The sequence below is a fragment of the Procambarus clarkii genome, chromosome 80, assembly GCF_040958095.1.
Source record: "Procambarus clarkii isolate CNS0578487 chromosome 80, FALCON_Pclarkii_2.0, whole genome shotgun sequence".
NCBI lineage: Eukaryota > Metazoa > Arthropoda > Malacostraca > Decapoda > Cambaridae > Procambarus > Procambarus clarkii.
Window position 1 is genome coordinate 14,768,398 of NC_091229.1, and position 122,827 is coordinate 14,891,224.

Below are 122,827 nucleotides of genomic sequence, written 5' to 3' on the forward strand. Positions count from 1 at the left end.
GCCCCGTGTGGGCCGCCCTTGCAGGCGACAGGGGGTGGCGTGGAAGGCTATGTCAAAGGCGCGTAGTCGTCTGAGGTACTGGCGTCGTAGTCCACGTGTAATGGATGGCGGCGGAGCGTTTTGTAGTGTATCTGGCAAGGCGGAGGCGAGCCCTGTGAGTTTTGTGAGTTTTCATATGTCCAAGCTGCCTGAACCTCTTTCCACACTCTGGACACTCGTGAGGTTTGACACCTGAATGCAGTAACATATGGACTTTCATACTTCGAAGATGCCTGAATCTTTTCCCACATTCTCGACACTCATGAGGTCGATGCTCCATATGAATTAACATGTGTGTTATTATAGTTTCACGTTCTTTAAGTCTCCTGCCACACTCTGCACACTCAAAACGGCGTTCATCTGAATGCCTTAACATGTGTCTCTTCATATGGTCAAGACAACTGAATCTCTTACCACACTCTGGACACTCGTGAGGTTTATCATCTGAATGCACTAAAATGTGAGTCTTCATATTTTTGCGTTTTCTTCCCACCGCAGAAAATGTACATGTATATATAACATTAATAATTTTGTAACTAGCGTCAAAAATTTTTATTTGCTTAGCTAAACGAACTAGAGGGTTCAGTTCCTGAACCGATTATGTACCTCTGTATTCCTTTACACCACCGCCCACGGGATGGGTATCGGGTGCAAAATAAAGAAAGAAATTGAATTGCCCGAAACGCTATGCGTACTACTGGCTTTAGGTATTATATGTACTACCTCTATCTTTAAATCTAACATAATGTTTGTACTGTAACGCTGCAACTATGTATATACTGTAACCATGAAAATTTCACTCAGTCAGGAGCCCCGTGTGGGCCACCCTTGTAGGCGACAGGGGGTGGCGTGGAAGGCTATGTCGAAGACGTGTAGTCGTCTGAGGTACTGGCGTCGTAGTCCACGTGTAACGGATGGCGGCGGAGCGTTTTGTAGTGTATCTAGCGAGGAGGAGGCGAGCAAGATTGATTGATTGATGAAGATTAAGCCACCCAAAAGGTGGCACGGGCATGAATAGCCCGTAAGTGGTGGCCCTTTTGAGCCATTACCAGTATCAAGAGCTACTACTGGAGATCTGTGGAGGTGCGAATGTACCCTGCATGACGGGAGATGTCTCCTTTGTGAATGTGTTAAGATGAAGCCACCCAAAAGGTGGCACGGGCATGAATAGCTCGTAAGTGGTGGTCCTTTTGAGCCATCACCAGTATCAATAGATGATACTGGAGATCTGTGGAGGTGCAACTGCACCCTGCGTGACGGAAGATGTCTTCCGTGATTTAAACAGATTGAATTGATTGATGAAGATTAAGCCACCCAAGAGGTGGCACGGGCATGAATAGCCTGTAAGTGGTGGCCCTTTTGAGCCATTACCAGTATCAAGAGCTGATACTGCTTAAGAGATCTGTGGAGGCGCGACTGCTCCCTGCGTGACGGGAGACGTCTCCCGGACCAAGTGGTGACCAGATGGTGAGGCGCCAAGACCGCGGGCGCGCTTTTAAGTACCCCGCTCGATGCGCGTGCGCGCGCGCGCGCTACTTAGTCGGTTAGTCTCCAAATCATGGTAATACACTTTCTTCCTCACAGAACTTCACCGCTTTTGTTGTGAAAGCAGTGACTATTTTGTCCTGCACACCGCCCCCCATCCAGTGGGCAGCGATGGATAGGTTACAATCACTCAGTTACTACCTACAATTAGCAAACTGGGGATATTTGGCTAAAATTTCTAGTAGCAGATAATTTTGAATGGAATATTTACACATCGCTGGAACATTGGTTATAGAATTGTCTCTAAATTCACGTATCTTTTCGCACTCCATCACATAGTGACGGAGGGTGTGCGAATAATTTTGTTGACACAGTTTACATTTGGTTAGATCTACATCAGCAGATAATGAGAATGCTGGGAACCATCAGACAGTTGCATCTTGCGAACAGCTCCTCCCTGCCTGGGTGGGCGCCGATTTAGTATCTTTGTTTTCTCTACTGAGATAATTAAACCTAGGTCGTGACATGAGTCTAATACAGAGTTAAGAGTGTTTTGCGTGTTAGCATACCCAGTGGTGTGTATCATTATATCATCAGCATAGCAAATGATGTGGACGTTGGGTTTGCTCGGTATAGAGTTTAACAGCGTGTTTATTAAGATATTAAATAAGGTAGGACTGAGGACACCACCCTGCGGGGTACCTAGTTCAAAGTCTCTTGGTACACTCCTATGCCCCTGGAAAAATACAGATGACTTCCTGTTGGATAAGTAACCCCTGATCCAACAAAGAAGCCGACCACCAATATTCATTCTTGCAAGCTCACTCAAGATAACATATGTCTATTTGCAATATCAAAGGCAGACTTAAGATCTAGGAAGGTGGTATATGACTTTTCAGTGTGCAGGGTAAGAAAGGTGGTGATGCAATGATGCACTCCTTCCATGCATGAAGCCATATATATGGGGGGATAGCATGGTTCTTATTGTATGGAGGAGACAGTTTAGGACCATTCTCTCGAATGTTTTGCAAATGCAGCTAGTAAGGGAAATTGGGCGGAAAGCATTCTCTTGATTTGGCTTGGGAATTGGAATGATTATACTGTTGGTCCAAGAGATAGGAAGTTCCCCGGTAACATAGCTCATATTATACAGCTCAAGCAGGGCATTCCCTGTTACTAAAGGGAGCAGGCGCAATACCTAATATATAGAGCAGAAGCTATACCTAATAAATTCCTTGTAACCTACCTTACCCCTCTAATGTCATCCAATGTCTGTTTTTTTTAAAGAGCGCTGTTTGTCGACAGAATTGTATTTGTGCTGCTTTTTCAGTTATGTTTTCATTCCATGTTTTCATTTTACTCTTTATGCTCAATTAGTATTAAGCTTTAGTCATTTAAGTTTTTTATGCCCGAAACGCTTTGCGTAATAGTGGCTTTAGGCATTGTATGTACTAGCCCTAACTATAAATCCATCACTCTTTGTAAAATCTCTTTTATGTATGTACCTTACCTAAATAAACATTTTTATTTTTTTATTTTTTTGATACCATCTTCACCGGGGGATGTGGCTTTGCCTTTGTTTAGGGCCGCGAGTAATTAAAATTCAGTAAATGGCACGTTGCATTCATCTTCCTTGTGGAGCATGAAGTCAATGAGCCTTTCTCGATCTCCGTAACCAGCATTTAATCTGAACTGTATGTCTGGGGGAAGATTATTGAAGCTAGAGGTGGTTGCCCAAGCATCGACTAACTTGTTTGCTCTGTGTAGAGGTTGAGGGTGTGCTACTTGGCCGATCTTATCGCCTTTAATTCTTTTAATATCCTTCCATGCCTGGCTGAGGGGGGTGTGAGAGTTGAGACTGTTAACAAAAGTTTCCCAGATATCTTGCCTGAGCTCTGTCATGCGCTCCCTAGCCTTGGCTAGGGCTTTCTGAAAGAGCTTGAGCATTGCTGGCGTACGTGTTTCCCTATATGCAAGCCCAACTCGTTTGGCAGTGCGTTTCAAAGTACGCAGTTTGGGGTCATTGTAATAGGCATGGCGTTTATTACCTTTCATATCGTTCCGACTATTGGGTGGTGCAGGGGGCCGACCTAAGGGGTCAGCAAACATCTGAATGCTCTGTACTAGATCGTCGTTAAATGTCTGGACTGTGGAGGGATCATAAGTGCTGTACCACTCTGACACATGAGCAACAGTCTTCACGTCGAGCAGGAGGAACACTGAGCCGTTTGCCTTTGAAAGTTCCACCGGGCAGGATGGTATTTCCTATACATAGAGTAGTCAATCTAGGGTGATGATCTGACAACAAATCTGTTACAATAGATGATGTGCACCAGACGTGAGAGACGTTGAAACCAACACAGAGGTCTAGAATGCCTCCACAAATATGCGTGGGTTCAAGGTCACCCACAATCTGCACATCTTGGTGACTATTTAGTACCGACAGCAGTTGATTCCCGTTACCGTTACTGAAGCGAGAGCCACCAATGTTCTTGTGTCTAGCATTGTAGTCACCAAGAATGATGGTTGGCTCTGCTTGAGCGCAGGCTGGAAGATCAATATAATTTAACTTTCCTGCTGGAGCAAATAGATTAAATACATTGAGAACAGAGTTGCCCACATAGATCCTCACTCCATAATACTGTTGACCGACAGTTTGTTTTTCTGGCAGAAGTTGATGGGGTAGGGATTGTTTGATGGGGTATGCAAGAGTTACTGGATCTGAGGTTGTAAGAAACAAATGAGGGCAATTTCGGGGGTGAGGATCTTGCGGGAACTCTGCACTCCTGGAGACATACAATATCGATGTGCTCAGTTGTTACTTTGTGATGTAAATCTGAGAACCTTTTTTTGAGGGACGCAATGTTCCAGCTAAGGACGGATAACTTAGTTAATTGTACATTTAAAGTCTGCATTATATATTGATGTTATTAGTTCACTTAATATATATTATCTATATACATATTATCTATTGCACTACGATATAAGTCCAGGAACATTTCTTAGTTTATTACCAATGTCACACATTTTCCTCCAATGGTCTAGTACAATTTTTCGGTCATTTCCAGCGATAGAGTCGTTTTGAACATACTTTAGCACAACTTTGGCAGTTAACCTGCGTGGAACACTTCATGCACAGTATGGGCTCCTCAACGTATTTTGCAACGTTCCTATAGCCTAGCTCAAGGTAACAAGGTAGCCTAGTCCTTGCACAAAAATTTTCTCCGGCGCCTCACCCTTTACCAAGGCAACAACCTGGCTTTGTTTGTCACCACGAACACTGTTCCTCTTTGCCCAGACAACATTATCATTGTTAAGAAGAAGACAGTCAAGATCCAAATAAGTTGGAAACTTAAAAACTATGATCTTTGTGTGCAACATACCTTCTTCTGGAGGAACCATCACTACATTTTCAAAACCAACCGTCGTGAGGCGTTCCACGGCCTGTTCAGTCCCAACTGTTATGTAGGGCCGGTGAAGGCCCTCCTTGAAGAGTGGTTCGTATTCCAAACATTTTTTAGCTAGACGTACCGTCCACTCTAGCTTTAGGTGGAAATTCAATTGGCATATGTTGTAGGGAACAACAGCCTCTTCCTTCTATTAAATTGCTTGTCTTGAGTCTTGCTGAGTAGGGTCTCATTCTTTGGTCTCTGTAATTTCATCGTCACTCTCACTGTCTCGCTGTCTGTTATTATTTCTCCGTTTCTTTCTGTTCATTGCTGCTTCAAACTTGTCTGTTATCATCTTGTCTGTCCTCCTCACTACCACTTAGGCATACGTACCGCCTCAGCCATTTCTTCGACGCTGTCATTCGACACTGCATTTGTGCGCCCCTTGAGCCAGGGACTTTAAGTAGAGGGGGGTAGAAATAGCCTAAGCTACTCTATCCCTTTGAGATGTATTTATTGCTTATCTCAATAAACATACTTGAACTTGAATCTGCGTGGAAGGACTCCACTACACAAGATTTCAAGATCACTAGAAGTTTCCCCTGATGGGCAAGCAAACACATGTTTGGAGGGTTCAGGGGTGGAAGGGGGAGTTTGGCAGTCATTGCTTACAAGTCCCCTCATACACGTGAGCATCATCGAAATATCGCTGGTGGATTTTTTCTCAAAAGATGGTAAGGAACAAGTTATTTCAGAACTTTTTTCCCCCCCTTCTCACCCTCCCCGCAACGCTATGCGTACTAGTGGCTTTAGGTATTGTATGTACTATCTCTGTCTTTAAATCCCACATTATGTATGTAACTCAATGTATGTACCTTTACCTGAATAAAAAATCTAAATTCTAAAGAACTCTAATTCAGGTGTGGTTTAGTGAAGTAACCGACCTGACGGGAGTTTGTAAACAGAAGTCGTCAGCAGTTTGGTAAGAGAAATGGTAAGATATGTTTTTGTAAAATAAGAGCATAGTAGGTTAATAAGAGATAAAAACAAGTAGTAGTTAGTTTAATTCATAGATTATGCATCCTATACCCATGTTGTGAGCGGTAGTGGAAAGGGTTACAGACATAATGGGCTCAGGGACTGAACCCCACAATTCATTTAACTAAGCAAGTTACAATCTTTATGAGCTAGTTACAAAATTCAATGCACATCGTCACATCAACAATGGGCTCGAGACAGATCACAAGTACAGTTTCTAAATTAAGCAACTGACATGTGGAGAGCTAGTGTCACAATTGATATGTTTGTCCTGAATTTTTTTTGGCCGAAATGCGGTGCGTATTAGTGGCTTTAGGCATAGTATATACTGTACTAGCTTTATCTAGAAATCCAACATTCTGTTAATAACTCGATTTTCTATGTATGTACTTTTACCTGAATAAACTTATTTATTTATTTTATTTTATATATATATACAAGAAGGTACATTGGGTTTGTGAGGATACATAGCATGGTGTTTACAATCTTGTAAAGCCACTAGTACGTGCAGCGTTTTGGGCAGGTCCTTAATCTAACAGATAATTTTAAGTAGGTGAATTCTAGCAAAATTTATAAAATGATAACAGGTACCTTGCAAGAAAAAAAAATGAGATGAGAGTGATTAGTAGGTATATTAAAGCACATCGGTAGCTCTGGTTGATTGCATTGACAGCTTGATTGGTAATTTAACAAAGATTAATAGGCACAATACAGCATATTGATAGCACATACAAGAAGACAGCAATGATCACAATGGTAAAGTTGTTTGGATTAGGTACATAAAGATTGGGAGATTGGGTAGCACTAAATCAAAATCAAAATCAAATCAAAATCAAAATGTTTATTTAGGTAAGGTACATACATAAAAGAGATTTTACAAAGAGTGATGGATTAATAGTTAGGGCTAGTACATACAATGCCTAAAGCCACTATTACGCAAAGCGTTTCGGGCATAAAAAAACTTAAATGACTAAAGCTTAATACTAATTGAGCATAAAGAGTAAAATGAAAACATGGAATGAAAACATAGCTGAAAAAGCAGCACAAATACAATTATGTCGACAAACAGCGCTCTTAAAAAAAAACAGACATTGAATGACATTAGAGGGGTAAGGTAGGTTACAGGGAATTTATTAGGTATAGCTTCGTTTTTATCTTAAACTGGTTGAGAGAGGTACAGTCTTTAACATGGTTGGGAAGGTCATTCCACAATCTGGGTCCCTTGATTTGTAGAGCATTTCTAGTTTGATTAAGTCGTACTCTAGGAATATCAAAACTGTATTTATTTCTGGTGTGGTGCTCATGGGTTCTGTTACAACCTACTATGAAGCTTTTGAGGTCAGGATTGGCATTACAGTTTAGCATTTTATATATGTATAATACACATGAGAGAATGTGCAGTGACTTAATGTCTAACATATTCAGAGATTTGAGTAGGGGTACCGAGTGATGTCTGGGGCCAGAGTTAGATATTGTCCTAATAGCAGCTTTGTGTTGAGTAATTAGAGGACGTAAATGATTTTGGGTAGTAGAACCCCAAGCACAAATACCATAGTTGAGATATGGATAGACGAGGGAGTAATAGAGAGTCACCAGGGCAGGGCGGGGTACATAATATCTGATCTTAGAAAGAATGCCAACAGTTTTTGAAACTTTTTTTGATATATTTAGAATGTGGCCCTGGAAATTCAGTTTGTGGTCAATGAGAATGCCAAGGAATTTGCCATCTAATTTGTTACAAATTTGGGTATTGTTTATTTTGAGATTTATTTGATTAGAGGATTTATTGCCAAACAGAATATAGAAAGTTTTGTCAATGTTAAGGGTGAGTTTGTTGGCAGTTAGCCAAAGATGGACTTTATTTAGCTCAGTATTTACTGTGGCATTTAGAGCAAGGGGGTCAGGACTGGAGTAAATGAAGGTTGTGTCGTCAGCAAATAGAATTGGTTTTAGGTGTTGGGAGGCATTTGGAAGGTCATTAATGTAGATGAGAAAGAGGAGAGGGCCAAGTATGCTGCCCTGAGGAACACCAATGTTGATGGGTAGGGTGGGAGAAATTGAATTATTCACAGAAACATACTGGAGCCTGTCAGTAAGGTAGGATTTGAGGTATTGCAGGGAGTGTCCTCTGACTCCATAATGATGTAGTTTAAGAAGAAGGTTTTGGTGGTTGACAGTGTCAAAAGCTTTACGCAGGTCCACAAATAACCCAACAGGGAACTCATTTTTATCAAGAGCTGTATGAATCGAGTTACGCATACTAATAAGTGCATCGTTAGTGCTTTTTTTGGGTCTGAAGCCATATTGGCAAGGGCTAAGTATATTGTGTTTGGCTAGATAAGAGTAAAGCTGCTTATAGATTAGTTTTTCAAAAATTTTTGACAAGTTTGGGAGGATTGATATAGGTCTGTAGTTGTTAACATCTGTGGGATCACTACATTTGTGGACAGGCGTCACTCTCGCTTTTTTTAGAACATCTGGAAAGGTTTGGAGTTCAAGTGACTTGTTGAAGAGCAAAGCAATAGCAGGGGCTAAAGATCTGGAGGCTTTTTTGTAAATTAAAGTTGGTATCTCCTCAAGGGCACTAGACTTGGTTTTAAGGGAAAGGATTATCTCATTGACGTCAGTGGAATTAATAGGCTTTAGGTACAGAGACTGTGGATAGTTACCTGTGAGATAGTCCTTAACGTCAGTACTGGAAGATGGAATATCATTTGCAAGGGATGACCCAATGGAAGAGAAGAACCTATTGAACTCAATAGCAGAATCTGAGGCTGAAAGCTGACCATCGTTATTGGAAAGGAGTGTTGGTTTGTTATTTAAAGTCTTCTTTGATCCCAATATTTGTGAAATTGTGCTCCAAGTTTTTTTAATGTTGCTCTTTATTTGGGTAAATTTATCTTCGTAGTATCTAGTTTTGGCTCGTCTAATTATCTTAGATAGCAATAATGAGTAATTCTTTGAGAATTCTTTGGAGACAATTCCTAACCTATACTTCTTCTCAAGGTCATGTTTTTTATTAATGGATTTAAGTATTCCCTTTGTAAGCCAGGGATTGTTAAGCCTTTCGGTTGTGATTTGTTTTGTAAGCATAGGACAGTGGGTGTTATAAAGGCTAAGAGTTTTTTGAAGAAAAGATTGCACTGCTAGGTTGATGTCCCCTATGTTACCTAACTCGGACTCCCAGTTGACATTATCAGCAGCAGTTATAAAATTGTCTATAGCAGTTTCATTGTGCAGCCTAAAACTTAACTCCCTTGACTCTAGTGGTGGTTTGCTAATGTTAGTTAAGAGAAATGTGGGGTAATGGTCTGTAAGGGGTAAGGGACTAGATACGGTGCAGTTTTACAGCACAAGGTAGGAAACTATGAAGATGAAATTAGGTACTTTTTGGTTTTATTTTTGAATGAGGCAAAAGTTGGACAGCTTTTCAATTCATTAGGGAGTGAGTTCCATAGACTAGGTCACTTTATTTGCATAGAGTGTTTACACAGATTAAGTTTGACTCTGGGGATATCAAAGAGATATTTATTTTTGGTGTGGTGATAATGGGTTCTATTACATCTGTTCAGGGAGAGTTTCAGAGTAGGGTTTGCATTTAAGACCAGGGTTTTGTAAATGTAGTTGACACGAGAGAATGTGTGGCATGAGTTTATGTTTAGCATGTTTAGGGATTTAAACAAGGGGGTTGAGTGTTGTCTGAAAGCAGAGTTTGTTATTATTCTGACAGTAGATTTTTGCTGGGTGATGATGGACTTGAAGTGGTTTGCAGTGTTTGATCCCCCATGCACAGATGCCATAATTAAGATAGGGATAGATTTGTGCATAATATAGTGAGAGGAGAGCAGAGTTAGGAACATAATAAGAGTGGGAGAGGTTATATCATTGATGGCTACACATTGGTATCTATCACTAAGATAGGATCGGATAAAGTCCAGGGCATGGCCTCGGATTCCATAATGATGGAGTTTAAGTAAGAGGTAGTTGTGATTAACAGCATCAAAGGCCCTTCTCAGTTCAATGAAGAGTCCAATCGGAAACTCATTTTGGTCAAGGGCTGAGTAGATTATATCAAGGAGACTAATAATTGCATTGTTGGTACTCTTTTAGGAGCAGAAGCCAAACTGACAGTGGCTGAATATGTTGAATTTTATGAGGTAGGAGTTGAGCTGTTTGTAGATAATTTTTTCAAATATTTTTGATAGTTTGATATTGGTCTATAATTGTTTATGTCTGCCGGATTGCCTTCTTTATGAACTGACATTACTCTTGCTTTTTTAAGGATATTAGGGAAGGTATGACACTAGAGATTTGTTGAACAGCAGAGCTATGGGTGGCACAAGGACATGGGAGGCTCTCTTGTACACAATTGATGGGATTTCACTGATGTTCCCAGCTTTGGTTTTTAGTGAGTGTATGATGGACACAACATCTGTCGGGCTGACTGGTGAAAGGAGAAGATAGTTTGGATAGCTGCCTGAGAGATATGTGTTATTTATTTTTTATTTATTTATTTATATACAAATAGGTACATTGGGTTTGTAAGAATACATAGCATTGTACTGTATTTACAATCTTGTAAAGCCACTAGTACGCGCAGCATTTCGGGCAGGTCCTTAATCTAACAGATAATTTTAAGTAGGTAAACTCTATCAGAATTAATAAAATGATAACAAATACATTGCAAGAAAAAAAAAATGAGATGAGAGAGATTAGTAAGTATATTAAAGCACATTGGTATATTAAAGCTCTGATTGATTACATTGGCAGCTTGATTGGTAATTTAAACAAGATTAATAGACACCATACAGTAGATTGACAGCACATATAAGAAGACAGCAATGATCACAATGATAAAGATGTTCAGATTGGGTACATAAAGATTGGGAGATTGGGTAGCAATAGATATAGTGCAATTTTAAAGCAAAAGGTAAAAAACTATAAAGATGAAGATGTTAATATGTGTCTGAGTTTGTGGGATTTTTCTGGCAAGGTTAGCACCAACCGATGAAAAGAAGTCATTAAATTCATTTGCCATTTCTAAATCAGTTGCAGGTGTATAGCCGTTCTTTGAGAGTTTTATCTGGTTGTGTAAATGTTGTTTAGTTCCTAGGATATTAGAGATGGTTTTTCATATGCTTTTTATGTTCCCTTTTGCTTCTATGTATCTATTCTCATAATATGAAAGTTTTGTTTTTCTTATGATACTGGGAAGCATTGATGAGTATCTTTTAACTACTTCCTTTATAACTAGGCCAATTCTAAGTTTCTTTTCATATTCATGTTTCTTGTTGATGGATTTGAATATACCACTTGTGAGCCTCGGATTGTTTATTCTTTTGTCAGTTACTTGCTTGGTAAGGAGCGGACAATGAGTGTTGTAGAGGCTTGGAGTTTTAGAGAGGAAGAGGTTAGCTAATGAATTTATATCCTGTGTATTACTAAATTTAGATTCCCAGTTAATATTGGGAAGTGCATTTGTGAGGTTGCGTATAGCTGCTTCACTGTGTAGCCTGAATGTGAGTTTCTTGCTTTCTGGGGGTGTTATGTCCATGTTTGCTATGAGGAAGGTAGGATAGTGGTCAGTTGTTCAGTCATATATTATACCAGATGCAAGGGGAGCTGTTATGTTAGTCCATAAGTGATCCAAGATAGTGGCAGATGTTTGAGTGACTCGGGTGGGCTTCGTGATTGTGGGGATTAGCATACAGGAGTTCATGCTGTCAAGGAAATAGTCAACATGACGACTATTTTGTTGACCCAGGTCAATATTGAAGTCTCCATCTAGAATTATGTGATTTTTGTTGAGATTGTTGTTTATGATAAGATTCCTTAGGTTATCTGAGAATTATTATTATTATCCTGCACACTGCCCCCCTTTTCAGTGGGCAGCGGTGGAAAGGTTACAATCACCAACATGCACTACCCACAGTTAGCAAATTGGGGATATCTGGATATAATTTCTGGTAGTATATAATTTTGAATGACATAATTGCATATTTCCGGAATATTTGTTATACAGTTAGTCTCTGAATTCACTTATCATTTCACACTCCATCTCATAGTGACAGATGGTGTGCGAATAATTTTGTTGACACAGTTTACATTTGGTCAGGTCTACATCAGCAGATAATGAAAATTTCCAGAGATACTTAGAGCTGAGTCTAAGCCCTGCAGTAGTAACATCTAGAAGTCTGCTGATTTTATTGGATGATCCATAGATGTGTGGCTTTTCTTGCATGATGGTATGATGATAGATGGAACTACTAGTATAGATTTTATACTATCATGCCAGAAGAGCCACACATCAATATGTAGCCATCAACGATATAACCTCTCTTACTTTACCACTAACCGTAGGGGTGCCACAGGGCAGCATCCTAGGACCCCTCCTGTTTCTTATATACATCAATGATCTCTCTAATGTGTCTTACATGCTTAAACCTATATTGTTTGCTGATGATACTATCATCTACTCTGACCCCAACCTACTCATGTTAAATAATGTTATAAACAATGAATTAAAAAAAGTCCACTTGTGGATGTCAACCAAAACAAACTCACACTAAACATAGAAAATACCTACTATATCTTATTTGGAAACAAATCAATAAATGCAATTCAGCTTCAGATAGATAATGTAAAATTAGCAATTAAAATCATGGAAAGTTCCTTGGCCCGTACTTAGACAAGAGACTCAAATTCAGCACCCATATACAACACATAACTAAAAAGGTTTCTAAAACAGTTGGTATACTCTCTAAGATCAGATATTATATACCCTACTCTGCTCTCCCTCTCACTCTATTATGCACTCATCTATCCCTATCTTACTTATGGTATCTGTGCTTGGTGTTCAACCTCTGCAAACTACCTCAAGCCCATCATCATCCAGCAAAAATCTGCTATCAGGACAATAACTAACTCTGCCTTCAGACAACACACAGCTGCCTTGTTTAAATCCCTAAACATGCTAAACATAAATTCACTCCATACATTCTCTTGTGTAAATTACGTTTATAAAGCCCTTTTTCTAAGTGCAAACCCTGTTCTGAAACTCTTCCCGGACAGATGTAATAGAACACATGCCCACCACACCAGACATAAATATCTCTCTGATATCCCCAGAGTCAAATTTAATCTATGTAAACACTCTATGCAAATAAAGGGACCTAGTCTATGGAACTCACTCCCTAATGATTTGAAAAGCTGTCCAACTTTTGCCTTATTCAAAAATAAAACCAAAAAGTACCTAATTTCATCTTCATAGTTTTCTACCATGGGCTTTATCTTCACACTGTATCTAGCGCTACTCAATCCCCCAATATTTGTACCTAAGCCATATTACTTTACCATTGTAATCTTAGATATCATTTGGTATCATGGTTGTTGTATTGAGTGCATTTTCTACTGCATTATTCCTTGAAACTTTTCCTCGAAATGATCCTCATATTGTGCTTTAGTGAACCAATGTATAACCCTGAAATGCTATCCTCATGTACCTAGTAATCCTTGTTTCTTTATTGTGTATTGTTATTATTGTGTATTATTCTGATCTACTTTTGTGTCAAAATTTCTTCAAATTACCTGTAATTTTTTTTTTTTATTTTACTGTAATTTTTCTACTTAAATTATCTGTACCTGTAAAGAAAAGCTGTACAATACCTGCTAACATTTGTATGTAGTGATCATATCGCCTCTTTTTTTTCTTCTATCTTCTAGTTTTTGCATATTTAATGCCTCTAACCTCTCCTCATAGCTCTTGTCCTTCAGTTCTGGGAGCCACTTAGTGGCATGTCATTGCACCTTTTCCAATTTGTTGATGTGCGTCTTAAGATATGGGCACCATACAACCGCTGCATATTCCAGCTTTGGTCTAACAAAAGTCATGAACAATTTCTTTGGTATTTCTCCATCCATGTATTTAAAAGCAATTCTGAAGTTAGAAAATGTAGCGTAGGCTCCTTGCACAATGTTCTTAATGTGGTCCTCAGGTGACAATTTTCTATCTAGAACCACCCCTAGATCCCTTTCTTTGTCAGAATTCTTTAAAGATTTCTCACATAATTTATAGGGTGTGTTGGGTCTATGTTCTCCAGTTCCACATTCCATAACATGACATTTATTCACATTAAATTCCATTTGCCAAGTGTTGCTCCATATACTTATTTTGTCCAGGTCTTCTTGAAGGGCATGACAATCCTTTAGGTTTCTTATCTTCCCTATTATCTTAGCATCATGAGCAAACATGTGCATATAATTCTGTATTCCAACTGGTAGATTGTTTATGTAGACAATGAACATCACCGGTGCAAGAACTGAACCCTGTGGTACTCCACTTGTGACATTTCTCCAGTCCGATACATTGCCTCTGATTGCAGCCCTCATTTTTCTGTCAGTCAGGAAATTTTTCAGCCATGTTAGAAGCTTACCTGTTACCCCTCCAATATTTTCCAGTTTCCAGAACAACTTCTTATGTGGAACTCTGTCGAAAGCCTTTTTTTAGGTCCAGATAGATGCCGTCAACCCAACCATTTTTTATTTATTTATTTATTTATTTATATATATACAAGAAGGTACATTGGGTTTGTGAGAATACATTGGATAGTACAGTACAGTGGTACCTCGCATAACGTATTTAATCCGTTCCATGTTCGTCATGTGAAACGGACGTCATACAAAACAAGTGTCCCCCATGTAACCAGTGTGATGCACTGTGTTTATTGTGAAATTCCCCCAGTGTGCATGACATCAAATGTTCCTCAAAATATAATTTTTCTTTGCAAAATGATAAATTACCGTCCCTGAACATGTCTATGTAAAAATAATTACCACATTCCACTTACTTTGGCTGTGAGGGCATGGACAAGGTGCGCTGTGACGTCATCAGGGCCTGGTCGCCCGTGTGTGAAGCTCCCAGACACGGTCGCACAGGCCATTCACGCACCGCGTGTTGCCACAAATATATTTTCAAATATTTTTTCTATGCATTTCCAATGCGGTTTTATTTGTTTCTTTTATCGTATATGATGCATATTTGTGACCTTTACAATATGTATACAGTAGAATGTTCATAATTTTCCATGAAACTGTGATACATGTGTCAGTAATGTGTCCACAATAAATGTTTGTCACAATATTACGTGATAAAAATTCACTAAAATTACAATATGTACAGTTTCACATACTATTTACACAGTAACACACTGTATTACACACTCAGTACTTTGGAGGTGCGTAATAGTCAACGAAGTAGTCCATGGTACACAGCGCGACTTTGCTCTCCTTGCACCAGCTACAGATAGATTTTCGTTTCCTGTTTCATCATTCTGTGTGCTTGCAAATAACGCACTTGCGTGCACCCTTGGCTTTAGTACTTGTAGGTGGTATGTAGCCAAGCTTGTAAAGCATAAGGTAGTATTGAAACGATTATAGGAAAAGCTCAATTTGTAAGGTCCCACACAGGAAGAGATTCAGCTAGCCTCAAAGAGTGTCCGTCAGTCAGGAAGAGATTCAGCTAGCCTCAAAGAGTGTCCATCAGTCAGGAAGAGATTCAGGTATTCTTGAAAATATCAATGAACAACACCACCAAGGAAGCCGCTAACACTGTTCATCTATGCTACTTGTATCAGATGCATCATCGCTAAACGCAGAAAACGATTCATCTATGTATCATCTATATAAATTCGAGATGGCAAGGGTGAGGCTCAGAGCTACAACTGGATACGCTCGCTGTATCATCCTTATAGGGGCTGTATTACTGGCATCCGACCGTTGTGTTAAGCCCTTATTGCGTCTAGCTTCACCAATGTTATGACCCTTAGGGGGCCTCGTAGCCTGGTGGATAGCGCGCAGGACTCGTAATTCTGTGGAGCGGGTTCGATTCCCGCACGAGGCAGAAACAAATGGGCAAAGTTTCTTTCACCCTGAATGCCCCTGTTACCTAGCAGTAAATAGGTACCTGGGAGTTAGTCAGCTGTCATGGGATGCTTCCTGGGGGTGGAGGCCTGGTCGAGGACCGGGCCGCGGGGACACTAAAGCCCCGAAATCATCTCAAGATAACCTTATGTTCTTCAAACAATAGGGGTCTGAATTGCACCGACTGAGCGCAGTCTTTCAACACCGTGTGGGACAGGTGTTTGAGAGCCAGAGGCACGTGTGCTACAAATGGTTGCTCACGCACTACTAACCCAGCCAGCAGCCCTTGTCTTTCATATGCGTTATAGCAAAAGGTTCGTTCAGTGTTTGTTGGGTAGGCTGCTCCATTACGACAATCTTTCTTTGTTTCAAATGTGTTCCATCTGTTTTGTATTTGTCACTTACGTCTCAATAATGGAGCAGCCTACCCGATAAACACTAAACGAACCTTTATGGCATTTGTCCATTTTTCAAATTGTTTCAACAGTTCTTTTTATTTTTCGTTTTTTTTATTTAAGAAACATGGAGGAGCCGACCTGTAGACCACCGAACGAACCTTTTTGACATTTGTACTGGCTTTCAAAATTACAATACAATACAATTTTATTTAGGTAAGGTACATACATACAATAAATTTCTACAAGGATTGGTTGACTTATAGGTAGAGCTAGTACATACAATGCCTAAAGCCACTATTACGCAAAGCGTTTCGGGCATGATAAACTTAAATGACAAGCTTAATACTAATTGAGCATAATGAGTAGAATGAAAACAAGAAATGAAAACATAGATGAAAAAGCAGCACAAATACATTTATGTCGACAAACAGCGCTCTTTAAAGAAAAAAACAGACATTGGTTGACAATAGAAGGGTAAGGTAGGTTACAGGGAATTTATTAGGTATAGCTTCGCTTTTAACTTAAACTGGTTGAGAGAGGTACAGTCTTTAACATGGTTGGGAAGGTCATTCCACATTCTGGGCCCCTTGATTTGTAGAGCATTTCTAGTTTGATTAAGTCGTACTCTAGGAATATCAAAACTGTATTTATTTCTGGTGTGATGCTCATGGGTTCTGATACAACCTTCTATGAAGCTTTTGAGATCAGGATTGGCATTATAGTTTAGCGTTTTATATATGTATAATACACATGAGAGAATGTGCAGTGACTTAATGTCTAACATATTCAGAGATTTAAGTAGGGGTACCGAGTGATGTCTGGGGCCAGAATTGGATATTGTCCTAATAGCAGCTTTGTGTTGAGTAATTAGAGGACGTAAGTGATTTTGGGTAGTAGAGCCCCAAGCACAAATACCATAGTTGAGATATGGATAGATAAGGGAGTAATAGAGAGTCACCAGGGCAGGGCGTGGTACATAATATCTGATCTTAGAATTCTTAATTTTATTTATTATTTACGTTTTTTGTATGTAAGAAACATGGAGCAGCCTACCTGCCGACCACCGAACAAACCTTTTGCTATAAGACAAATGAAAAATAAATATTGAACACATTTGAAGAAAGGAAAATGTCATAATGGTTTATTCACTGTATGTAAGGCAGGCTTCTCCATTATTGAGACGTAAATGACAAATACAAAACAAATGGAACACATTTGAAACAAAGAAAGATTGTTATAATGGAGCAGCCTACCTGCCGAACACTGAACGAACCTTTTTGACATTTGTTGTATATCAGACATTTCATTTCTTTTTTCCTACAAAAACGTCAATGCTTTGCAACATCTCAGCAGTCACCCTTTTATATCCCAGCATCATTAGCATCTTTAAACAAGGACAACATAATTTATGTGCATCGTCGGAGGCGCCTAAGAATGTGCAAGAAGCAGCGCGACCCCACCATGTGGTGTTGACGTTACTCAAACCAGCGTTCGTCATACGGGACGATTTGACGCCGATCGGGCCATTCGTTACCCAAAATGTTCGTCTTTTGGGGCGATCGTTATGCGAGGTACCACTATATTTACATTCTTGTAAAGCCACTAGTCTCTTTCCTGTAAAATCTTTCCTGTTAAATCTCTTTCCTGTAAAATCTCTGTGGCTCGATCATAGAAACTGAGTAAGTTTGTTACACAGGATCTTCCAGATCGAAAATCATACTGTCTGTCTGATATTATATAATTTTTCTCCAGGTGTTCTACATATTTAGTTTTAATTATTTTTCCAATATTTTGACTATTACAGTTGTCAGTTATACAGGTCTATAATTGAGGGGGTCTTCCCTGCTGCCACTTTTGTATTGTTAGTTTAGTTTAGTTCATTTATTATGCACCCCATACCCATCTTGTGGGCGGTAGTGGAAAGGGTTACAGAGGCACATAATGGGCTCAGGGACTGAACCCCACAATTCATTTAGCTAAGCAAGTTACAATCTTGATGAGCTAGTTACAAACTTTAATATAAGTCGTCACATCAACAGTGGGTTCGAGATCGACCTCAAGTACAGGTTCTAAATTAAGCAACTGACATATGTGGAGAGCTAGTGTCAAAATTTATATGTTTGTCCTGCACACCGCCCCCCATCTAGTGGGCAGCGGTGGATAGGTTACAATCACTCAGTTACTACCTACACTTAGCAAACTGGGGATATTTGGCTAAAATTTCTGGTAGCAGATCATTTTGAATGAAATATTTACATATTGCTGGAACATTGGTTATAGAATTGTCTCTAAATTCACGTATCTTTTCGCACTCCATCACATAGTGACGGAGGGTGTGCGAATAATTTTGTTGACACAGTTTACATTTGGTCAGGTCTACATCAGCAGATAATGAGAATTCCCAGAGATACTTGTAACTGAGTCTAAGCCGAGCAGTAGTAACATCTAGAAGTCTGCTGATTTTATTGGATGATCCATAGATGTGTGGCTCCTCTTGCATGATAGTATGATGATAGATGGAATTACTGGTGTCAATTTCACTTTGCCTCAGATCTACAAGATCTTGTTGAAGTTCTCGGTGTACTGCTGCTCTCAGATTGCTCATTGACAATCCAAGGTTTCACTCAACGGCTTCTTTAAAGGCAGATTCTTTGGCTAACTTATCAGCTCTACAGGTATCATGCATTTGGAGGCCAACATGAGATGGAGACCACATGAAATGGACTCTGTTACCATCCTTAATAATTTTGTTGTATTTGTGTCTAGCTTCGGACACGAGCATATTACAGTTATATCTTAAAGAGTTGAGAGCATTTAAGGATGATAAGGAGTCACTTACAATTAATGTATCAAGTTTGGAGACTTGTACACATTTCAGTGCAAGGATCAAGGCAAATAGTTCAGTCTGAAGAGTAGAGGCCCAGTTGTTTATACGGACTCCCCACTCAAAGTATAGGCCATCGCCCATTGTCAGGACAACTGCACTTCCAGCTGCACCCATGGTGCGGTATAGGGAACCATCAGTGTATATAATTTGAGAGAGAGAATGCTCTGTGGACAGAGCATCAATATGGCTTAAGGCGTTGAGCTTTGCCTCAAGACGAAGCTTGGGCTGATCTCTAATTTGCTTCTTGGGTGGAAAGGGAGGGATTAAAACTGGAAAGGGTGTAACCTCCCACGGTGCAGGAAAGTGCCATTGTTGTTTCTCTTGGTACAAATCATGAACCTGATACATTCTGAGTTGAGTTCCAGTTTTTGTTATCCATTTGGAACAATGCTGATCTTCAATAAAGAAATTCTGGAGGGCTTCTGTGCAAGGATTAGGATGAGTTAGCCAAAGCATTTTTATACCAATTTGACAGTTAATTTCAGTAACACGATCAACAACGCTCAGAATATTAAGTTCCTTTCTCATATTAAATATCTTTATGGTACGAGGGCACCCAAGGATTATCCTCAAGGCTTCGTTCTGCAATTTTTCAAGCCCTCCAAGCTTTCTTTCAGGCATCAAAACAAGCAAAGGTGCAGCATAATCCACTAAAAATCTGATGTATGCAAAGTACTGTACATCATTTTGACAATTCTGACATTGGCACCATAGCCTGAGTGATAACCTGCAACAGCCTTGAGAGCTCGGAGCCTCTCTTTGTACTGACGACAGAGTCTGAATACAACAGGACCATACAGTGGCACCTCAAGGCCAAGGTATTTGAATCTGTTTACATAGTCAAGCTGGGAGCCATCAGATAGTTGCATCTTGCGAACAACTCCTCCCTGCCTGGGTGGGCGCTGATTTAGTATCTTTGATTTCTCTGCTGAGATAATTAAACCTAGGTCGTGACATGAGTCTAATACAGAGTTAAGAGTGTTCTGCATGTTAGCATACCCAGTGGTGTGTATCATTATATCATCAGCATAGCTAATGATGTGGACGTTGGGTTTGCTCGGTATAGAGTTTAACAGCGTGTTTATTAAGATATTAAATAAGGTAGGACTGAAGACACCACCCTGCGGGGTACCTAGTTCAAAGTCTCTTGTTACACTCCTATGCCCCTGGAAAAATACAGATGACTTCCTGTTGGATAAGTAACCCCTGAACCAACAAAGAAGCCGACCACCAATATTCATTCTTGCAAGCTCACTCAAGATAACATGTCTATTTGCAATATCAAAGGCAGACTTAAGATCTAGGAAGGTGGTATATGACTTTTCAGTGTGCAGGGTAAGAAAGGTGGTGATGCAATGATGCACACTCCTTCCATGCATGAAGCCATATATCTGGGGGGATAGCATGGCACGCCGGCAATGCTCAAGCTCTTTCAGAAAGCCCTAGCCAAGGCGAGAGAGCGCATGACAGACCTCAGGCAAGATAACTGGGAAACCTTTGTTAACAGTCTCAACTCTCAGACCCCCCTCAGCCAGGCATGGAAGGATATTAAAAAAATTTAAGGCGATAAGATCGGCCAAGTAGCACACCCTCACCCTCTATACAGAGCAAACGAGTTACTCGATGCTTGGGCAACCACCTCTAGCTTCAATAATCTTCCCCCAGACATACAGTTCAGATTAAATGCTGGTCACTTTTGTATATTGGAACTTTGTTAGCCTTTTTCCACACATCAGCTAGAACTCCTGTAAACAGAGATGCCTGAAAAATCAGTTACAGTGGAATGCTGAGCTCGGGTGCACATTCTCTGAGAACCCATGGTGAAACTCCATCTGGACCAACTGCTTTTTTCTTACTTAGCTCCTTGAGCATTTTTTCCACTTCGTCTCTAGACACTTCTTTGTGCTCTATGTTGTTCTCTGGAATTCTTATTGTGTGAGGTTCCCTGAAAATTTTATTTTGTACAAACACACTTTGGAACTTTTCGTTTAATGTTTCACACATTTCCTTTTCATTTTCCGTGAATCTATTTCCCATTTTCAACCTCTGAATATTATCCTTCATCTGCAATTTGTTGTTTATGAGTTTATAGAATAGACCTGGTACTGTTTTACATTTGTCTGCAATCCCTTTTTCAAAATTTCTTTCTGCCTCTCCCCTCACTGCCGTGTAGTTGTTTCTCGCGTCTTTGTATTGCTGATATGTTTGGGGGTTTGGCTTGGCCTCTTCCTATATTGATTCCATTTTTGTGTCTTATGGTCTCTGGCCCTCTCGCAATTTTTGTTGAAACAATCCTGTCTCCTAGTTCTGCATCTCTGCTTTGGTATAAATTTTGTTGTGCCTTTATCATATATTTCACAAAACTTGACATACATCTCATTTACTTCTTTGCCTAGCAACAAGTCTGTCAAATTATATTCACTAAAAAAAAATTCTAAGGTCGCCATAATGTCCTCTCCTGAAGTCAGGTTTTTCAACTGCTTCAACCTCCTTATTTTCTGCCAGATTATAACGCATTTCATACTTTATTCCCAAAAAGACATGGTCACTTTTACCCAAAGGAGGAAGGTACTGAATGTCAAATATCTCTTCCTCCTTCCTGGTAAGTATCAAATCTAGCATGGAGGGAATGTCCCCTTCCCTCATCCTCGTAGCCTGTTTAACATGTTGATGCAAGAATGTTTCCAGGATGAGGTCTACAAATCTACAGGTCCAAAAATCTCCTGTTCTAGCTTCATATGCTTTCCAGTGTATGGATTTCAAGTTGAAGTCACCGACTATCAACAGTCTTGATCTATCTTTATCCGCTCTTGCTATAATCCCTCTCATTATTGTTATAAGACCCTTTCGTTTACTATCTAGCTCCTCCTTTGTCCATGTGTTGCTTGGCAGTGGACTATGTGCATTTTTGATCATTAGTTTATCATCCTCATGGCAGATCTCTAATGCTATTACGTCAACTTCTCGTGGATTGGCAATCAGTATTTCGTTCACCTTTAGGTGTTCTTTCACCAGCACAGCAACGCCACTGTCTTTCCTAATTTTTCTGTCCCGTCTGCAAATTGTGTAGCCCCTTGGGAATGTGACCTCATTTAAAATAACTTCTTCAAGTTTTGTCTCCGTGAGTGCAACAATGTCCGATGTCTGCAGCTGTATTACATCACTTAACTTCAGTATCTTCGATCTCACTCCATCTACATTGGTGTATACTATTTTCAGGAACATGTTCCCCCTCTCCTTATTCTTCACTACCCCTCTCTCTAGCAATTTTGTTGGTTTCCCTTTTTGTTCCATTTTACTGGCCTGTCTAAGCCTATCACTCTGTAGAAAAAAAAATTGATTTCTCTTCGTTTCTGCTCTCATTTAGACGTTTTGCCTGTATGAAGTATCGTTTCAGCTTCTCTCTGTCTTCTTTTGAAAGATCTCATCTTAACGACCACACTTTCCCATCCTTATCGCTTTGTAATTTTCTAACATTCCTTAGTACTTCTTCCATCTGTTTGGCACCGTTTAGAGTGATCCACAAAGGTCGATCTTACCCTTTTACGTACCTGCCTATTCTCTTGTAGTCGCATGCATTCTCTATGGTAGTTAGACCTTCCATGAGGCCAACAATTTTATCTACTACTTTCGCTTCTTCTACAGCTCTTTCTGATCTAGATGTTATCTCCTTTTTTTAGCAACCAAAAATTATCAGAGACTTACTCCGATCAACTGTGTTGATCCTCTCGATCAATCTATCAATCAGTGTGTGTATGTGTGTAATTACCTAAGTGTAGTTACAGAATGAGAGGTACACTCGTGGTGTCCCGTCTCCCTAGCACTCTTTGCCATACAACGCTTTGAAATTACTGACGGTTTTGGCCTCCACCACCTTCTCACCTAACTTGTTCCAACCGTCTACCACTCTGTTTACAAAAGTGAATTTTCTTATATTTCTCCAGCAGCTTTGTTTCGTTAGTTTAAATCTATGACCTCTTGTTCTTGAAGTTCCGGGTCTCAGGAATTCTTCCCTATCAATTTTATCAATTCCTGTTATTATTTTGTACGTAGTGAACATATCGCCTCTTTTTCTTCTATCATCTAGTTTTTGCATATTTAATGCCTCTAACCTCTCCTTGTAGCTCTTGTCCTTCAGTTCTGGGAGCCACTTAGTGGCATGTCGTTGCACCTTTTCCAGTTTGTTGATGTACTTCTTCAGATATGGGCACCATACAACTGCTGCATATTCCAGCTTTGGTCTAACAAAAGTCATAAACAATTTCTTTAGTATTTCTCCATCCATGTATTTAAAAGCAATTCTGAAGTTAGAAAGTGTAGCATAGGTTCCTCGCACAATGTTCTTAATGTGGTCCTCAGGTGACAGTTTTCTATCTAGAACCACCCGTAGATCCCTTTCTTTGTCAGAATTCTTTAAAGATTTCTCACATAATTTATAGGTTGTGTGGGGTCTATGTTCTCCTATTCCACATTCCATAACATGGCATTTATTCACATTAAATTCCATTTGCCAAGTGTTGCTCCATATACTTATTTTGTCCAGGTCTTCTTGAAGGGCATGGCAATCATCTAGGTTTCTTATCTTCCCTATTATCTTAGTATCATCAGCAAACATGTTCATATAATTCTGTATTCCCACTGGTAGATTATTTATGTAGACAATAAACATTACCGGTGCAAGAACGGAACCCTGTGGTACTCCACTCGTGACATTCCTCCAATCCAATACCTTGCCTCTGATTACGGCCCTCATTTTTCTGTCAGGAAATTTTTCATCCATGTTAGAAGCTTACCTGTCACCCCTCCAATATGTTCCAGTTTCCAGAACAACCTCTTATGGGGAACTCTGTCGAAAGTCTTTTTTAGGTCCAGATAGATGCAGTCATCCCAACTATCTCTTTTCTGTAAAATCTCTGTGGCTCAATCATAAAAACTGAGTAAATTCGTTACACAGGATCTTCCAGATCGAAAACCATACAGTCTGTCTGATATTATATAGTTTTTCTCCAGGTGTTCTACCCATTTAGTTTTAATTATTTTTTCCAATATTTTGACTATTACACTTGTCAATGATACAGATCTATAATTAAGGGGGTCTTCCCTGCTTCCACTTTTGTAGATTGGATCTATGTTAGCCTTTTTCCACTCATCAGCTACAACTCCTGTAAACAGGGATGCCTGAAAAATCAGTTGAAGTGGAATGCTGAGCTCAGGTGTACATTCTCTCAGAACCCACGGTGAAACTCCATCTGGACCAACTGCTTTGTTCTTGCTTAGCTCCTTGAGCATTTTTTCCACTTCGTCTCTAGACACCTCTATGTGCTCTATGTTGTTCTCTGGAATTCTTATTGTGTCTGGTTCCCTGACGTTTTCATTTTGTACAAACACACTTTGGAACTTTTCGTTTAATGTTTCACACATTTCCTTTTCATTTTCCGTGAATCTGTTTCCCATTTTCAACCTCTGAATATTATCCTTTACTTGCAATTTGAATTTATAGAATAGACCTGGTTCTGTTTTACATTTGTTTGCAATCCCTTTTTCAAAATTTCTTTCTGCCTCTCTTCTCACTGTCGTGTAGTTGTTTCTCGCATCTTTGTATCGCTGGTATGTTTGGGGGTTTGGCCTCTTCCTGTATTGATTCCATTTTTGTCTTTTGATCTCTGGCCCTCTCGCAATTTCTGTTAAACTAATCCTGTTTTCTAGTTCTGCATCTCTATTTTGGTATAAATTTTTTTGTGCCTTTATCATATATTTCACAAAATTTGACATACATCTCATTCACTCCCTTCCCTAGCAACAAGTCTGTCCAATTATACTCACTAAAATTTTTTCTAAGGTCGCCATGATGTCCTCTCCTGAAGTCAGGTTTTTCAACTATAACCTCCTTATTTTCTTCCAGATTATAACGCATTGCATACTTTATTCCTAAAAAGACATGGTCACCTAAGGGAGGAAGGTACTGAATGTCAAATATCTCTTCCTCCTTCCTGGTAAATATCAAATCTAGTATGGCGGGAACATCCCCTTCCCTCTTTCTCGTATCTTGTTTAACATGTTGATACAAGAATGTTTCCAGGATGAGGTCTCCAAATCTACAGGTCCAAAAGTCCTCTGTTCTAGCTTCATATGCTTCCCAGTCTTTGGATTTCAAGTTGAAGTCACCGACTATCAACAGTCTTGATCTGTCTTTATCCGCTCTTGCTATAATCTCGCTCATTATTGTTATAAGACCCTCTCGTTTACTATCTAGCTCCTCCTTTGTTAATGTGGTGCTTGGCGGTGGACTATATGCATTTATGACCATTAGTTTATCATCCTCATGGCAAATCTCTACTGCTATTACGTCAACTTCTCGTGGATTAGCAATCATTATTTCGTTTACCTTTAGGTGTTATTTCACTAGCACTGCAACGCCACTGCCTTTCCTAATTTTCCTGCCCCGTCTCCAAACTGAGTAGCCCCTTGGGAATATGACCTCATTTAAAATAACATCTTCAAGTTTTGTCTCTGTGAGTGCAACAATGTCTGGTGTCTGCAGCTGTATTACATCACTTAACTCCAATATCTTCGATCTCACTCCATCTACATTGGTGTATACAATTTTCAGGAACATGTTTCCCCTCTCCTTATTCTTCACTACCCCTCTGTCTAGCAATTTTGTTGGTTTTCCTTTTTGTACCATTTTACTGGCATGCCTACCCCTATCACTTTGTAGAAAAAAGAATTTATTTATTTCTTCGTTTCTGTTCTCATTGAGACGTTTTGCCTCTACGAGGTTCAGTTTCAGTTTCTCTCTGTCTTCTTTTGAAAGATCTCGTCTTAATGACCACACTTTCCCATCCTCATCACTTTGTAATTTTCTAGCATTCCTTAATACTTCTTCCATCTGTTTGCCACCATTTAGGGTGATCCTCAGAGGTCGCTCTTTCCCTTTTATGGAATTGCCTATTTTCCTTTAGTCGCACACATTCTCTATGGTAGTAAGACCTTCCACGAGGCCAACAATTTTATCTACTACTTTTGCTTCTTCTACAGCTCTTTCTGACCTAGATGTTATCTCCTTTTCTTTGCAACCAAAAATTATCAGGGACTTACTCCGATCAACTGTGTTTTGCACCAACTTCAGGTTGGTTGCCATTTCCTTTCTCACTTCCAGCCTAATGTTTGTTTTATCTTGGTTAGCAGTGTTTGGCTTCTTTTATTGCTTCTTCAATTTTTACCTTTTCCTTGGCCACTTGTGCATAGGTGAGTTGCATATCCTTCTTGCACTGTTCTATTCGCTGTGTAACTTCCTCCATCTGTACTGACAAAAGCTGTTTTTCCTGTTGAATTTCCTTACCTAACCTATTGTAGTCATTTATGTTTAAATTTGCTCTAACTTCTTCCAAAGCTATTTTTAAGAGTTTGTTTTCCTCTTCCATGGCTTTGCAATTTGTTTCCAATTGATTCTTGTCCTTGCACAAGTCTTTCACTAACCCCTCAAGACCTAAAACTTTGCTAATCAAATGGTCATTACTTTCTTTTAATTTACTGATTATTTCTACATGAGAGTTAACTATAATATCTAATTTTGCGAACTTGTTTTGTAGACTGCTTATATCAATGCTTTCTTCATTAAATCCCCCAAAACAAGCTCTGTTTTGTTTTTCCTCTTTCTGGCAGCTGTCTTGAATGTTGTTGTCTGCACTGTAACACTAGGGCAACTTTTTCTCATTCAATTTTTTCACTTCCCTTAGCACATTTGTGTTATCTCACCTATTTTTCAAAAGCACTACACATTTATGTTCCTTGGGACACCACTCACTATCATCAACCTGTACTACAACACTTAGGATTGTTGAAATATGCTGGAGCTTCTCTGATGCAGTTGTTGATCCTAGGGGTGTCACCTTTTTTCACCTTTTTTTCAGTTTTTTTTTTTTTGAGTGGGGAGAGGTGGGGTGAACAAGCTTTGTGCTATTTTCATGACTTTTTTATTGTTTGTTTACATTGTTATGTGAAGTTCTTTTGACAGTTTTGCAGCAAAGATTTTTCCTTGTAACCAGCAGTGGTCTGTTTCGTTTTGCTGACTTTGTGGGTGCTTTCCTGGTGGTGGCAGACAGGATTAAAATTCACTGACAATTTTATCATAGTGCCATTGCTATCTGTGCCTCTTTAGAGGGGACCAAGCTCTGGCTCATGGTCCTCAGTAGGCCTAAAAGAACTCTGTTACTGACGACACCCAGTAGTTTGACACCATATCATCATTGTAGCTTCAGGGAGCCACCAGGGCTCACCCAGAACTTGGCATTTCATTATATTCAACACTGGTTTTAACACTTTCGCTCGGGGATGACGCAGCATTGCGTCATCCGTTTACTGGCGGTAATGCCGGGGATGACGCAGCATTGCGTCATCCACTTTAAAAATTCGCCAAAAATCAGGTTTTTATCCGATTTTTTTGGGACTGGTTTTAAAATGCGCGCCGATGTCTTCCCATTTTCTTTGTTGCACCTAGTGGCCCACAGGCGGCGCGGCACACGCCGTCGGCCCATTGTTTTCGCTCCACTGTTGTGATTGGTGTCGCCTCCCCTCGCGTCTCAAACGTGTGAACATTTTGGCTATTTTCCGTGGCTATATTTCTTACTGCGGCTTCAGAAACTATCTACGCTTACTCCACGATGGATAGTGATCATGAACAAGGCCCTTCCAGGAAGAAAATTGCGAAAGAAAGGCGTGAAAAACAGAAGCTGAGTAGTGTACAGGAGAAGTACAAGCATGTGAGACTAACTCCCTCTAAGTTTCAGGCTGTATTTGACGATTTGTCTGGGTCATCTAGTGATGAAACTGATGTTGGTATTGATACTGATGCAAGTAGTGAACATTTAGAAACAGAGACAGCCGATGAGGATTTTGATAGTGATGAAAGTGAGGGCAGTGAGGAGTCTGAGGTTGAGATTGCCACTCGTGCGCGGCGCGGTACTGGAGCTCGTGCTAGAGCCAGGCGTACCACACGTACCACACGTACCCCAGCACCAACAGATTCTGATGATGGATGGTGTAGTGACAATACTGCACCCTTTGTGGACAATTTTACAGGTACACCAGGCTTGACTGTTCCTGTACCTACCACTGTTCTTAGATTCATTCAACTCTTTCTGACACAAAAATTGCTGAAATATATTGCCTATAAAACAAGTTTATATGCTTCCCAAAATAAGGCAGGTACTGGGCAAAGTACAAAGCACAGATGGCAACCAGTGACAGTGGAGGAAATTGCTAGATATATGGGACTGACGATCTTGATGGGTATTTGCCCGTTTCCCGTATTGTACAGGCAATGTTGTTCTTCAATTGGCCCTTATATGCACATATCCATCTGAAGAATTCTATTAGGAACATTTTCATACCTAAATGAGCGCTGTAACACGAAAATTGAGATTACCACCAGGAAATAATACTAAACATATGTGGGCGGGAATTGGGAGTGTAGCGGGAAGGCGTCTGAGCGCTCACTCACGGCTAACGCGTGGCCCGTCTTCAACTCGTTGGCGGTTGGAGCGTGACCAGGTTTTTTATTTTATATGCTAATATTCCTCTAGAGAATTCTATTACGAACCCATTGAGACCAAAATGAAAGACCTAATATGAAAATTGAGGTGACCAGAGTGAAAATAGTGAAAACATTTTATCGCGTTTGCGCGCTCCCGGGTAACTCGTTCGCACTTTCTCTGCTTGCTGCGGGTAATTAGCCGGGCTTTTGGAGTTTATATGCATTTAGTGCTGTAGAGAATTTTATTGCGAACACAACGATACCAAATTTAATCTCATAGAACAAAAATTGAGGTGACAAAGTTGGAGAGTATACACTTTTCGGAATTGACGCGCGCTTCCGTGACACGCTGGGGCCCATATTGCCCTGTCGAGGGGTGGCGCGGGGGGTGCGCGAAAGTGTTAATGAGGTGGATATTATGACTTTCATCTTGGTTTTGTGTTTTCCATCTCTGGCTTCAACCCCCGTTTCTGGAAATAGTGGCTCTGTTGATTGAATCACAGTGCCTTCCCCATCCTATCTTTAGTTTTGCTTTCACTGGTATATGCCTTCCCTTGTTTTCCTAGGTTTTTCAGACTCGATTGGCAACTTTGGTTTTCTGTTGTTCCTGCAAGGCTTGGCAAGTTGGTTTTCTCAGTGTTGTTTTCAGGTCTTGTTTTGTTGTCTTGGCTCCTTTGTTATGGCTTGGGATCTTGGCTTCTGATTTTGTGAGCCCATTGCCATTAGTGTTGCTTGTGCTGCAGCTTCTTGTTTCAGTCCTAGCCATTCTCCTGGGGAATCTTGGACATGTCTGATTTGGGCCTGCCCTTCCAGAGGGGTGTTTGGGTCTCAGGGTCTTGCTAATGCTTCTAGCATTGAGAATGTGTGTTTTGGTTAGAATTTGAGGGACAGTTGGCGGTCTTTGTGCATAACTTTTCATTTGTTCCTCTCGCTTGAGTTTGGTCATTGGTTTGGTGCTGGGATCCCTGTCTTTACCGATCTTTACCATTTTGATTCGGACACTGTTCAAGGTCTCAGCAATAGTTCTGTGACATTTGCATGAACCATTGTTGGGTATTTGGTTCTTGTACCATAGGTTTTGTGCTCCAAGGAGTGGGTTTGGAGGCCTCTGTTGCCTCCCATCCAGTCCTGGCATTTCCCTCATTAACCCTTAAACCGCGCAAATCATATATATATATATGATATCAGTGACAAAACTGAAACCGCGCACATCATATATATATGATTTCGTGTCTAGCGCTATAATTTAAACGCCCCACCTGGGATAGGGGCAGCTATAGTACAGCCACGACCGATAGTTGCCAGATGTCACCTAGAAAAAAAATCCAGGCCAACATTCTTGGGTGTTAGAGCGTCAGTATTGAGCAAGCCACCAAGGCTGGCGCACGCAGCACGAGCTCACAGCACTGCTGTTCAGCTTGTGACCACAGCATCGCCTATAAATGCCATAATATATATGATACTGCTATTATTTAGCAGTGATAGTATTACTGAAGACCCCTGACTGTGTTAAACTGACCAGGATTCTGATAATAGCAGGATTGTGGTGATATTTAGCCCTTTGCTCCATGGAGGGAGGAGCAAGGCTGTGGAGGGAGGGTTGTGGCGTCGTCTTCTGACTGTGTGTGGCCACCATTTATTGACTGCACTCACCATACCAGCTTAGTGGTTCACTATGGTGAACACAAATGTAGATACTTATATATATAACGTGTGTATAGAGTGTGATAACAGTGAGAGGAGTAGGTTGGGAGCCGCCATTTTGGTGAGGGAGGAGCATCGTCTGCACGACTTGTCATGTTGTTTACTGATGGCCACTATGGTCTTTGGCCACCATACCAGCTTATTTGTACAGGTATGGTGAATAAAACAGGTAGATACTTATATATAATGTGTGTATATAGCGTAATAACACCACAAACAATATTATTGGAGGAGAAATATTAGTGCGTCTGGCCTTGAGGGCGGCCGCCGATCAGCTGTCTGTGAGAGTAGCTAAGTCTTTGTGCCTTTACTCACCATACAAGCTTAGATGTACAGTTATGGTGAACAAAACATGTAAATACGTATATATAACGTCTGTGTATAGTGAATAAATGCAAAAACAGTATTGTGGGAGGAGAATGAGGGAAAGTGAGGTGGTGTTGAGGGAGGGAGTGGCAGTGAGTGGCTCGCTGGTGTGTGGCGGTCACTACTCGTTGCTTTTTGACTCACAAGACCAACTTAGTAGTTCATTATGGTGAACAAAACATGCAGATACTTATATATAATCTGTGTATATAGTGTAACAACAGCAAAACTATTTATTTATTGTTTTATGAACATAATAATTGAATCACTAATATGCACACCATAATTTTGAGTACAGCGATGGTTCTCACATTTTATTATATAAATATATCACAATTCACTGTATGGAATAATATTACTGCAAAAAAACTAAGAAAAAATCAATCAGAGACATTGAAATAATTAGGTAATAATATATTTGTGGCAACTGCTGTCTGACAGCTCGGGCGGAGTAGACCTTGTCTGGTGAAGGCTCTGCCAACGCCCCTTTTTTGCCACACTTCCCTACCATATTGCGGCTAAAATATGCCACCTACGATTTTTTTTATTATTTTTTCCGTGATCAGGGAACAAAAATGAACACTTCTATAAGACGAAAGAATTTTTTGGATTTTTTTTTTGTTGCGCCTGTGGGTGTGAATTCCATTTGGGCCCCTAGCGGTTTGAGGGTTAAAGTCTCCAGGGTGGGGCTATGTTTTACCTTATTTATCTAAGGGCCACTAACTCTAGTGGCCTCAATGAGGACAGGAAACCGGCAGCTTGTCGAAGGTCCCCTCCATTTGCCTTGATGATCTTTTCCAGGTATATTTTAAAACTCAACACAGTTTTGACAGGTACAGCTTTGGCGGGTAGGCAATTTATGGGATAACCCCTTGGCTGAAAATGAATCTCCTGTTCTCAGTCCTACATTGTGGCTTGATGAGCTTGAAACTATTGCTCCTTGTTTGTGTTACATCTGACTTTCTGAAGAAAATATCCAAATCAACATCCTCCAACTTGTTCAGTACAGTATTTCAAAAGTTTTAGTGAGATCCGCTGTCATGCCTGGTTTGCAGTGTTGTCAGCCCTGTGACCTTCAAGTGTTCCTGATACTAAAGATGACGTAGCTCTGGAATGACTTTTGTTGCCCCTGTGTTGCACCTTCTCCAGAGCAGCTATGGCCTTCTAAAAATGAGGTATATATGCTTGGATATAGTAGTCCAAATGATTTACCAGAGATTTATATAGTTGAACCATTACCTTCTCTTCCGCAACCCTTAAACCGCGCAATATATACATATACAGTGGTACCTCGACATAAGATTGCCCCTACTTACGATAATTTCGAGTTACGATGTAAATTTCATCGAAAAATGTGACTCGACATCCAATGGTGTCGTCGACTTTCGATATTTGTTGGTACACGTTCGGGTCGACCGAGCGCGTGGTTCCCAGTCATGCGACTGACCTGCCTCAGTTTACTACAGCTGCCCGCTTAGTGACGATTGCGCCTATAAGAAATTCTGCTTTTGTGGTGATTTTTTGCATTTTGAACATTAAATTAATTATTATATATCACGCCATGAGTCCCAGGAAAGTCAGTGGTAAGGTTCAACATATGAAAACCCATATAAGGATGACCATAGAGCAGAAACAAGAGTACAGAATGTCTCTTCCTCAACAATTAAGAAAATGTGTGCAGCATGGGAAGAATTGCAAACCTTTGCTGAAACAACTCGCCCAAATCAAGCTGCAGTAGGCCGTTGCCTTAACCTATTCAATGATACTGTGATGCATCTTTACAGACAAATGTTATAATGAAGGGAAAAACAAATGCCTCTTGACAAATTTGTAGTGAGACAAACAAGCACTGAACCACAACCAGGTCCTAGTGGTATTCAGGCAAAACGTAGGAGAGAGAGTACCCCAGAGAAAACATCACTGCCTGATGTGATAATGGAAGGGGACTCCCCTTCCAAACAGGAACAACTCTCTTCCTCCCCCCTCATCACCATCTTCCATATGCCATCAAGAGCCCTCCATAAAGGTAAGAGACACTTTGATACTGTATTGTAGTTAGAAAAAAACATTGTATTCAGTATAAAATGTATTTGTATGTTAATATTTTGGAGGGTGGGGAACGGATTAATTCAGTTCCCTTTATTTCTTATGGGAAAAATTGCTTCGACTTACGATATTTCGACTTACGATCCGTCTCTGGGAACGGATTAGCATCGGAAGTCGAGGCCCCATTGTACGATTGAGGGTCTAGTGCATGATTTTAAATGCCCCGCAAAGGATAGGGGCAGCTATAGTCTAGTCACGACTGATAGTAAACAGACGCCACCTAGAAAAAAAATCGTGGGTAACAGGTGTGAGAGCCTCAGTTCTGAGTGAGCCACCAAGGCTGGCACACGCAGCATGAGCTCACAGCACTGCTGTTCAGCTTGTGACCACAGCATCACCTAAAAATATCAAAATATTGCTATTATTATGCTATTATTTAGCAATGATAGTATTACAGAGGACCCCTGACTGTGATAAAAATGACCAGGATTCTGATAACAGCAGGATTGTTGTGATAATTAGGGCTGTAGTGGGAGGAGTAATCTTGGTGGGGAGGGAGGTAGCATTGTCTGCTGACTCTGTGTGACCACCTTTTACTGTCTGGACTCACTATACCAGCTTAGTTGTTCTTTATGGTGAACATAAATCTGGATACTTATATATAATGTGTGTATATAGTGTAATAACAGCAAAAGGAGTATGTTGGGAGCAGCCATTTTGGCAAGGAAAGTGGCGTCATCTGCATGACATCTCATGTTGTGTACTGGTGGCCACTATGGTTTTTGGGCACCATACCAGCTTATTTGTAGAGTTATGGTGAATAAAAATGTAATACCTATATATAATGTGTGTATACAGTATAGTGTAATAACACCACAAACAGTATTGTTGGAGGAGAAATATTAGTGCATCTAGCCTTGAACCAGTGAGGGCGGCAGCCACCAGCTGACTGTGTGTGTAGCTACATTTCTTTTTGCCTGAACTCACCATACCAGCTTAGTTGTACAGTTATGGTGAACAAAACATGTAGATACTTATATATAACGTCTCTAGAAAGTGAATAATAGCAAAAACAGTATGGTGGGAGGAGAATGTTGGCGAGTGAGGAGGTGAGGGAGTGGTGGCGAGTGGCTGACGGGCTAGTGTGTAGCGGCCACTCTTCATTGCTTTTTGACTCACAATACCAACTTACTGGTTCGTTATGGTGAACAAAACATGCAGATACTTATATATAACCTGTGTATATAGTGTAATAACAGCAAAACTATTTGTTTGTTGTTTTATGAACATAATAATTGAATCACTAATATGCACACCATAATTTTGAGTACAGCGATGGTTCAAACATTTTATTATATAAATATATCACACTACACACCATTGAATAATATTACTGCAAAAAACTAAGAAAAAATCAGAGACATTGAAATAATTAAGTAATAATATCTTTGTGGCAATTCCCGCCTGACAACTGGGGGGGGGGGGGAGGGGGAGCAGACCTCGTCTGGCTCCTGCTCTGTCAACGCCTCTTTTTTGCCAAACTTCCTGCCCTATTGCTGCCAAAATATGCCACCTTTTTTTCACGTGATTAGGAAACACAAATGAACACTTCTATAAGATGAAAGAATTTTTGGGATTTTTTTTTTTTTCCACCTGGCAGTGTTGCAGGACAGAAAGCCCTTAGCGGTTTAAGGGTTAAGGTCAAAAGTATGCTTGATTATCCCAAGAGTTTGGTAAGCTTCGTTTAGAGTGTTTAAGAGTTTCATGCATCAATCGTGGGTTTGGGTTCATCTTTGTTCTGCATGCTTCTGCACGTCTACCTGATGGCTAGTTATTGGTGGGCCTTGCCGGATGGCGATTGGTGGGTCTTGCCAAATCTTGCTGTATGGTGACCCTGTGCTGTAGCATTGGCTGGGCATGTGCACGAGTATTGTTTGGTCCACGTCTTGTTTTCTCTTCATGTGAGAGTTGTTGCCTTTACTGAGACACAGTTTTCCTTAAGTCTTGCGGCTCTCTGATTGTGCAAAATGGCCTCTCATGGGTTGGGAGTTCCTTGTGGTGGTCATCTGTGTTCTGGTTCTTGTCTGGAACTGGTTTTGGGCTGGCTTTGGCCACTCCCATTGCTAGGAGGTTGTTCATGATGGGATCATTGCTAGGAGGTTGTTCATAGTGTGCTTATTGCTAGGAGGTTGTTCATAATGTGTTCATTGCTAGGAGGTTATTCATAATGTGTTCATTGCTAGGAGGTTATTCATAATGTGCTCTTCTAGCATGCTCCTGTTACAGCATCCTGTATCCTAGTCTTGTTTGGCACAGTGCTCTTTATCACTGGTTCGTTCTATGTGGTGCTCTTGTTCCGCCCTGGGAGCATTCTCCTCCTGGCCTTACAGGTTTGTTTGTTACACCCTACCACCTACAGCCAGGTGGTAGGGTGGAGTATTTGCGAGAGTGATCAGTGATCATCTGGAGTGATCAGTGAGCAACTGTTTGCAGGGTTGCATTGGGTATTTTTTAGGTTCCCAGAAATTTGGTGGAGAAAGTTTCAGGATGTTTTGAACCTCTCATATTTTTATGAGCAGTTCAATTCAACAGTGTCAATCTCTGATCCATACTTGCTCCTCACCCAGAAAGATGCCTTTCATTACATTTAATGCTTAATTTTTAAGTATAATTATTTTTTAGGTTGATGTATAATGCTAGTATTCATTTTGTTTTCTTCAGATCAAAACTGCAAGAGAAGCCTAAAGTAGCTGCCAAAACTGTGCATAATATGTGATACATGAAGACGGCTTATTGTTCTGGCTCTTAAATGTAGTGGTTAAAAATGTCAGGGCTTCAGCTAGATGCAGACACACCCAGAATGTCTTCTCAAGCCAAACTGCCTGTGTCTAGGATGCCAAGCATTCAACCACAGAGCACAGATATCCCCATTGTTATGAGTGAAGATGTATATGATGGATCACTGGGCAAACACCAGCAGTGTTTTGTACTAGTGGAGGAAAGAACAGTTGGAGTCATGCCAGGTGACTCAACAGTACAAAGTCTGTTGACAGAGCAGGAGGATGCTATTGGGGTTAGCTCAGAGAAGGCAGTTCAGGTGATGCAGATGGATGGCAGCAAAACATTAGAAATGGTGAATGTGGATAATAAGGAGACAGTAGAGGTGATGCACATAGAGGATGGAAGAACAGTGGAAGTGTTGCATATGGAGGATGGCAAAACGGTAGAAGTTGTCCAGATGGATGGAGGGAAAACTCTTGAAGTAATGCACATAGATGCCGGTAAACATTCAGAAGTGATTCATGTTGATGGTAGTAGCAGCATTGAGCTTATGACTGATAATGAACCACTCAAAGTACCAATTGTAACTAACTCTCCATCTGTGGTATTTAACAAGAGAAAAGAGAAATATATGCTATCAGGAGGATGCACTCAGTCCTTATCATCCATGGCTATGAAGAGGGTCATTACAACCCAGAGTAGTCACGAGTCAACGAGTTTGAGTTTAAGATCACTGACTACCGTCAACCCTTCTATTGTACTGTCAACAGGGGAAAACAGACTGCTCACCAGTCAAGAATTCAGTCGTATGACTTCAAGAGCACCTTTCACTCCCAGCAGAAAGTCACAGGTTGTTGATGCCATCACGCACGTTAGCCCAAACATAGTCTTGTCCGGTGGTAAGGAGGTTCTTTCCCGTGGTGTCGATACCATGAACAATACTATAATAATATCTTGGCCCACCATATCATCAGAGGCAGAAAATACAATAGCAACGCAGACAGATCCATGTGATGGCCATGGGCCGAGCATGAATTTATTTTTTTGCACGTTTTTTGCTGATGGCAGTGTACAGACTCAATGTGATATGCCCATGCAGTGCCATGCAAGTGTGTCTACTGTCAGTAGTGTCCGCTTTGGAGCACGATCTAAATTACGGATTAATGGTGATCATAGTGATGATAGAGACCCATTATCAATCAAGATGGAAGGAGAAGAGGGTTATGATTCTGAGTTAATAGGTAAGCCTTATTCCTTACCTTCAGTACATTTTATCAGTAACAAAGTATCTGAGTTTGAATATTTATGCTTGGCATTTTATATTACAGTACATATATTTTACTGTATTTGCAATTTAGTCTCATTTGTGTGCTTATAAATACAGTACAGTATATATATGGTAAATGTGATAATATATCAAGGTCAGTAATTATTATTTTATATAAGGGCTTTGTCAGAAAGTAAGTTAATTACAAATAAACATTTTAGAAAATAGAGTAAGTTTATTGGTGCAGCTTCTTTTTGTGGAATTTAATTAAAAAACAAAGTTGAGAATACCATCCATGGTTGTGATATCTTCTGCACCAGTTAGTGATTCTTATGCTAAATATTAATGAATCATAAGTTATAGATTTTTATCCTTTAAATTGATTTACCTAACCTTACCAGAAAGTGGCACTGTCTTTGTCTAGTGGTCTTGACAGGGATAGGAAGCTAGTGGCTTGTCAGAGATCCTCCCATTTGTCCTGATAATATTATCCAGCCAGATTTTGAAATTCAACAGTGTTTAGCATTTGCAGCATCTTCTCTTAGCAAGTTTTTGTTTTAATCTGCACCACTTGAAATGCATCCTAGAATAAGAGGAAATTTTCTGGAGGAAGCCCCATCGACTCCCCCGAGCTATCCAAGCTGATATGGATATACAGTGTATTAGATTTCTGGGATCAGTCAATGTGCATGGAGTTCTAGGCATACTGGGGACCCTGAGCCAGAACCTGACTCCTTCAGAGAGGCATGAGGAGCAATGTCCTATAGAAACCCCCGTGTGGTTGAAAGCATTATATGTCTGCCTTCGACCGGGTCAGGCACCCAGAAAGGTAGGCGCACCAAAACAAACCCCTATTCTGGTGAAAACATTGCTACAAAGAACCGAACGAGTGGACAGAACTCTCCAAATAAAAACAAGCAAACTATCATGATGTCACCACGTTGCTGCGCCGCTGTCTGTGCACCCCCCTCCCTCCTCGGGAGGGGAAACTGGGAGCCCCAGACCTTTATGTCGGTTACCCACCTTTCAGTTCTAGGCTGATGTGATGCTGGCAAGGTCGTGTGCCTCTGGCTCCAGCAATTGTTTAAGTTCTGTGCCTTGTGGTGTGGTGCTGAATCTACAGTCGGTGTGCGAGCCAGGAGTGATTTCTTCAGTACTCGGGCTGCATGCACCTGGGTTTTCTTCCCCTAGGTGCCCTGTAAGTACAGTACTGCCCTTGGAGCTTAGGGCCACCTTCCACAAGTCACCTTGGGATCTACCTCAATTGTGTCTTTTGCTGCTCTGTGATTGACCGCCCTTGGAGTCAACTGGGGTTTCTGTGTTCCCCTGTTGTCTCTGGGTAGGGGTAGTTTTCATCACTGGTAGGGGTGCAGGGTACTGTTCAGCTAGTTATCACCTCCGTATCCCAGTTCCGCCTGAGGTACAGGCATACCTCAGAATAAGAGTTTAATCCGTTCCTGGAGACGCCTCGCCTTCCGAAAACTCGCATTCCGAAGTTAATTTCCCCATAAGAAATAAAGGGAAATAAATTAATCCGTTCCTGACTACCCCAAAAACCCCACATCAAACTAAATTTTTATACCTAATTCATCTAAATAAACCTACAAAACTGTGTTCCAGTTATTACTTACCTTGCTGTCGAGTGCTGTAGGCGTATGGAAGATGGTGAGGAGGAGGGGGGAGGAGGAGAGGAGTTACTGTTTGGAAGGGGAGTCCCCTTCCATAATCACATCACATAACCCCATGCCTTGTAACACTATGGATACCACTTCTCTTTCTAAATTTTTCAAACCAGCCCCTGCTTGCCTTAAACTCTTTCTTATCTGCATCACTCGTTGCAGGGGTATTCTTTAGAAGGTCTTCGTGCAACACCCTGGCTTTCTCACAAATAATGGCCTCCGAAACACTATCACCCCTCAACTCCTTGTCGTGTATCCAAATTAATAACAACTTTTCCACTTCTTCAAGTATTTGTGGTCTTTGTGCCGTTAATGTTCTTACTCCTTTTGCCACTTTAGCACCCATAATCTTATTTTTCTTCTTAAGTATAGTGCATATTGTTGATGTGGCTTTGTTGTACTGCCTACAAAGTTCAACAACACGTGTACCGTTCTCATGCTTCCGAATGATCTCTTGTTTCTCCTCTATTGTCATCCTCGCATGAGCTTTCTGGCCTTTATCCTTACCATGGCTTTCTTGGGACCCATGGTGAGATATATAATAACAAATTGTATAGACAAATCACCAAAAATCCAACAAAACACTGAAAATCCGCGAGAAGAATTGATGTGGGGGTAGTCACTGAGCGCGAGACAATAATAAACTGAGGGGCGGCGGGGCGGAGGGGCGACGATCGCCGAACCACCACGCGCTAGGTCGGCTGTACGCGTATCAACAAACTCGCGTCCAAACTCGCCTCCCGAAGTAACCATCGCCTTCCGAGACAAATTTTTGGAGTAAATACACCTCGCCTTCCGAAAACCTCGCATACAGGGACAATCGCATTCCGAGGTACCACTGTACATTGTCCTCTTGCGGGGGTTTTCCTTTTCTTTTTGTCTAGTTGCCTGGTGGAGGGTCTGCCACTTGGTTAGTCATATCCTATTGTTACTTGGTGGTCCTCCACTAGGCCCCTGCGAGTGTACTGTACTAGGCCCCGGGGGTTCAGCTTTAGCAGATTGCTTGGTAGTTTTGGGCAGCAGTTAGCAGTACCCTGCCTCCCTTAGCGAGATAAGCGACTAAAGGGCCCTGGGAAACCCTGCGGGGGGCTCTTTGGTCCAATGGATGCGACCCCTGCGTCCCCTCTCGCTTCGTGTGAGGTTGAAGGTTGCTCTGTCCCCTTGTCTCTGGGTGACGATCTCTGGTTGTGCCTCCGCCATGCTGCATGTAGGATTAGTGATGCTTCGACTAGGAGTTGTGCGAGTTTTATTGTTTGTACGTGCTCCAGTTCACCCAATCTACTGCTAATCATATGCGGGTGCAGGCAGCTTCAGTGTTGCATGCTCGGTTCATGCAGCTCATGCGATAGGTGCTTCCTCGGATGCCCCGCAACTGCCCCGCTATAAGGACCTGGACTCGGGGGTGTTAGTTGCATCGGCTTTGGTTCTGTCCGCATCCCCCCTTGTCCTTTCCCTTCTGTTGTGTGTTGTTGTTCTCCCCAGGATGCACAACAGGACCTTTCCCTTTGTGCTTCTAGCTTCGAAGCGTATGAGGGTTTCGGAGTCGGTGCAAGGTTTAGTTGGTGTTGAGACTCGGGCAGTTTCGGGGGGAGTTTCCTTTCAGGGTGATGGCAGAGGCATTCGAGCCTGGGCCCCCTTTGTTCCTGCTTTTTTGGCGGCTCCTGCATTTTCTTTAGAGCCGGGTGGGAGGGGGGGTTGGAGGATGGCTGAGCCCCAGGTCCTTGGGGTGAGGTTCCCTTACCTCATCATGAGATTCCAGGGTCTTCCTGGTTGGCAGACAGCCCTATATTCTCACTGAAGGCTTGGCATGCATTCTGTCGCTCCCGCATACTTGAGTAGCTCATGTGGTGTTGCTGGTTTCCTGGGGGCGATTTGAGCATCTCACTGCATGTTTGTTTGCCCCTGCCCTTCCGCTGGATGTTGGTGTGGTGCAGCTTCATGGGCAGGTTCTTTCCATTTCGACTGCATTGGTTGCAGAGGACTTGCGCGCGTGTGGCCTGTTGGTTTCGGCCTTGCGTTTCTTTTGCCTGCTCGAGCTGTCTACGGACTGGCTTGAGGAGGTGCTTGGGGCCGCCTCTGGGCCTGGTGTGTTATCCTTGGCAGTGCATGCATCGTCTGCGTTGTTGAAGCTGTTCGTGCCAATATTGAGGAATGGGGTTTTACTGATTTTACTTTGTCGCGTGTGTCGGCAGGCAGAGCTCGCTTCTTTTTTGGAATCCGCTTGGGCCCTGGCTCTTTGGTTGTCTTCGCTCTTTTGTTTGTTGCTGTTTGCAGAGTCTGCGGTTGTGCAGTATCTGCAGGCAGCTTCATCCAGTTGCCATACTATGTCGGACTTGTTGGTTCTCCAGGAGGCTCGTGGCGGCCTTCCTGGTGGGGTCATGCCAGGGCTCGGGGTTCCTCCTGTTGTGGTAGGCCTGTGATGCCAGATTTGGTGCTGGTGCGGTCTTTGGAACCTTCTGTTTCTAGTGGGCGTGATGATCGATCTGTGCGCCGCCTTGATTCTCGTATGAGGCAGCGGCCCTTTTGTGGTTCGTTCCATTGATGGGGTGGTGAAGGGGAGGCTCGCCCCTGTTTGCTCATGCCTGGACTCACGATTTGTGGGCCTTTCGGGTTGTTTCGTGCGGCCTGCAGTGGTGTTGAGTGGCCCCTCTTCTTTCGGGGGATTCGGGGTTGGCGGGGGTGGGCCTCATCTCCTGTGCTCTGTCAAGTCATCTCAGAGTGGGTTTGCTTGGGTGTGGTCGAAACGGCCTTGTCCCACAGGTGGGTTCCTGCCAGTTTCCGGTTCCGAAACAGCATTGCGCGGACCTCAGGTTCATTCTGGACTTGTCCCGTCTGAACCCATGTTTTTTTTTGCCCCTCCTTTCGGATGACTACTCTGTCCTAGGTCCATCGTCTGTTGGAGCCGGGCGCTTGGATGGCATCCCTGGACCTCAAGGACACGTATTGGCATGTTCCAGTTCATCCAGGGTTCAGGAACTGGCTTGGTTTTTTGGTGGTGTTGGAGTTACCGCTTTCATTGCCTTCTTTTCGGCTTGAATCTGGCGCCTCACGTTTTCACATGCCTTCCCTGGGTCATAGTGGCCTGTCTGCATCTTTTAGGTGTTCAGGTCCTGCCTACCTCGATGACTGGCTGGTGTGGGTTCCCAGCCAGTCCGTGTGTCTGCTCCCCAGGGATTTGGTTCTTTCCCAGCTCACTGGGTTCGGGTTCCTGGTGAACTGCCGGAAATGGCATCTGGTTTCCTCTCAGGTTCAGTCTTGGCTGGGTCTTGTATGGGACGCTCAGACCGCTTCCTTGTCTCTTCTTCCAGTGGCTCTGCTTTGGCTGCATTCCCGCTTTCGCCTGTTTTTCAGGGGCTCCTGGGTCATGCGGCGGTTGCTCGAGTGTTTGTGTGGGAGCCTGAAATTTGCGATGATAGTATACCCGTTGAATCGGGTTTGACTTTGTTGGCAGTTCTGGTTCCTTCCGGGACTCTTCTGCCTCTCTTGCGACTGCTGAGTTCGGCCTCTGGAGACTTTGCGTCGGTTGCTGCATCGCCATCTTCCTCTTCGGGTTTTTCGGGGTTCATTGCCGTGGCGCCTACCCGAGTCCTCACTCGATGTGTTCACGGACGCATTGTCTCTTGGCTGGGGCTTCGTGACGTGTGCTCACCAGGCCGGCCAGGGATGGTGCGGTTCATCCTTCCGTTGGGCGCACAGCACGATGCGGGAGTTCGCAGCTGTGTGGGTGTCACTCAGGAGGGTTTGGGTCGCTTGCGGATCGACCATCAGGTTCCATTTGGACTGCTCCCTGGTGGTTCATTGCCTGAACTGTGGGGGTTTGATGTGGTCCTTGGCTCTTTGGGGCTGGTCGCTTTGGGTGACTCGTCTGCTGAGTTCTCGGGGGTTTGGGTCTCTTGGCGGTTCATGTTCGGGGGGGGGGTGTCCAATGTCCTGGTGGACGGCCTGTTCCGGTTCATTTCCCTGTCTACGGAATGGACGGTCGATGTTGACTCGTTAGTCGGCTCTGCCGGCCATTCGGGCCTCTAGAAGTGGACCTCTTCACGTCGGCATGGTTGAAGTGTCTTCCCATATATGTGGCACCCTTCCCTGACTGCAAGGCTGTTGGGATCAATGCTTTCAGGCAGGATTGGGCGAGGTGGGGTTATCTATACCTCTTTTTCCTGGTTCAGCTGTTGCTCCAGGTCCTGGCTCGCTTGGAGACTTACCAGGGGGGAGTTATCCTTCTGGCTCCTTGGTGGTCAGCCCAGCCTTGGTTTCAGGTGCTGCTTGCTCGGTGTCCGAACCCGAGGGTCTTCCTGCAACTCTGCCTCTTTCAACAGATCAGTTTGGCTCTGTACGTGGCTGGTTCGCTCTTCTCCTCAAGTCTTCTCGTCTGATCTCTCTTAACTCGGGTCTATCATCCCTTGTGTAATGCGCAAATGGCTTCATTGATGGTTTCCCACCTGTGTACTTCGTCTCGGCGGTAGTATGAAGTTTTCTGGCGGTCCTTCCGTTATTTCCTATCTCTGCGTAGGTGTACTTTGAACTCTGATAGCGTTGTCTTGTCCTTCCTTTCATGGTTGTTCCAGGACTGTCATCCTATGTCTAATACTGCCACCTCATATCGTGCGGCGCTGGTGGAGCCGCTACAGCTTGTATTCGGTATTGATGTTCCTTCTGCTCCATTCCTCAAGCTGTCTCATGCGTTGTTTCACCTCCGGCCTGCTCATGCACCGCCTGAGCTGTCCTGGTCTTTGTACCGGGTGCTCTCTTTTCTCTCTTCTCCTCGGTTTGTAGTGGCCCCTTCGGTTCAGGATTATTTTTCTAAGGCTGTTTTCCTGTTGGCCTCTGGAGATCGAGTCAGGGAGCTTCATGCTCTCCTCCGATGCAGGGGTTTCTGCTCTTTTGGTCCTGGTGGTAGGTTTGTTCGTTTGCAGCCTTCTCTTTCTTTTCTGGTGAAGAATGAGTCTGTTTCTTTCCGAAGGGGTCCTTGGGCTGTTGATGCTTGGTTGGTCTGGCTGGGGGTGTATCATGTGTTGTGTCCGGTTTTGACTCTCTGCTGCTTCCAGCGCACCACGGCCTTAGTAGCCGAGGACACACTTTGGGTTGATTGGTTTCCTTTCTTCCCTGTTCCGGGGTTTAGGTCTGTTAGGTTGTCTGCTGGGTCCTTTGGTCCAGCTCTCCTGCGGTCTATCCTCGTGCCCATGGTGTTGTATGTTTGCTGTATTGGCGATCGCCTCAAGGGTTTGTCCCTCTTGTGTTATCTTTGGGTAAGTAGCTCTGGGGAGCCGACGGGGCTCTCCTCCCCCCCAGAAAACCAGCATTAAATATAATGAAATGCCATTTTCTGGGTGAGACCCAGAGGCTCCCCGGCAACCCTCCCTCCCTCCAGTCGGCAATTTTTTTTGCGTTTTTGACATCCAACCTTAAGAACAGAAGGGTGGGTAGCCAGCATGAAGGTCTGGGGCTCCCCCATCCTCCTCCCGGGGAGTGGCGGGGTTGTGCAGACAGTGGCACGGCAATGTGGTGACATCATGCTAGTTTGCTTGTTTACATTTGGGGGAGTTCTGTCCACTCGTTTGGCTCTTTGTAGCAATGTTTTCACCAGAATAGGGGTTTGTTTTGGGGCGCTTACCTTTCTGGGTGCCTGACCCGGTCGATGGCAGGCATAGAATGCTTCCAACCACATGGGGGTTTCTATAGGACATTGCTCTTCATGCCTCTCTGAGGGGGGCCAGGTTCTGTCTTGTGGTCTTCGGTAGGCCTAAAACTTGATGCACATTGATTGATACCAGAAATCTAATACAGTGGTACCTCGCATAACGATTGCCCCAAAAGGTGAACATTTTGGGTAATGTCCGGCCCGATTAGCGACAAATCGTCCCGTATGGCGAACGTTCGTTTGAGTAACGTCAACACCACATGGTGGGGTCAGCCTGCTTCTTGCACATTCTTGGACGCCTCCGACTATGCAAATAAATTATGTTGTTCTTGTTTAAACCGAGATGTTGCAAAGCATTGACATTTTTGTAGAAAAAAGAAATTAAATTTCTGAAATACAACAAATGTCAAAAAGGTTCGTTTGGTGTTCGGCAGGTAGGCTGCTCCAGTATAACTCTCTTTCTTAGTATCAAATGTGTTCCATTTGTTTTGTATTTGTCATTTACGTCTCAATAGTGGAGCAGCCTACCGTACATACACTGCACAAACCTTTTGTGACATTTTTCTTTCTTCATATTTGTTCAATATTTATTTTTCATTTGCCTTATAGCAAAAGGTTCGTTTGGTTTTCCGCAGGTAGGCTGCTCCATGTTTCTTGCATAAAAAAATGAAAATAAAAAACAGTTGAAACAATTTGAAAAATGGACAAATGCCATAAAGGTTCATTCAGTGTTTGTCGGGTAGGCTGCTCCATTATTTAAAACATCGAATATCATGTTGATGTTTTTCGGTGGTAGAACGGATTAAATTGATTACCATTAATGTCAATGGGGACATTCGTTTTGTATGACGTCCATTTCACATGACGACGACGACGCTAGAACGGATTAAATTCATTATTTGAGGTACCACTGTACAGTGGCACCTCGATTAATGTGTTTAATCCGTTCCTGCACTGAGCTCATCATGTGGAAAACTCGTCTTGCGAAACAACAACAAAACTGTCATAAAAGGTGTCCGAGAACCAGCGGAAATGCTCGTTAATCGAGGAAAAGCTCGTTAGTAGAGACAAATGTTCTGGGAGTGGCTTGCTCGTTACTCAAAATGCTCGTAGATAGAACCGCTCGTTAATCGAGGTGCCACTGTATATCCATATCAGCCTGAATAGTTCTGGGGATCCTCTGGGTCTCACCCAGAAAATGCCGTTTCATTACATTCAACGCTGTCTTTTTTTTCTTTTTTTAGTGTCCTGCTATGAATTAATAGTTTGTATATCAATATGGACAAATTTATTATGTGGCCTAATGCTGAAGGTCTTATCTAGTGATTCTTGACATTACAAAACAATTTTGCTGTGATAATTCCTAATTTGAACCCCTTGTTCAAAATCTGTATAATTTTGTATTTAAAATCAGAACTCTTTCCTGTTCAAAATGTTCATCCTTCCCTGTTTAAAAACTGGCACTCTCCCTTGTTAAAATCTGCACCATTTCTGGTTAATATACATCTTTTCTGGTATATAATCTACACACTTCCCTGTATAGAAGCTGCACTATTTCCTGTTCAAAATCTACATACTTCCTTGTTTAAAATATGCACCCTTTCCTGTTCAAAATCTATACCTTTCCTTATTCAAAATCTGTACTTTCTCTGGTCAACAACTACAACCTTCCCTGTTCAAAATCTGCATCCTTTCCTGTTCAGAGTCTGCTACATTTTCTGTTCAAACTCTGCCACATTTCTTGTTTAAAGTCTGCAGCGTTTCCTGTTCAAAACCATTTAGTTTCTTTGTTGGTCAAGTCTTGCTACAAGTGTCGAGTTGCATCTTAGGTGGCCTATTTTTTGCATATATTCATGAACAGAGTAATAAAAAAATTCTGAAAATTTACAGGTACATTTAGTGTTATGTTGCCAAGAGAAAAGATATGTAAGTTATAGTTTAACAGCAGTGATCTAGAATTTTGACTATTCATTCAAGTATGCAATTTAATAATTATGAAGTCCAAAAAAGGCCCAGTTTATATTTAATTTTAATTCCATTCCAAGAAAATAAGAGCCCAAAATCCATAACAGTTGGTTAATTCTTGCTGTGGGATGGTTCTCCTCAGTGGCGTTCCAAGCCTTCCACTTGGTTAGCACCAAGCCTAACCACCGCACCAGGCCCTTGGGGGTCACAAGCATCTACCAGGGTCCACAACCAGAATCTAGCCCCTCTCAATAGAGGTTGTAGCAACCACATTAGAGATAATGTGGCAACGACTTACATTATCTCCACATTTCCAGGAATCAAACATCCCACTAATGACAGCTGCAATATACTGTATAATAATTTAATGTGTTGGGGGGACAGGCAGCTAGAGTGTATTTATGCACATTAGGCTTATATTGAGGTCTCCCTCAAGGTTGAATTACTGACCCTGCCCAGGATGCAACCCCACAACAAGCTAGTTAACTCCTGGGTAATTACTTACTTCGAAATGAACAGGTGCAGTAGGTAATAGGAAATGCTCCCAACCATTTCTGTTCTGCTCGGGATTCAAACCCAGAATTCTCTATTGCAAGTCGAGAATGAACCCGACTGTACTACCAGGACCCCTCAAATGCTCGTAATACTAATGATATCAAGCAGATATCAAACAAGCTTTCCCATCAGCCAATTTACTGCTGCCTGGGTCTAGAAACAGATCAGGTTAGTATGCATATAAGGCAGCCAGACACAGCATCTTCAGCCTAACTCTACCAGTGGTTCAGTGACAAACACTCTGGATATACTGCAGACCATCTCCAATGGCATCGACATTCATCATCAAACCACTGTCAACTACATTAACTAAGGGGCCTGACGCCCAAGTGGACAGCACTTGAGATTCATAATCCTGAGGTTCCGGGTTCGATTCCTGGTGGAGGCGGAAACAAATGGGCAGAGTTTCTTTCACCCTGATGCCCCTGTTACCTAGCAGTAAACAGATACCTGGGAGTTAGACAGCTGCTATAGGCTGCTTCCTGGGGATGTGTAACAAAAAAAAGAGGCCTGGTCGAGGACCGGGCCACGGGGGTGCTAAGCCCCGAAATCATCTCAAGATAACCTCAAGAGACATGCATGAAAATATGTATATTTAATTACCGTAATGTGTTTGGTGTCACCAAAATCAACATAACGATAAAACATTACAAGATAGAGTCGGGGATATCTGATCAATCCAGTCGAAAGGAAAAAAAAACACAAGAAAGGTGGAGTGCCCCAAAACAAGTTGGAAACAGTTGTAACTCTGAAAAACTATGTAAACACTCTTTGTCCAGTCCTAACTGCTAGATAGTTACTCTTGTTTACCACCTGATGGCAGCAGTAGAAACTCAGGGTTCTAGCTGACTGTCCACATCAGTCATGTGCCTGGTGTTGTGGAAACAATAACTCCTAGTGCTCTGTCTGCTCTTTTTTGGCACCTTGAGGGCTGGCTGAAGATGAAGAGACTATGAGCCATAATAAAAGGAGCAAAACTGCCTGCCTCTGAAGAAGTGCATAAAGCTCACTAACATTACAACTAGAATCAAGAGCTAACAGAAAGACTGCCTACAGAAAAAAAATCCAGAGAAAACTGAGACCTTTAGCAGTAAGAACATCATGAGCACTATCCAAAGACCAAAATGGCTCTGAAGGAGAATGAGATGGATGAAGGTGAAAAAACACCTGAGGCAACTTAAGGAAAAGAGAAGATGAAAGATAAATCCCAAATGCCAGAAAGAGAAGCTTTCCCATGGTTGAATGATAGGATGTGACATTATAAGGCATCAAGTGATGGTTTACAAACAGCCATGACAAAAGGGTGAGAAACGCAGAAACAGAGACCGTAGAAAGTTGGTGAATGGAGAGCAGCAGGCAAAACCCCTCCAAGCTACCTCTTAATGTCAGTGAGTGGTTACCCAAAGATGGGATAACATAAGGTCAGCCACCTGACCACCATACAGGTGGATCTAAACCAGACCTAAAATACCACATGCTAAGATCGGCAAAATGTCTCAAACCATTTAAGCGATTCATCACGCCGCTCTACTGGAAGAGACGGAGCCTCAGAAAAATGCCTGTGATTGGACAATGAAGTCATAGATTCAGAAACCATGGTTATACCAGTCACCTAGTAGCCACAAAAATCACCCTGCTGAAAACATCTCCAGCTTGACCATAATAAGAAGTAAAAGCCAACCCAAGGTAAAGGGAAGTGAAATCTCATCAGCCTCAGTCCAAATGAAAAGCATCTACTACCACAGAAACCACGAGACATACACAGGAAACCATCGATTTCACACAGAGGTGACAAGACCTTGGATGCTCTGGATGACCGAGCATCTCGCACACCCAACAGTAAGACAGGTTGTCATTCACCCACTAGATCGAAATTGAATGGAACCGAGAGAAAGACCATCTGCGAGGACATTTAATTGGCTCTGGATGTGAACCACTTCAAGAGTTAAACCTCAAGAATTCAGAAGCCATTCTACCCCACAGTCAATCAATTGGGAAAAGACCATCAGGGACTACTCTAGTTGAGACAGCACCACCAGGGAGCAATTGGAATGTAGCGTGAACCAAACTGCAGCCAACTCGTGAAGAGTAATGTTCTTGCAGCAGACAGAGGGCCAGTTACCCTAAGTAGAATAGTGAATTTTTGAGACAAACCCTAGTCAAGAGCTGAAGCATCCATGAATAACTCGAGCATGGGTAGGGTAACGCACCACCAAAGTGAATCACAAAAAGCTTCAAAGAGGAAAATAGAGACAAAGAAGTCTTTGCAGGCAGACTATCTCCTAAAGTTTCCCAATATCAAGAAAACTTTCAATTTAAAGTGTCCTCTTCTAACCTACCAGAGAACCCAAAACAGAAAACAGGACAGTGTGTCACTTTTATGAGTCGCTTCCATTTTCTAGTACGACAATCTTTGGTCTTGTGTAACGAATACGAGCAAAAAGCGACGTTCTTTGTAGGAGGATAGGTTGCTGCAGAGCCTCTGGGCTCTGCACTTAGTTCCAGCAACTGCAAAAAGGGTTTTCCTGGAGAAACCAGATGAATCCATCATCCCATCAGAGGCCTTTGAGCTATGCAGTACCAGGCAAGTGAGAGAGGTGACTGACAGGTTGAGACTCCATGTGACCTAGGCCGTCATCTGTGCCAACCACGAAAGTTAGCCTGTTTCGTTTCATTTAACTTTTCTCTGATCAAAATAGCCAAATTTTGGTACTGGCTCATAGGCAGTCAGTGTGGATCTCAAAAGTCAGGCAATACCAGACATAAGCTCCAAGAAGCTACTGAGGGGATTTTCCCAGAATATAACACCAACAAAGGTATGCCATTTTAGCCTAACATGATGGTGAACAGGTACTGATCTAGTTTCCAAAAATATATGAAATAAACAATCATTTTAATTTTGCTTGCTTGACTGTGCTGCATTCAGAACAAAAAATTAATGCACAAAATAACGAAATGAAATCGGGCAAGAAAGTGAAGCAGTCATAGCAAATACCAATTAATATAAAGGTTTATCATAAGTGTACCTCTTTGATCTTCGATTTACATTCACCAAAATTTTGAGGTTTCCTTCTTGCCAAGCACCCAGTCCTCCTACAATGTCCTACAATGTATTTACCCTACAATATGATTTAGCTTGATTGAAATGCTCCACATACAAAAGCATATGTCTTCAAGTTTTGTAAGACTGACAAATTATTTCATGAAATGTTCCTTTTCAGATCCAAGATTCTCCAGAAGTGGCCGTATTCTGAAGGGTAAAGGCCCATTGTTTAGTTTGGAATCAAGTTTGGGGGATGGAGACACGGACTGTGATCCTGACTTTGAAATAAAAGGGGAAGAAATTGGTGAAGAAAATGTGGGTCATCAAAGTTTAGTGTACAGGAAGAAGAGAGGAAGAAAAAGAAAAAGACGTCTCCCATCTCCCGATGATTTTGATGATGAACTGGTGCTTGCTAATGGGGATGAAACAGATGGCATGAATGTGGAAGCTTCAATTAAAGACGAACCAATGGATGCAGATGATGATGAATTAGCCATGGAAATCTTGAGAACAAAAGGGTATGGATTAAGAACGAAACGGCGACCAAAGAAACTAAGTGATATGCACTACATAGAGGAAAAGGCAGTTAAAAAACGAATGGAGAGAACTCAAGAATTTTCCTGTCATGTGTGCACAAGAATATTCCCAACATTTTCACGATTACAAAGGCATGCCAAGGAGGTGCACGATTCCACTGAATTTGCATTCCCATGTGATCTTTGTGGTGTTGTTTTCACTAGGCCCCATAACTTAGAACGTCATAAAGATACAAAGCACAGTGATGGTGAAAGGCGTTTTGTTTGTGAACTTTGTGGACGGAGGTTTGGACGTCAAGATGTACTTTCGGTACATATTTCAATGGTTCATTTTAAAAAGGGCTTGCAAGGTAAAAAAGGACCTTCAGTTCTTGGACCTAATACTGTGCACTGTACCAGTTGTGATAAATTTTTTTCCAAAGAACAAAAATTAAAGGAACATAGACAAGGAAATCTAACTTGCAATGATTGTTCAATATCCTTTGAATGCAAGACATCTCTGAGAATACATCAATACAAGCACCATCCAACAGCTTGCAATGAATGTGGAAAGGTTTGTGATAGTAAGCAGCAAATGTATTTTCATCGTTTATCACATGCACCCAAGTTTGTGTGTAAGTATTGCAACAAAGGATTTTTGTGGAAGTCTCAGTATACAGTCCACATGGCAACACACACCGGTGAAAAAAATGTCATGTGTGATATATGTGGTAAATCCTTTGCTCATAAACTTGCTGTGAGTAAACACAAGTGGCAGGAACACAATGAAAATAATAAAAAATTCAAGTGCCAAACCTGTGGTAAATCTTTTGTGTATAAAGGAAAACTGCAATCACATGTGCGTAGTCATACTGGAGAGAAACCATTTACGTGTCATCTCTGCTCTTCTACTTTCTCTCAGCGATGTAATTTGACAGCACACATAAAGAGTGTTCATGGTGTGTACATACAGTCCATCAAGAGTGATGGAACAACTCAAACTCAGCTTGTAAAATATAAACGTGCTAAGAAAATTGCGCCAAGCGAACCACCACCACCAACACCACCACCACCACTACCACCGCCAACAGCTGTGGTAAACACTGTGATATCTCCACCTGTTGAACCTCAAGCTGCTGCTAATCAGCCTCAAGTTGCTATCCAGGAACAAGTACAAATGTCCGAGTCATTTGAAACCGAAGCAGCTGTTTACCAGATTGTATATGCATATCCTCAGTAGCCTGCTCATTCATTTTGAAAGCTTCGTCTTTGCTGTATGTTGATTTTTATAGTATTTATGCAATATTTGTTATGTTTATTAAAAGGCAGTATGTATAGTGCTGTATGAATATTTAGTATTTATGTTGGTTTAGTTGGTGAATACAAGAAAGTACGTAAACAAGATCATGGGATGATGTAAATCAGAAAAAGATTGCAATAAATTTAAGCTGGCATAAGAGTGTAAAAAGAGAAACAAATTAAATAATTAATATATTGTTGTGTCTGTACTGCAATCCTCACCAGCAGCCACTGTGTAAGTATTTCTGAAAGGTGATTTAGTACTGACTGAAATATGCAGCAATTTTTTTTTTTTTGGGGGGGGGGGGGAGATAAGGGTTTTTTCTTAATATGGCTTCACTATATTAATGAATAGTGTCCTTTACACTTTTTCAACTGGATTTCTTTCAAGTGTGTAAATTGAAACTGAAATCAGCTCTGTTTATTCTTAGATTGGATGGCATTATTTATCCCAGAAAAAGACAGTTAAGTTGTAGTTATAATATGTACAGTACATACTTTCAAAACTAAAACCCCATTGACTTAAACATTGCCATGTATAAATTATTTGTATATACTGTGTGTGTGTGTGTGTGTGTATATATATATATATATATATATATATATATATATATATATATATATATATATATATATATATATATATATATATATATATATATGTCGTACCTAGTAGCCAGAACGCACTATTTGGCCTACTATGCAAGGCCCAATTTGCCTAATAAGCCAAGTTTTCCTGAATTAATATATTTTCTCTAATTTTTTTCTTATGAAATGATAAAGCTACCCATTTCATTAGGTATGAGGTCAATTTTTTTATTGGAGTTAAAAGTAACGTAGATATACGTATGACCGAACCTAACCAACCCTACCTAACCTAACCTAACCTATCTTTATAGGTTAGGTTAGGTTAGGTAGCCGAAAAAGTTAGGTTAGGTTAGGTTAGGTAGGTTAGGTAGCTGAAAAACAATTAATTCATGAAAACTTGGCTTATTAGGCAAATCGGGCCTTGCATAATAGGCAGAGAAGTGCGTTCTGGCTACTAGGTACGACATATATATATATATATATATATATATATATATATATATATATATATATATATATATATATATATATATATATATATATATATATATATATATTTATTATTGGAATAAAAGAGGGCTTCTATCCCTCTGACTAGTGCTCTTGCATCTTAATTTAATTGGAAGAGGATTTCTCCAAATGTCATCTTTGTTTGAAGTAAACTAAAAGAAATAATTAACTGTAGAATGTATTACACTTATTATAAATTTACACAACATTTCGAACCTACATGGCTCATTCTCAAGTGATGGGACTATGCTGGGCATATTGGATTTTATACCATTTGGGAAGTCAGGTACATAATACAAATAGGTGAGGAGTACGGCATAAAGGAGGAAAGAATAGGGCATAAATGGGGGATGTAAATAGGGACGAATAAAGTAAAACAAAGGGGGAGGAACCACATACAAAGATTAAATCAGGTGTAGTGGGCATGGCATTTTGAGCAATGTCTTCTATGTTGGCATTTTCACGTTCCAGTCTTGTTCTTATGCTCATGGTGGGTAGAATGAATAGTTCAATAATTTGGGTATTTATGGTGGGTCGTTCTACTTTTATGTGGATTCCTTCAAGAATTTGTTATCTTCTTACATCTTGGGTTTTATCTATTATACAATTGTTTTATTCAACAAATAAATAAAACAAATATGTTGAATAAAAACACTTGTATAATAGACAAAACCCAAGATGAAAGATTACAAATTCTTGAAGCAATCCACATAAAAGTAGAAAAACTCACCATACCTAAATTACAAAACTATTCACTCTACCCACTATGAGAGTAAGGACAAGACCGGAATATGTAGATGCCAACATAGAAGACACTGCTCAACATGCTACGCCTGATTTAATCCTTGTATGTGTATGATAATCTTTGTATGATAATATGAAATTTAATGATAATGAATAAATAATGAAATTTAATCTTTGTATGAAAACCATAACATGCCTGATTTAATCTTTGTATGTGCTTCCTCCCCTTTTTTCTACTTTATTTGCCCCTATTTACATCCCCCATTTATGCCTTATTTTGTTGACCAGACCACACACTAGAAGGTGAAACACAACATTGCTACGAGGAGAAGTTAGAGGCATTAAATATGCCAAAACTAGAAGACAGAAGAAAAAGAGGTGATATGATCACTACATACAAAATAGTAACAGGAATTAATAAAATCGATAGGGAAGATTTTCTGAGACCTGGAACTTCAAGAACAAGAGGTCATAGATTTTTAACTAACTAAACAAAGATGCTGAAGAAATATAAGAAAATTCACTTTTGCAGAGTGGTAGACGGTTGGAACAAGTTAAATGGGAAGGTGGTGGAGGCCAAAACCGTCAGTAGCTTCAAAGCATTATATGACAGAGTGCTGGGTAGACGGGACACCACGAGCTTAGCTCTCATCTTGTAACTACACTTAGGTAATTACAAGATAAACTTGATTTAAGGAGAGGTCACTATGGGGAACTTCGAAAAAGTTTTAATGAGTGTAATTGGACAGACTTGTTGCTAGGCAGGGAAGTAAATGAAATGTATGCCAAATTTTGCAAAATATACGATGAAGGCACACAAACATTTATACCAAGAATCAAAACAGATGAAGATAGACAGAGACTACAGGACGACCTGGACAAACTGGAGGAATGGTCTAGAAAATGGCTGCTAAAGTTCAACTCAGGAAAGTGTAAAGTAATGAAATTAGGCAAGGGGAGCAGAAGGCTGAACACAAGGTACCATCTGGGAGGTGAAATCCTACAAGAGTCAAATAGAGAGAAAGATCTGGGGGTCGATATCACACCAAACCTGTCCCCAGAGGCCCACATCAAAAGGATATCATCAGCGGCATATGCTAGGCTGGCCAATATAAGAACTGCCTTTAGAAACTTGTGTAAGGAATTGTTCAGGACCCTGTATACCACTTATGTAAGACCAATCCTGGAGTATGCAGCTCTAGCCTGGAGTCCATACCAAGTTAAACACAAGACGAAGTTAGAGAAGATTCAGAGGTATGCCACCAGACTGGTCCCGGAACTGAGAGGAATGAGTTACGAGGAAAGGCTAAGGGAGCTGAACCTCACAACCCTGGAAAACAGAAGAGTAAGGGGAGACATGATAACCACCTACAAAAGCACTTTAGCGGAGACTTTAGCAGTCTCCGTGGTGTAGTGGTAAGACACTCGCCTGGCGTTCCGCGAGCGCTATGTCATGGGTTCGTATCCTGGCCGGGGAGGATTTACTGGGCGCAATTCCTTAACTGTAGCCTCTGTTTAACGCAACAGTAAAATGTGTACTTGGATGAAAAAACGATTCTTCGCGGCAGGGGATCGTATTCCAGGGACCATAGGATTAAGGACTTGCCCGAAACGCTACGCGTACTAGTGGCTGTACAAGAATGTAACAACTCTTGTATATATCTCAAAAAAAAAAAAAAAAAAAAAAATTCTCAGGGGAATTGACAGGGTTGACAAATACAAACTCTTTAGCGTGGGTGGATCACGAACAAGGGGACACAGGTGGAAACTTAGTATCCAGATGAGTCACAGAGACATTAGAAAGAATTTTTTCAGTGTCAGGGTAGTTAACAAATGGAATGCATTAACCCTTTAACTGTACAACGCGCTTGCAGACCCACGTCTGGAGTGCGCTACATGCCTCCAGGTATTTTTATTTTTCACGTTCCATTCAAAACTCCTGCGGCTACATGGGGTTCACATCAGCTTTCTCAGGGCTCTTGTAAACAGACGCCATCTTTAAAAAAAATCATGGTCCACATTCCCGGGTGTGAGAGCCTCAGTAGTGAGTGAGCAACCAAGGCTGGCGCTCGCAGCATGAGCGCACAGCACTGCTGTTCAGCGTGTGACCACAGCATCGCCTAATAATGTCAAAATATATATATAACCTGTATTATTTAGCCATGATAGTATTATAGAAGAGCCTGAGTGTGATAATGACTGGGTACAATGTTCAAATATCAGTGATTCAATGCTGTTCATGATGTTCACAGCACTAGCCACAGCATTATTTCGTTCATTTAGGAATGTTTAAATGACTTCTTAGGTTCCTTTTCAAAATAAACTTGTGGTCAATTATTCATTTACAGGAATTAGTGACCAGGATTGTAGTTATAATTAGCATTGTGCATAGTATTGTGGAAGGAGGAATTTTGGTGAGGGAGGGAGGAAGGGAGAGAATTGAGGTAGCCTCACTGAGTGACAACCACTCTTGTTTTGCTCACCATACTAGCTTTGTGGTTCGCTATGGAGAGCACACATGTACATGGGTATATACAGTGTGTGTATATAGTGTAATAACAGCAACAGGAGTATGTTGAGTGGAGCTTATATTGTTTCTGCTGTATTGTGCCTACCAATTTTTGTCAAGTACCATTCAAGCTGTCATTGCAATCAATCTTAGCTACCTATGTGCTTTAATATACTGTACCTACAATTTTCTCTCATCTTCTTTTTTCATTCCATGTAACTGTTATCATTTTTTTGTCTATAAATTTTGCAAGTATTTACCTCCTTAAAATTTTCTTAGATTAAGGACCTGCCCGAAACGCTGCGCGTGCTAGTGGCTTTACAAGACTATAATTACCATATTATGTATCCTCACATTCCCAATGTACATTCTTGTATATGCATAAATAAATAAATAAATAAAGCTATTTTGGTGAGGGAGGCGACGTCATAATCGTAGCGTCGTCTGCTGTCTGCTGTGTGATTTCTCATGCAGTGTATGGTGGCCACTGTACTGTTTGGAAACAATACCGGCTTACTTGCATAGTTCTCGTAAATAAAACATGTAGATAGGTATATATAACATGTGTAAATAGTGTAATAAAAACAATAACAGTATGGTGAGAGGAGCAATGTTGGCGAGTAAGATGTTGGAGTGAGGGAGAGCTGGCTGGGTGTGGCTGCTCACACTCTTGGTGTCCTAAATGTGTTGATGATAAATGTATATAGTGTGTGACAGTGTATAGTGTGTACATATGTTGTAAATATACATAAATGAACATGAAACATTGGTGTGAATAACTGTATGATGGGAGGAGCAATGTTGCCAAATACAATGTTGGAGTAGTGAGGGAGGGCTGGCTGGGTATGACAGCTCACACTCACGGTGTTCTGAATGTGTTGATGGTGAATGTATATAGTGTGTGACAGTGTATAGTCACTGTAAATAGATTGTATATATACATAAATTAGCATGATACATGGTAAATATGTGCAACATATGTGTACACAAGTGTCATGCACATAACACAGTGTCCTCGGTCAGTACGGATGTTTTACTGCCATAATAAAGTGTACGTGTTCATTATACATAGGATTAGCACATAAAAACAAATAAAATGTATTTGGAACTGTGCGCAAAAAATGAACAATATATATTTGCGGCAACTTGTGTGCCCCGCCCGGGTGCCCTACTGGCCCTGGGAGCGTACGTCACGGGCGAATGGGGAATGATGACGTTACGCGCAAACTTACGGACCCCATAGCAGCCAAAGTAAATAAAATTTCGATTTTTTTTTTACATACCCATACTGAGGGAAGGGTTTTTGACACTTTAAAAAAACAAAAGAATTTTTTCAAGAGAATTTATTTTCTGCACACTGGGGAGGTGTCATATTTGGAGGCGGCGCAGTTAAAGGGTTAAGTAGTGTTGTGGTGGAGGCTGAGTCCATACACAGTTTCAAATGTAGATATGATAGAGTGCAGTAGGCTAAGGAATCTGTACACCAGTTGATTGACAGTTGAGTGGCGGGACCAAAGAGCCAGAGCTCAACCCCCGCCAACACAACTAGGTGAGTACCAAAACGGAGATGGTGGGCCAGAAAACAGGATTGGTTCAACAGAAATTGCGAGAGGGCCAGGGACCAAAAGACACAAAAATGGAATCAATATAGGAAGAGGCCAAACCCCCAAACATACCAAAGATGCGAGAAATAAATATTCTGCAGTAAGGAGAGAAGCAGAAAGAAATTTTGAAAAAGGGATAGTGGATAAATGTAAAACAGAACCAGGCCTATTCTATAAATTCATAAACAACAAATTGCAGGAACAGGATAATATTCGGAGGTTGAAAATGGGAAATAGATTCACGGAAAATGAAAAGGAAATGTGTGAAGAGGTATCTAGAGATGAAGTGGAAAAAATGATCAAGGAACTAAGTAAGAACAAAGCAGTTGGTCCAGATGGAGTTTCACCATAGGTTCTGAGAGAATGTGCACCTGAGCTCAGCATTCCACTTGAACTGATTTTTCAGGCATCCTACGAATTTACTAGGTTTCTATCATTGAGCCAAAATATATTACAGGAAAGAGATGGTTGGGTTGACTGTATTTATCTGGACCTAAAAAAGGCTTTCGACAGAGTTCCACATAAGAGGTTGTTCTGGAAACTGGAACATATAGGAGGGGTGACAGGTAAGCTTCTAACATACATGAAAATTTCCTAACTGATAGAAAAATGAGGGCAGTACTCAGAGGCAATGTATCGGACTGGAGAAATGTCACAAGTGGAGTACCACAGGGTTCAGTTCTTGCACCGGTGATGTTCATTGCCTACATAAATGATCTGCCAGATGGAATACAGAATTATATGAACATGTTTGATGATGATGCTAAGATAATAGGAAGGATAAGAAACTTAGATGACTGTAATGCACTACAAGAAGACCTGGACAAAATAAGTATATGGAGCACCACTTGGCAAATGGAATTTAATGTAAATAAATGCCATGTTATGGAATGTGGAATAGGAGAACATAGACCCCACACAATCTACAAATTATGTGGAAAATCTTTAAAGACTTTTGATAAAGAAAGAGATCTAGGGGTGGTTCTAGATAGAAAACTATCACCTGGGGACCACACAAAGAACATTGTGTGAGGAGCCTATGCCATGCTTTCTACCTTCAGAATTGCTTTTAAATACATGGATGTGCAAAATACTAAAGAAATTGTTCATAACTTTTGTTAGGCCAAAGCTAGAATATGCAACGGTTGTATGGTGCTCATATCTTAAGAACTACATCAACAAGCTGGAAAAGGTGCAAAGACATGCTACTAAGTGGCTCCCAGAACTGAAGAGCAAGAGCTACAAGGAGAGGTTAGAGGTATTGAATATGCCAAAACTAGAAGATAGAAGAAAAAGAGGAGATATGATCACTATGTACAAAATAGTAACAGGAATAGATAAAATCAATAGGGAAGATTTCCTGAGACCTGGAACTTCAAGACCAAGAGGTCATAGATATAAACTAACTAAACAAAGATGACAAAGAAATAAGAAAATTCACTTTTGCAAACAGAGTGATAGATGGTTGTGTGATGATAATCTCTTTCAAGAGAGATTGAGCCTGCTCTTCCCTATATCAGTCACGTCATTCTACAAGTACAAGATGCTACATTCAAGATATGTCCACCAGTAGCACAAAACGTTTTGACCAGGAAGCAAAGCGTACCTTGCACCACCCGTCACGCCGGCTCACCGCCCGTCGTCAACGAGCTAACTACCCATTCTCCGCCTGCCTGCTCCTGATTGGCTGGTGTATCGCCGACAGCACACCTGCACTCACGCCCTCTACCTGAGTCGACGTCTGGGCCAGCTCAAGCCGTCCTCAGAATATTCCTGTGCTCTTAGAAGTTGACATCTCTCTCTGGTATACTAAGCCCTGGCTGTCGTATACTAAGGGAGGTAGCAGCTATAGCCAATATTCTCAGCACCTGATTATTATTGCATTGCACATTATTTTATTGTAGAGTAAATTTTCATATCTAGTAATTATTCATATTGTTTTGTTTTGTTGACTTGTTTTGAATTTTACGTAAGCCAAGGGATTGTCTGTGTTCATATCTTGTTTTCTAAAGTAATTAAAATTTCATTGTTTATATTTTGTGTTTTGCGTGTCTTCCCATTACCTTACCACAGACAAACAGGCAAGCAGTCTTTTTTTTTTTTTTGTAAGTGTGACCAGGCATTGACACCTGCCATTGGAGGACTGCCGAACATCAACACTCCAACACTTTACCGTCACAGTTGGAACAAGTTAGGTGAGAAGGTGGTGGAGGCCAAAACCGTCAGTAGTTTCAAAACGATATATGACAAAGAGTGCTGAGAAGACGGGACACCATGAGCTTGGCTCTCATCCTGTAACTACACTTAGGTAATAACACTTATGTAATTACCTGGGTAATTACACAGTAGCAAAGTTTTAGGTCTTGAGGGTTTAGTGAAAGCCTTGTGCAAGGACAAGAATCAATTGGAAACAAATTGCAAAGCCATGGAAGAGGAAAATAAACTCTTAAAAATAGCTTTGGAAGAAGTTAAAGCAAATTTAAACGTAAATGACTACAATAGGTTAGGTAAGGAAATCCAACAGGAAAAACAACTTTTGTCAGCACAGATGGATGAAGTTACACAGGGAATAGAACAGTATAGAAGGGTATGCAACTCACCTATGCACATGTGGCCAAGGAGAAGAAAAAAATCGAAGAAGCAGTAAAGAAAGTCAAACACTGCAGCAACCAAGATAAAACAAACATTAGGCTTGAAGTGAGAAAAGACTTGGCATCTAACCCAAATTTGGTGCAAAACACAGTTGATCAAAGTAAGTCCTTGATAATTTTTGGTTGCAAAGAAAAAGAGATAACATCTAGGTCAGAAAGAGCTGTAGAAAAAGCGAAAGTAGTAGATAAAATTGTTGACCTCGTGGAGGGTCATACTACTATAGAGCATGTGTGTGACTATAGGAGAATAGGCAGGCATGTAAAAGGGAAAGATCGACCCTTGAGGATCACCCTAAACGGTGCCAAACAGATGGAGGAAGTACTAAGGAATGCTAGGAAATTACAAAGTGATGAGGATGGGAAAGTATGGTCATTAAGACGAGATCTTTCAAAAGAAAACAGAGAAGCTGAAACGGAATCTCGTAGGGCAAAACATATAAATGAGAGGCGAAACAAAGAAGAAATAAATTCTTTTTTCTACAAAGTGATAAGGGTAGGCAGGCCAGTAAAATGGTACAAGAAGGCAAACCAACAAAATTGCTAGTGATGGTAGTGAAGATGTAGTGGAGAATAAGGAGAGGGGGGAACATGTTCCTGAAAATTGTATACACCAATGTAGATGGAGTGAGATCAAAGATACTGGAGGAGTGATGTAATACAGCTGCAGATGCCAGACATTGTTGCACTCATGGAGACGAAACTTGAAAATTATATTTTATACGAGGTCATGTTCCTAAGGGGCTACTCAGTTTTGAGATGGGACAGAAAAATTAACAAAGGTGGTGGTATTTCTGTGCTGGTGAAAGAACACCTAAAGGCAAATGAAATAATTATTGCCAATCCACGAGAAGTTGACGTAATAGCAGTAGAGATCTGCCATCAGGATGATAAACTAATGATCATAAATGCATATAGTCAACCGCCAAGCAACACATGGATAAAGGAGGAGCTACATGATAAATGACAGGGTCTTATAACAATAATGAAAGAGATTATAACGAGAGCGGATAAAGATAGATCACGACTATTGGTAGTCGGCGACTTTAACTTGAAATCCATTGACTGGGAAGCATATGAAGCTAAAACAGAAGACTTTTGGACCTGTAGATTCGTGCACCTCATCCTGGTAACATTCTTGTATCAACATGTTAAACAGGCTACGAGGATGAGGGACGGGGATGTTTCCCTCCATACTAGATTTGATATTTACCAGGAAGGAGGAAGAGATATTTGACATTCAGTACCTTCCTCCTTTGGGTAAAAGTGACCATGTGTTTTTGGGAATAAAGTATGCAATGCATTATAATCTGGAAGAAAATAAGGAGGTTGAAGCAGTTGAAAAACCTGAATTCAGGAGAGGACATTATGGGGACCTTAGAATTTTTTTTAATGTGGATAATTGGACAGATTTGTTGTTGGGCACGAAGTAAATGAGATGTATGTCAAGTTTTGTGAAATATATGATAAAGGCACAAAAAAATTATGCAAAAACAAAGATGCAGAATCTGGAAACAGGATTGGTTCAACAGAAATTGCGAGAAGACCAAAAGACACAAAAATGGAATCAATATAGGAAGAGGCCAAACCCCCAAACACACCAGCGATACAAAGATGCGAGAAACAACTACACGGCAGTGAGGAGAAAGGCAGAAAGAAATTTTGAAAAAGGGATTGCGGACAAATGTAAAACAGAACCAGGTCTATTCTACAAATTCATAAACTAGAAATTGCAGGTAAAGGATAATATTCAAAGGTTGATAATGGGAAACAGATTCACATAAAATTAATAGGAAATGTGTGAAACATTAAATGAAAAGCTCCAAAGTGTGTTGTTCAAAATGAAATCTTCAGGAAATCAGATACAATAAGAATTCCAGAGAACAACATAAAGGTGTCTAGAGACAAAGTGGAAAATATGCTCAAAGAGCTAAGTAAGAACAAAGCAGTTGGCCCAGATAGAGTTTCACCATGTAAACTAAACTTCATGGGTTCTGAGAGAATGTGCATCTGATCTCAGCATTCTACATCACCTGATTTTTCAGGCATCCCTGTGTACAGGATTCGTAGCAGATGTGAGGAAAATGGCTAACATAGTTGCAATCTACAAAACTGGCGGCAGGAAAGCCCCCTTAATTATAGACCTGTATCGTTGACAAGTGTAATAGTCAAAAAATAGGAAAAAATTATCAAAACTAAATGGGCAGAACACCTAGAAACAAACAATATAATATCAAACCGTCAGTATGGTTTTCAATCTAGAAGATCTTGTGTAACGAATTTACTCAGTTTCTATAATCAAGCCACAGAGATTTTACAGGAAAGAGATGGTTGGGTTGATGGCATCTATCTGGGCCTAAAAAAGGCTTTCAACAGAGTTCAACATAAGAGGTTGTTCTGGAAACTGAAACACATTGGAGGGATGACAAATAAGATGCTAATATGGATGAAAAATTTTCTAATATGGATAGAAAAATGAGGGCAGTGATCAGAGGCAATGTATCGGACTGGAGAAATGTCACAAGTGGAGTACCACAGGGTTCAGTTCTTGCACCAGTAATGTTCATTGTCTACATAAACGATCTACCAGATGGAATACAGAATTATATGAACATGTTTGCTGATGATGCTAAGATACACTAATAGGGAAGATAAGTAACTTAGATGATTGTCATACCCTTAAGAAGAAATTGTTCAGGACTTTTGTTAGACCAAGGCTGTAATATGCAGTGGTTGTATGGTGCCCATATCTTAAGAAGTACATCAACAAACGGGAAAAGGTGCAAAGACATGCCACTAAGTGGCTCCCTGAACTGAAGGACAAGAGCTACGAGGAGAGGTTAGAGGCATTAAATATGCAAAACTAGAAGATAGAAGAAAAAGAGGTGATATGATCACTACAGTACATGCAAAATAGTAACAGGAATTGATAAAATTGATAGGGAAGAATTCCTGAGACCTGGAACTTCAAGAACAAGAGGTCATAGATTTAAACTAACGAAACAAAGCTGCCAGAGAAATATAAGAAAATTCACTTTTGTAAGCAGAGTGGTAGACGGTTGGAACACATTAAGTACAAATATAAGGCACAGCTTCTTATCATCCTTTGCAGATGACACAAAAATCAGCATGAAAATTACCTCTGCTGAAGATATTGAAAAACTACAAGCAGATAATAATAAAGTTTTCGACTGGGCAGCAGAAAATAACATGATGTTTAACAGCGATAAATTCCAGGTACAGTACTCAGATACGGTAAAAATGTGAACCTTAAACATAATACAGGGTACAAACGCAATCAAATTTGCCCGTAGTAGGAAAGCAACATGTAAAGGATTTGGGAATTATGATGTCTGACGACCTAAATTTTAGAGAGCATAACGAAGCAAAATGGATACTTTACATTAGTGCTCACACTAGAAAGATTGAACGACTTCTGATCACCCACACAAATGTGTGAAGGAAGCGAAGAGAAGGAATTAAAGGATATACCCATTACATGCGACACAATTAGGAAGAGCATTCACAAACTAAAAGACTCACAAGCACCCTAACCTTTCATCAGAAGCTGGAGTGGACTTCCAGCCTATTGGCCAAAGAATTTGGTGAATATGAACCATTATTTAAGGAGGGTGTTCACCGGCCCTGCATAACGGTTGGGTTACTAGAGGAAACGGTTGGGATACTAGAGGAAGTGGAACATCTGACTACTGATGAATTTCAGAATATTGTTTTGATTACTCCTGAAGTGGGAATAATTTACACTAAAGTTATTGTTTTCTAGTAACCGACATATTTGGATCCTGAATTTCTTTTCAACAATGAAAGTGTTGTGTGGGCTAAGAGGAACATTGTACGTGGGGAAAAACAAAGCCAGATTGCTGCCTTGGTCCTTGGTCCTGTCTGGCGTTGATCATTGAAATTTTTCGGTCGTTTCTTGTCCCAACTACTCTGGCTTTCACTTCTTACCCGTTTGTTCATAGGTTTTCGTTTTTCATGGTTATTACTACCTGAAATGGCCTCCAGTCGTGTTGCATGTCATCCTCACTCTCAGACTCTGCAGACATGGTAGAAGTTCGCTCCATTTCCTTGATAAGCAAGAGTACTGGTTTGCTACAGCGGTTAGCACAAGTTCACAACCTCCAGGAGCGCTCCCGACGCACGTCCGTCTGTCACAGCAGTTGGGACACAACTGCGTTCGGCCTTTCAATGGTTACTCACGTGAGAGTTGGAGATCCCATGTCTTCACCGTTACGGTTGACGCCCCTCTCCCTCAGATCATGAAGAAAATCCATAAAATGGCTGGTAAATTTGTTCCAGACATCTTCTGTCTTCATCTCCATGGCTCTGTCGTGAGCGGATCCGGTGTTGGTCGCGAACGAACCGGGTTCGCAGTTTTCACCCGTATCTCTAGGACCCACCTTCCTCCTCCTTCTCTTACTCGCAAGCCCCTTCATGAATCCCGTCCCTTGGTCTTTCGCTCTCACTCGCGCTTCCCCTATAACGATCGGCACTCCATCTCTCCATCGGCACTCCAGTCTGCCCTGTCCCTCTGTAGCTCTATGGTGGCGGGCTCAGACGTTATGTATCCGGAGATCCTTCCCCATCTTCCTCAATGCGCCTTTCAGTATTCACTGACCATTTGTAGGATAAGCAACTGCATTTACAAGCAATGGAGCAAACAGTTGTAACTAAAAATGGTATGCTATAACATAACTGAATTCTTGGCCTGCAGTGATTGGTGGACATGTAATGACGTCACGAGCAGGCACAAAGAGGAAGGATGTTGCCACCATGCCAGTGGTGATCAGTACAGCTACGGCAAGTGCGGGGAAAGGATGTTACTCCTCGCTCCAGTCATCCTTTGGGGCGTCGGTCTCTGTGATGCTGTGGGTAAGTAGGACATTCACTTCAACTCATGTACATAAATATATCGGAAAATAATTAGATGTTCATCATTTATAGGAAGTATCATTAATTTGTAAATCTCATTATATATGTTTATGTTAATAAATGACAGTATTTTTTAGGAAGAAGAACCTAGCTAGACACAGTAGTCGTCTACGGTGACGACTTCTTTCATAGTGTCCAGGGCGTCATCGTGTTCAACACGGTGACGACCAGTGACACAGAAGTCTTCCAGTGCCACGACCCGTGACACAGTTGTTGCCCATGGTGATATCCCTTGACACAGTTGTCACCCACGGTGACGACCCTTGACACAGTAACACAGTAATTGCCTATTGTGACGACCTCGTGACACTAGCCGATATACTGCGAAGACCAGTGAACCTGTAGCCATTCATGGTTATGACTCTTGACACAGTAGTTGTCCACGGCGACGACCTTGACACAGTAGTTGTCCACGGCGACGACCTTGACACAGTAGTCGTTAGCGTTGAAGACTCACGACACAGTAATCCACGGAAAACGTCTGATAGTTCACACACTGTATGCTGACTTACTATGTACATCACAGTATATATGTAGACTCATAGTGTACATCACAGTATATATGTAGACTAATCGTGTACAGCACAGTATATACGTAGACTCATTGTGTACATCACCGTATATATGTAGACCAAGAAGACCATTCGCCTGGCACAAGTTTGGTTGGGGAGAATGGTCGTCTACCCAACTCAGCAGCCTTGTTGGTTGGTTGCTGGGTACTGCAACCAAGAACAGCCTCTTTAATAGCAACCCCCCCCCCCCCGTTATATATACGTTCGTTCCCAGGAATTATCCTGTTATATTTGTTCATTCCAAGAAATTTCTCCAAGTTTTATCTGTTCATTCTTCTTGTTCCTCTTATGTCTTTGTTTTTCAGTAGAGTTTTCCCCGTTATATCTGTTCATTTTAGTTATTCTCACTGTTAAATTGGTTCATTCTTAGTTATTATCCCTGTTTATTTGTTGCGATTCCTCCTGTTAAACATGTTCATTACTAGTGATTCCCTCGTTTTCTCTACTTATTTTCAGTGATTCCTCGTTATATTTGATCATTCCTAGTTGTTCTTCCTCTTATATTTGCTCACTTCCAGTGATTCTCTGTTGCTTATGTTAATTTCCAGTGATTTTCTCTGTTAACTACGTTCATTCCCTGAGTTTCTCCTTGTTAGGCTCTGCTTCTACCCAATGTAATTCACCGGGTTTTATCTTCATAGTCATATGAATTATCATTTTATCCATCTTTATTCACAAAAATTATCATCGCCATCGATAAATTCAAAGCAATTCTTCTTTATATAACTTTCAGCCCGTCCTTATAAACAAAGGCCAAAGATCATTCCATGCACCCGGCAAACCTCCTGTTTATGAATGGAAAACGGTTTACACACGATTCAAAACTGATAACGTTCGAACAGTTCCAGAACAAGTTCTTCACTGACGAATTATGTTCGAACCATAACGCTGTAAACAGCCCGTCCTCCAAACAAAGATCCAAAAGTGATTCCATGCACCCGCCAAACCCCCTGTTTATGAATAAAAAGTGGTTTACACACGACTCACAACTGCTGACGTTCGAACATATCCGGAACAAGTGCTTCACTGACGAATTTTGTTCGAATCACGACGCTATAAATGCTTCACCCACGTACTACAAATACAAATAATCGCCATCAGAACTTAAACACCTGACCTAACCTAATCTATGCCTATATATACACAATATGCCAATATATTATAATATTAATTTATACTTGAGAAAATTCCCGTTTTGGATGAACAGCATGTAAAAATTTATGAATGCGTCTGTGGGGTCGACCGCTGAATGTAATGGACTTGAGTCGAGGACGGGTTGCAGCGCTTCACCCACGTACTACAAATACAAATAATCGCCAACAGAACCTAAACACCTAACCTAACCTATCCTATACCTATATATACACAATATACTAATATATTATAATATTAATTTATACCTGAGAAAATTCCCGTTTTGAATGAACAGCATGTTAAAATTTATGAATGCGTCTGTGGGGTCGACCGCTGGATGTAATGGACTTGAGTCGAGGACGGGTTGCTGTAAATGCTTCGGTCCGTCCTCCAAACAAAGATCCAAAAGTGATTCCATGTACCCGCCAAACCCCCTGTTTATGAATGAAAAACGGTTTGCACACGCAACCCGTCCTCGACTCAAGTCCATTACATTCAGCGGTCAACCCCACAGACGCATTCATAAGTTTTAACAAAATGTTCATTCAAAACAGGAATTTTCTCAAGTATAAATTAATATTATAATATATTAGCATATTGTGTATATATAGGCATAGGATAGGTTAGGTTAGGTGTTTAGGTTCTGTTGGCGATTATTTGTATTTGTAGTACGTGGGTGAAGCATTTATAACGTTGTGATTCGAACAAAATTCATCAGTGAAGCATATGTTCCGGATATGTTCGAATATCAGCAGTTGTGAGTCGTGTGTAAACCGCTTTTCATTCATAAACAGGGGGTTTGGCGGGTGCATGGAATCACTTTTGGATCTTTGTTTGGAGGACGGGCTGGCACACGACTCACAACTGATTTCGTTCGAACACTTCCGGAACAAGTGCTTCACTGACGAATTTTGTTCGAACCACAACGCTGTAAATGCTTCACCCACGTACTACAAATGAAAATAATCCCCAACAGAACCAAACATACTGTTGGATTTATAGATAGAGCTAGTACATACAATACCTAAAGCCACTAATACGCATATAGCGTTTCAGGCAATCGCCGAAACAGAATAATCGCAAATAATCAAATAATTTCTGTTCTGTTGGCAAATAATCGCCAACAGAACCTAAACACCTAACCTAACCTACACCTACCTATACATAGAATTTTTATGTATAAGAATATTAATTCATATATGAGAACAAACCAATGTTTAATACACAGTATGTTAAAATTGATGAATGCGTCTGAGGAGGGGCCGGTCGGCCGAGCGGACAGCACATTGGACTTGTGTTCCTGTGGTCCCGGGTTCGATCCCAGGCGCCGGCGAGAAACAATGGGCAGAGTTTCTTTCACCCTATGCCCCTGTTACCTAGCAGTAAAATAGGTACCTGGGTGTTAGTCAGCTGTCACGGGCTGCTTCCTGGGGGTGGAGGCCTGGTCGAGGACCGGGCCGCGGGGACACTAAAGCCCCGAAATCATCTCACGATAACCATCTCAAGAAGGACGGCCGTTGCTTTGAACAACCAAGTGTGAGGACGGGTTGTCTGAGGACGGGTTGTCTGAGGACGGGTTGTCTGAGAACGGGTTGTCTGAGGACGGGTTAATACCTTTATCCACATAAAATGTTCAGGTATTTTTCATTTCCTGTTATATAATCCCTTTCCCAAGAATTCCTGTGTTGTGTGTCCACACCCAGTAACTCCTAGTGTGATCTCCGGTACCTGCAGTTTGGCAAGGTGACGGGGAGCCAGGAGAGGAGTGCGTGATGGGCGGGGGCGTGGTGGGGAGGTGCGAGGAGGTGCAGGCGTGTCTGGAGGACGGGGGCGTGGTCCGCCGGGAGGGGGTGGTGGAGCTCTGTCGACCACACCTCAGCACCATCTACGTCTGCTGCAGGAAGCCCCACCTCGTGGCCAGAGAGCGTGAGTTATGGACGTCTTTCCGTACACCTGTCTGTGGAATATCGCTAGTGAATGAGTGTATGGAATGTTTGTTGGAGAAGGAGGCTGTGGAACGTCGCTATAGTGAACGAGTGTTTGAGAACGCCACTGATTGAGGTGATACTGGAGCGTCGCTGTGGAGCATGAGTATTTATTATCGTTTGGGTGAGCTCCTGTCACTCAACCAGTCCTCGGGCTGTGCTCGTCCATCTGGCAACCCATCCTCCAGCTCAAGCAATAAGCTAAATACTGACAATTTTGACCTAGTTAATGCAGTTTTTGACTTATTCAGCAGACAACCAATGACAAGATGAATTTTATACTTTCCAGTTCTAGAATGAACGTACTGGACGGAATGACGTCCAGTACGTCACTCATGTATAAATTCAAATTCAAGTGTTTATTCAGGTAAAAGTACATACATAGAAGATGAGTTACACACATAATGTTGGATTTATAGATAGAGTTAGTACATACAATACCTAAAGCCACTAATACGCACAGCATTTTGGGCAAATAATTGCCAACAGAACCTGAAATCCTAACCAAATCTAACTTAGGTCTAACTGTACCAAATTCTAATCTATATCTATAAGAGAGAATGTCTGTGCATGGTTGGAAGTTAGACGCTTTGGGCTAGCTTCACCCAAATTAGCATGGTGACTAATATAGGGTAAGTGACTAACATGGGCGGGCTGGCATCGGCCCCCCATTGCTCCTATTAAAAAGGGGCTGGCTCCCATAGCGCCCTCCCCCGTTAAATTAGCGTAAGGAGGTTGGCAGAGTCAGCTATATTATAGAGCATGTACAGTCATACGCTCGCCTGTGTCGGCTCCCATGACACGACCTTTAGGTATCCGCGTTGTGGAGACCTGGACCCCGAACTCTTCAATGACACAGTCTTTTGAGATCGTCCCGGGCACCGCCGGGTACCCCATGTAGTGTATGATAATACCAGAATGGGTAAGTTGGCGTTGCTCGGGTGTTGGAGGCCAAATTTTCATTACACACTATCTTCATCACTCTGACCATCTTTGCTGCATTACCTTGCGTTGACTCCGAGGATCAATGTCCCCGCGGTCCGGTCTCTCCGGTCCGGCCTCCTGTTTGATGACCTGGTCAACCAGGTTGTTAGATGTAACTGCTTCCAACCTGATGAATGAGTCTCAGCCTCGTTGATCAGGTATCATTTGAAAGCATATTCCAAGTTCTCTTTTGAACACCACGAGAGGTTGATGAGTTGTACGTCTCAGGTTTAGAGGGAGAGTGTTGAACAGTCTCGGGCCTCTGATGTTGACAGAGTTCTCTCTCAGCGTACCTATTGCACCTCTGTTTTTCGCCGGGACTATTTTGCAATTCCTGCCATGCCTCCTGGTCTCATGTGATTTTATTTTCTTGTGTAAATTTTTAACCAGTCCTTCTAATATTGCAGTCGGGTTCGTTCTAGAGTCGGGGATCCCGTGTTCGAATCCCGGTAGGAACAAATAATGCCACTGTTCACACTAGCAGTAAATAGGTACCCGGGAGTTACGCAACTGTTGTGGGTTGCATCCTGGGGAGGGTCACTAGGTCGACCATAGGAGGACCTTGATACATGCCTAATGAACACACACACACACACACACACACACACACACACACACACACACACACACACACACACACACACACACACACACACACACACACACACACATTGCGGGAAATGCACCTTACGACACTGGAAGACAGAAGAGTAAAGGGGGACATGATCACAACCTACAAAATCCTCAGGGGAATCGACCGGGTAAACAAGGATACGGGGACACAGGTGGAAACTGAGTACCCACATGAGCCACAGGGATGTAAGAAGGAACTTTTTCAGTGTCAGAGTAGTTAACAGATGGAATGCATTAGGCAGTGATGTGGTGGAGGCTGATTCCATATAGTTTTAAATGTAGATATGATAGAGCCCAATAGGCTCAGGGACTTGTACACCAGTTGATTGACAGTTGAGAGGTGGGACCAAAGAGCCAAAGCTCAACCCCTGCAAGCACAAATAGGTGAGTACAAATAGCCGAGTACACACACACACACACACACACACACACACACACACACACACACACACACACACACACACACACACACACACACACACACACACACACACAGCCTCGTTAGGGGCCTCGTAGCCTGGTGGATAGCGCGCAGGATTCGTAATTCTGTGGCGCGGGTTCGATTCCCGCACGAGGCAGAAACAAATGGGCAAAGTTTCTTTCACCCTGAATGCCCCTGTTACCTAGCAGTAAATAGGTACCTGGGAGTTAGTCAGCTGTCACGGGCTGCTTCCTGGTGTGTGTGTGTGTGGTGTGGAAAAAAAAAAGTAGTTAGTAAAACAGTTGATTGACAGTTGAGAGGCGGGCCGAAAGAGCAAAGCTCAACCCCCGTAAAAACACAACTAGTAAACACACACACACACACACACACACACACACACACACACACACACACACACACACACACACACACACACACACACACACACATGCACTAAATGCCAGTTTCTGTGGAGTGTTCACAACCGAGTCTGAGCAGATCCCATTGTTAGAAGAGATTACCCTAGATGAAAGATTATCAGATATAGAGGTGACAGCAGAGGAGGTCATGAAACAGTTGACAACACTGGATGCAACTAAAGTGGTTGGACCAGGCTAAGTATCCCCGTGGATACTAAAAGAGGCAGCGCAGGTCCTCAGCGCGCCTCTGGCAAGGATCTTTAATGAATTACTTATGTCGGGAGAATTGCCCGATTACTGGAAGAGGGCAAATGTTGTACCGATTTTCAAGAAAGGTGATAGGGAGGAGGCACTTAACTATAGACCTGTATCACTGACAAGCATCCCCTGTAAGATACTTGAAAGAATAATTAGGTTAAGACTGTTGCACACCTGGAGAACGTTAGGTTTGTAAACAAACATCAACATGGGTTCTGGAAGGGGAAATATTGCCTAACAAACCTTTTGGAATTCTATGATAAAATAATGAGGATAAGACAGGACAGAGAAGGTTGGGCAGATTGCATATTTCTGAACTGCCAGAAAGCCTTTGATACATTACCGCACATGAGGCTGCTATTCAAACTCGAGAGGCAGGCGGGGGTGGGAAGAAAGGCCCTAGCATGGGTAAGGAACTATGTAACGTTAAGGAGTCAAAGAGCTACGGTAAGAGGCGAGAAGTCGGACTGGCGAACAGTAATGAGTGGAGTACCTCAAGGATCGGTGCTGGGACCAATTCTATTTCTAATATATGTTAACGACATGTTTAAAGGAGTAGAGTCCTACATGTCCATGTTCGTGGATGACGAAAAGGTGATGAGAAGAGTTGTGACAGATGAGGATTGTAGGATCCTCCAAAAGGATCATCATGTGAGAGTGATACAAGATGCAGTGTGGGTATAATCATCATGTGAGAGTGATACAAGATGCAGTGTGGGTATAATCATCATGTGTGTTTTCTCTGCCCAAATGTGTAACCTGTCATTATCCACTCGTGAAAGAAACTGGTGCATTTGTGATTAATGAGCCTTGTAGCAGTCGGCATTTCCTCTCTTGTATATGTACAGGTTAGAATGTAGCCATCAAAATAGGCTAGAGATTCAGGAATGAGGATTACCACATACTTGAAGTGGACATTCTACCACAACTGGACAGTTACACTACCGAGTGTCCCAAGTGACTGGAACCTACAGTCAGCAGCCCCTGGTGCCATACACGGTCGCAAACATCTGCAATGTCCAATGCAACAACACGACTGATCTTGAATTCAACCCGCGACTGATGTCACTTTTGGTAAAGTTCAACAAATCAGCGGTTGAGTGACTTTTTCCGGTAGCCATATTGTCGACTGCTCAGTAACCGATAGCGATCAAGGACTGCTGTAGTTTGTTAAGATTAATTCCACAGGAATTTGACCTGTGACTGGCAGCAGTGACGCTGTTGAACCACCACGACTACTGACCACTGACCGAGTCATCCTGTTGGGACCCAGAACTGCATCGCACGAGGGACATCTACCGTGAGCCAGGCAGGCAGGGCTGGTAAGGCTGAAGCCAGCTGCTCTGCATATGTAACAGTCTCGGGTCGTCCAGTTCTTTCTGTTTCTGTCCCTCTGTCTGTCTTTTTTTGTCTCTGTCGGGTCTCCCCCCCTCCTCCCCCCCCCCCCCCTCTCTCTCTCTCTCTCTCTCTCTCTCTCTCTCTCTCTCTCTCTCTCTCTCTCTCTCTCTCTCTCTCTCTCTCTCTCTCTCTCTCTCTCTCTCTCTCTCTCTCTCTCTCTCTCGCTCTCTCTCTCTCGCTCTCTCTCTCTCGCTCTCTCTCTCTCTCGCTCTCTCTCTCTCTCTCTCTCTCTCTCTCTCTCTCTCTCTCTCTCTCTCTCTCTCTCTCTCTCTCTCTCTCTCTCTCTCTCTCTCTCGCTCTCTCTCTCTCTCTCTCTCCGTGCAAGTGAACCAGATATTATCGCAGCCTCAGGAAGTGTTGCTGAACGTAACACTCGTGTGGTCAAATCTGCTGCCAATTCCCAGCCCAACAAGTTACTTTACACCACCATGCCCACGACCCCTACCATCACCACCATGCCCACGACCACCACCACTGCTACTACCATCACCACCATGCCCACGACCACCACCACTACTACTACCATCACCACCATGCCCACGACCACCACCACTACTACTACCATCACCACCATGCCCACGACCCCTACCATCACCACCATGCCCACGACCACCACCACTACTACTACCATCACCACCATGCCCACGACCACCACCACTACTACTACCATCACCACCATGCCCACGACCACCACCACTACTACTACCATCACCACCATGCCCACGACCACCACCACTACTACTACCATCACCACCATGCCCACGACCACCACCACTACTACTACCATCACCACCATGCCCACGACCACCACCACTACTACTACCATCACCACCATGCCCACGACCACCACCACTACTACTACCATCACCACCATGCCCACGATCACCACCACTACTACTACCATCACCACCATGCCCACGACCACCACCACTACTACTACCATCACCACCATGCCCACGACCACCACCACTACTACTACCATCACCACCATGCCCACGACCACCACCACTACTACTACCATCACCACCATGCCCTCGACCACCACCACTACTACTACCATCACCACCATGCTCACGACCACCACCACTACTACTACCATCACCACCATGCCCACGACCACCACCACTACTACTACCATCACCACCATGCCCACGACCCCTACCATCACCACCATGCCCACGACCACCACCACTGCTACTACCATCACCACCATGCCCACGACCACCACCACTACTACTACCATCACCACCATGCCCACGACCACCACCACTACTACTACCATCACCACCATGCTCACGACCACCACCACTACTACTACCATCACCACCATGCCCACGACCACCACCACTACTACTACCATCACCACCATGCCCACGACCCCTACCATCACCACCATGCCCACGACCACCACCACTGCTACTACCATCACCACCATGCCCACGACCACCACCACTGCTACTACCATCACCACCATGCCCACGACCACTACTACTACCATCACCACCATGCCCACCACCACTACTACTACCATCACCACCATGCCCACCACCACTACCACCACCACTACTACCATCACCACCATGCCCACCACCACTACCACCACCACAACTACCATCACCACCATGCCCACGACCACTACCATCACCACCATGCCCACGACCACTACCATCACCACCATGCCCACGACCACTACCATCACCACCATGCCCACGACCACTACCATCACCACCATGCCCACGATCCCTACCATCACCACCATGCCCACGACCACTACCACCACCACCATGCCCACGACCACTACCACCACCACCATGCTCACGACCACTACCACCACCACCATGCCCACGACCACTACCACCACCACCATGCCCACGATCGCTACCATCACCACCATGCCCACGACCACTACCACCACCCCCATGCCCACGACCACTACCACCACCACCACCATGCCCACCACCACTACCATCACCACCATGCCCACGACCACTACCACCACCACCATGCCCACCACCACTACCACCACCACCATGCCCACGACCACTACCACCACCACCATGCTCACGACCACTACCACCACCACCATGCCCACGACCACTACCACCACCACCACCATGCCCACGACCACTACCACCACCACCATGCCCACGACCACTACCACCACCACCATTGTAACGGGGGTGGGGGAAATAACTCTATCTTGTCCATTATTCCACCCCCCCGTTAACTAACGAGGCCGGGGGAAACAGCTCTCTCTAGTCCGTTATCCCGTCCCCAGTTAGCTAACTATTCTAGAGCACTCCCAGAGTACCTAAGGCAACCTCTCTCGTTCAACACCATGTAACCTAGGTATTTAACTACCTAGGTGCTAAGACTACAAGGCGCCGTAACTTGATCAGCTACCCGAAACTCTAGAGAGAACTCTAGAGTGCATTTCTATCTAGTGAGAGGTACTCATCAATGCTTACCAGTATCATAAGAAAGGCAAAACTTGCATATTATGTGAATAGATTCAATGAAGCAAAAGGCAACATGAAAAACACTTGGAAAACTATCTCTAGTATCCTAGGAACTAAACAACACTCACATAACCAAATAAAACTCTACAAGGATGGGGATATACCGTCAACTGATTTAGAAATGGCAAATGAATTTAATAGTTTCTTTTCATCGGTTGGTGCTAATCTTGCCAGTAAAATCCCACAGACTCAGACACATATTAACACATATCTCTCAGGCAGCTATCCAAACTCTCTTCTCCTTTCACCAATCAGCCCGGCAGATGTTGTGTCCATCATACATTCTCTAAAAACCAAGGCAGGGAACACCAGTGAAATTCCGTCCATTGTGTACAAGAGAGCCTCCCATGCCCTTGCCCCACCCATAGCACTACTGTTCAACAAATCTATAGAGTGTCACACCTTCCCTGATATCCTCAAAAAAGCAAGAGTAACGCCAGTCCATAAAGGAGGCAATCCGGCGGACATAAACAATTATAGACCAATATCAAATCTACCCATTCTATCAAAAATATTTGAAAAAATTATTTACAAACAGCTCTATTCCTACCTCGTAAAATTCGACATACTCAGCCCCTGCCAGTTTGGCTTCCGGTCCCAAAAGAGCACCAACGATGCAATCTTATTTATTTATTTATTTATTTATTTTATTTATTTATGCATATACAAGAATGTACATTGGGAATGTGAGGATACATAATATGGTAATTACAGTCTTGTAAAGCCACTAGTACGCGCAGCGTTTCGGGCAGGTCCTTAATCTAAGAAAATTTTAAGGAGGTAAATACTTGCAAATTTTATAGACAAAAATTGATAACAGTTACATGGAATGAAAAAAAGATGAGAGAAAATTGTAGGTACAGTATATTAAAGCACATAGGTAGCTAAGATTGATTGCAATGACAGCTTGAATGGTAGTTGACAAAAATTGGTAGTCACAATAAAGCATATGGTTAGCACATAAAAGAAGACAGCAATGATCACAATGATAAGGTTGTTTGATACTACATAAAAATTAGGAGATTGGGTAACACTAGTTACAGAGCAAATTTAAAGCTCAGTGTAGGAAACTAAGAAGATGAAATTAGGTACTTTTTGGTTTTGCTTTTAAATAAGGCAAAAGTTTTACAGTTTTTCAATTCACTAGGGAGTGAGTTCCATAGACTAGGTCCCTTAATTTGCATAGAGTGTTTACACAGATTAAGTTTGACCCTGGGGATATCAAAGAGATATTTGTTTCTGGTGTGGTGATAATGGGTCCTATTACATCTGTCCAGGGAGAGTTTCAGAGCATGGTTTGCATTTAAGAACAGGGTTTTGTAAATGTAGTTGACACAAGAGAATGTGTGGAGGGAGTTAATATTTAGCAAGTTTAGGGATTTAAACAAGGGAGCTGAGTGTTGTCTGAAAGCAGAGTTAGTTATTATTCTGATAGCAGATTTTTGCTGTGTGATGATGGGCTTAAGGTGGTTTGCAGTGGTAGACCCCCATGCACAGATACCATAATTAAGATAGGGGTAGATTAGTGCATAATATAGTGAGAGGAGGGCAGAGTTAGGAACATAATATCTGATTTTGGAGAGTATACCAACTGTCTCAGAGACTTTCTTACTTATGTGTTGAATGTGGGTGCTGAAGTTGAGTCTTTTGTCTAGGAATAGGCCAAGAAACTTGCCATCATTTTTATTACTGATTTTAATGTTGTCTATCTGTAGCTGAATTGCATTTGATGATTTGCTTCCAAATAAGATGTAGTAAGTCTTTTCGATGTTTAATGTTAGTTTGTTCGTTGACATCCATAAGTGGACTTTTTTTAATTTACTATTCACAACATTATTTAGTGTATGTGGGTTGAGGTTTGAATAGATAAGGGTAGTATCGTCAGCAAACAATATAGGTTTGAGAATATTAGAGACATTAGGCAGATCGTTTATATATATATATATATATAAGAAATAGAAGAGGTCCTAAGATGCTGCCCTGTGGCACTCCAACGGTAATTGGTAGAGTGGAAGAAGTTGTATCATTGATGGTTACATATTGGTGTCTGTCACTGTCACAATCATTAGTCTCCTTGACGTTATCTACTCAGCCCTTGACAAAAATGAGTTTCCGATTGGACTCTTCATTGACCTAAGAAAAGCCTTTGATACTGTTAATCACAACTACCTCTTACTTAAACTCCAGCATTATGGAATCCGAGGCCTTGCCCTTGACTACATCCGATCCTATCTTAGTGACAGACACCAATATGTAACCATCAATGATACAACTTCTTCCTCTCTACCAATTACCGTTGGAGTGCCACAGGGCAGCATCTTAGGACCTCTTCTATTTCTTATATATATAAACGATCTGCCTAATGTCTCTAATATTCTCAAACCTATACTGTTTGCTGACGATACTACTCTTATCTATTCAAACCTCAACCCACATACACTAAATAATGTTGTGAATAATGAATTAAAAAAAGTCCACTTATGGATGTCAACGAACAAACTAACATTAAACATCGAAAAGACCTACTACATCTTATTTGGAAGCAAATCATCAAATGCAATTCAGCTACAGATAGACAACATTAACATCAGTAATAAAGATGATGGCAAGTTTCTTGGCCTATTCCTAGACAAGAGACTCAACTTCAGCACCCACATTCAACACATAACTAAGAAAGTCTCTAAGACAGTTGGTATACTCTCCAAAATCAGATATTATGTTCCTAACTCTGCTCTCCTCTCACTATATTATGCACTAATCTACCCCTATCTTAATTATGGTATCTGTGCATGGGGGTCTACCACTGCAAACCACCTTAAGCCCATCATCACACAGCAAAAATCTGCTATCAGAATGATAACTAACTCAGCTTTCAGACAACACTCAGCTCCCTTGTTTAAATCCCTAAACTTGCTAAATATTAACTCCCTCCACACATTCTCTTGTGTCAACTACATTTACAAAACCCTGTTCTTAAATGCAAACCATGCTCTGAAACTCTCCCTGGACAGATGTAATAGGACCCATTATCACCACACCAGAAATAAATATCTCTTTGATATCCCCAGGGTCAAACTTAATCTGTGTAAACACTCTATGCAAATTAAGGGACCTAGTCTATGGAACTCACTCCCTAGTGAATTGAAAAACTTTAAAACTTTTGCCTTATTTAAAAGCAAAACCAAAAAGTACCTAACTTCATCTTCTTAGTTTCCTACACTGAGCTTTAAATTTGCTCTGTACCTAGTGTTACCCAATCTCCTAATTTTTATGTAATATCAAACAACCTTATCATTGTGTTCATTGCTGTCTTCTTTTATGTGCTAGCCATATGCTGTATTGTGACTACCAATTTTTGTCAACTACCATTCAAGCTGTCATTGCAATCAATCTTAGCTACCTATGTGCTTTAATATACTGTACCTACAATTTTCTCTCATCTTTTTTTCATTTCATGTAATCTGTTATCATTTTTTGTCTATAATTTTGCAAGTATTTACCTCCTTAAAATTTTCTTAGATTAAGGACCTGCCCGAAACGCTGCGCGTGCTAGTGGCTTTACAAGACTGTAATTACCATATTTGTATCCTCACATTCCTTATGTACATTCTTGTATATGCATAAATAAATTTCACTGCCACAAACGTATAAGAGAAAACGAAAGGAAAGAAATGAATAGTGAAGTAATTAGTGAGGGTTTGGGGTGAGAGAGGTAGAGAGGTGGGAGGAGCGAGGAGGGTCATTAGTTGAAAGTGAGAGTCTGGAGAGGGGTGGAGGGAGAGGTGTAGGTAGGTAGAAGTAGAAGAGTAGATAGTAGAAGTATAAGAATAGATAGTAGAAGACGAAATGCTGCCACCATCCATTCAAGACCATTACATACAAGACAAGGAATGGAACTTGTCTGTATCACAATATTCACAAAAGATGTTATCAAGAGGTCATTATTAGTATGTCCCATCTTTATCATGTACTCATTAAATCATGAAACCAGTAATCACAGAGGCTTTCTCACCTCAACTCAAAACTCTAGGGAACAAAGTGAAAGACCATTTAAATAATAAATTCAACAATTATATTTTTCATGATAAATATCATAACTTAAGCAATCCAATTAAAATGTTAAAGATTAATATTCAAAGTGAGCCATCATCCAAGAATTTGAGAACCCTACAACTGACTGCCCCTGATCATCACACAACATATGTAAACACGACCAAGTCACCTTAATGTTCAACTCATCAAGTGTCTGCCTATAGCTGGATTGAGAGGGGGGGGGGGAAGGTCTGTAGTTGACAGAGACTGTCCCGCCCTGCCGGCCGACAGCCTCCCTGCTAGGCCGTCTTCTCTCCTCTGCTGGCTGCTGTTCTTTCCTTAATGCTCTGCTCTCCGAGTATATATTGGGGAACCTAGTAACTAACTCCGCCCACAAGTAGATAGCCTCAGGCACTCTACCAAGCCACTCTTTAAACGTCGGCATGTTTGAAGGCTACCAGGCTCCAATTATAAGATTAGCGGAAGCAAGGTGAAATTCGCATGATCTGACCTCAGGTCACTTGGTGGTCATTAACACTTAGAGGTGTGAGATTCAGGCCGCCAGAATGGCGCCTGTCAAATCCTTGTCTGTGACTCATGTACTCTATGTATGCATTAAATAAAACTAAGCCAAACACCTTTACAGTGTTACACCATGCCCACGACCACTACCACCACCACTACTACCCTCACCACCATGCCCACGACCACTACCACCACCACTACTACCCTCACCACCATGCCCACGACCACTACCACCACCACCATGCCCACGACCCCTACCACCACTACTACCATCACCACCATGCCCACCACCACTACAACCACCACTACTACCATCACCACAAGGCCCACCACCACTACTACCATCACCACCATGCCCACCACCACTACAACCACCACTACTACCATCACCACAAGGCCCACCACCACTACTACCATCACCACCATGCCCACCACCACTACCACCACTACTACCATCACCACCATGCCCACCACCACTACAACCACCACTACTACCATCACCACAAGGCCCACCACCACTACTACCATCACCACCATGCCCACCACCACTACAACCACCACTACTACCATCACCACAAGGCCCACCACCACTACTACCATCACCACCATGCCTACGACCACTACCACCACCACTACTACCATTACCACCATGCCCACGACCTTTACCACCACTACTACCATCACCACCATGCCCACGACCACTACCACCACCACTACTACCATCACCACCATGCCCACGACCACTACCACCACCACTACTACCATCACCACCATGCCCACGACCACTACCACCACTACTACTACCATCACCACCATGCCCACGATCACCACCACTACTACCATCACCACCATGCCCACGACCACTACCACCACCACTGTGGGACATTTGGGGCTTGAATCTGATTATTTAAATATTAATGTAGTAAATTAAATTACGAAGGACCACCCGCTTTTATAGTAAAGAGGGAAACTGAGAATTTCTGATCATTAGACAATTCCTAGATGAACCAGTAACTATGGATAAAATACTAGAGAATATGATCATAGAAATAATTAATGGGCTGTATAATTAAATGAATCAAACCCTCAAACACCTACATTGGGGGGTTATTACTGGAGGTAAGTACGTCCAGGAACTAGTGTGGTTCGTTCACTAATCCAAATAATAATAATCTAATCCTATGAATTATAGTGAAACTAATGTCATTACCATGAATGGGAACATAGATTATAAGTATAGTAATGAGAGTCACAATAAACACATGTTAATCCTAAGAAATTCTGCATGTAAGTAATTTCAAGAAGTTCATGAATGAATACAAAGAATCTTAGCTTAAAGACGATTCCTTTATGTAAGCCACGACGCTTCCTCTAATTCCCTGGACTCGGCTGGCTGACGAATGGGATGGATTAACATGGGGGAAGGCGGCAGGGAGAATTCTTCTCACGCGCTGCAAGACAAATATTTACAGTAGCAACTAATTAAACTACTGAATCTCTATATTCAAGAATTTAAGAATTACAGGTGATAAAATTAATAACCTGTTGTTTGATGTTATCATGCGTCGTAACGGTCAATCACCCAGCTACTACAAAACACTTTACAAGATGCATCAAATAAAGAGAATATACTTAGCTAATATGGGCACTGTATAAGTTTTAAAATTGCCGAAATTCGCGTCCCCAGGCTCTGGCTTAGCCTTTCCTGGATAGTGGCGCGCTTCACTGGCCGGTCACGTGTAGTCAAGAACCAGGTTAAAAGGGTTCCTTATATGACACCAGCACCAGTTGAAGATATTATCTGCAAGGTTATTCACGCCTCACAGTGGCGACTTTCATCTGAGGATGGATAACGTCTACCCTGATGGCTGGGCAATGGCGTCTCCTCGTGAGTACGGTACGAGTAGGTCTGCTTCAGAGCTGCTCTCCACGTGTACTGGCAAGCCTCCTCTACCCCACGCCGCGTCCCGCGTTCATTAAACAAATTATTGTCACGAACATTAATATTTCTCGCATTTACGCTTGAAATGTTGAAGACTGGACGGGTTTATTATTGAGAAGAGGGAAATATTATTATTTGCCAATTTAGAGATAGTAAATATAAAAGGGAGAGGAATTAATGTCTCCCCATGGCATTCACTGGTGACGTTAACTTTTATTACTAGATAATCGCTATGACTCCAACGCTCTATTCGGCTTTTAGTTGGAGGTCAATTCATCTGTAATTAATTATCATACAGAATGCCTTAGTTATAGAGAATCGAATTTAATTCTCAGATACATTGGATATAATGTGTTTATTGTAATGAAATCTGACGCAATACTGGCGTCGGGTGACGTGAGAATTCTAGCCTACTGCACAGATGAAATTATTAGTACATGAGAATTCTACGTGTTGTTAATTTTACTTACTACAATAATTAGTAGAGTTAGTAATAAGTAATGAGAATACAACAGTGTTGTATTCGGTGTTGGAAATATCCAACAACCACTACCATGCCCACGACCACTACCATCACCACTACTACCATCACCACCATGCCCACGACCACTACCACCACCACTACCACCACCACTACTACCATCACCACCATGCCCACGATCACTACCACCATCACTACTACCATCACCACCATGCCTACGACCACTACCACCACCACTACTACCATTACCACCATGCCCACGACCTTTACCACCACTACTACCATCACCACCATGCCCACGACCACTACCACCACCACTACTACCATCACCACCATGCCCACGACCACTACCATCACCACTACTACCCTCACCACCATGCCCACGACCACTACCGAGGTGCAACAGGTACTCTGAGAGAGAACTCTATCAACATCAGAGGCCCGAGACTGTTCAACACGCTTCCACTACACATAAGGGACATAACTGGCCGACCCCTCACAGTGTTCAAGAGAGAACTATCAACATCAGAGGCCCGAGACTGTTCAACACGCTTCCACTACACATAAGGGACATAACTGGCCGACCCCTCACAGTGTTCAAGAGAGAACTATCAACATCAGAGGCCCGAGACTGTTCAACACGCTTCCACTACACATAAGGGACATAACTGGCCGACCCCTCACAGTGTTCAAGAGAGAACTATCAACATCAGAGGCCCGAGACTGTTCAACACGCTTCCACTACACATAAGGGGCATAACTGGCCGACCCCTCACAGTGTTCAAGAGAGAACTATCAACATCAGAGGCCCGAGACTGTTCAACACGCTTCCACTACACATAAGGGACATAACTGGCCGACCCCTCACAGTGTTCAAGAGAGAACTATCAACATCAGAGACCCGAGACTGTTCAACACGCTTCCACTACACATAAGGGACATAACTGGCCGACCCCTCACAGTGTTCAAGAGAGAACTATCAACATCAGAGGCCCGAGACTGTTCAACACGCTTCCACTACACATAAGGGGCATAACTGGCCGACCCCTCACAGTGTTTAAGAGAGAACTATCAACATCAGAGGCCCGAGACTGTTCAACACGCTTCCACTACACATAAGGGACATAACTGGCCGACCCCTCACAGTGTTCAAGAGAGAACTATCAACATCAGAGGCCCGAGACTGTTCAACACGCTTCCGCTACACATAAGGGACATAACTGGCCGACCCCTCACAGTGTTCAAGAGAGAACTATCAACATCAGAGGCCCGAGACTGTTCAACACGCTTCCACTACACATAAGGGACATGACTGGCCGACCCCTCACAGTGTTCAAGAGAGAACTATCAACATCAGAGGCCCGAGACTGTTCAACACGCTTCCGCTACACATAAGGGACATAACTGGCCGACCCCTCACAGTGTTCAAGAGAGAACTATCAACATCAGAGGCCCGAGACTGTTCAACACGCTTCCACTACACATAAGGGACATAACTGGCCGACCCCTCACAGTGTTCAAGAGAGAACTATCAACATCAGAGGCCCGAGACTGTTCAACACGCTTCCACTACACATAAGGGACATAACTGGCCGACCCCTCACAGTGTTCAAGAGAGAACTATCAATATCAGAGGCCCGAGACTGTTCAACACGCTTCCACTACACATAAGGGACATAACTGGCCGACCCCTCACAGTGTTCAAGAGAGAACTTGACACACACCTCCAAAGGATTTTATTTTGTTGTGGCTGTCAAAGTGATAAGTCAACATGGGTGATGGATTGTGTTTATTTTGTTATTTATTTAATTATTTATTACTTGGTCCAGTATCAGTTCCATTGTCATAATACACCACACACCAGAAGATGATGAGATGACGACGTTCCGGTCCGTCCTGGAGATTATCAAGTCGTGAGTGACCACAGACAACTTGATAATGATCCAGGACGGACCGAAACGTCGTCTTCTCATGATCTTCAGTTGTGTGGGTTTGTATCATATCTTCAGCCACATTAATGTGACTCATCGTCTTCCATCCTCCATGTCTACGCCTCAGGGTGTTGTTTTAGTTCGATTTTACTTTAGTTGGGCCTACCGGTGGGTTTTGCTGCTTTGAAGGAAGGAAAGACAGTTTTTGGATTTAATGTCGTGGTCAGTCTCACAGTTCGAACATTTGAGTGTCTGAAGGGCGTGTTTGTGTGAGGTTGGACTTCTGAACAATATCCACATTATATGTCTTTTTGTGATACCTGAAGTGTGGTTAAATTATTTATATCTGAAAGACAGAGTTGGTATTGTGACACTGACGGCTGTCTCAGTGTTGCCGCAGTGTGACACTGACGGCTGTCTCAGTGTTGCCGCAGTGTGATACTGACGGCTGTCTCAGTGTTGCCGCAGTGTGACACTGACGGCTGTCTCAGTGTTGCCACAGTGTGACACTGACGGCTGTCTTAGTATTGCCGCAGTGTGACACTGACGACTGTCTCAGTGTTGCCACAGTGTGACACTGACGACTGTCTCAGTGTTGCCACAGTGTGACACTGACGGCTGTCTCAGTGTTGCCGCAGTGTGACACTGACGGCTGTCTCAGTGTTGCCGCAGTGTGATACTGACGGCTGTCTCAGTGTTGCCGCAGTGTGACACTGACGGCTGTCTCAGTGTTGCCAGTGTGACACTGACGGCTGTCTCAGTGTTGCCGCAGTGTGACACTGACGGCTGTCTTAGTATTGCCGCAGTGTGACACTGACGGCTGTCTCAGTGTTGCCGCAGTGTGACACTGACGACTGTCTTAGTATTGCCGCAGTGTGACATTGACGGCTGTCTCAGTGTTGCCGCAGTGTGACACTGACGGCTGTCTCAGTGTTGCCACAGTGTGACACTGACGGCTGTCTCAGTGTTGCCACAGTGTGACACTGACGGCTGTCTCAGTGTGACACTGACGGCTGTCTCAGTGTTGCCACAGTGTGACACTGACGGCTGTCTCAGTGTTGCCACAGTGTGACACTGACGGCTGTCTCAGTGTTGCCACAGTGTGACACTGACGGCTGTCTCAGTGTTGCCGCAGTGTGACACTGACGGCTGTCTCAGTGTTGCCGCAGTGTGACACTGACGGCTGTCTCAGTGTTGCCGCAGTGTGACACTGACGGCTATCTCAGTGTTGCCACGGTGTGACATTGACGGCTGTCTCAGTGTTGCCGCAGTGTGACACTGACGGCTGTCTCAGTGTTGCCGCAGTGTGACACTGACGACTGTCTCCCGGCCCAGTGTGTGACGCCTGGAGCGGGTACCTACGTCAACAAGACGGCAACTGCGTCATCGAGAAACCGTTGATCATTGGAGGCGTCGCCGCCAATCTGGGAGAGTTTCCCCATACGGTAAGACTTAGTCACAGGAATTTGACAGAGCTAGGCTATCCCCGTAGGCTAAGCTACGCTGTCCCAATGGCCTAAGTTACGCTATCCCTATAGCCTAAGCTACAGTATTCCTATAGCCTAAGCTACAGTATTCCTATAGCCTAAGCTACGCTATCCCTATAGCCTAAGCTACAGTTTTCCTATAGCCTAAGCTACGCTATCCCTATTGCCTAAGCTACAGTTTTCCTATAGCCTAAGCTACGCTATCCCTATTGCCTAAGCTACAGTTTTCCTATAGCCTAAGCTACGCTATCCCTATAACCTAAGCTACAGCATTCCTATAGCCTAAGCTACGCTATCCCTATAGAGTATATATGGTGAGTATACACTGAGAGGTGTATACTCACGCTCCTAAGTGAGGGACAGGGGTGAGGCGGGGTTCTGATTCCTTCTGAATCAGGCATCAACAGATGCCATCAATTTAATATTTAATAATAAAGGTAAAACAAAAAAGTAATATTTTACAAAAAGAGCAAGAACAAAAGAATTGCTTTATTATAAATTAATAAGCAATATATTTGATATATTCTGTGACTTTATATAAATATTATTCACATAGAAATAATTATATATTTTGTGACTTAATTTGACCGCCCTCCACCTTCCCCCCACCTCCAAGGACAGGCGCTGGTTGGGGCCAAACTACCGAACAAGGCTGTTCAGTACGACTGTGGTGGAACTCTCATTTCTCCTCACTACGTCCTCACAGCCGCCCACTGCCTCCTTCGAGGCCGCCATATACTGTGAGTCAATCGTTTCTTTTTACATTGTCAACTCGTCATTGGGAAGTCCTGGGTTCGATCCCCTCTGGCGGGACAGATACACATTAGTTATATTTTATGATGGTAATATCCAAATTATGAGTTGAACTTTTTCAGATTGCTGAGAGTTAATTTCATATTTATAGGGAATGTGAGACTAATTCTCGGTAACTCGTCATTTTTTTTTTAGATGTTGTAACGTATCCTATTTTTCATATGTTTGTTTTGGTACTGATAACCAGGCTTGACAACCTCTGGAGAGTTATGGTTTTTACGGGTCGTTCTTGTTATGGCGATCCGGATTTCGGGACAGGTTGGGGGATCGCGCCTAGACATGGGCGGGCTGCAGTCGTATGGTCGTTGCTGGGGCCGTCAGAAGACTCTGTGGTGAGTCGGGGCCCCTTTGAGTAAACTTGAGAATCCATCAGTGCTCACGAAGATTTATGGTCAAGTGGGAAGTGAAAATGACGTTGAAGCCTTCCAGAGAGATCAGCATGAATTCCAAAAATGGTCAGAAGACTGGCAAATGCTTTTTAATATCGAAAAATGCAAGACCTTACGTGTAATGCATAACGATTCACGTCACAAGTACCTAATTAACATTACCTCGCAGCTGATTGACGAAAAAAAAGGACCTTGGAGTCAAAATCCACCACTCTCTGAAAGTTTCACAACAGGAAGGAGTAGCAGAAAAAAAGCTAACCAAACCCTAAGAATAATCAAGCTTGCTGTTGACTTAAGGAAAAGAAGGTAAGTATTCAATTGTATAAATCTCTGGTGCGCCCCTCTTTCGGTTACTGTGTTCTGAGCATGGAGACCTCATCTTCTGTAAGACATAGCTGCGCTGGAGAAAGTGCCACACCAGGCAACAAAAATAATTTCAGAACTAAGTCAATTCTCGTATCAGGAACGTTTGAGGGCCACAGGGCTAACAACACTGCAAACCAGGCATGACAAAGGGGGGTAAGGATCTTACTGAAACATTTAAAATACTGAACAAATTGAACGAAGTTGATCCGGACAATTTCTTCAGAAGGTCGGATGTAACACAAACAAGGAGCAACGGTTTCAAGCTCAACGAGCTACAATGTGGGACTGAGAACAGGAGATGCTTTTTCACCCACAGGATTATTAACCCATGGAACCGCCTACTCGCCGAAGCCATAAATGCCAAAAAACTGTTGAATTTTTAAATTTAGCTGCGGAAAAAATACATCAGGGCAAATGAGGGAAACCTTAGACAAGGCGCCGGCTTCCTGTCCTCGTTGAGGCCACTGGTGTGTTAGTGGTCCTCAGGTAAATTCAAGTAATTAACTTCCGGGAAGGTAACATGTCCATCACCTCCTCGTCATCCCGACGTCAGCGAGTCGACAACCCCAGCTACTCGTCATGGTGCTAGTGATGATTGTTTGTGATGATTGTTTGTGTTGTGATAATTGATTCAATTTTATATTTTACATAACTGATTCAGAGCGAAAATATTATTCACATAGAAATAATTCGTAGCTGTTTCCAAGTGCATATATGTTCATAAGACATATTTTACCTTGTCTTCTCAAAGAGAACATAAATTTCCAGGGAATATTAATTAAAATATGTATCTCTCTTCCCTTCCGCCAGCCCCTTACCCTTCAGATACTCCTTCACATTGTTGATGTTTTTGACCACAGAGGGGACTCTTAATCCTTAATGTCTGTCACACATCTATCATCAGACAGTCTGTGCACTACATCATTGTTTGGACAGAATTCCAGCAATTCTAACGTTTCCTATCGGACTAGACAGTACCCTAGTAATCCTAGCTAATACCCACCCATTCTTGACCAGAGAGGGGGCCTAGTAATCCTAGCTAATACCCACCCATCCTTGACCAGAGAGGGGGCCTAGTAATCCTAGCTAATACCCACCCATTCTTGACCAGAGAGGGGGGCCTAGTAATCCTAGCTAATACCCACCCATCCTTGACCAGAGAGGGGGCCTAGTAATCCTAGCTAATACCCACCCATTCTTGACCAGAGAGGGGGCCTAGTAATCCTAGCTAATACCCACCCATCCTTGACCAGAGAGGGGGCCTAGTAATCCTAGCTAATACCCACCCATCCTTTACCAGAGAGGGGGCCTAGTAATCCTAGCTAATACCCACCCATCCTTGACCAGAGAGGGGGCCTAGTAATCCTAGCTAATACCCACCCATCCTTGACCAGAGAGGGGGCCTAGTAATCCTAGCTAATACCCAGCTATCCTCGACCAGAGTCAAAAAAGGTTACCTCCAGTAATACCAACGTCTTCCTCCCCTGACCAGGAAAGGACTGTCTCTCTGGGTCAAACTGGGAGAACACGACCGCTTACTTAACTCTTCAGGCACCCTAATCGAGGTCCTCAAAGGCCCCGTCCCTGACTCCCTGTATCAGGCCGCCAGCCTTCAGGAAAGCGGACCTGCCGGTGTTGCTGGTGGCGGTGGTACTGATGGTGGAGGTGCTGGTGGTGGAGGTGCTGGTGGTGGAGATCCCACAGCAGCTAGGAGTGATGCCCCGCCTGCTGCCGGGGCGGAGAGCCCAGACCCCGTCGAGTTGATACCTGTGGAGCAAGAGATTGAAGTCGAGAGGAAGGAGATTTATCCAGACTATCCCAGCATCTATAATTACCACGATATTGCCCTTTTGAAGCTCAAGACTCCGGTACGTAGTGAGTGAGAGTGAGAGAGTGAGCGTGTGTGTGAGAGAACAGTTACCATAGGACGAGTCAATACATTAATCCAATACTAAGCTTAAATGCTTGGATAGTGATTTTATTTTTGTTGAAATAATAGGCAAAATATGTTGAAGGTTTCATCCTAAGGCAACGATAGAAGATATTGTTCAAAGGATGGATACTATTTTGTTAGGTAATGTAACAAGATCATTATTTGTCGTTCTGCACGATAAAATATTGCAATGGTGAGAGTGAAGAATAATTAGCCATAATTATAAATAGTAGGGGGAAAAGTTCCAATCATATGTACCATTTTACCAATGTTTAGAGTTAGGGATGAGTAGAGTTCATGTGAAATTTGTATGAATTGTAGAGTTGAAATTAATTATAAACATAATGCAATACTGACGCATCAATAATTAGAAAATGCTAAGTGGTAAAACTTGTTGCGTGAACCTTTCTAAGGGAAGGGAACGGAAGGAAAATAAATTTGAAGGAGAAAGTGTTAGTCCTGCTAGCCATGGATGGATGAGATAAGTACATGGACGAGATAGGAAGACAGGACAGGAACTAGGATAGAAGGACAAGACAGGGCAGGAACTGGGATAGGAGAACAAGACAAGACCGGAGCTAGGATAGAAGGACAAGACTGGGCAGAAGCTGGGATAAAAGGATAAGACAAGACAGGAGCTGGGATAGGAGGATAGGCGCTAGGATAGGAGGACAAGACAGGCAGGAGCTATGATAGGAGGACAAGACAGGACAGGAGCTAGGATAGGAGGACATGAACTGGGATAGGAGGACAAGACAGGACAGGAGCTAGGACAGGAGGACAGGACAGGAGCTAGGATAGGAAGACAAGACAGGACAGGAGCTAGGAGAGGAGGACAAGACAGGGCAGGAGCTGGAATAGTAGGACAAGACAAGAGAGGAGCTGGGATAGGAGGACATGACAGGGCAGGAGCTCAGATAGGAGGACAGAGCTGGGATAGGAGGACAGGAGCTGAGATAGAAGGATAGGAAAAGAGCTGGGATAGAGGACAAGACAAGACAGGTGCTAGGATAGGATATGAGCTGGGATAGGAGTACAGGACAGCACTGGAGCTGGGATAGAAGGACAGGACAGCACAGGAGGTGGGATAGCAGGACATGAGAGGAGGTGGGATAGGAGGACAGGACAGCACAGGAGGTGGGATAGGAGGACAGGACAGCACAGGAGGTGGGATAGGACGACAGGGCAGCACAGGAGTTGGGATAGCGGGACAGGACAGCAAAGTAGGTGGGATAGCAGGACATGAGAGGAGGTGAGATAGGAGGACAGGACAGCACAGGAGGTGAGATAGGAGGACAGGACAGCACAGGAGGTGGGATAGGAGGACAGGACAGCACAGGAGGTGGGATAGCAGGACATGAGAGGAGCTGGGATTGGAGGATAGGACAGGGCAGGAGCTAGGATAGGAGGATGGAGTGAAAGGAAGGTGCTTGTGAGAAGGGGTATAGCATCTTTGGCTGAATCAGTAAAAGTGTTTCAATACGTTCAGCTGTTAAGAGTCAGAGGTCTGGCTGTGAGTGAGGAAACAGCGGGATAATGTATTCAAGAGACAAGCAATATCACGGAAAGAATAACTAAAAAAAAGATCTCTTGCCAGTAATCCTGATATGCAAGCACACATCCTCACACATAAGTGCCTGCCTCCTCCTATAAGTAAGGAGGGACGTCATTTTTTTCCTTAATGTTTACTTCATGAAAGGCATACGTGGCGGGCTTATGAAGAATTACTTTAAAACATAATATGTCTCGTTGTGACAGTTGCTCCGTTTGCCTTCTTCATGTGGGGTTCGATGCGCCGTGACCGCGCCTGCACGGGTTTGGATCTTCCTAACACTGCTTCGGTTAATCACCTTTAGTGGTCAAGTGCTTAATAACACACTAGTTTCTTTATCAGCTATCTTACCCTCTCAGAGTAGGAGAGCTATAACTATATATGTATGTATGAATTTGTGTGTGTATATATGTGTATGTATGTATTTGTGTGTGTATATATGTGTATGTATGTATATCTATTTAAATAAAAATGGAAATGTTCGTTTGTTCAAAATCGCTAATCTCCGAAAGTTCTTCACCGATTGCTTTGAAATTTTCACACAACGTTCCATTCGCATTCGGCCAGGTTTATATATACATACTATATAGATGTCACGTCTGTGACGGTAAAACAAAGGCTTTTTCTGATAAACTGTGTTTTTCATGTGAAGGAAATCTTCGAAACCTCTTTACCCATTGCTTTGAAATTTTGACACAAAGTTGCATTCGAATGGGCGCGTCTTTTTATATATCTACTATATACATGCCTCACCTGTGACAGGAAAAAACATGCTTTTTTTTTAAAAACAACGCCATCTGTTGGACGTAAGAGCAACACACGGTGTAATCTCCAAAAGTTCTTCACTGATTGCTTTGAAATTTTGACACAACGTTGCATTCAAATAGGCGCGTCTTTTTATATGCCTATTATATAGATGAGATCCCTGTGACAGGTAAAAACATACGGTTTTTGAAAGACAGCGCCATCTGTTGCACATAATAGCAACATGTACGCTTTTTTTTTTTTTTTTTTTTTTTCTTTTTAGCAGGGATAATCCTGCGCGGGCCCTAAGCCTCTGGCTGGCCCACTAAGTGATGCTCGTTTCTGGTTTACCTGGGCGGAGGATGAGTATGTATGACCCGTATGGTCGCTTCAGTAAGATTTTGCCATATGTGTTTAACAACTTCCTCTGCTCTGTCGAATCGAAGGTGAAATCTTAACGGGTTTGTAACTGTGCACTGTGTTAGATAATGTTCCAGTGGTCTGTCGGGCATTTCTCCACAGTGTTGACATTTCCTCTCACCTTCCGGAACCCGTAAGCCTATTTCCCATGCACATGGGTATCCAAGCCTGATGCGATGTAAGTGCACTTCTGTTGTTCTACTGCCCCCTTTCATCAAACTAAGTGGTTCGTAGTTGGTGGAATTCTTGTACCAACCCGCAGATCCTGATGTTGCAACTGCTGTGTTGTGGTCACTGTACAGCCTTCGCATTGCTCTGTTTCGAATCACTTTCTTCATCTGGGAGAGACTCGGTGGTATGTAAATGTCTACATTCATCCTCTTAGTAGCAAGTTTTGCAGCTTCGTCTGCAATGTCATTACCTAATAGTCCCACATGACTTGGCACCCAGTTGATAAGCACCCGTCGGCCTTGTCGGTGGAGTGTGTGCATGAATGATAAGACATTGGTGATCAGATGGATGTTATCACATATGTGTTCCTGTTGCAAGGTTTCAATGGCGGTTCTCGAATCTGTATGGACGATAACATGTTGGCGGTGTTCAGCAAGAGCATGTTCCAAAGCCTTTTGAATGGCTAGCATCTCAGTCTGTAAAGTCGAACACCCATTTGAGAGCCTCCAACTATATACAGAGTTTCCTGCTTTAACTGCAGCTCCGGTTTCCTGTCCCTGCTGGTCTACTGACCCATCCGTGAAGTAAGTGAAGCTGTCGGATGCCATGTTTGCTTCTATATGCATCTGTGCAATGTGACGTAGCAGATGTGGATGTGTCTGGTTCTTCTTTCCGTCAAGAGCCATAATCTGAAAGTCTGCTGGCAGAGATTCCCAAGGGGCTTGTATAACAAAGTCTGCATGTATGTCGTCGACACCCCTCTCAGTGACTGTGTTTGCCATATCGAACGTATCGATGGCGTTTATCGCACAATGGGTCCACCTGTTGCTATTGGAGGCTCTTCTGTCCAGAGTTAGTGCTCCAGTGATCAAATCTTTAAGTGAACTGATTCCAGGTCTAGTCAATATCTTGGTCAGCATGCACGCAGCAATCCCCTTTACCCTTATTTCAATCGACGTTAGCTTTGTCTCTAGTCTTAGGTTCAGGATTTTAGTCCATCTGGGAGCACCTGTTATGACTCGCAATGCATCATTTTGAAGAACCTCAACGTTTGCCCACTGACCAGGAGAAAGAGTGAGTAAGGCAGGTGCTGCATAATCAACCAGGGAACGAACGGCGTGTATGTAAAACATTCTCAACACTCTGTGTCCCGCTCCTAGACGGGGCCCTGTGATTGCTCTCATTATATTTATTCGTGACATTGCTTTCTCCTTTAGATATTGAATTTGCTTATTGAATGTCATCTTAAAATCAATCCACACTCCGAGATATCGATATTGTGGAACCCACTGAAGGTTAATGTCCTGAATGCGTAGGTGCCTGTCTGGAGCCTTGCCACCTAGTCTCATCGCCTTAGACTTCTGTGCAGATATTTTTAGCCCTAAAACACTGCATGCAGATGTCACTTGATCTAAAGCACCTTGAGCTTTATTTAGAAGTGAAGGACCCGTAACGACTAATGCTAGATCATCAGCATAGCTGAGCAATGTAACCCCTTCTGTAAAGGACATGGTAACAAGGTTTTCCATAAGGATGTTAAAAAGACTAGGACTGAGGACTCCTCCTTGTGGAGTCCCATTCTCGTGCAAGTGGTAGTCCGACACTTGTCCTTGCAACTTTACTCTGGCATACCTGTGACTTACGTAATCTTGAATCCATGCTAGCATTTTCCCCCTCACACCTTTTTTAACTAAGGTGTGTAGTATTGCTGGCGGGCTTGCAAGTTCAAATGCTTTTTCCAGATCAAGGAAGACCACTATAGCTGGACCCGAGTTAACTGTTCCTAGTAATGTTGCTATGCAGTTGGCAGTACCTACACCTCTAGTGAAGCCAAATATGTGTTTATGAAGGTCTCCAGTCTTCCACAGTAGCCTATTTAAGACCATCCGTTCTGCAGTTTTACTAACGCATGATGTTAAGGAAATGGGTTTGTAATTGCCAGGTTCATTCGGCTTAGGAATCGGTATGATGTCTGCTTTCTTCCAAGAGGGCGGTAGTTTGCCTTGCTGCCAAGACGCATTGATGACGTCCAACATCCCTCGGTCTCCAGCAGGACCTGCATGTGCGATCATTGAGTATGTAATGTTATCAGCACCTGGTGCAGTGTCCTTACCACCCTTTTTGGCTCTGCTTAGTTCCTGTTCGGTGAAGGGACAGTCACATTCGTCATTTATAGCTAAGCCCTCATGAATGACTGTCATCCTCTCTTGTTTTAAGTGTTCTTGCTGCCTTCGGACCATTGCAGGAAGCTGATATGAAGCTGTTCTTTCTGCAAATTGGAGAGCAAGTCTCTCAGCCTCCTGCAACGGTTGAATACATGCCTGTGGCCGGGCTGGTCGACCTGATATAGTTTTAATCTGACCCCATATCTTGCCAAGACTACTATGTTCATTTAGAGTTTGACACCACTCAAACCATCTTGCCTCCTTTACTTCTCGAGAAACTCGCCTTGCTTCAGATATCACCGCTCGTAGCAGAGTTCTTCCTTCTGGTGTGGGGTGTCTCTTTAGATGTTTTCTGAAGATATTGACTCTGTGGTTCTGTTCTTTAACGTCATTACTATAGAACCAATAGTTCTTTCGTTTCGTGTTACCTGTGATAATGATTGGAATAGCTTTGCTCGCAGCAGCTGCAACGGCTTCCTGCAGATTGGTCTCGTGTATGTCCAAATCCTCAGGTGGCGTGTACGTCGCATACCATTTTTCAAGTTCTTCCTGGTATACATTCCAATTGGCCTTTCCTAAATTCCACCGAGGCCGCGCAGGAGGTGTAGGAGGTCGTGCCAGGTTGAGTGTCGTGACAGTAGCATAGTGGTCACTAGTGATCACCGGGTCTACTTCCCACTTCGCCTGTTGCTGGAGTGCTGTTGAGATGAATGTAAGATCAAGGGAACCTCCTAGAATGTGAGTGGGTTCCCCAGTGTTGAGAAGTGTAATTTCAGGTACTTCTCGCAGAGCTGCAGCTAAATGGCGCCCATCTGCATTGGCTGGCCCAGTTGCACCTAACTCTGGATGATGAGCATTAAAATCTCCAGCAAGAATTAAATTTTCCTGCGTGGCCAAGGCAAGCACTGCCTCTGCTTCTAGTTTACGTCTAGGGGGCTTGTAGACGTTGTATATGAGGAGCTCAAAATTAGCCATATTCACTGTAACTGCTAATACCTCTACTCCATCCCCACATGAAACCGAGTCTATTTTCTTGCTGGGTATGGTGTTTCTGACTAGGGTCATTAATCCTCTTAGTCTCCCCTGCTCATACGGGAGAACATAGTGCTGACATCCAGCTAATCTGAAGGATTTCGCGGCTGGGAAAAGAGTTTCTTCCAAAACGATTATATCTGCTTTCGTGCTGATTGCAGCCTCCTGAAGTGTATGTTTTTTATTTCCAAGACCTTGTATGTTCCACTGCAGAATTCGTAATGGCCAGACGACGGGTTCGGTTGGTGTTGCTTGTTCTACTAGAACTCCTCCTCGGAATCGACCTCTATATTCTCCGCCTCGCAAGTCGTGTCGCTGCAAATCGGACTGCATTGATTGTCCGTGGTCATCCCCGACGTTGTTGGAATCTGTGCATAACTGTGGTCCATCGCTATGTTGTTGGAAGTGCTGCAGGTCGGACGGCATTGATTGTCCGTGGTCAACCCCGGCAATGTTGGAATCTGTGCAGAACTGTGGTCCATCACTTTGTTGTTGGTATTGCTGCAAGTCGGACTGCATTGATTGCTCGCGGCCGTTTCTTGTGTTGGCGGAACCTGTGCATCTCTGCTGTTCAATACGTCTTTGTTGGCGTTGCTGCAGATCAGACTGCATTGGCTGTTGTTGTCTGTCTCCTGTGTTGGAAGATTCTGTTGATCGTGGGTGGTCACTGCGTCTTGCAGTTGCGTTTGTGAATGTCGATGTTCCGGTGTCTTGACTAGCCGACTGTTGTCGGTAGTCAGTAAGTCCAAGTTGCGTTGTTTGTCCTCTTGTGCTCCATCCTGTCGGAGACTGTCTATTTCTCGTGTAACTGTGGTCTGCTGCACGATCTTGTCCATTATCACACAAGTGATGTCTTGAGTCTGTTGTTGTGAGGCGTTCTGCGTCATCTGTAGGCAATTGATAATGGTCTCTGCCATGATCTTCACGATGGTTTGCAGCTGGACCTCGGTAAAACTGTATAGCTGGTGAGTAGATTCCGAAAGTAAGTGTTTTCTGCTCATTTGCACTTGCTGGACTTCTGCAACACTTTCGTGTAATGTCTGATTCGGAATTGACAGATTCGGGAAATTTTGCACTGTGAGAGCGGGTGGCTGTTGTGGCTGTGCACGAGTGTTCCAGACGGTGGTGTTGGTGGATGTACCGCTGGTCAGTGTGTTGACCCTGGCCTGAGCTGTCTGCACTTTTTGTTTCCGTGCAGAGCAGGTTGTGCTCCAGGCATGATGTTTGCCTCCACAATTTGGACATTTGGCTGTTGTGGTCTGGTTTGCCTTGTGCTTGGCAATACAGTCTTTGGTGGGATGTCTCAGGCTGCACACTCCGCACCTCTCCTGTCCTGTGCAGCGTGACTGATGGTGGCCGTATTTCTGACACCTGAAGCAGCGTAGGGGTTCCGGGACGTATGGCCTCTGTCGGTATGTCCCCCAATTTCCAAGACCGAAAGTTTCCGGCACATGTCCCATGACGGTCACCAGAACCTGACGCGTCGCTGCCTTGTCTACTTTTGTGTGGCAACGTTCCGCACTCAGGACTTGCTTGTGTTCTAGCACTGGATCCAGGGGAAAGTCGATTGGGTATCCCAAAAGCACGACTCGTGTGCGTCGTTCTGAAGGGTCCAGCTTTACCAAGCACACAGGTTTCCCCTGCAGGACTCTTACCTTCTCTAAGTAATGGGCAGTCTGTTGGTCTTGAGGTGTCAGTATTATTTCTCCCTTCAGGTTGACTGTAATGGAAAGTTTGAGCTCTGGTTGTTCTTTTTCCATCGCCGTTACTACTCCATATGCTGTAGGAAAGTGGTCGGTCTGCATGATCTTGAATTTCGGAAGAAGTGCAGAGGCTGGCGATGTCTGGTGTGAGACTGGTGGTGTCCTCCCCTGTCCCATACTGCTGTCCTGCGGCTGGGCTGTGGAGAGAGGAACAATGGCCGACATTGGCTGGCGTGAAACCGGTGGTGTCCTCTCCTGACTCATACTGCCATCCCGCGGCAGCGTTGCGGACAGAGAAGCATTGACTGACACTGGCTGGTGTGTGACTGACGCTGTCCTCTCTAGGTCCATTACGTCCGCTGACTTGCTGGTAGAAGCAAGTGGTAAAGCCTCGATAGCAGTTTTCTTTGGGGCCTGCTGCACATCGGTCCCCCGTCCTTCCTCGTCCGAAAGCTGCTTCCATTCCCTCTTGCGCTGAGCCTTCCCCATGGCTCTCTACACGTAGTGAGAACCGACTCAAACCACCGGAGCAGCAGGCGACACGTCCTCACTGCACGGTAGCTCAGGAGCAACTCCACTATCAACTGGCTGGTCAACAGTGGCCATAAGATACAGCTTACGCCATCTCAACATGCACGCTATACTAAATATGTCACGAATTCTATTTCAATGTTTCTGATTGCATTGATAAATTTTATTTTCACAGATTTAAATTTATTTTATCTTTTATTGAATTATTTTGTGTGACATTGTGTTGAAATTCGGCTGTGTTGTTTACCAAACCATTCATTTCGTAAGTATAAGTATTGATGCCACACCTGTCACAGGTAAAACCATGCTCTTTTGAAAAACAGCGCCATCTGTTGCATGTAAGAGCAACACACATGCTATACTAAACATGTTACAATTCCATTTAATGTTTCCGATTACATTGATAAATTGAATTTTCATAGATATTGATTTATTTTCATTTTGATTTAATTATTTTGTGTGAATTGCGTTGTAATTGAGCTGTGTTGTTTACCATACCGTTCATTTCGTGAGTATAGTTTATTTTTTATTTTTTCATATTTTCATTTAATTTTTTAACTGTTTTTCTTATATTTCAGTGATGGGAACATCAGATCACTTGATGTTCCCAATTTTCTGATAGGAACATCAGACGATTTGGGAAGGCATCGGACGAGGGAGTGGGGAATGGTGGGGATGGGATGGTGGGAGGGGATGGAAGTGAGAGATGGTGGAGAGGACGAGGGGACAAGGGAGGGGGTAATGGTAGGGAAGGACGAGGGGACGGGGGAGTTTGGAATGGTGGGGAGGACAAAGGGACAGGGGAGTGGGGCATGGTGGGGCAGAAGAGGGGACGGTGGAGTGGGGAATGGTTGGGATGCCGAGGAAACGGGGATGGGGAAAATGGTGGGGAGGACTGGGGGACAGGGAAGGTTGCTGTGGCTCAGCAACGCACACGCGTTGCTGAGCCACAGCAACGCGTGGCCGAGGTACTGCTAATATATGTATATATATGTATATGTGTGTGTGTATGCATATGTATGTATGTGTATAAAGTATATGTGGAAGCTGATCAGAATTACATTTCACCTTTGTAAATGCACATTAATGACACAATGTAAAGAACACATCGACCACTTTATGTAGGACAGACGTAACTCTCTGTATCTATGTATTTACGTCTGTAGGTTAGATTAGCATTTTAAAAGCACTACAATCACCTTCTGTGGTTGATTGTTCAATAAATCCCTGACCTATATGTTTAACCAACTTCTCACCCTGTCCATGGAGAACAGAAGAAAATGTATATATGCTGGTTAGTATTGTAAATGTGTGGCCACGTCTGTGGTAGAAAATAATAATAATAAAAAAAACTGCTTCGGTCAAGGATTTGTTTGGCCCTGCTACGTGGCCTACTTTGCTCCTTGTCACGGTGACCATACCCGCCCTGGTGATGTGCACGTCCATGAGCACTTTGTTGATGCTGTGGATTCTCAGGTTACTGGCGCTCGTGTGGCTGCTGGGGGTCCCCTTCTCAGGAGGCAGCCGCCCTCCTAGCTCCTTTGTCCTGCATTGCTCAGACTGCCATGAGGATATTAAATATCCATGAGTCTCAGGGCTTTTCCATCCTCCAGTTTGACGCCTCCACTTGTCCCGCCTGTGGTCATCGTCCTCTTCCAGTTGCAAAGATCACTTTTGATGGTATGGCCTTTCCATATTCCGTCCTCCATGCCGGTACCAAATGCTCCGTCCAGGAGTGCAGCCTGACTCCTCGCTTCTGTAATACGTGTTGGAGATTTGGTTATGGTTCTTCCAGGTACAGCAGTGAGGTATCCCTTTGTCCCTTATGTGGTGACTCTGGACATTCTCCTACTGTCTGCTCTTTTCTCAGGCTCGCTGCTTCCACTGTGGTAAGGCAAACACTGCCTCTGACGTGCGCCTGCACTATATGTCCTCACCCTGCCTCTGACGTGCGCCTGCACTATATGTCCTCACCCTGCCTCTGACGTGTGCCTGCACTATATGTCCTCACCCTGCCTCTGACGTGTGCCTGCACTATATGTCCTCACCCTGCCTCTGACGTGTGCCTGCACTATATGTCCTCACACTGCCTCTGACGTGTGCCTGCACTATATGTCCTCACCCTGCCTCTGACGTGTGCCTGCACTATATGTCCTCACACTGCCTCTGACGTGTGCCTGCACTATATGTCCTCACCCTGCCTCTGACGTGTGCCTGCACTATATGTCCTCACACTGCCTCTGACGTGTGCCTGCACTATATGTCCTCACACTGCCTCTGACGTGTGCCTGCACTATATGTCCTCACCCTGCCTCTGACGTGTACCTACACTATATGTCCTCACCCTGCCTCTGACGTGTGCCTGCACTATATGTCCCCACACTGCCCCTGACGTGTACCTACACTATATGTCCTCACCCTGCCCCTGACGTGTGCCTGCACTATATGTCCTCACCCTGCCTCTGACGTGTGCCTGCACTATATGTCCTCACCCTGCCCCTGACGTGTGCCTGCACTTTATGTCCTCACCCTGCCTCTGACGTGTGCCTGCACTATATGTCCTCACCCTGCCTCTGACGTGTGCCTGCACTATATGTCCTCACCCTGCCTCTGACGTGTGCCTGCACTATATGTCCTCACCCTGCCTCTGACGTGTGCCTGCACTATATGTCCTCACCCTGCCCCTGACGTGTGCCTGCACTTTATGTCCTCACCCTGCCTCTGACGTGTGCCTGCACTATATGTCCTCACCCTGCCTCTGACGTGTGCCTGCACTATATGTCCTCACCCTGCCTCTGACGTGTGCCTGCACTATATGTCCTCACCCTGCCTCTGACGTGTGCCTGCACTATATGTCCTCACACTGCCTCTGACGTGTGCCTGCACTATATGTCCTCACCCTGCCTCTGACGCGTGCCTGCACTATATGTCCTCACCCTGCCTCTGACGTGTGCCTGCACTATATGTCCTCACACTGCCTCTGACGTGTGCCTGCACTATATGTCCGGACACGCAATCCTCGCGTTGAAGCATCACCGTCGTATATCTTTTCCCAGAGGGCCAACGTCAGGTCCGCTGTCTTAACTCTAACTCGAGCTATGTGTCGCCATACTCTTTCCCAACCTTCTTCCCTTCCGTCCTTCCTCCCTTCCCTACCCTTCCTCCCTTCCCTACCCTTCCTCCCTTCCGCCCTTCCTCCCTTCCTCCCTTCCACCCTTCCCTACCCTTTCTCCCTTCCGCTGCTTCTCAACTATTTCCAAACCTTAAACCCCGACACCTTCACCAAGCTCCCCTTCTCCTGCGCCTCTCTGAGCTGTGGCCACAAGTGTTCCTCCCATGTCATCTACCTCCTCCTTCTCTTTCCCTGTGCCCTCCTTCACTCTCCATCTCTGTTTTTCTTATCAGTCTTCCCCTCTGTCTTTTGGCCCTCTACCACTCCTGTCCATCTAGGCTGATGTCTATCTTCTTTGCAGTTTTCTTTGAGTTGTCCACTCTAATTTCTCCTCTCCGGCTGACACTGCGGAGGAAGTTGCACAGTACATCACTAGTGGCATATCTGTGTATCAGTCATAAATGTAAATATTTTTCCTCTCTCTTTCGCCCAAGTGGGTAAGAAAGCTTCTGTCCTTCCCTCAATTTCCACTTCCGTCTTCATTCTTGTCTGCAAGCTTTTCGAACGTATGGTGAATATCTGTCTAATGTAGCTTTTAGGACACTATCGTTACCTATCCCAATCTCGATTTGGTAATCGTAAGTGCCACAGTACGACCGATGTTCTAGTAGATGTGGATGTCCACATTTGTACAAGACTTTGCCTTCCCTGGCTACTTATTAGAGGGTAGAAATAGCCTAAGCTTCTCTTTCCCTTTGAGATGTATTTCATTGTCTCAATAAACGTATTTGCACGTGAACCTCCATTATTTTTTTTATCTTATCTGGAAAAGGCTTATGACATCACCTAGAGATTGAATATTTTATCCCAGTTACATTCTTTTGTCCTTCGTGGCAATCTCCTGCTCTTCCTTCAACGCTTCCTCTCTTGCCGTTCCTTTAAAGTGAGACTTAATACCACTTTCTCTCTTCAACAATATGAGGATGGTCCGCAGGGCAGTGTTCTGAGCTCAACTCTCTTTCCTAGTTGACCTGAATTGTCATCCTTTCTGCTCTGTGGCATTTTCTGTGAGCTTTACGTTGACGACCTCGCTCGCTGTTATCGCGGAGATGACACCACTTTCCTCCAACGCTAGCTCCAACGTGCAATTGATGCAGTATTGTCCTGGGCCTCCAATCATGGCTTCAGGTTCTCCACGTCTAAGCTATGTCTCGTACTTCCTGGGGAGCTGAAAGATGCACTCTCATAAATAAGATTACGGCTGCCTCTGTCTCTCCTTCGACGCTTCGTCGTCTTGATGTCCTGCACGATGCTGTGTTGCGCCTCGGCTCTGATGCCATCGTTCGTCCCATACCTGGGCTTATGAGTTGAAACCGGCGTCCTGTCTCTACAGGGTCGTCGTCATCGTTATTACCTTCGCTACCTCGCCCAGTCTCGGGCATTGTTGCTTATGCCCAGCTTAGGCTGTTACCCCCTTAGGTAGGGGTAACCTAAGGATAACAAAACGGTTACCCTTAGGTAACCGTTGCCCCCACCTGTGGGCTTTGTTCCCGTTCACCACTTTCCTTTCTCTGTAAGGTTGTCTTGCCTGCATACTTCCGTCTCGGTTCGTGCTTGCAATGTGTCTCCTGGTGACGTTCCATCCTTGCCCCATGGAGGGTCCCACTTGCAAGGTGTTGCAAGACCCCTCCTACCTTCTATTCCTTCTAGTGTCATAACCTAGAACATTTTTCTCCACACTAACATCTTATTACTCTATCCACAGATGGGTCCAAGTCTGCCGACGGTGTTGGCTACTCTGTATTCTTTTCTGACCTAACCTATATCAGCCACCAATTCCTGGAGACGATAGCATCTTCATGGTAGAACTGTATGCAAATTTTTCATACTATTCAACTGCTTGTCCGCCATCAATGTTCATTTGTCACTGTGGCACTCTCTCGTATTGCCCTCGTGGCTCTGGAGTTATTTAACCCTATGCATCCTGTGGCAATTGAAATCCAATATTGGCTGTTTCTTGTCCCTGGCAGATTTAAGACAGGTGAGTTTTGCTGGGTTCCTCAGTCATATTATCTTATACAGATTTATATTCATTCATTCATTCATTACTCAACTCGAGACCATTGGCAGAGTCGTTGGACCGGTATTACAGGTAACAAACTATGCACTCTTAAAATGTAGGCTGTCCCTTCGGCTTTACTCCAGCCACCATAAACGGCGATGGGGAAGCAGCTCTTGCTATAGGTTCGGTATTGGCCATTCACGCTTAACTCGCAGGCACGTCATGGAACGGCGCCCTGGTCCTTGTTGTCAGAACTGCATTGTCCCACTTAAGCGTTGTTCAACTCCTTGTGGAATGTCCCGATTTTCCGGACGTTCATCTGTCTTGCTTTCTTGATGTCTCTCAAGGGCATTTGTCCTTCGATAGAAGTCTTAGATAATCCGTCACGTTTGATATCGCTCGCTTTGTGCGCTTTTGTTCGCGTATTCACATCCTCAATTATATTTAGTGCCTTTAGATTGTCCTGCACCACTGACGGTGCTACATAGTCTCCCCGGCTGGGTGCATTCTTTTAATAATTACTTGCTTAAAAAAACACACATGAACAGAAGTAGTAGACATAGTTACATTCACTGAAACCTGGGCTTATGTTGATTCAAGGTATCTTTGAATCGAGTACCAAATTAGTGGATTTTATATTGATAGAAGAATTAGAAGAAGAGATGAAATTGCAGTCTTGGTGAGGGAAAAATTAAAGGACAGAATTATGAAGCAAATCAAACGGGAGTCATGACAAAGTCTTTGGGGAGAAGTAATTTTCGATACGTTAATAAAAGGCGTCAATAAACAGTCCATCAAACCTAGATAAAATTTAAACAGCCCTATACAATCAGAAGTCAAGGGCATAGAACTATAGTAATATGAGGAATGTTTTAGGTTTTAATTTTTTAAATGGATTAGTTACTGAAAATGAGAAATTGAGAGGCAGAGGAGGTTTTGAAGACGACTTCCTTACACGGTTTGACATGGAATTTACCAGAGATAAGAACATTCTAGATTTAGTGCTAGCTAAAAGAAAACAAAGCAACGATAAAAAAAAATGCGTTTGCAATAGGAAGCAATTTGGAGAATAGTGATCATAGGCAAGTAAGTAATTATCACATCAGTTAGTTATTAGAGATACTATCAGATTCAGGGAATGCAACCCGTTCTCGCAAATTCGTAAAGTCAATATTGACTTATTTACTACGTGCATAGGTGATATACTAAACATAATAGATACCCTAAAAAAGATTCATAGAAAACACCGACCTTACCTAACCTTGTTAGTATCTTAAGATAAGCATCTTATTGCTTCGTAATTACAATTATTACTTAACCTATACCTATTATAGGTTAGGTAATAATTGTAATTACGAAGCAATAAGATGTTTATCTTAACATACTAAGTAGGTTAGGTAAGGTCGGTGTTTTCTATGAATCTTTTTAAGGGTATCTATTATGTTAAGTATGTCACCTATGCACATATTTAATAAGTCAATATTGACTTATTAAATTTGCGAGAACGGGTTGGGGAATTACATATGATAATTTAGGACTAGATGTAGGGCAGGTAGTTTGGGAGAGGGTGGAAATGAACGAAGGGCCAGTCAGGGTGGGCGAGCTGTCGTCTGTACGGCTGATATTCGACGACCTATCTGCAAAAATCGTGGTGTGGGTAAAATTGACAAGTATTCTGCAACTGTCAAAGGGTGTACGTATTCTATACAGGTGTTACACAATGGATGACAAGAATGGTAAAGTATGAAGATGGTAAGAAGAAAGATGTGATCTTGAAGGTAAAGAAGCTGAAGATGTGCTTTAAAGAACACTTTTTAAATGATTTTTCCAGCAATATTAGAATTTTTGTGGAGACATGACTGATTACTGATAACTTCCTCTGGCCAATTAATCGTTTTTAACACTAGTCTTCCGTGCATAACATCTTTAAAACTTGCACAACGTCTTGATAATGGTTCAGGACGGACCGAAACACTGTGGTTTCTCCATCTTTTAATGTGTGGTTTGGTCATCATGCCCTCGGCCACCATTTTGTGGCTAATCGTCTGCAGACAGAGATCGATATATAATAAGTTGTAAACAAACAAAATATACATTTAAACAGGTAAAATCTCTCTCTTTGACTTGATGAATTATTTGGCAGTTTGAAAAGAATGAAAGGAGGATATATTCTCTCTGAAATATTCAACATATGTAGAGTAAGGGATGAGGAAGAGTGAGTGATGACATGAATGAATTATAAAAATGGATAAAAGCATATAACGAAGAAGATATATAAATATATATATGTAAATAAAATAATTTTATCAAAACAAAATAGAACTGGAAGCATTGGCTGTATATCAGTTTAGATTCAAGAATGACCTGGACTGGACACTGGGCTCTTGATTTACGGAACAGATTTCTGGGTGACACACATTGGATCATTTGCTTGTTTCAAACAGATGGATGGCTTACACGGATACATAGTCACACAGATACGTGGCTTGCATGGATACATAGACACAGATACGTGGCTTACATGGATATAGACACACAGATACATGACTTACATGGATACAAAGACACATACGTGGCTTACATGGATACATAGACACACAGATACGTGGTTTACGTGGATACATAGACAGATACGTGGCTTACATGGATACATAGACACATACGTGGCTTACATGGATACATAGACACACAGATACGTGGCAAGCATCGATTTAGTATGGCTCGGGTCAGGCATAGATGAACTTCCTCGCATGTTACAATTTCCTTTATTGTTTATCCCTAGTGTTAGCAAGGTCTCTAACGTAGATCTGGAGAACTTAATTTACGTTGTCTTGAGAGACGCCTGACAAGGGGAGATTAAAGTCTACAGGGAGGTGAAAGTCTTATACACTGTAGACATAAACAAGGTCTTGAAATTTATATACAAGGACGGAACTCCTAACAACTGGAGTCACTAATGGAGGTATTCAGATTTAAAACAGAAATAAGTCAATATATGTTTTTAAATGGGTTAGTGTGATGGAAAAAATGTAGGTGTACGGCAGTCCTCCCAATGGCTGGTGTCAATGCCACTCACATTTACCAAAAAAAAAAAAAAAACTGCGTGGCTGTTGCCTCCTGTGCTCAAGTAAAAAAAGGGAAAAACACGCAAAACAAATCGTATGAACAATGAAACTTTAATCGACTTGAAATAAATATGAACAAAGATAATCCCTTGGCTATGTACAGTGTGAATTAAACAAAATTACAAAGTCAAAAAATAATATAAAATAAAACAATGGTTATGTTACTCTACAATGAACAAGACAAAAAATGAATTAAAAGGTGCTGAGAATAATGGCTGGCTGAAAACCTCCACTATTACACAGAGCGTATACTAGATAGATGTATCAGCCTTGAGAGCACAGAATATTCTAAATCCAACGGCTCGTGCATGCTTAGTCGTCGGCTATTCAGATAACGCTGAAGTCGAGTGGAGTCGCCAATTCACCAATGGGAAGCATGCTGGCTGGAAGTGGTAGTTTGGTGATCGACGAGGGTGTTGTGGCGACAGCGAGGAGGGGGAGGTGGAGAGCGAGTGTAGGGTACATATACCCCCTGTAGAAACGTATTTTACTAAATATTTACTACTCTTGATTGTAGTATCTAGATGTTGTAGATGTACTGAAGTAACATGATGAAGGAAAGAGCAGGCCAAATCTCTCTTGAAGGAGATTATCGTCACAGTGAGGCTAACATTTTATTCAGTTTGAACAAAATACGATAAGCTAACGAGTGAAATGGCGGATATAAACAGGACCTGCCCACGAATTGGCCATTAGGATTGCTGTAATAGTTCTTACTTTATATATGAGATTACGTTCTAAGACGCCCGTGTACCCCTCAGGCCAAGTTGACCAGGAGGGTGATGCCTGCCTGCCTCCCGCAGGACCCTCACAACGACCACACCAACGACCTGCTCACCGTGGTCGGCTGGGGACACACACGAGGTAAACAAACGCCAAACGACTATCCTGCATAAACACAACGGTGCGGTTTTCTGCTTGTACCTTGTTACAACTTGTTACAAAGTTGTTACCAATTGTTAGAAGGTGTTACCTCTTATTTGAAGGTGTTACCTTATGTTGGAAGGTGTTACCTCTTATTTGAAGGTGTTACCTTATGTTAGAAGGTGTTACCTCTTATTTGAAGGTGTTACCTTATGTTGGAAGGTGTTACCTCTTATTTGAAGGTGTTACCTCTTATTTGAAGGTGTTACCTCTTATTTGAAGGTGTTACCTCTTGTTTGAAGGTGTTACCTCTTATTTGAAGGTGTTACCTCTTATTTGAAGGTGTTACCTCTTATTTGAAGGTGTTACCTTATGTTGGAAGGTGTTACCTCTTATTTGAAGGTGTTACCTCTTATTTGAAGGTGTTACCTCTTATTTGAAGGTGTTACCTTATGTTGGAAGGTGTTACCTTATGTTTGAAGGTGTTACCTCTTATTTGAAGGTGTTACCTCTTATTTGAAGGTGTTACCTTATGTTGGAAGGTGTTACCTCTTATTTGAAGGTGTTACCTCTTATTTGAAGGTGTTACCTCTTATTTGAAGGTGTTACCTTATGTTGGAAGGTGTTACCTCTTATTTGAAGGTGTTACCTCTTATTTGAAGGTGTTACCTTATGTTGGAAGGTGTTACCTCTTATTTGAAGGTGTTACCTTATGTTGGAAGGTGTTACCTCTTATTTGAAGGTGTTACCTTATGTTGGAAGGTGTTACCTCTTGTTTGAAGGTGTTACCTCTTATTTGAAGGTGTTACCTTATGTTGGAAGGTGTTACCTCTTATTTGAAGGTGTTACCTCTTATTTGAAGGTGTTACCTTATGTTGGAAGGTGTTACCTCTTATTTGAAGGTGTTACCTCTTATTTGAAGGTGTTACCTTATGTTGGAAGGTGTTACCTCTTATTTGAAGGTGTTACCTTATGTTGGAAGGTGTTACCTCTTATTTGAAGGTGTTACCTCTTGTTAGAAGGTGTTATACATTTCGTTACAAAGTTTTTAGGGCGTGTTGGAAAGTTGTTACAACTTTACACACAGAAATCACAATAGCCTGATGCATCAAATGAACAAATCCAACAATCCAATGTTCATTTGATGCATCACGCTATTGTGATTTCTGTGTGTAATGAAGTAAGGGCGAACAGGGAGAACGGGCTATTGACAGAGCTCGAGTACATGGGGGAGTTGTGTAAAACCCTGGTTTGTGTCTCTGAGAGGCTGCAGGATCCAGTAAGTTCAGTAGAACTTCGGTTTCAACTCTTTTGACCATGTCGTAGCTCAGTCGATTAAAGCAGCGTCTGGGATGCTCTCGGACACAAGGTTCGAATCCTCGTCACGGCCCTTGTGAATTTGTTCATTGTTACAACTTGTTTAAACGTTGCCGCAAAGTTATAGTTTCGTCGTGTGTTTGTCGGAATATAGGATATATATATCGCCTATAATTCATTTCTTGTCATATAACCCAGAGGGCGCAACGTCCACGTGCCGTTCGTTCGACGTCGAATCAACGTCAATGACGCTGATTCGACGATAAATATTCGTTGCTCTTGGATATTGTCCACTTGGAAAATTCTCTATAGGATTACTGTCTTGGATACATCTTCCTTTGTTCTTCCTTAATAATTATTCATGTTTCCGAGTGTGCCTGTGATGCCGGTCAATGGGGACCCTATCTTGGATATCCCCCTATCCAATGGGGACAATGTGGCTATAAACACTTCCCTCTTATGATAATCCCTAACCACCTACCTGTCACTCTACAAAGTTTAATGAGGCTAGCCCAAAGCTAGCTATCATCTAACCTCTAACCTTCTGCAATCATATGAGCAGTCAGACATTCTCTTGTATAAATACATAGATACTATAGTGAACATTAGTATATATTATCAAGATTTAAATATTCAATTAACCAATTAATTAATGTTTAGTATGGGAAAAATAATTCCCCGGTTAATTGTTAAATGCAACAAGGCAAAAGTTTCGGTGATTCACTCGCCCCTAAGTAACCTGTGGCATCTTCTTGTTCCTGCAGGATTGCAGCAGATGTCGCGGATGTTGCAGAAGGCGCAGGTGCCCGTGATGGATCGTCTTAGGTGCTCCACCATCATCAAGAATCCCTACAATGTCCCCGTCGGCATCACCCACGACCTCCTGTGTGCTGGGAAGAACAACAGTGACTCGTGTCAGGTATATACACCCCCGGGGTCAGGTATACACCCTAGGGTCATCTGACCACTGTGGGTCAGGTACACCCCCGAGTCAGGTATACACATCGGGGTCATCTTCCTTTGGGTCAGGAAGTAGGTCACTGTGGGTCAGGTATACACCCCGGGGTCATCTCACTACTGTGGGTCAGGTATACACCCCGGGGTCATCTCACTACTGTGGGTCAGGTATACACCCCGGGGTCATCTCACCACAGTGGGTCAGGTATACACCCCGGGGTCATCTCACTACTGTGGGTCAGGTATGCACCCCGGGGTCATCTCACTACTGTGGGTCAGGTATACACCCCGGGGTCATCTCACTACTGTGGGTCAGGTATACACCCCGGGGTCATCTCACTACTGTGGGTCAGGTATACACCCCGGGGTCATCTCACTACTGTGGGTCAGGTATACACCCCGGGGTCATCTCACTACTGTGGGTCAGGTATACACCCCGGGGTCATCTCACTACTGTGGGTCAGGTATACACCCCGGGGTCATCTCACTACTGTGAGTCAGGTATACACCCCGGGGTCTGTGGGGTGATGTGAGATGTCTGTGGTGAGATGACCCAGGGTCATCTCACAATCCAGAGTATGTGGATTGCTTTGCGTTCTTGCATCCTTGCTGAGGTGTTGTTGGTTGTTTTGGTGAGCTTGTGCTTCTCTCGCTGTGCTCCTCTTGTTGTACTTGCTTTGGCTCTTCGGGTCCTCCTCTTGCCTGTGTTTTTTCCTGGGGTTCGCATTTTTGCACTTTTGGTGCTTCTGCGGTTCTCCGTTTGTAGCCTTCACCTCAGCTCTGCCTCCTGCATTCTATTTCTTTCCTCCTCTGTCTCTGAGCGAGTTTTTTTTCTTGTTTCTATGGCTCTCTTGGGTACTCTGTTGCCCCCGGTGTCCATTTTTTGGTGTTCTGATCGCCTTGAGTCGTCCATTTTTTCCTACCTTGTCTTTTCTGTGATGGTATATACACCTTTCTTTTATCTCATCCTGTGGAAGTTTTGGTTCTTGAGGTTCCTTTCTCCCCCTTAGTACATGTTGAATGCTTTAAGTCCATTCTACATGGACGTAACTCCTGCTGTGCGGACATTCCTTGGGTCCATTCGTGGTTATGCTACAGCTGCTGCTTGACATTCTCTTCCTTGTTCTTTATATTCGTGACGTTCCACCCGAATGTTCTCCTGGGGACTTTGGGTGATGGTCTTGTTTCCCGGTCTTGTGTTTACTGACTGTGGTTCTGAGGTAGATTTTTTTTCTGTTCTTCTGGGCACCGGTTTTGGGCCCGGGGGCACTTGCCCTGTATGCTCTTTCGGCTCCCAAGCCTTCGGCGCTCGGAATCCTGTCCGTATTATGACCGTTTTAGCCATAGGGCTTTCTTTATCAGGGTCCTCCGACTTACCTTTCCATATTATGTTCTTTTTATGAATGCCTATTAACACTTTTCATTCCCGTGGTGCATCCTTCTGCTGACAAATGTGATAGATAGGGCTCCCTCGGGTTCGTTATTGAGCGCCCATTGATTCGTCTTTTCGGAGGGTTTCTTCCTCTTGGATTCCCATTGAGAGGCTTCGAAGGCCCTTAGCAGATGCCTCCGGCGGGACCAGGTTTAGCCTCGATGTTGGATCTGGTATTCTTTGAGTTCGGTTCCTCTTAACCTGCTAGGGGACATTTCATGGTTCCGGTGCCTTCCTGGCTGACAGCCTACCTCGTTGGCTGGTTGGTGAGGGCTTCCTCCTGGTCTGCTTGTCTGCTGGCCAGGGATCTTGGCTTTTTATTTTCCAGCTTGCTGGATTCGGGTTTCTGGTGATTCGTCGGAAGTCCCAGTTGGTTCCGTTCCGGGTTCAGCCTTGGCTGAGCCTCGTGTGGGATTCTCGGACGGCATCCATCTCTCTCTCCCTCCTACAGCTTTGCTTCGGTTGAAGTCCCACTTTCAGTTGTTTTTGAGGGGGACCTGGATCATGTGGCAATTTCTTGAACAGATGTGTGGGGTGCCTGAACTTTGCCTTACTGGTTTTCCCGCTAGGCTGGGTTTGGCTTCAGTGGCTGTTCGGGGTAGCCCCTTTCACTTTCCCTGGGTTCGACCCCGGGGGTTCTTGCATTAGTTGCTGCGTCTCCAGCTTCCTCTATGGTTTTTTCAGGGTTCGGTGCCATGGCGCTTTCCCTTACTCGATGTATTCATGGACACCTTGTCCCTCGGCTGGTGCTTTGTGACCAGTGCTCGCCAGGCCAGCCAGGGGCATTGGGCTCCATCCTTTTGTTAGGCTCACAGACTGGTGTGGGAGTTTGCGGCTGTGTGGCAGGCGCTGCAGAGGATTCGGATCCCTCAGGGCTCTGTGATCTGGCTCCACTCAGACTGCACCCCTGTGGTTTACTATCTCAACCAAGGGGGGGTCTCTACGGTCTGTGGCTCTTTGGGGCTGATCGCTTCAAGTGGCTCTTTTGCTGAGTTCTCGGGGTTTGGCTCTCTGTGCTGTTTACATTCAGGTTGTGTCTAACATCCTGGTGGACAGCCTGTTGTGCTTTCTTCCTCTTTCCACAGAGTGGACAGTCAAAGACGTCTCCTTCCTTTGCCTTTGCCGGACGATCTAGCACCCAGATATGGACCTTTTCACGTCGGCGTGGTCTTGGCGTCTCCCATTATACGGGGCGCCGTTTTCCCTGCGAGGCCATCGCTGTGGTCGCTTTTCGGGAGGATTGGTCGAGGTGGGAGTTCCTGTACCTTTATTCCCCCCTCCCGTCCAGCTGTCGCTCCGAGTGTTGGCTCGCTTTGAATCTTATTGGGGCGAGTGCTTCTCCTAGCCCCAAGGTGACCTGCCCAGCCTTCGTTTCAGGCGCTGCTTGCTCGGTGTCCCAACCTGAGTTTTTCCGCGGCTCCGCCTCTTTCAGCAGGTTGGGCCGGTGAGGTACCTCCCTGGCTTACCCTACTCTTCCGCTTTTCGTGTCTGGACTTATTGACGCGGGTGTATCACCATTTATATGTTGATCAGGTGGCTTTTTTATTGTGTCTCATCTGCGGTCTTTCTCTCAGCGACAGTATGAAGTCTCCTGGTGGTGTTTCCGCCATTTCCTTTAACTTCCTAGGGTCTCGTCAGTGTCTGTTCCAGTTGTTTTGTCCTTTCATGGCTTTTTCAGGACCAGCATGTCATGTCGAATACTGCCGCTCCAGCTTGCATTCAGGGTAGATGTCAATTCTGCTCCGTCCCATAAGCTCTCGTGTGTTTTTTCACCTCCGGCCTGTTCATGTGCCGTCTGAGCCTTTTTGGTCTCTGGACCGGGTGCTCTCGTTTCTCTCCTCTCCTTGGTTTATAGTGGCCCCTTTGGTCTGTGATTGTTTTATAAAAGCTTGTTTTTGTTGACTTTAGCCTCTGGGGGTCAGGTTAGGGAGCTTCATTCTCTTCTCCGGCACAGAGGATTTTGCTCATTTGATTCTGGGGGGGGGGGGTTGTTCGTCTGCAGCCCTCTACTTTTTTTCTAGTGAAGAATGAGATTGTGGGCCAGGCCCACTACAGGCTTGTGTTACTTTGGAACGTCTATCGCGGCCTGTTGTTGCTTCGTCGTCTTGAGACATGCGTTGCTGCCACCTCCCGGGTATGTCTCTGTTTTTATTTCTCTGTGGGTAGATAGCTTCAGGAAGTCGACGGGGCTCCCCACACAAAACCAGTGTTGAATGTAATGAAACGCCATTTTCTGGGCGAGCCCTGGTGGCTCCCTGACATCCTACCTCCCTCCAGTCGGCGGTTTTCATCATTCTATGAACTGGAGGGTTGAGCTTATGGCTCGCCTGAGTGGGCTCCCCATCCCCTCTGTTCGGGGAGAAGGGGGGGGGGGGGCGGGTGCGCTAGATGGATGACGATTTGCTTGTTTTATTGTTTTCTTTTTTTTTGGGGGGGGAGGGCAGTTCTTTAGGTGTTCGGATGAAGGTTGCATTTTTTACCAGTTGGATGTTTGTATTGTTACGCCTATATTTCTGGGGGTATGGTCGCCTATCTTTCTCGGTCGATGACAGACATAAGATACTCTAAATGTAGAGTGCTCATATGGGCATTGCTCCCTGCGCCCCTCTGAGGGGGCCAGGTTCTGACTCTTGGTCCCCGGCAGGCATGAACTCCCGTAATTTATATCCCCAAAATAATATAGCACATATCAGTCTGAACAGCTTCAGGAAGCCTCCAGGGCTTGCCCAGAAAATGGTGTTTCATTACATTTAACGCTGGTTTTCTTTAAGAGGAATCGGATTATTGAACAATTTTACATACGACAAACTATCTCTGGGGTGGCACCTCTTGTTCTGGAGGAACCTGCTCTATCGCCCTCCTGCCTGATGCTATGCTTGCTTTATTATGTTCTGTAAATGTTTGGTATCATGAACTCCTTTTAAGGTTTTCGCATTTTTTATTTAATATTGAGAAAATTGAAATTTGTCACCGTTGAGCACCATGTTGCTTTCCTATGCCCATGTAAAGTCTTTGTTCGTATCCAGTCGAAATATTCCTGTCTTCCACTGCGGTAAATTTTATGCTTACTTTGGGGTCGTCGGTGAAGGACGACACGAAGCCGTGAGTTGTATTCCTGAGTCTTCTACAAGGGTAAGTAATGACCAACAGTGATGGTAGAGGAGCTGTTAGTCCCTGTGATGCAGTGATAGCACACTCGCTCCATCCTGAATGGAGAGGATTGACTAGGCACCAGTCCTTAACTGTACACCTCTGTTCACCCAGCTGTGATTGGGTACCTGGTTGCTAAACGATTTGGCGGGTCATGTTCCAGGGGAAACTGATAGGGTAAGGCTTACCATGAGCTATGGGAAGGAAAGCTCCCAGCCTGCTAACAGGAGCCAGAAGTCATATGCTCCTGTACCCACCTGTAAAAAAAAAGTGTCACTAGGAAGAGACTTTTCTTTGATACACTGCCTTGCACTCTGTGCAATCTGTTGGTAAAAAAAAATCTACCGCCTAACTTTAGTCACTTCTCGGCGAGACCCTTATGTTTGTATCATTCTTGATTTAAACGTTATATTAATTTCTTATTGTACCCTGTTTCCACACCTCTCTCATACCTCCCCCCTTTCTGAACACATTCCTGCTCTCTTCTACACCCCTCTCGATACATCCCTTTCTGTATTTTTCGTGCAATTTTTTGCCACGTGCGTATTTATGTCTGATTATCTCCCTATTCTTCATGCATTTGCCAGCACGTTGCATTGCTTCAAAAATCCAGTCAAAACTCTGTGGCTTAATCTCCTAATCTCCAAAACTCAGCCTCAATCTCCTCCTCCCGCAGGGTGACAGTGGCGGGCCCCTGACGGAGCAGGTCCCGAGGGAGGGGTCGGTGTGCGAGCACACTGTGGTGGGTGTGGTTGGCTTCGGCGTGGGGTACAACTCTCCATGCGGGCTAATGGGGGTGTACGCGCGCGTCTCCTCCTATCTGGACTGGATTACAGGCTTCATAGCGCCCAATGCCGTCGCCTACGCGCCACCCACCACAACGACGACGACCACCACCACCACCACCACCGTAGCGACAACTACGACCTCTGCCAGAGATGAGTCGGGCTTTGAGGATTTAATAGCAAATCTTCAGTTTCTTTTCCCTTCGAATTAGAATCGGGAAAGGGCTGCGCATTTAATGTCAGGAATGTATAACTTGTATAAGACAAAATAAAGGCAAATAAAGATCCTGTTTGTGTGTATATGCAACAGTTAACACATTCTATAGACCAAACTGTGTTGATTACATACCACTAGCAGACCATGACTATTTACAAGCGTTGATGCAGAATGCGGTTTGCCATTATGTGACATCCCGGAGCACTGTGTGACAGACCAGTAACAACGATACAGAATTAACGTACATCATCAGTAACAAAGGCTGACATTAACACTGGGGGTGAAAGTCAGTTGGGACAAGTTGAGCGGGTTGAGTCAGTCGGGACAAGTCGGTCAGGGCGAGTCGGTCGGTTGGGGCGAGTCGGTTGGTCGGGGGGAGTCAGTCGGGACAAGTCAATCAGCAGCAAACTTCGTTATGCCCTGTTGTTATATTTGGTGCTGTTGATTGGTCACTGACGAGAACTACCACCAATATTTCATTGACATAGCAACACTAAATCTAAACTTTTTAATATCATTCAGTAAGAACAGTCGACTACTATAGTAGCACCAGTTGTCTACTGCTACTACTAGCGTAGTAGTAGACATCTGGTGGAAGGCGTTGTAGAAGTAGGAAGTATTTTTATTACTAAGTATTTTACTATTATACTATTATAGTATAAGCCAGCATTTTCATTACTAAGAAGCTCAGGGACCCAACATTGCGTCGCAACACTGGTGTATTATGAGGGATTGTGTAAGCCACAGCTAGCTATGTTTACTGCATAATCTGTTACAGACTAGTAAAGAGTGTAGTTTTCTAAAAATACTTTTAGTCACACTTTCCATAAGAATAAGAAAACATTATGTCCTAAATAAAACAATAAGAACTACAATAAATGAAATGACATCGCTATGTAATCTATCAAAATAGTCACCCTGGCCATATTAATGTCAAAAGTAAGAGAGAACGGGAGTGAGACTGAGAGAACGGGAGTGAGACAGAGAGAACGGGAGTGAGACAGAGAGAACGGGAGTGAGACTGAGAGAACGGGAGTGAGACTGAGAGAACGGGAGTGAGACAGAGAGAACGGGAGTGAGACTGAGAGAACGGGAGTGAGACTGAGAGAACGGGAGTGAGACAGAGAGAACGAGAGTAAAAGGGGGAGAGTACGGGAGTGAGAGGGAAAGAGAATGGGAGTGGGAGAGAGAAAACGGAAAGAAAGAAAATGGCAGGAAAAGTGGGAAGGAGAATGGAAAGGAGAGGAAGGGAGACAGAGACCAGCAAGGATCTGCCAGGTGCCCCGTGTATAATAAGATAATTTGTAACACCAGACGATGAGTTACAATAACGTGGCTGAAGGTATGATGACCAAACCACTCATCACAAGATGGAAAGGGAGGGTATTATCAGGAGAAAGCCCCAACCCATTACGACTATATAGCACTTGGAAGGGGTCAGGATAAGGATTTGGGATGGGACGTGGGGACGGAATGGTAGCCATCCACCTGGACGGTCGGGGATTGAACGCCGACCAACATGAAGTGAAACCGTCGCTCTACCGTCCAGCCCAAGAAGATGGAGAAACCTCGATTTTTTTGGTCCGTTGGACCATTATTTCACACTTGATAATGGTCCTGGCCAGACTGAAATGTCGTAGTTACTCCATCTTCTGATGTGGTTTGGTCATCAGAAATTGTCAGTCTGTTTGTCCAAAGTTAGAGGCACGATTCTTAGGGCTATAGTCTAAGGCAACTTCGATTCCCAGTCTCATAGGTTGGTCGGGGTCGACCCCTTTGCCTCCTCTTGAAGAGGAATCGCCCATTGCCCTCCACAAAGCTGGTGAATACGAAATGTGCAACAAAATGTCCGTAAATTTTCCCAATAGTTTAAACATTAGTGTCTTCAAAGAATGATTTTTTTTTTTGAATCTGTGCCTCAGGCAGTGGGGAAAACGGTCGTCTCCCCTTACCTCACGCCTGGTCAGAAGCCTAACCAGGTATCCCCGGGATTGGAAATTTAGCCCCTATTGCCTCGTTTCATAAAGCTGTGTTTCCCTGTGAAGCTTGGACACTGGCCCAATTTCGGACCACTTGCCCTGCTCTACTGCCGCATAAGTTTTTTGGGTGTTATTGGTACTACCAGTGTAGTGCTCTATTCTGTGTAGAGGACTATTAAGAGAGAGAGAGAGAGAGAGAGAGAGAGAGAGAGAGAGAGAGAGAGAGAGAGAGAGAGAGAGAGAGAGAGAGAGAGAGAGAGAGAGAGAGAGAGAGAGGAGAGAGGAGAGAGGAGAGAGGAGAGAGAGAGAGAGAGAGAGAGAGAGAGAGAGAGAGAGAGAGAGAGAGAGAGAGAGAGAGAGAGAGAGAGAGAGAGAGAGAGAGGAGAGAGAGAGAGAGAGAGAGAGAGAGAGAGAGAGAGAGAGAGAGAGAGAGAGAGAGAGAGAGAGAGAGAGAGAGAGAGAGAGAGAGAGAGAGAGAGTGAGTGAATGAATAAATGAATGAGTGAGAGTGTGAGTGTACTCACCTAGTTGTGCTTGCGGGGGTTGAGCTCTGGCTCTTTGGTCCCGCCTCTCAACCGTCAATCAACAGGCGTACAGGTTCCTGAGCCTATTGGGCTCTATCATATCTACACTTGAAACTGTGTATGGAGTCAGCCTCCACCACATTACTTCCTAATGCATTCCATTTGTCAACCACTCTGACACTAAGAAAGTTCTTTCTAATATCTCTGTGGCTCATTTGGGCACTCAGTTTCCACCTGTGTCCCCTAGTGCGTGTGCCCTTTGTGTTAAATAAATAATAAATAAATAAATGTGTAGTCTTTATCAACCCTGTCGATTCCCTTGAGAATCTTGAATGTGGTGATCATGTCCCCCCTAACTCTTCTGTCTTCCAACGAAGTGAGGTTTAATTCCCGTAGTCTCTCCTCGTAGCTCATACCTCTCAGCTCGGGTACTAGTCTGGTGGCAAACCTTTGAACCTTTTCCAGTTTAGTCTTATCCTTGACTAGATATGGACTCCATGCTGGGGCTGCATACTCCAGGATTGGTCTGACATATGTGGTATATAATGTTCTGAAAAATTCCTTGCACAAGTTTCTAAAGGTCGTTCTTATGCTAGCCAACCTGGCATATGCAGCTGATGTTATCCTCTTGATAACAATGTTATCATGATGATGATGATGTTGTCCTCTTGATAACAGACCTTCAGGGGACAGGTCTGGCGTGATATCAACCCCCAGGTCTTTCTCTCTCTCTGACTCTTGAAGTATTTCATCTCCCAAATGATACCTTGTATCTGGTCTCCTGCTTCCTACCCCTATCTTCATTACATTACATTTGCTTGGGTTAAACTCTAACAACCATCTGTTCGACCATTCCTGCAGCTTGTCCAGGTCTTCTTGAAGCCTCAAGCTGTCCTCCTCTGTCTTAATCCTTCTCATAATTTTGGCGTCGTCAGCAAACATTGAGAGGAATGAGTCTATACCCTCTGGGAGATCATTTACTTATATATCAGAACCAGGATAGGTCCAAGTACAGAGCCCTATGGGACTCAACTGGTGACTTCACGCCATTCTGAGGTCTCACCCGTCACTGTACCTCTCTGCGTCCTATTGCTTAGGTACTCCCTTATCCACTGGAGCGCCCTGCCAGTTATTCCTGTCTGTTTCTCCAGCTTATGCATTAACCTTTTATGGGGTACTGTGTCAAAGGCTTTCCGACAGTCAAAAAAAATGCAGTCCGCCCATCCTTCTCTTTCTTGCTTAATCTTTGTCAGCTGATCGTAAAATTCTATCAAGCCTGTAAGGCAAGATTTACCCTCCCTGAACCCATGTTGATGGGTTGTCACGAAGTCTCTTCTCTCCAGATGTGTTACGGTTTTTTTTCTCACAATCTTCTCCATCACCTTGCATGGTATACAAGTTAAGGACACTGGCATGTAGTTCAGTGCCTCTTGTCTGTCACCCTTTTTGTATATTGGTACTACATTAGCAGTCTTCCATATTTCTGGTAGGTCTCCCATTTCCAGTGACCTACTATACACTATGGAGAGTGGTAAGCAAAGTGCTCCTGCACACTCTTTCAATACCCATGGTGAGATTCCGTCCGGCCCAACAGCTTTTCTCACATCCAGCTCCAATAGGTGCTTCTTGACCTCATCTCTTGTATTTTCGAACCTATCCAAGGTCACCTGGTTTGCTGCCACCTCTCCTAGCGCCGTGACTTCTCCCTGTTCTATTGTAAAGACCTCTTGGAACCTTTTGTTGAGTTCTTCACACACCTCTTTGTCATTCTCTGTGTACCTGTCCTCGCCCACCCTAAGTTTCATCACCTGTTCCTTCACTGTTGTCTTCCTCCTGATGTGACTGTGTAGTAGCTTTGGTTCGGTCTTGGCTTTATTAGCTATATCTTTTTCATACCTTTTCTCAGCTGCTCTTCTCACACTAACATACTCGTTCCTGGTTCTCTGGTATCTCTCTCTACTTTCTGGTGTTCTGTTATTACGGAAGTTCCTCCATGCCCTTTTGTTCAGCTCCTTTGCTTTCATACATTCCCTATTAAACCACGGATTCTTCCTTTGCTTCTCTGTTTTTTCCTGTCGGGCTGGGACAAACCTGCTTACAGCCTCCTGACATTTTTGGGTGACATAGTCCATCATGTCTTGTACGGACTTGGTTCCGAGTTCTGTGTCCCAATGTATATCCCATAGGAATTTATTCATTTCCTCATAGTTTTCCTTTCGGTACGCCAGGCCTTTGTTTCCCAGTTCTTTTTTGGGGGTGATAATTCCTAGCTCAACTAGGTACTCAAAGCTCAATACACTATGATCACTTATTCCCAAGGGGGGCTTCCAACTTAACTTCCTCTTATATCCGACTCATTTAGGGTAAATATCAGATCAAGCAAGGCTGGTTCATCCCCTCCTCTCATTCTTGTCGGTCCCTTGACGTGTTGACTTAGAAAGTTTCTTGTTGCCACATCCAGCAGCTTAGCTCTCCATGTGTCTGGGCCTCCATGTGGGTCTCTGTTCCCCCAATCTATCTTCCTATGGTTTTTACCAAATCACCTCATTCTTTGGGGCACACGTGATGAACACAAATGCGAACAAGTGAGGAACACAAATGCGAATTGTTCGCATTTGTGTTCCTCACGTGTGCCCCAATGAATGAGGTGATTTGGTAAAATGCTATGCCCAAGATCCGAGTGCCGGCGGTGGGGTGGTCCAAATAGCCTCGGCTATCACCTCATTATGTCCGGTCGTGATGGTCAAGTGGATTAAGGCGTCTTGTACATACCAGTTGCGTTGCTCCTGGGAGTATGGGTTCGAGTCACTTCTGGGGTGTGAGTTTTCAGTTGCTTGTTCGCATTTGTGTTCCTCACGTGTGCCCCAAAGAATGAGGTGATTTGGTAAAATGCTATGCCCAAGATTACTATCCGAGTGCCGGTGGTGGGGTGGTCCAAATAGCCTCGGCTATCACCTCATTATGTCCGGTCGTGATGGTCAAGTGGATTAAGGCGTCTTGTACATGCCAGTTGCGTTGCTCCTGGGAGTATGGGTTCGAGTCACTTCTGGGGTGTGAGTTTTCAGTTGTTTGTTCGCATTTGTGTTCCTCACGTGTGCCCCAAAGAATGAGGTGATTTGGTAAAATGCTATGCCCAAGATTACTATCCGAGTGCCGGCGGTGGGGTGGTCCAAATAGCCTCGGCTATCACCTCATTATGTCCGGTCGTGATGGTCAAGTGGATTAAGGCGTCTTGTACATACCAGTTGCGTTGCTCCTGGGAGTATGGGATAAATATATATATATATATATATATATATATATATATATATATATATATATATATATATATATATATATATATATATATATATATATATATATATATATATATTTAAAAATCCTTAACTTGTATTCCATGCAATGTGATGGAGAAGATCGTGAGAAAAAACCTAGTAACACATCTGGAGAGAAGAGACTTCGTGACAACCCATCAACATGGGTTCAGGGAGGATAAATCTTGCCTTACAGGCTTAATAGTATTCTACGATCAGGGGACAAAGATTAAGCAAGAAAGAGAAGGATTGCCGGACTGCATTTTTTTGGACTGTCGGAAAGTCTTTGACACAGTACCCCATAAAAGGCTGATGCATAAGCTGGAGAAACAGGCAGGAGTAACTGGTAGGGCGCTCCAGTGGATAAGGGAGTACCTAAGCAATAGGAAGCAGAGAGGTACAGTGAGGGGTGAGACTTCAGATTGGCGTGAAGTCACCAGTGGAGTCCCACAGGGCTCTGTACTCGGACCTATCCAGTTTCTGATATACGTAAATGATCTCCCAGAGGGTACAGTCTCATTCCTCTCAATGTTTGCTGACGACGCCAAAATTATGAGAAGGATTAAGACAGAGGAGGACAGCTTGAGGCTTCAAGAAGACCTGGACAAGCTGCAGGAATGGTCGAACAGATGGTTGTTAGAGTTTAACCCAAGCAAATGTAATGTAATGAAGATAGGTGTAGGGAGCAGGAGACCAGATACAAAGTATCATTTGGGAGATGAAATACTTCAAGAGTCAGAGAGAGAGAAAGACCTGGTTTGAAGGGTCTAATATCACGCCAGAGCTGTCCCCTGAAGCTCATATCAAGAGGATAACATCAGCGGCATATGCCAGGTTGGCTAACATAAGTACTGGCTTTAGAAACTTGTGTAAGGAATCTTTCAGAACATTATATACCACATATGTCAGACCAATCCTGGAGTGTGCGGCTCCAGCATGGAGTCCATATCTAGTCAAGCATAAGACTAAACTGGAAAATGTTCAAAGGTTTGTCTCCAGACTAGTACCCGAGCTGAGAGGTATGAGGTACGAGGAGAGACAACGGGAATTAAACCTCAAGTCACTGGGAGACAGAAGAGTTAGAGGGGACATGATCACCACATACAAGATTCTGAGAGGAATTTATAGGATAGATAAAGTCAGACTATTTAACACAAAGAACACATGCACAAGGGGACACAGGTGGAAATTGAGTGCCCAAATGAGCCATAGAGACGTTAGAAAGAATTTTCTCATTGTCAGAGTAGTAGACAAATGAAATGCATTAGGAAGTGATGTGGTGGAGGCTGACTCCATACACAGCTTTAAGAGTAGATATGATAGAGCCCAGTAGGCTCAGGAACCTGTACATTAGTTGACCGCTGAGAGGCGGGACCAAAGAGCCAGAGCTCAACCCCCGCAAGCACAACTAGGTAAGTAAAACTAAGTAAGTACACACACACACAGACATTCACACACACACACACACACACAGACATTCACGCACACACACACACACACACAGGAAGCGCGTGTGAAGGATTACACACATCTAAATTATTGCACACATCTAAGGATTTGTGTGTGTGTGAGAGAGAGAAATATATATATTAGATATGATAGAGGAAAAATAGGTCGGGAGTCAGGACAACCGACGGATAGAAAGGCCGGGGTCCAAGAGCTAACACCTCGATCCTGTAGGTATAAATAATAAATACAATCAGTAAACAATAAATACCCACACGTCACGATGACTAAAGACTGTGGTAAGAACCCTTCACCTCGTTAAGGAAGGTTATTACCACACACACACACACACACACACACACACACACACACACACACACACACACACACACACACACACACACACACCTCCCCCCCCCCCCCCCCCTTACACACACACGGCATGCCAACCTTTATGTTTACATTAAGACAATAACAAAAGCCTCGACAAGCATACCAGGAAAAAATGTTAAGCGGGATACCGTATACAAATGCCAGACATCGTGCATCTGGCAACACAAAATCCTGTTCTCTGACCATATGTTAATTCCCTATTTTTATATCTGTAAATTATCCAGCATTCACCAAAATGTTTCTTCTTCACAATAACAACAAAAAATTGATTAAACTCAGTTATTCATTTCAAAAGGACAATTGAAATATATTATTCAAGAAGCCGAATGAGCTGACGATAGACGTTATAATGCTGGATTTCCCAAACACGTCATTTCCTATAATGTGTTGAGTGGAGAGTAGTTTTGTTTACTGTGTACCGTATGCGCGAGGGTGTGTGGCTGCTGCTTCATCTTGGTGTTGTGGGGAGAGAGAGAGGGTGTGGCTGGTGCTTCATCTTGGTGT

At 43.2% G+C, this 122,827-nt stretch overlaps 1 protein-coding gene across 3 annotated transcripts; it reads left to right on the forward strand.

The window, feature by feature from the left end:
* The first annotated feature begins 5,827 nt into the window (after window positions 1-5,827).
* On the forward strand, window positions 5,828-114,738 carry LOC123746413 (tryptase-2). Of its 3 annotated transcripts, XM_045727949.2 has the most exons (9): window positions 36,702-36,827; window positions 64,889-65,046; window positions 68,547-68,738; window positions 85,676-85,785; window positions 86,449-86,567; window positions 88,888-89,263; window positions 106,707-106,809; window positions 108,891-109,045; window positions 114,342-114,738. In XM_045727949.2, the coding sequence occupies exons 2-9, from the start codon at window positions 64,992-64,994 to the stop codon at window positions 114,660-114,662; spliced, it is 1,431 nt and encodes a 476-aa protein (XP_045583905.2). In that variant the 5' UTR covers window positions 36,702-36,827; window positions 64,889-64,991; the 3' UTR covers window positions 114,663-114,738. The 3 variants fall into 3 exon arrangements, with proteins under 3 accessions (XP_069170875.1, XP_045583903.2, XP_045583905.2); XM_069314774.1 differs by lacking the exons at window positions 64,889-65,046; window positions 68,547-68,738; window positions 85,676-85,785; ... (3 more) ...; window positions 108,891-109,045; window positions 114,342-114,738 and adding exons at window positions 5,828-5,895; window positions 49,915-51,746 and having other exon boundaries at window positions 35,527-36,827; XM_045727947.2 differs by lacking the exons at window positions 64,889-65,046; window positions 68,547-68,738; window positions 85,676-85,785; ... (3 more) ...; window positions 108,891-109,045; window positions 114,342-114,738 and adding exons at window positions 5,846-5,907; window positions 49,915-51,746 and having other exon boundaries at window positions 35,527-36,827.
* Window positions 114,739-122,827: the final 8,089 nt, after the last annotated feature.

Bases quoted from the DNA above. Each gene is read 5' to 3' on its own strand.
- LOC123746413 (XM_069314774.1), top strand. From the start codon at position 35,630: ATGTCAGGGCTTCAGCTAGATGCAGACACACCCAGAATGTCTTCTCAA. The intron at 36,828-49,914 runs GTAAGCCTTATT...GTTCCTTTTCAG, and splicing joins TTATGATTCTGAGTTAATAG to ATCCAAGATTCTCCAGAAGT.